Here is a 144,179-nt window from a genome sequence, read left to right on the forward strand (position 1 = left end):
GGTCCTGGTGGACCAGTTTAGTGAGATATGGGGCTAGTCTGAGTGCCAGTGCCTTGACCAGAATCTTAGCCTCTGCATTGATCAGCGGTATCGGCGGATACGACACACACTCCTCCGTGGGTTTCCCGGGCTTGTGGATTTCTACAATGGTAGCTATACGTTGGTCCCTGGGAAGCTCACCAACTGTTAGGCTTGCTTCATACATTCGCAACAGGTAGGGGCCAACCTTATCGGCTGTATGCTTGTAGAGTTCGACAGGTATACCATTGGGGCCGCAGGCCTTGCCCGACTGTAGTGTGTAAATGGCTCTCTTTAGTTCCTCTATTGTAAAGTCAGCCTCCAGATCTTTAGCTTCCTCTGGAGTGAGCTTTGGCATGTGAATGTCCTTGAAGATGTCCCGTGCTTCCTGCACTGTGGTCGTGTTGGTGGAGGTGGAGGTGTAGACCTGCTCGAAGTGTCCAGCCAGTGCAGTCACAATGTCTCGCGGGTCTCTGAGTGTATCCCCGTTCTGTGACTTGAGTCCTGCCACCCACCTATTCGCACGTTCCCTCTTGTCTAACCAAGCAAGGAGTTTACCAGCCTTATCCCCAGCCTCGTACACCCTGTGCTGAACCGCTGTTAAGCGGGTCTTAGCATCAGCCCAGAGGTATTCCTTATATTCCTGTTGCTTGGCTCTCAGTCAATGTGCATTTTCATCCGTGGGATTGTCTACGTATTGGATTTCTAGCTGATGCACCTCCAGTTCCAACCTCTCCACCTCTATTTTCTTATCTTTCGTATGTCCCAATGAGATGGCCTGGCCTCGCAGGACTGGTTTGTACGCCTCCCATAGAATGAGTGGGGAGGAGACCGAGTCCTCGTTTTCAGTGAAGTATTGTGCGGTCGCCGTAAGCAGACCTTTCCTAATTTTGGGTTTGTGAAGGAATCCCGGATATATGGGGAACATACGATCTATATTCCGCCATCACTGGAGACTGATCAGAGATTCCCCTTGATAAGTGTGAGAGCGACCCAAACCTTCCCATGTTATCCGTTGCTGTAAGAATGTAGTCTAATCGGGAGAGGCTGTTGTGCCCCCCTGAATGAAAAGTGTATTGTCTCATGTGCCGGTTTTAGAAACGCCAAGTGTCGAGCAAACCGTGTGCCTATAGAAAATCCACCTGGTGTGATCGGGGGCGGTGCTGTGGCCGAGCGGGTGTGCGGTCCAGTGTATCACCTAACGTTATGTTGAAGACCCCCCTAATATTAAATCTCCGTCCGGCAGCGTAAGCAGGAATGCGCTCAGTGCCTGGAAAGCCATTGAGTGCAAGGCGGGTGGGACGTACACAGTTACAAAATTAAGTACGCGGCCCTTGTACCGCCCAAGCTGCAAATCGACCCTGATCGTCTTGAAAAGTGCGGTGGACCACTAGGGGGAATTGTCTTCTAATCAAGATGCCCACTCCTCGGGACCCGGACGTGAAATCTGAATGCACTATGAGTTTAAACCCCCATCTGTCCAGTGCTTTACTCGTGAACCCCGTTAAATGTGTTTCTTGTAATAGTTTACTGCTGGAGTCTTAAGTTTTAAGTACTGCAGAACAAGTCCCCCCTTCACCTTGTCTCTTAGACCATTGACATTCCTGGAGACAAACTGTAGTGGCTGTGTCACTGTGCGTTGTGCCATCTAAATAGGTAAGGTTGGCTGTGGTATGTGTCCCTATCACTGGACGGATACTGGAATGTACATGTATAGATGCCCTTAGAGAGATCATATCTGGGAATGTGCAGATACAGAAACAACACAACAATCACAACAAAAAACCCCACAAACACCACAAGTGGAAATCCCCTTGAATGATGTCCCTCCCCTCTCCCTGCCTCTCTGCATGATGGACTTAAAACTACCCGCCTCCCCAAAGTTGCAGAGCGCTTACATCCCTTCCCCATTTACCTTAGTGGGGTCCGGTCGCTCCTTCCCACCCCTCCCGCGTCCCTCAATGTAACGATAATTTATATAATCTTGTACTTAAAATTACTATGAAAGGGAAAAATACGTGGTGGTAGTAATGTCTGGTGAGGTGTCGAACTGTGACCGCTACCGTGACCCTCAAGTGCAAGCATGCTGCTTGCGCTGTTAGAAGGAGATGCTGTGGCATCCCTGCGGGAGTACTTCGAGTGGACTTTTGCCTTGTCACCGTCTTTCCGGCGGGTCCTCCTGTGGAGTAGAAATGACGCTAGGGTCAGTTCTTGTGAGTGATGCCGGCATTTGGTGCAATTTACCATAGCGTCTCCTTGGTGCTGTCGCTGGGCGCCGTCCCTCCAACCAGTCCCGGGCTTCCCTGGCCTCGTGGAAGAGCCATACTTTGCCCTCCGCCTCCACCCTTAAGCGTGCCGGGAATAGCATGGAGTATTTTAATTCTCTTTTCCGGAGTTCTCTCTTTACCTCCAGGAATGTGCGACGCTGTTTTGTAGTCAGGAAAGAAGGTAATGGTTTTATCCTCAAATTGGACTGGTGGAGCAATCCACGCCGTTTGCAGGATGATGTCACGGTCTCTAAAATTAAAGATACGAGCCAGGAGCGGTCTAGGGGGGGTTCCCTGGTTTTGGCCTTCCTCCTGGGACTCGATGTGCTCTTTCAACTGAAAAGTATTTCGAGAGCCCCTTAGGCTGGAGGCACTGCTGAATGAGTTCTTCCACGAAGAGATCAGCCGCTCGCCCCTCCACCCCCTCATGATGATGCACACATTGTTGTGCCGTGATCTTCCTTCGTACCCCTCAAGCTTGTCGGTAAGTAGCTTTGTTCCAGTTTCCAACACCCTCACCCTTCTTTGAAGGTCTTTGGTTTTAGTGCACAAGTTCACAGTGGTCGCCTCAACCTCTTTGACTCTGGCGCTCATGTTTTTAAAATCAGCTCGAAGCCAGGAGAGTTCCGTCGAGACCATCCCAATCTTGCCATCTAGGTCTGTGTGGACCCTGTAAAAGATGTCTTTTAGCGTGATATCTGGATCGCTCTCAGCAGGTTCCTTGGAATGGGCAGCTGAGTCAGATTGATCTTTGGTGTACGCAAACTTCTCCATTTTGGATTGCGGGAAGTTGCACTGTCCACGGCCCCCCATCTTAGCTCCCAGCATCGTGTCACACTGCTGAGATAGTGTTGGGGGCAGTACTCACCGCTGCCAGCCAAGAGGGTTCTGAGTCTCCTTCGGCCTATCGGGTTTCCTGCCTCCAAACCAGTAGTGCCGATCTCACCTCACCACTCCAGGCTCTGTGTCGCTCGATGGGTATGTAGTCGACGTAAGGTAAATGTCTCTGATTGCGCTTACTGGAAAAGCCAGTAATCGGGCATCACACTGTTATCTAGGCTCGATGCCCGGTCAAGAGACCGGATGGTGCCTTGTTGGCTGGGTGTCTTCCTCACTGGTGCCGCCCTGCCGCTACAAATCTGTGCAATTGACTGTGTCACCCACTGGCGCCGATCACGCCCCGATGCACGCCTCAATGGGCCCCAGTGTTGTGAGTTCCTCAGTACCCCGTGCCGCAGTCATGCCACCCACTGGGAGCAGTTGGGGGGAAATCTACAAGGACCCTCCGGGGGGTCCGGCTGTGTTGGTGTTTAGACCCCACTGCTCCAATCCCAGTTCTGGGCTGCTACTCAGTAAGCAGAACCCAGCAGGCCAGCCACTCCTCCCCCGTGCGGGCACCCCTCACAATCTAGGCCCCGGCTTCTAGGCCTCACGTAGGCCTCGGCAATAGCACCCGCTGGTTTATCAGTGTCGTCGGTCCCATGTGAGGCCGTTGTTGTTCAGCCGGGTACTCGGCTCTTAAATGCCCTTATTGCTGCCGCAGAACTGTGTGGTTGCTGTGGTGTTCCGCTGGTGACCGATCGCGCCGCGATGGCTGCCGCCCCAGCGCGCAATGCTGTGTATCTGGCTACACCGCGAGTCGCAGCCTCGCCAGTCACTGCCAGCGGGTAGTGGGGGTGCAATCGTGCCTCACCTGGGGGCCAATCGTGTCGGCGCAGTCATGCAGGGCACCCTTGCTGCAGGCGATCTTTCTTACTGCCTTGGGACTATTGGATCCAGACCGGGCGGCCCGTCCCTGCCCGCGATGCGGGCGGCTCAGGCAATCAAGGCTCCATTTCCATGGCTTCACACAGGCCACATCAGTGCCACACGGCGGTGTTGTGAAGCGGATCGCTTTCGGTCCAGGATGGGATCGTCTCTGCTCACCCACTACGATCCCATACTCTTGCCACCACGCAGATCTCTGCAGGGAATGCAGATTAATGATAATGATCAGAGTGCTCAGGACGCGGAAGGGGTCGCGGAGCCCCGTTAAGCAGCGTCCATCACGATCGGCTGCTAGCCACACCCCATCTACCATTTGGCCTTCTTGAGGGTGTACCCCTTTTCATCCCTCTGAACTGCAATGCTCCCATGGACCTTGCTGGCTCGTTGTCCTTCTTGAGCTGAGTCAACTGGCGTTCCAGAAAGTTGCTCTGTGTTGAAGGGAGTGTTCAGGATGTTGTTCTGAACCTCCGGCTTGAAGCCTGAAATCCTGAGCCATGCGTGCCTTCTCTCTGTCACCCCAATCATCATTTGCCTGCTGGACATCTCCGCCGCATCCAAGGCCGACTTTAAACATGTGTTTGCCATGTTTTTCCATTCCTCTACGAGGTGGGCTGCCTTTTGCTGGTGCTGTTCTGTTAGAAGTTTTAGGAGTTGCCCCACTTCCTCCCAGTGTTGGTATGCATGCCTGTTGATTTGAGCGCTTGAGTTGGCAATGCACCATTGAATTGCTGCACTCCGTTCTACTTTCCTCCCCATGAGGTCCATCCTTCTACTCTCCTTGTCTGGAGGTGGTCCAGCATTGGTGGGTACATTGGCCCTCTTCCTAGCCATTGCTGTTATTAATGAATCGTCTGGCACTGATCCCTGAATGTATGCAGGGTCCTTCGAGGAGTGTTTGTACTTCTTTTCTGCCCTCGGGGTCACTGATTTACATACAGCTGGCTCCCTGAAAGCCTCCCTGCGCTGGTCCAGCACACTAGGGAGCAGGGGCAGGAACTGACTCCTTGTTTGTTGAGGTAATAGAGTTTCCAGGAGAAAACACACCTTGGGCTTCTCCTCCACCACTTTTACTCCATATGTCTTTGCAGCCTTTTTAACCACCATATTATGGACCCCTATATCTTCTGGTGGTGAAGGCCTCGAAGGGTAGGTGTCTACTCCTTCTTCCGCCAATTCGGCGTCGAAGTCATGCCACTCCAAGTCTTGCGCCTCCGAGGACGTTGAGTCCTGGTAGGTTTGCTGATCTTCTTCACTCTCGAAGTAATACAGGGCCTCTTCCTCCTGTTTCTCGACTTGTTCAGGCGTTTTTGGCGGTTCAGGGTCTTTGACGGCCCTTTCGAACTCGACCGCAGGCTTCGGCGAAATGGTGTACTGGCTCATCTTTTCGTCAAAGTCCTTCTTTCGCTGCAGGATGCTCGCCATTTCAGCCTCGAGCCTCCTTTTCTTGCTCTCCATCTCGTCAGCTTGTTCTGCGTCGAGAGTTTGAGTGCTTCGCTTCGAGGTTGTCAGTCGTTGTGGACCCTTCTTTTCTCGGCGTCGAGGTGTCCTTTTCGAGAGCATCCTTCGACGACCTTGATTTTTTGTGGGTTTTCGCCGACTGGGAGTCCTTTTCAAAGGATCTGCTGGGCTGCCTGTCCTTGGGTGCTGTTGTTTTCGCTGAGTGCTTCAATGGCAATGCTCCCTTTTACTTTTTGACTTCGATGCAATGTTGTCCTCCTCTCCACTGGAGAGGCCCAATTCTCGGATGGATGGAGGTGGCCCCTGCAGCTGCATGGTGTAGTTCGTCCTTCTCTGCCTCTCTCTTACTCTGAGGATCTTGGGTGTGAACGCTGAGAACACGTTGCAGTCCTCACTGTTGCACTCGAGCAGCAGGCAGAGGTTGCAGACCGGATGCTGGTCCTACTGGGCGTATTTGTGGTGGCAATTGGTGCAAATCTTGAAAGGTGTTTTGTCCATTCCCGCGCTCAGGGAGCTCCCTGTGTGCGCATTTTCCGTTGAACGTCGAGATCTTGGCTGAAAACCTTCTCCTTCGTCGTCCCGGTTGCCTGGCCTGTAGTTGGGGTTGAAATCTGTGATTTGCGTTCATTTTCTGCTATTTTCATCTGTTCTCTGTCCAACTCTGTGGAGCTCTTCGGTAATGATCCAGACCTAACGGCGGAAAAAAGAATCTGAAGATGGCGACCAAAGGTGGGAGCTTGCAGAGGTAGCGCGTCGACGTCACGAAGGACACCAAATGGTGGTATGTCAACGCCCATCTGGGCCCTGAAAAAAATAAAAAAGAGAGAAGAAAGACTACGATTCCGGACCCAACCACTAGATGGCGGAATAATGCACAGCATAGTGAATCCAGAAAGATTCATGCTGCAAAACTGTGGATTTGTTCGTAGGATGATCTTGTCCTTATGTATTTGAAGGTATGGCTCCTGGATTGTGAGTGCTTGTAGTTCACTGACTTCGCGAAGCTTTGTGATCATTATAAGGAACACTGTCTTTAAGCTTAAAACCTTCAACTCTGATTTGTACATTCGCTCAAATGGTTCCATTAACAATTCTGTGAGTACAATGTTCAGTTACCTCATTGGCATCGGTACTGCACTCTTTGATCCCTCCAGGAATCTTTTCACTACCGGTAATGTCAAGAGACTGATCCCTGTTGACACTCTGGTGTACACTACTGTGGCGGCCAGGTGGAACTTTAATGATGTTTCGGTCAGGCCGCCGTCCAGTAGGTATGTGAGGTACGTTAGCACTGGGCCATGCTCTGCCCTTGTCTCTAGTTTCTGTTGCTTCCTGCACCAGTGTGTGTACCTAGTCCACTAGGCCAAGTAGCACTTCTGAGTGCTTGGTTTTCTAGCTTCCTTCATGATCTCCATTATCCTGGGGAGCAGATTTAGGTGACTGAATTATAGGTATTCAGGAGCCACGCGGAAAGATTTAGGGCCAGATGTAGGTAATTTCTATTTAGCGATTCCTAAATACCGAATTTTACAGATTCGGTATTTAAGAATCGGTAAATAGAATGTAGGTAAAAAATCGGTAATAAGGAATACCTTCCTATTCATTCCTATGGGCCTGGAGGCCCATAGGAATGAATGGGAAGCCATTGACTATTACCGATTCGGTAATAGGGAGAGCATATTCAAGGGTGGCAGTGTGTCACATTGACACCCTGTTGCACCCCTGAATCGTGCATGTGTGCACATGTGGCGCACATACATGCCCTAAGGGCATGTATGTCTGCCACATGGCATTTCTAGAAAAGCACAAAAGTGCTTTTTAAAAGGTATTCAGTATATACCACCAACCTGTAGTTGGTGGTAAATAACGAATCCTTAAAACAAAAAAGCACTCACTTGAGTGCTCCCTACATAGGATTTAAGGATTCGGTAATTTACCGATTCGGTATTTTACCGATTTCTTAAAATACCGAGTTGGTAAATTACCGAATCCTTAAAACCTGCCTCCTACATTAGAAAGGGCTAAATACCGGTCGGTAACGGGAAAATTACCGATTTTCGGCCGTTACCGACCGGTATTTAGCTATCTACATATGGCCCTTAGTGTGGCTGGTTCTGGGTGACATTCTCCATGGTTAGCAGGTCCTGTGTTGTTTTGATTTGTACGATTTGTCCCCTGCACATCTCTAGTATGCTTGCCTGGCCTACTGTGGGGCAAAGAATATGAGTGGTGTCCTTGACTGCCTGGCCATGGTCAGTACTCTTGGTATCAGGAGAATCAGTGATGAAGCATATTCAAATCTATCGATCTATCAACAGGGCATTCCCATCAGACTGGTAGTGTGGAAACCTGGACGTGAAAGTGCTGGCATTTTGCATTTTCTGGGATTGTGAATAGGTCTATGCTTAGTGTTCCCTACTGTCTGAACATCCTGTTCAGTACTTCCTGCTTTCTTGTTTGATCAATCTGTCTGCTTCTGTGTTCTGCTTTCCGGGTAGGTGTATTGTTACAATGGTTTTTTTCTTTGGATTGCCCGATTCCATATCTCTTGTGCTAGTTTCAACTGTGGGAACGACTTTGTTTCCCTTTGCTTGTTGAGACATGACATGGTTGTTGTGTTGTCTGTCTGGATAAGCACTTTGTGTGCCTTCAAGTGAGTTTGGAATGCTTTCAGCGCTAGGAAGACCATCTTTAGTTCCAGATACTTTGTAATTCATGGTTTCCATAGGTTTCCAGAGACCTCTGACCTTCAGGTTGTTGGTTGTTCATATGCACACCCCAGCCATTGTGGGATGCATCTGCCATAATGGTCTTTGTAGGAACAGGTAGCTTGACTGGTCTTCCTGCCCTCACTTTTGTTGGGTACCATCATTCTATCTCCTTCTGAACCTTTGATGTGACAATCACAAGATCCTCCCAGATCCCTGTGGCTTGTGACCATACGTTGCAGAGCCATTTCTATATGGGTCGCTTGTGATATGAGGGGAATGCCATCATGCCCATGGTTTTCATGACAGTCCTCACTGCAGGAGACTGCCGCTTACGGTAGAGGAAAATTTGCTCTGCTATTGCTAGGCTTCCCCTTCCGGTAGAGGAGAATTTTCTCTGCTATTGCTGACACCCTCTAGGAAACTGGGTGTGCTTGTGCGGTCCTTGAGTCCAGCATTGATTGCAGGAACACCATCACCTGCTCTGGAAATGGTGATGATTTTTTGTGGTTTATGGTAAACCCGAGGCTTTGAAGTGTGTTGATTACTCATGTATGCATGTCTCAGTGGAATTTTGTTTCAAGTTAGCCTTTACCAGCCAGTGGTCCACATATGGGTAGACGTGTATACCCCATCTTTTCAGGGGCACTGCCACTGTCACCAGCCATTTTGTGAACACTCTTGGTGCAGATTTTATCCCAAAGGGTTTCTCTCTGATCTGATGTTTTGTCCATGACGAATCTGAGGTCCTACTTGTGTCTCTGGTTCATTGATATGTGTAGGTAGGCATCCTTTAGGGCTAGGGTGGCCAGGTAATTTCCCTTCCTGAAGAACAGGATCACTTCTTGTAGCATTGTCATTTTGAAGTTTTGCACCATATACATGTGTTTAGGTACCTGAGGTCTAGAATTGGGTTCAATGTTGTCTTATTTTTTACTTAACCAAGATTGAATTTTCATAAGATCCGAATCGCCATCCTCCCTGTAAATTTCCTGAAAAAAGGAGTGAAACACCCCTCTGATGTCCTCATCAGAAATATAGGATATACCATCCTTGAAGACGCAGTTGATATGATTTCTTGCTGGATCAGATTTTACTTTCCAAGCAAGTAGTTTCCCTGCACCTTCGCCATATTCAAAATGGGCTATTCTGCTAGCCTCCCACCTTTGCATTAAACGTGAACTCAATACTGCTTCAAGCTGCCCCTTAAGATCGCGCAATTTGGCTTGTATTCCCACAAGTGAACACGGGTTTTGCAAATCGAGCAGTGTTTGTGTAGTTTTAATTTTGCTCTCTAACTCAGAAATTTCTTCCTTATATTTTCTCGTTTTATAGACCGCAATGCTAGTTATACTACCCCTCAAAAAAGCCTTAAATGACTCCCATACATTGACCACTGAAGCGGTGTCCAGATTCCTCACCATAAAACTTTCGGTCTCTCTCCGGAGGGTGAGTGAGATGTCTTCTGATGCCATTAGTGAACGGTCCATAGACCACATACTCGGTAAAGGTACCACAACTCCTTCTATAACCAAACTCACTGCCGAGTGGTCCGAAAGATGAGAGGGGTGGTAGGATATATTTGTAACCATTTTGTTCAAAGAGTGGCTAACAAGTATGAAGTCGATTCTAGATTGATGTTTATACTTATAATTACAAAACGAGTATTCACGTCTAAGACCCGACCTGGCCCTCCATATATCTAAGTACCCAAATTGTTTCATGACACCCATGAGACAAGCTCTTGTTTTAGGAGAGGTTAACGCACGATTATTTGTGGATTTATCTACTAATGGATCTAAAACTATATTAAAATCGCCGGCTAATATGACTGGTTCTGGAAAATCCAACAAGGCTGATATCAAGTTTTTAAACGAAGAAGGGTCATCCTGGTTCGGACCATAATAGCCAGCAATCGTCACTCTCGAAGCAATCAACTGGAGTTCTGCAACAGCCCATCTGCCACTTGGGTCAACCGTTGATTATCTGAGAGTCGCTTGTGCAGCTCTTTTAACCAGGATTGCCACCCCTCTTGTATTAACTGATTGTGTGGTACAAATTACAAAATCGATTCATCTTGACTTCTTAGCTAAGGCTAATAGCTCCTGCTCAATCAAATGTGTCTCCTGTAAGACAATGATCTGCGCACTACTATCACGTAAATATTGAAAGATCCTTTGTTTTCTAGGATTAGTGCGCAATCCATTGACGTTCCAGGAGAGAACATGGATTAAATTCATAAGAAAACTACCAGCATTGTATACAGTTTCACCCGCCCATTTAGCCTAAAAAAAACAAAAGAAAAACAATGATACACATGTGCACTTTTTTCTTTTTCCCCTTTTTAAAGCTCCAAACAAAGAAGAAGGCATTTTACGACTGAGAATGAGGACGTTATTATTTTAGTTTTTTCCCCCAGCAACCCCCTCGTGCCCCTATCCCTACCCCAAACCCCAGTTACCCCAGTGACCCAACGACCTCCCTTACCAGCCCTGAAAACCCCTCCCCCTAGTATCTGGAGCTAGTCCAGTATTTGGCACCTAGCCATGTATGGCCCTTAACTGCTTAGTTGTTTTGTTATGTTTATTGTTGCTATATTCATTGCCGTCTGAATGTATCGAATAGTTATGACATCTAGACCATCGTTACTTGCTTAAGTCTTTCAAAAGTGCATCTGCTGCCATTACTAACTTCACATTATGCATCTTATTGTTAAGCATTATTTTTAGGGTTGCAGGGAATTTCAGCTGGGCAACTGCGCCCAGTTTCCTAAAATCATCCAATCTTCTGCCCAGCTCCCATTGCCTTTCAAGAGTGGTTCTTGACAAATCTGATCTTATTTGAAAAGTGCAACCACTTGCAGTTAAAGATTATTGCTTAAGTGCTAAAGTGAGGATTTGTTCTTTAAGGGCATATGTCTGAAAATTAACTAAAATCTTTCTAGGTTTCTGCCTTTGCAGGTTTCTACGGAACGGATCCCTGTGTATTCACTGGATTTCATTAAATAACACGTCTTCTGAGAGCTCAGAATCCAGAGCTTCTTTTAACAAGGCAACAACAAACCGTTTAAGGTCTCCTCCTTCTTTATCCTCCGGAACCTTAAGAATTCGGAGATTGTTTCTCCTTGCGTTATTCTCTAAGGACTCTAGACGCTCAGATAGTGCTGCCTCACTCAATTTAAGAGATTTTATTTCAGTCTCAGCAGATTCTAAGTCGGCCGTGAGGTTAGTAACATTTTCTTCTAGTTGAAGTGTTCTAGTGTCTAAAAGATCCACTTTTGATCCAAGCGTCTCACAGAGAGTTCTAATTTCAGCTTGATTAGCTGTAGAAGCTTGAAAGCCTTGTTTGATATCCTGGGATAAAGCTCTAAGCATTTCGCCAACAGTGCACTCTGGATGATCGTCAGATATATACTGATATTCCCGCACTTTTGAATCACCACGTCCGTTTGTGCTCTGAAGAGATTCAACAATGTTAACCGAAGACGGAGAGGAAAGTTCAAGCTCCCCCTGTCCTGCTTGTGTCAGCCTTTCAAGATCGGAGGCCCCTAGGGGAGAAAGAGCCCGTGAACCTGTAGATTTAGGAGAAATGGGATCTTGTATATACTCCATTAGTTTAGTTGGAGCAGAATCCCCTTTAGTCAGCTCCAAAATCTGAGGAAGTACCCTAAAATAGGACCTTAAAGAAGGCGTTATTTGTTTGGGCCCCCCTTGTTGGGCTTTCTGTTTTTTGGTGCCCCTTATTTTCCGTGAAACAGCCCCCACTGAGAAGGATGATAGCTCCCCCTCTTCTTTTCTTGTCGGAACACCTGTGTGCTCAGAAATCCCCTCCAAGCCTTCTGGCGTCAGGTGGCTCTGATCTTTGAAATCCGAATTTTGTTTAAGTAGTAAAGTTGTTGATACTCTAGAGCCAGCTTTCTCCCCCTTTCTCTTGGAAGTTTTAGCTTCCAGACGATCATGTAACCCAACTAGCGCCCCCTGGCGTCTGGGTATAAGTTTAGGAGGGGCTGTAGCAGGTTCAGGGTCTAAGATGACCTCATTGGAGAGGCCGGTATCCACTTCCCTGACCCCGAAAACCTCCGACCCCCCCTTCAGTGACCCCTCCAGGGTGACCCGCCTTGCTCCTGCAGACTCCACAGTGCCCCCGAGCAGACCCCTACCTCGTGAAAAGCCGAGACTGGTGCTTCGTATACGACGGAGCTCCCAAGACGCCAAGATCCAACGAAGAGCGCCAGAGGGAACGATGGAATGATGAGAAAACCTGGAACCGTGCCCGCACATCGGCAGGGAAGGGAGCCGCACACAGTCGAAAGGAAAAAAAATGTCCCTGCACTAAACCCGGAACAACAAGCAGTCTTAGATCAACCGGTAACTCAGGAGGAGGTCTATAAAGAAATAATGAGATTGAAAAAGGGCAAGGCAGCAGGTCCGGACGGTCTTCCCTCTGAGATATATAGATGTATTATTAAGGAAGTCGTTCCGGTCCTGACAACCCTATTTAATCAAATCCTTCAAGATGGTATGGCGCCCCCGCCGTCTTGGAATAATGCAACCATGACCCTAATATTAAAGCCTGGAAAATAGCCCTCAAGCTGTGAATCATATAGGTCAATCTCTATATTAAATGCGGATTATAAAATCTACGCCTCTATATTGGCTACTAGGCTTGGAAGAGTTGCAGGGGATCTTTTACATCAGGACCAAAGGGGCTTTGTTGGGGGGCTTCATCTGTCAGAGTTGACCTATGATTTGATTGGGGCTATAGATCTGGCCTCAACGTGGTCTCTCTCACTGGCAGTGGTGACCCTTGACGCTGCTAAGGCCTTCGACAGGGTCAACTGGTTGTTCCTGTTGGAGGCCCTGGCAAAGTTTAAGATCACCAATAAGTTTAGGCGGTCTCTCGCACTCTTATACAGTAAACCATTGGCTAATTTATTTATAAATGGCTCTCTAGCAGAACCCTTTGAGATCTCGAGGGGTACGCGTCAGGGGTGTCCCCTTTCCCCATTGTTGTTCGATCTATATATTGAACCTTTTGCCCAACTGTTGAGAGATGAGTATAGAGTATCTTCTTTTAAGTATGGGGAATGGGAAAAAAAGTGGCCTTGTATGCCGATGATGTTTTGATATTTACATCAGATCTGAATAGTGCTTACCCCGTAGTTATGGAGTTGGCACAAGAATTTGGTATAGTTTCAGGGTACAAGGTAAACACTTCTAAAAGCGAAATAATGGCGTGGAACATGCAGGCTCAGCATCAGCTCCCCCTTTTTAAAACTAATATGAGATACCTGGGAATACACATTCTCCAAGATATTGATAAGATACCTACCTACAATTTAACGCTGGTAGCAAGAGAAACTCGGAAGTTAATGAAATCTTGGGCTCTACTACCTTTATCAATACTGGGGCGAGTTAATTTAATCAAGATGTCCATTTTGCCTAGATACACTTTTCTTTTTGATGCCATTCCTTTATTTTTTGACAAGGGTGCTTTGGCTAAACTCCAAAGCGAACTTAATACATTTGTTTGGGCTTCTCGACATTCCAGGATAGCCTGGAAGAAAATTAGAAGGGGTAGAGAGAAGGGAGGCCTAGCAGCCCCCGATATACAGCTTTATGCTTGGGCGTTTCAATTCTCCCACTCGCGTATGTTATTAAAGACACCCACTAGTGGGGGAGTTGGTATTATGTTCTTGGCCATGTTGAGAGGGTCTGGTATCCCAGAGGAAGGTTTTTTATATAAGTATGGTAACCCTAAATTCTTCAAAAAAGTTAGGCTAAAGGTATTACAGGGGTTGGTAAGAATGTGGGTTAAGCTGAGGGTTTCGCTGAAGTTAGGATATTTTTCAAGTTGTGCTCCAATCTGGAATTCTCCAGGGACTCCAGAATGTCTGTTAGACAGTCTATCAATCCCCCTTAGGACGGCTGGAATTGAGAGGTGGGGAGATCTTTTTGTGGATAACACATTAGTTCCCTGGGAGGTTCTCAGAGATAAAGTAGGTCCCTCTCTCTCTAGATTTAAATATCTGCAACTAACTAGCTGGGCCACTGCAGTTGAAGCCTCCCGAAATAAACATCTATTGGGAGGTAGCAACCAATTTGAGCACTTGATTTTACAAAACTCTCCAGCAAAGAAAGAAGTTGTGTTTTGGTATCGATGCATTATGGAAGAGGAGGATGGTGAATTTCAACTGCCTATTTTACTCTGGGAGAGCTGTATCCCACAACAAGATCTCCAGTCATTATGGTTAAATTCTTGTAAAATGTTGTGGGACACTGTAAAACCAGCCTGGCTCCGCAGGAATCATCTCTTCACAATCCACAGAGCCTATTATTCACCTCAGAGGCTAACAAAATTCTCAAATGGTCCACCAGTATGTTGGGTGAAATGTGGGGAATTCGCAGCTTCAGATATCCACATGTTTTTGAACTGCCCTGCCCTTTTTGATTTTTGGGATGGGGTGAGCAACACACTTACAAGGTCACTGGGAAAACATATTGCTATCAATCTACCTATGCTTATCTTTGGCCTCGCAAATAATTTGGAAGGTCCATCCAAGAAACTTCTATTTTACGCCATTCTACTTGCCAGAAGAGAGATCTGCATTAAATGGAAAGACTCTTTACTACCCACATATCAAGATTGACAGTCTTCTCTATTGAGGATATCCAGACTCGATCTCTCAAGGGCAGGAAATAAGAAGAAGCGAGACTTCTGGAATTTGTTGAAATGGAGCTAGGGTTTTTTTTTCTTTTTTTCTTTTTTTTTCCCCCCTAGTCCAAGGATTACACAGCCCTCCTTCTCTAGTATACCCTTTAGCATTCTTATGGGTACGATTGAGACACTCCAGCATTTTAAGCTGAGTAATGGGCCTCCCAAGAGGGCACTGTCTTCAAACTGTTGGATTGAGATAACACCGGCAGGCTGGGCCCTTTTGGGTATAAGCCTGCAGATCCAGTGTACTGAGACGGTGGAACTTTTCTCATATCATCATTGTGGGCAAGCCTAAGTGGGTTGAAAATGAGGACAAAGAGAAAATAAATAAATAAATGCTGTCTTATTTTTGTTCTACAAAGTATGCTGAATAGATGTTTCTGCTTGTTTCCCTTGGAGCGACTCTCTCTGGCTCGACTTTGGATGAGTTTCTTGACCTCTTCTCACAACTATGTAAGTTCCCTTAAGGTTTTTGTCTTTGGGAGAACATGAGGCAGTGGCCTGGTGAGTTCTTTGAAATAATTGTGCCTTAATATGTTTAAGATCCAATGTCCTGAGGTGATTGACCTCCATTTCTCGAAGAATCCTTCAATTCTTCTTTCCACTGGTATTATGAGGCGGGGGTTTTAACAAAGTCATTTGCTTGACCCTCCCCCCCCCCCCCTTGTTGGTTGCCTTCTCCCTCTGGGCTTTGCACGAAACCGCTGCCTCGCTGGGTATTGCCACTGCTTTTGAGCAGGCTGAAGTGCAGCTTGCTAGTTGAAGCCCTACTGCTGGTGTTGTTCTTGGGCTGGTGAAATCCCAGCCCTACTTGCTGGTCTCCTGCTGTTGAAGGCCCCCTCACCTCTCCTGAAGGACCCTCTGAAATGCAAGGCCTTCATGACCTGGGCTGTTTCATTGTCCTTTTTTATTTGTTGAAGCATTTCACCCATGGCAGTCCCGAAGAGTGTTTCTCTTGTGAGGAGCTTGCTGATGACAGATGTCTGCACCTCTGGTTTGAACCTGAAGACCCTGAACCATGCTTACATCCTGAGGTCGTGCCTGTGCTAATCTGCCTGCTGGAGTTATCTACTGTGTCCAGAGCTGATTTGAGGTAGGAGTTTACATGTTATCGCCCTCTTGGTGACTACTTTCACTCTCTTCTTGAACTCCTCCTGAAGGTTCTGCATGAGCCCTTCCATTTCCTCCCATTGTTGGTGACCGTATCTGTTGAGGACGGTACTGGAGTTCATAATCCTCCACTGTGTCACCGCTTCCCTTTCCATCTTTCTACCCACCAGGTCCAGCCTTTTGCTCTTTCTCTGGTGGCAGCCCCATTGATGTGTAACCACTATGAGAGCATCTTATTGGTATGTTGCTCCTGATGTGTTGGGGGTCCTGATCGGAGTGTTTCCATTTCCTTTCCACCCAAGGGGTGACCGCCCTGTCTGTGACAGGTTCCTCGAAGGCTTCCTTACCATGATCTATAAGCTAGAAAGCATGGGAAGTACAGATTTACCTTTTGTGATCATCAGGGTTTCCAAGAGGAAGCATGTTTCCTCTCTCTCTCTCTCTCTCTCTCTCTCTCTCTGTCTTCCTCGAGCTAGACTCCATGCGTATCTGCCACCCTCTTGATTATTCAATTGTACATGGACAGGTAATCTGGGGCGAGGGCCTCTGGGTAGCTATCGACACTCTCTTTCGGGGTTTCAGCTTTGAGATCATGCCATTGGTCGTCAATCTGATCCTGTCTCTCCACCACAATGGACTCATCCTCCTCATATTCGAAGTCTTCCTGCTCCTCTTTGTGTGGGTCTGGTGTTGAGGGCGCCTCGATGTCACTCAGCCCCAAGGGCTTTGTGGGAATGTGTAATAGCTCCAGGGAGTCATTGAAATTCTTGCACTGTAGGAGCACCCCCATTTTGGCCTTGAGTGGACCTTAAGCAAATGCTCGTCATCGGTCGTTGAGGGAGTCTTCCTCTGCGGGCCCTCGGGTTCTTTGCCCTTTGCCTTCTTTCTCTTTACCTTCATCCCCTCCTTTGTGCCTGCCAGCGTAAAGGGTAGGTTCGAAGGTGTGCCCCATCTGCGTCCTTTGCTGGGCACCCATGTGGCTCCTTCTGTTTGTGTCAAGCTTCGGTCATCAAGTGTTTCGATGCTGAGGTGGCTTTCAGGTCTTTAGTTACCTACTGCCGTTTGGTCTTTTCCACTTCCCTCGCTACTTTCTTAACGGCTTCTGTTCTTTCGTCATCTGACTCTCCCCCTTGTAGTGGCTCCGCTTTCATGATGTGTTCCTTTCCCGTCACTGGAAAGGCCCAAGTCCATTAGGGATTCCTGTAATCTGTGGGTGCCAGTCGTTGTTTAAACCTTGTCTTGAGGGTCTTGGGTGCAATCTTGGTTGCAGACCTCGTGTGGATCCCTCTACGCAAACTTGTGGTGGAAATTAGGGAAGAACTTGGAGGGGGTGTTCTCCATATCCCTTGGCTGCCTTTCTCCTCTGCATTCTCTGGCCATGTTGTGTTCACCAACGGTGTCCCCCATCAGGGTCGAGAAGGCTCCTGCCTCCTCGATCTTCTGTGTTTTTTCCTCACCTTTGGCGATTCTTGGTGTCTTTGGTCAAGTTTTTCTTCCTTTCTGTGCATATGTTCGTAGATTATTGTCCGGTATGCTTGCATACCCAATGGCAGAAAAAAGAATCTGAAGCTGGCAACCATGCAGAGGAACATCCAGGGTGCTGTCTGACACAGGGGACAGAGTTACCACGTGGCATTATTCCAGACCCAACCACTAGATGGCAGAATAGGTGCAAAGCATGTGAATTCAGAAAAGGATTGATGCTACAAAAATAATGTTATACAAGCAGCTATATAATAAAAATATTTTTTATGTGTGTCGGTTTAAAAAAATGTGTTAAATGATATTATACCGTGGTGGGTGATTTAATTATGTGTTATTTTTTCTTTTTAGCTAGTATTGAAAGAATGGGAATTTTGTAATAATAGTAAATAATAATTCAATGAATATCTATTTATAGAAGTTCTTTATTGACTACTACTAAAATCATTGTTCCATGCATCTTCTGACGATGAGACAAGCTGCTTTCATGGTTAGCCCTTATCTTCCCTTTCATCTGTGTCTGTCTGCCATGGTGGCACAGATGAAGACTTTAGAAGTGCCCCGTGGTGTTTGCTGGGCTATAGACTGCTTCTGTGGTTCAAGGGTCTTTGTTTATTTAGAAATGTGATAATTGCGTATATTGGGTAAATTAAATAGCCTCCTCAAATGTAATATTATGGTTAATACCCTTCTTCCCTTTAAATGGTAGATTCTGTGTTGAAGGAACTGGTTGATTTGGCTGAGTTTTTGCACTTAAATACATTCTTCTGAGATTTTGTTTCTGGTCTTCACTGTATCCTTTTGTGTTAGTGTGTAAGCATAGTCTGTTTTCTCAGATTTATTTTAGATGTAGAGGATGCTTTTACTGCCAATGCTGCATCAGTTTTGAAGCAGCATCTGAACAGGGCATTTCTTTAGGTGGACCCTTTTGTGGTCAATCTCTCTTCAAAATCTCTTAAGTATTTTATGGGTCTCATCCTCCTCATGGGTCGAGGCAGGCTTTCAGATGCTTTGTGAATTTTCACTAACTAATTACAGCTCATTCTCAAAAATGCAACTTAAATCTTGAAGTAAACAATGTATTCCAAACCCAACACTAGGTTGCAGGATTTGGTACAGCAGGTGATCTAGAAGAACACATGCTGTAAACATATAGTTGTTGCATGGGTTGCAGATTGAAAACCTCAATCCAGGAGATGAGTTTGAATGATCCCATTTACCTGTACCATTCTCAATGGTAAGCCATGTATATTCTTGTAAACTTCCAAAGATAGTTGAAAACTCTTCAGAAGGTCTTAAGAAGATAGTTACTGTTCAAATCTTCTACACCAATGGTTTATCCACAGATGTAACCAACATCAAAACTTTTACTTACTAAATTAATATGTGAGATTCCAGGTTTCAAAATACTAGTGTACAGCCTTTAACACAGCAAAATAATAATTTGGATTAAATAAATGCATTTCGCAGTATGTATGGCAAGCCTGCTACCTTTGTCATAACGTTTCATAATAAGCAGATCAGACATTTAGCAATGGACATAGCTTTTCCCAGTGAGTAAATCAAGTCTACAGCATTCATCATTCATGTATCACCCTAACCAACTAAAGTCTGCATTGACTGCAAGCTGGCGACCACTAGGCAGACAGTCATAAAATTATAAATATGTACCAAATTACAGTTGGCAAAGCAATATACAGCCCTTCTGAAATGGCCTCGGAATAATCACATTGTATGTCTTCAACTCCAAGTGTTTGTCAGGGGGTAACCAACACCAAAACCCTTGCCATCGACGGTAATCTATCCATTTAACGAAATACCTATTTACAGCCGTTAGCACAATGTAATGACACTCAGCCCTTAAAGGTATATTAGCATTAACTAACACTTTTTAAAATAAATTGGTCAGGCCCGTACTTCCTTTGTCGTAACTCTTCAAAATAAATAGATTAGACTTTTGGCATTTGACATAAATGTTCCCAGTGAACTAAGGCGCACTGAATTCTGCAAAGTTGCTGCCAGAAACCAACCCTGAGGCATACAAACAGATAATTATATCTATACACAAACTTCCACCCTTAAAGGCCTATTGGCTTAGACATATGATTTACGCAATAAATAGAAAGTCAGGCCTACTGCGTCTGTCGTAAATTTTCACAGTAAAAAGATTACATCTATAGTCTCTGACATAACTTTTTATAGTGAACCAATCAGTTGTATAGCCTTTATCATTGGTTTGTTAGCAAATACCAAATAAGGTCTAATGTATCCCGCATAAGCTTTCCATCAAAACAAATATCAGTATACAGTTATAAAATTACAAATATGTAAACAATTGTAATTGGTAAAACAATATAGAGCCTTCCTAAATTGGCATAACAAGGATTCCCAAACTGCTAATTTTCTACCCCCATGGTTTGTTACTGTAGATAATCAAACCAAAACTACATTGATTGGTGATCTGTCAATCAATGTAGCATAATACAGTCTACATGCTTTTAACACAGTGTAATGATAATCTGCCTTTGAAGGTCTACTGGCTTTAACCTATGCTTTTCACAACAAACAAGCCAGGCCTTCTACATATTGTTGTTACTTTTCATAAAAAACAGATCAAGCCTATAACTTTGATCATTGGTTTGTCACCATAACCAAATTAGTCTTGCTGTATTGAGCATAAGCTTTCACAGAGGGCAAAAAACTCAGTGGAAGCACTCAACCTCTGTCCAATCAAAATCTATAGTCAAGAAAATCTACATTTAGATGGAGCGAAGCCGCTTTCTCAGTACTGCTTCTTTTCTGTTGATCAAATCAGGTATGATGACAGCTGCACTGTCAAGCTCAACCTGAATATAAATCTTGAAGTACTATTACTTGGTTCTGATGGTTAGGTTTACCAGTGTCATATTTCCTAGCATTCCTATTTTAATGCCTGGTGATCACCTTGTGTAGCTGACAGAAAGGTGTCATGACCGGTAACATTTAAATTAGAAATTTTAATATGGCCGACATCTTCCCCAACCATGCTATGCAAATCTTGTGAGCCATAGCCGCGATGCCATTTAATTGCTAATAACTTAATCCTTGCTCTTTCAAACAAATATCAACAACTTGTTTTGATTAATTTTTTTATTTTGGCAATTCCCTATGTCGGTATCATAACTTTAAGTTCCTGGATGTTATCCTTCGCAACTGACAATGAGGTGTCGGTACTGGTTACATTCTAGTTAGATATTTCAACTTGGCCGACATTTTCCAGACCAATGCCATGCAAAAACCTTTTTTGAGCCATGGCAGCGATACCATTAGTTCTCCAATGACTTGGTTTTTGCTCTTCCTATCCGATATTGACTACTCACCTGTGACTTTGCAGGGGGGCTCCGGCTTTGTTGGCATAACTAGCAATATGAATTTTATTGCGGTACGCCTTAATTAATTTGGATGAGCAGACTCTGAGATGCCACTCAAAATGGTTAATGCCTTCCCAGATTTACGTAATGCAGTAAACGAAATATAGGTGTCTGTTGGTCAGGGCGTAATATATATGTTATTTGGAAGCACAATGAGGGACTTAGGTCAAGCCTGGGCTCTCAATTTTGATTTCTCTCTCTTTTACTCTTAATTCTTTATGGATAGGGAGAATGGGTTCCCGAACACTGTCTTCTTCATTATTACAGAATGGTTAACGCTGTGCACATGCGCAAATGTTTTTCAGACAGGTTTCTTTGTTAAGGCAACCAATCTTTTCTATGCATCTTCCTGTATCACTGAGAACCAACTATTAAGCTTGCGAGGTATCATCAGCATCATGTGTTTTCAAGCTGGACTATTTCACTAGCAACAGGAGCCACATAGATTAGAGTTTTCTTATGGAATGGGATAGACTTTTTGGGAACTACAATAGGAAATTAAGAAAATTTGGGTGGCATGGAGTCCAACTTAATGGTGATACCGTTATGAGACGTTAATATACACTTCACATACGAATAGTAGCTGCAGTCCATTTGATGCTTGTTAGACTCGCAAATAACTAGGCGTTATATGCTAATTTTTTGGTGCCTGGGGAACTTTCTTACCATGTACACATGTAATATTGATACAGCTTTCCTTATAACCCCGGTGATGACTGAATGTTTTTTATATTAGGTATTTAACAGGGCACCCTGATGCCCTTTGTAAATTTTCTATCTTCTACAAACCTGAGCTGGAGCCTTTGTGTCGCATGAATTTGAGAATATCTTTGATCGTATCAAGACATTTAAGGTGAGACTTAAAAGCAAATTGGTCTTGGAGTTAAGGCGTCTAAACTTGGTGCCACTGGTGTTTATTTGAAATTAATTGCACTCTCCCTTCAACACCTCTGGTGGCTGTGGCCTTGAGTTTAACAGGTTTTTTGCTTTCTCTTTATAAGCAAATTCATACTTGTTTTTAGTTTTCTGTTCCTTTCTGTGGATTGTTTCTTTTGCTTGGGGAATTCCCTTTGCTCCTGTTATGGGCATTGAATTTAAGTTCACACTGGTAAGACCTTGGGTGTGACCACTCACAACATGAGGTGTATGAGGAGATTGAGAATCTTGTCTACATTTGAGCCAGTTATGTGTTTTAAGTCACTTGGGGTTGTATAAAAATAAGTAAATAAAAATTAAAACATTTTAATAATTCTAGCTAATTATTATTGAATGTATCCAAAACATGTTTCCCTCTGGTTGTTGCTAATTTTTGTGTCTTTTATTTTATGTTATTGCATTTATATATGTGTTTACTTACAAAAGGGATTTTTTGGAGTGGTTAGTGATGTTTCCCTTTCTGTTTTGTTCTTAGAATTTTACATTTTCCTAATTGAGATTGTCTTCTTCAGTTATTCTTGCTTTAATTGGTGGTCTCTTTTGCCATGTCTCGATGCATTTATATAAATTGATTTTGATTCTTGTGCTGTGTTGTTGATGTGTTTTTGTATATTAGTTTTCAGCCCTGATGAAGTTCCAAGTGTTTTGTGGAATGAAACGCGTTGGCTGGACTTTCTGTGTAAACACAAAGAAATGAATTTTGAAAAATAAAAACTTATGACAAAGACATCTGGTTGGACTTCTTTTACCTGGTGCACCCTCCATTAGCTTCATATTCTCATATTTCCTAGCAGTCTAGGTCTGCTGGAATGCTTGAAACAGTTATTGAACATATAGGAGGACATCCGTTGGGCAACAGCTGGAATGTTGTAACAAGGCCTTGTCAGAGGAAATATAACATTTCTGAATTAAAACATCCTCCTTTTTTTTCTATGTATCTCCAGCTTGACCATGTTGGCACTTAAATGTGTAAGATAGCATTGTCGTGATTCTGGTTCATTTTTGTAGGTTTTTTAATAACAGGTGAACAGTTGATTGTATTGTTATTGGTTATTTACTTGCTCCACATTCATGTGGTTTCATACTGCCTTAGGGTGCAGGTGTTAATGTTACCCACCTCAGTGGTCTTCCAGAATTCAAATCTTTGTCTCAGAACATGCAAATTAGTTGATTAAACCACCACACTTATCCCTGTATGCAGGTAAATATGTTAGAAGGCTGTCATCGAAAAAGACAATGCAGATGATGATAGAAATGAGTTTTATTTTGTAAAAAGTTATAAAATGAATATTGTACAAAAATAAAGTCTGTAGAGAACTTTGGTTGAATGACACAAAATGACGGAGACGTGAAGTAAAAACCTGTAGAGAAGTATGACTATTTTCTTTGATACAGTTGGGAAAATCACAAACTTTACCCTCTTGCTTTAGGGAACATATAGTTAATTACAAGCCTGTTGATGGCGTGGTGCACATTTATTTGGGCAGGCAGTCCACAACCAGTGAAGCAGCAATAAAGGGTTTATTACCAATGCACCAATTTGAATTAAAACCATTTAAACTGGTGTTGACTCCCCGTAGGACCCTATTATTTTGCTCTCGAAAGCCTGATGGAAATTGTTGACCATCCGCTTTGTGAAAAAGTTACTAATAAATGGGATACTTCAAGAAATGCATGTTAACAATCTTCTAATATTGCAAACGTTATTGCACAAACTAGCTCTTGCTAATGTGCCCAGGGCTAACATTTTACAGTGCCAGTTTACTATAAGTACAATGGAAATCATGAGTGGGGCGTTGTTTAAGAATACTGGAAATTCTTTCCTTGAAACCTAATAATATCCAGGAACTAGCATTAACAATGCACAAACAGAATGGAGAAATATTTTTGCAGGACGTAAGCCGAAATGTTAAATTGATGTTGTGGCTGACAGTCTAGGTGCGCTTTGTGACTCGCATTAACCATTTCCCAGCAGCAGAAAGAAGGCTATCTATGTTGAGCCAATTGCCAAAGCATTTAATATCCTTTGTTGCCTTCCTTCTCTTACAAAGAAACACTACCCACCTTGTGTAGAAAGAATGGTTCTTAGTGGATGAGTAATACATTTGTGCCAAGTGGATCATGAAGTATTGTGTTGAATTTGCTACTCTCAAATCGTGTTTTACAAAGTTTTGTTTCATTTCTGTAATCATTTAGAAATGTCCTGAATATTTTAGACAGAACGTTTGATAGATTAGTCATAATGGTGAAACGCCATCAATAATATGCCAGTGTATGTTGAATAACACATTGCTACAACACACTGCAATGTGCTAGCCAGAACAGAGATTGGAAACAAATTATCAGGTTTAGGAAATATTGTTACTAAATATGCATCTTGGAACGTCCTAAATCAACTTTACATACATTTTATTTGATTTGCAATAGCAAAGTCGTTTTTTGTTTAAAAAGGTAAAGTGAGTGATTCTTTTGTTTTTTTTGTAAATGTTAACACTTGGATTCTTGTTCCCAGCTTAACTTTTGCGAACATGTTCCACTTTGGCACCTTTGAAGAAAATCTTTAATAAATAAGAAAAGAGAAAAGGTTCATAATTGGACTATAATAAATAACAATAACTTAAATCTCAATAAATATCTATTATATATTTATGAATCTGAATGGATGCATGGCATCAAATAGTCAAGTTTTGGTCGCAATGACCAATCATAGATGTACTGTTATGCAAGAGAAATTAGTCTTTTTTTTTGTAAACCAGAAGAAATGCCTTGCGTGTTGTGCAGCAGGATACACTAACACCCCACTGCACACAATGCTTAGAACCACAATGTCTTGTGAAGGGCAATAGTCCAGTGAGATCTCAGTACTTTAAAACATTACCTGCAAGACTTCGAACAATTACCCCAAACACTTTACGGTTGTCCTTCTCTTTATCCCACCATAAATTAAACAGTTAAGGCAAGTGTGTCTTATTTAACTTTTGATGTGGCTGTTAAAGTAAAAGACACTCTTCTTTATGTTTTGAAATGCCATCTTCAAACAGAAAGAACCCTATGATTTTAAATGTTGTTAAGTTAAATCACCCCAGTAGTAATTCTCATTGTAATGGCAAAAAGTGGTTGAAACAAAATGCTCAAAATACAATACATAGTTGGTTGTGTTCAGGCCTATAAACTGATCTCACCATCCTCTTTGGTTAACCATGCCCAACGAAATGGTTAAAGCACATCCACCCATCCATTAATGCTGCCAGTCCAGCCATAAACAACTCTTAGTGACTCCTGTCCTATCCGTGCCTCTGTCGCTGGCTATTTGTCCCCTGGAGGCTCCCTTGTCGACTGCACTCCATCGCCCTTGGTCCGCTTCTTCTGTCTCAGAAGCCTTCTTCCTGGGAACCTGATCCCTCTCTTTGCACTACTCGCAGGAATGGAACTACTCACTGTATTGTTGTGATATTAACCAGTCAGACACATCCACATCTTCTTGCGGAATGTTGCCTTAGTGTATGATAAACCAAGTTATCATCTAAAAATGCAAGATCATCATCAAAGGCGATGGGTCTGCAACAAGCCTGTTTCACTTTGTCATTTGCAAACTTTTTCTTTCTAGTTAAATTCTTTAAGATTTGGTCATACGTGGTCTCTGGAGCATTGCAGGTCCCACTGCAGTACCGAAAGATAAGCTCCTCTTTGGTTTCATATCCCAGATCCAGGTCAGTCACGTTTAAATGGATTTCCTTTAAAACACAACCCCTGTTCTTTCGCCTCCTGTCTTTTCCTGTCTTTTTAGAGTAATTATCCATATTTGCTGCTGCTTTTTGTCGACTCCGCTCCCTTTTTGAAAGTGTTTGAGTTTGTCTGTCCGATGATCTCTTCAGTCTCTTAATGGTATCTTGGATATATTCCATCACATCATCAAGTCGATCTGGATAGTGGTCAGGCATATTCGCTGCAAAATAAAATTATGAAATGTAGTATTACTGCTTCACAATAATGATCATCATCAAGCTTGGCTAATGATCAATATATGATTGAGATCACCTTTACGCTTTATCCAGCTAATCCCATTAAAAGCCTGTACACAACATCCAAATGCTTCTGGACAATTGTTTGAAACCTTTTGTTTGAAAAAACACTTTTGTTACCAAGGGGTTCGGGAAACTATTTATTAAAGAAACAGGCATAATTATGGGAGGGAGAAGATACAGGTATAATTATGAGAGGGAGAGAAAACAGATATAGGACCAACAGAGAATATCCTCCATACCAAACTAGCGGGGGGAAAATAAATTTAATACAAAATAAGGAGAAAGGAGAATGCCATATGGGAAATAAGTAGACAGGAAGAGAGGGCTATTAATTTGAAAGGTGTTTAATGGGGAGGTTTTATATCATTGAAAAAAGCACCCAAAATCAAAAGAAACTCAAGCCCATTAGTTACATAATTTCATTAATTTAATTCACATTGTGAAGTAAACTTTCAAGCAAAATGTTTTTAAACCATTTGAGTAAAAAAGAGTTGTAATCTAAATCATAACATTTTAACTATTATTATAGATTATACACATAAATTATGGTGTGTAATAGTTATTTTTCCCACTAGTTAGATATTTTTAAACCTTCTTTTTGTATATATAAGTAACCCACTTCATAACTGCAGTAGGTGTATTGGAATATTTGTTTGTGAACTGCTCCCGCGTCTCCGCAGGTAGCAGCACGCCCCAGTCCGTAGAAGGTCAGAGATGAACCCTATGATGAAGCATGCCACCATGGGGCAACCCTGGTGGGTGAGGGTTATTTAAAAGAAATTTGTATTTTCCCTTCGTACAAGGAGGTTGCATCTCCATTCTTCTCTAGCAGGAGGGACTCTTCTTTGGTTACTGGATTTCAGTTTGGAGGACAAGTCTACCTCCTTTTGCCTCTACTCTCTCTTAGTGGTTTTGATATGATAATATAAATATAGTCATGCGACTGAGAATACTACTCAGACTGAAAACACGGCATGGGCATGAAGGTAACCAACAGCGCTGCAAGGCCATTCTGATGGCGATGCAGTGCTGTACAAATCTCTACTAACATAACATAGTGTCAAATGAAAAGAATAGGGACTAGGACACCGTGCTATTTGTTAACCCCTACTACATATTTGAATATGGCAAATGATACAACAGAATTAATTGTTACCAAAAACAGCTGTTTTGCTTCTGAGCCCAGTGGAGTCTATCTCAAGAGCTTTAGACTGTCCCCCAGTGAGGGATACTTCTCCCACACTCACCCATAAGTTACAGAACATGGGGAACATATTTGAATCCTGTGTGACTTTGTGCCCTTCTCCAATGTATTAACAAAATGTGAATTATGTCAGACGTAACTATTTCAATAGGTATTCCTGCTATTTTTCTCCACACTTGGGCTAGCTTGGTACTAGCAGTACTAATTTGCTAAACTGAGATAACTGAACGGATAACAGTGAAATCCTGATACTTGGCGAGACTCAGATGCTTATACTAATTATCCAGATGCAGATTCTCAACTACCAAAACAAACAGTATTCTGCTCCTTTACGTACAATTGTTTTGGTGGGTGAGCCATTCATATGCAAGATTCCAGAACCTGAAACCATCACAAAAGTGCTGTCTAGAAAACCTTTATTAGAACATTGGACTGTTGGGAGCTCCTTGAAAACAGTGCAGTTACCCGGGCTTCTAATGGCCGGTAGAAGCCTGGACCATCAACATTCCAATGTTTAACAAAGCCCTCACGGAGCCCGGGGGGATTTCAACCTCACGCAGCCCGAGGTGATTTTAACCCCCTCAGGCTCCGTGACGCCTTTGTTTTACAAATTAGACCATTCTGCTCCTTTACGTACAATTGCTTTGGTGGGTGAGCCATTCATCTGCAAGATTCCAGAACCTGAAACCATCACAAAATTGCTGTCCAGAAAACCTTTATTAGAACATTGGACTGTTGGGAGCTCCTTGAAAACAGTGCAGTTATCCGGGCTTCTAATGGCCGGTAGAAGCCTGGACCATCAACATTCCAATGTTTAACAAAGCCCTCACGGAGCCCGGGGGGATTTCAACCTCACACAGCCCGAGGGGATTTTAAACCCCTTAGGCTCCGTGAAACCTTTGTTTTACAAATTGGAACATTCTGCCCTCTAGGGACAGAATGTTCTAACAACCTCAGAGCCCTCTGTAGCGGGCTCTACTGGCCAATAATGGCCAGTAGAGTCTGCTACAATGGGCTCTAAGGCTATATTAAATACTGCATGCAGTACAGTGTTCGAACACTGAAATATTGGGAGCTTTACTGATGACAATGGAATGGCAGAGGGCTCATAAAAGCTGGTGTAGACCTTCTGCTCCAAACATTGTAATGTTTGTCTTTCTGTTTGTTCCTGTGTAATTGATAACATTCTATTCTCAGCAGGTGGAAAGATCTACAATCACTAGAGTCCTTCTGCCTTGTGCTAAATTGATCCTTAAGGCCTTCTCCATCATTATAGGCCTGAGCCTGCAACAGAGGTCTCTAATTTGGGTAGAGGGCCTTTAACAAGTATTAGAACATTGGAATGTTGGGAGGTCCACTGAAGGTAATGGAGCAGCTTAGGGCCGGAAACGGCTGGCACAGACTTCTGCTCCAACATCTTTTGTTTATCCTTGTTCATTTTAGAACATTCTACCTGCAGTGGGTGGAATGTTCTAGGTTTTTTGCTTTGGGCCATACCAGTTGTTAAATCTCCTCTCTTTTTTAGACCCTTGCCCTTCAGCTCAGCCTTATAATTCTGATTCCAGGCCTTTTATCAGCCGACATGTAAAAAGCTGACCAACTGTCAAGCTCAAGGCTCTGAGAGTGAATTGGAATATATAATCAATGACGAGGTAATTGGTCTGCCCTAATGGTAATTAGGTCAAAAGGTTGTATATATTGTGATCATAGGTTGATGGGATATGTCAGTACTGGCCAGTAGGACAAGGACGTACACTTTAGCGCCCGCCACACTTTTCTGCCGTTCATCACATCAGAACAGGGTACATGCACCTGTTGCTTATTCTCAGCTTATCATAGAGCACTTTGATGTAACCTGGCTGACTATCACATTCTAATTCACACGCCAAACACAATGTGAATTCTTGTCTTTATCCTACTGGCTGGTACAGACTTATCTCATCAACATATAACTGCCATACCTGCAACCTTTTGGCCTAATTACCAGTAGGCACACTAGTTACCCAGTCTTTGATCAAATATTCCAGTTTACTCTCAGGACATTGAGAAAGTCTTTTGAGATGAGTTGACTGTTTACAGTGTAATTGGTACTACATTCTTGATGCTGGCTTTTTGGAACCCACAATGAATAAATCCAACAAAAACCTTACTATTTGCACCCGGAATATTAATGAAGGAAATAATCCAGGAGTCCCCAACATTTTCTATATTGACAGCTACTTCTGATTGCAGAAATAGTCTTGAGGTACTAATGTTTTTGAAAATGATTGCTGTAGTGACCACCACATCAGGGACAATCACAACAGTGACCACTCCTAGCAACATTACTAGAAGTGACCACACAGACGTATGTCACTGTATTGAGTGATTCCAAAATATCATGTCCAGAAGATTTACTGATATAATATCACAAAGGTGCATATGTGGAGTTCGGAATGTAAATAAAAATATAAATGTAAATACAACTATGCTTACTTATATATGCTCACATCCATGATATTGTGATAGTCTGTCTTCTGGATGCAAAATTTTGGCTGAACGATATTTAAATTTGCACATTGCAGTTACTAGTTCAATGTGACTATTACTGATGAGCTCCCATCCATTTGATATGAACAATTTTTTTTTAAAGTATATAAACTTTAGTGAATTACCAAATGGACCCCCATGGACCTTGGTTTTGTACTTTTAGGTGTTTATTTACTCCTTGGTTGCTGATCATGCGAAAGCATGGTTAGGAATATTTTATACTAGCTGAGCCACCTCCAAAAAGTACTTTAATGCATAAAAGGTATACAGGCAAATTGTCCACATGATTGACAATTCAGTATGAATAAATGTAACACAAAATTGCTTTAGCAACAGTATTGAATGTTTGTTAAGTGCATTGTTGCCAAAAGGGGCCATCATAGCGCTAGAAACACAATAATGTAAGAGCTAATACTTAACAACAATGTGTGAAAGCAAATGCTTGCAGAGGTTTGTGAATGCCCCAAACCTCCGAGTTTCTGGATAATCTTCAAACTTTTAAATATGCTACTGACAGAAATGCTAACAATCGAGCCTTCAACCCTAAAATTGCTATTGTAGCCATTCTGCCACCCGTTTAATTTTCTGCATTCTTAAGTACACTTTTAAAATTATAAATTCCACCAATATTGATTAGATGAATGGGAGTGAAATCATTTTATTTTAGAAAGTGTTAGTTCTGCTCAGTACAAAGCCTTTGTGAACCCTTTGTGGATCGGACCCAATGTAGTTACCTCTGCTTAGGTTGGAATAAGTTTGAGGGTGCTTCATCTACTCTCTGTTCCTCACTGATCAAGCACTTGGCTATTATTTTAATTTATATTGTAAATCGGTCTATTGTAATATATCAGTTTGCAAAAACATAATCCATTGGCCAACACAGAATTTCATTCATGTATGAAGGTTTTGAAATCATATTATTTTAAAACTCTAAAAATTATGTACTTAATATCTATTACCAACCCCAAAACAATACATTTATATTTCCACAAATCCCGGCTTACATTTTATATTTTGGCAAACATTTATGCAGAGTGTGTCCAACATTCTGAATTATGCAATATGACCACTGAGCTTTGTTTCGTATCCACTGAAGAAACTTTCATCAAAATGAGCTCATGGTTCTAAAGTGAAACCTGAAAAAACGGATGTGTGTTGTGGGACTTTCTTGATAATACATATGTTACAACCAAGCCAGGTCTAACTGTGCCAAGCATGAAAGGCACTGAGTCTTTATAGAGTGTGTATTTGAATGGTGTTGCCAGCTAAGCGAGTCTGTGAGATTGCCATTTTATTTTAGCAGCAGGTTGACATTTGTTGCGCTTTTGTTTACAGTTTTTCCTGCTCAGGCATAGCAAACCTGAATTGCCTCTAAAATCCAATGTGCAATTGTCCCCTTTGTCACAAGTGTTCCTTTGTTGGATCTGGAGTGAAAGACAAACAAATTATTGCCTTTACGGAGTTGTTTTGTCTCCTGTAGATAGTAAAGTTAAGCCCGTCTTACGACCATCGTAGAAAGGCTTCTTTCTAGTCGTGTTTGTGGGTTTTTGAAGTAAACTGCCTGCTGTATGCTTTGGTTCATGTGGAACTTGCTTACTACTTTACGTAGGAATTGAGGGTGGTTTGTCCTTAGGATAAGCTTGTCCTTGTTGATTTGCATGTATGGTTCCTCAATAGTTAACGCTTGTAGTTCACTTACTTGTCATACAGATATTATGGCTTTTAAGAAGGCAGTCTTTATGGTGATGTATTTGAGTTCTGCCTTGTGCATAGGCTCGAATGGTCCTGTCATTAGTTGTGTTAGGACAGTGTTTAGGCTCCACATAGGGGATGGAGCCTTTCTTGGGGGTGCAATTTTTGTGGACCCTTCAGGGAGCCTTTTGATGACTGGTGCTGTGATGAAACTTTTACATTAATTTCCCCTGGTATAGGCTACAATTGCTGCCAGGTGCACCTTGAAGCTTGAGTAGTTGATGTTACTGGCAAGCAAGTGTCAGATATATGAGCACTGTTTCTTGTGTGGAAATTGAGATTAGGGTATTGTTTTTGAGCACCAGATGGTGTACTGTTTCCACTTTGCTGCGTAGCATTGTCTTGTGGTCTTTTTGCTTGCCTCCTTTAGTATTTCCATTGTTCTTTGCGGCATGTTTAAATGGCCTAACTCTATGTATCCAGGTGCCAGGCGACTAGGCTGAGCGTTGCTGGTTCTGGGTGAAAGATTTACCCTCTTTGCAATGTGTGAGGAGGTCGTGATCTTCCTTGACCTTGATCATTTGTCCCCTGAACAGTTCTAGTAAGGTTGAGTACCAGGTTTGTCTTTCCCATTGAGGACCTATGAGTATTAGGTTTGTTCCTGGTTGTCTGGCTTTCATCAGAACCTTTTGTTATAGGGGAATTGGAGGAAAAGCTTATGCAAATGTCCCTGACCAGTTTAGTGACAGGGCATTCCCTTTTGATAGGTGGTGTTGAAACCTGGAGGCAAAGGATTGGTATTTCTTGTTCTCCATTATTGCGAATAGGTCTATGTCTGTTGTTCCCCAGAGAGTGAAGACCTGTTGCAGGGTCATTTGTTTTATTTTCCACTTGTGCGAACTGCTGTTTTGTCTGCTGAGTTGGTCTGCTTCTGTGTTGTCTTTCCCTGGCAAATGAATTGTCTGTAGGCTGATTTTCCTTGAATTTGGCCCATTTCCATATTTCTTGAGCTAGTTTGCTCAGGGTGAATGATTTCGTTCCTCCCTGTTTGTTGAAGTAAAAAATAGCAATGGTGTTGTAGATTTGTATTAATACTGTCTTCCTTACAATGTGTGCTTGGAATGCCTTTAGTGCCAGGAACACCATCTTCACCTCTAGGAAGTTGATGTGCTTTATATTGTTCCATTGACCCCATACTTTCAGGTTTCCTGAATGTGCTTCCCACTCCTTGTGGGATGCATCTGTTGTGATGGTCACTGAGGGAGTTGCTGTCCTGAAAGGTCTGCCCAGTGTTATGTTCTTGGATGCCCACCATTGTATCTCTGTTTGAATCTTTTCTGTTACAACCACTAGATCCTCCCAACTCCCTGTGTTTTGTGACCAACTGCTGCATAGCCACTCTGGCAAGGGCACATGTGGAGGCGTGAATGAATGATGAGGGGAATGCATGATGCTATCATGCCCATGAGCTTCATGACTGTCCTCACTGTCAGAGACCGACCCTTCTGGTAAAGGCGAGTTACTTGTTTGATGGCTTGTATTCTTCTTCAACTAGGGTATGCCCGTGCAACTTTGGAGTTTAATCTTGCTCCTAAAAAGGTTTTTTCTTGTCCTGGCCTTGTGGATGATTTCTTGTGGTTTATAGAAAACCCCAATTTTTTGCAGTGTTGTTATCACTTGATGAACGTGAGTGTAACATCTTTGTTTTAAATTTGCTTTCACCAGCCAGCCGTCTAGATAGGGATAGAAGTGTATCCCTCTCCTTCTCAGGGATGCAGCCACTGCTGCTAAGCACTTTGTGAAGACTCTTGGTGCTGATTTTATCCCGAAAGGCAGAACTTTGAATTGGTAGTGAGTGTTCTCGTGGAAGAACCTGAGGTATTTCTTGTGAGCTTGGTTCATGGGACTGTTGGGATAGGTATCTTTTAGATCTATTGTTGCTATGAAATCCCCTTTTTATAGCTTCGGGATTACCTCCTGCAGTGTTGCCATCTTAAAATGCTGTGTGCAAATTAATTTGTCTATGAATCTGAGGTCTAAGATGGGTCTTAGCGTGAGGTCTTGCTTTTGAATGAAGAAGTAAGGTGAATAGTTTCCTTTGAAGTGTTCCCTCCTTGGTACTTTCTCAATTGCTTGTTTTTTCAGGAGATCCTTTATTTCTTGTCCTAATTGTAAGAGTTCTGTTCCTTGGAACTTCTTCTTTTTGGTGGGTTTGGTGGGGGGGTGGTTTGTTAGTTCTATACAATAGCCATGGCGTACCACGTTTAAAATCCTACTGTCTGTGGTGATGTCTTTCTATTGCAGTAGGTGGTGTGCTATTCTGCATCCCACTGGTGTTGTGTGGGGGTCTTTTGTTGTGGGCAAGTCACTTGGAGTTTTCTCCTCCTCTTGAGGGTAATTCCCTGCCTCTTCCTCTGCCCTGAAAGGGCTGCCTTGACTGCTGTTGCTCGCCTTGGTATCAGGACTGCTGGTTTGATTGCTGCCACTGCCTTGAGATTGTTGTTGGCCCGTTGAGAAATCTCCTCTACCTGTGGGTCTTCTGGTGTTAAAACCTCCTCTTTTTAGGGTGCCCCCCTATTGTAGGGCTCCCATAGCTCTGGCAGTCTCGTTGTCCTTTTTATTTACTGAAGTGATTTATCAACTTCACTTCGAATCAGTGCGTCTCCTGTGAAGTACCTGTTGATTATTAAAGTTTGTACCTCTTGTTTGAAGCCTGATATTCTGAGCCAGGCATGCCTTCTGAACGTAGTGTCTGTGCACATTTGTCAACTGGCTGTATCTGCAGTGTCTAGGGCTGATTTCAGGCAGGTGTCAGCTATGTTCTTTCCCTCTTGTATGATGAAATTTGCCCTTTTTTATCTTTTTCTGGGAGCTTGTTCATTATTTTCTCGATGTCATCCCATTGTTGGTGGCCATACTTGTTGAGAAGAGCATTGGAGTTTGCAATGCGCCATTGCATTGCTGCTTCTTTTCCATCTTTCTCCCTACCATGTCCATTCTTTTGCTTTCTCTCTCTGGAGTTGGACCAGTAGAGGAGTGGGCGTTGCCTCTTCTTCTTGTCGTGGTGACGATAGAGTGTGGCACTGTGTTTCCTGAATGTATTTAGGGTCTTTAGTGTACGGCTTGTATTTTTTCTCCACCCTTGGGGTTACTCCCTTTGCTGAGGCAGGCTCTTTGAAAGCCTCCTTGGCCTGATCCAGGATGCTTGGTAGCATTGGGAGAAATTGTGTCTCTTTGGTGGAGGGTGGCAAAGTCTGTAGGAGGAAACAATAGTCTCCTTTCTCCTCCTCTAAACAGACCCCGAAGTATCAGCTGCTCTCTTGATGCGGCTATTGTAGAAGGCTATGTGGTCTTGTGGCAAAGCCTTAGAGGGATAGCTGCAGACCTTCTGGGCTTTCTGTGTGGAGGTCGTTCAATTCATCCTCTAAAGTACCCCAAGGCCTCCTCTTCTTCTGGAGCGTTGAGTTTGTCTTCGAGGTTTTCGAAGGCTTTGAGGATCTCTTCCTCTTCTTCTGTGTTTTTGGCAGCGCCAGTGGTTTCGCGGGAATTTGGAATTTCTTCAGTGCTTCATCAAACTCCTTTTTTCACCGCCATGTCTGCTTCGAGGCATCTTTTCTTTTTCTCCACCTCGAGGACCCTTTCGACATCTGAGGCCGGGGAGATCCTCTTCTTGGATGTGGTGGCTTCTGGCTCCAAGGGTGTGGTCTTTCCCTTTGTGGCCTCTTGTTCGACACCCGCCTTTGTTGATTTAGGCAATCTTCCCTCGTTGGTATCCCTGGAATGAGATCCGTGGGGTTCTTTTGGTCACGGCTGACCCTCAGTCGTCATTTTCTTCTACGCCTGGGCTGCGTTTTGCACCTTCTTTTCGAGGCCCTTGGTTGCCGACGGTTGAGGATTTCTTACCTCCCCCTGTTGATCCATCTGCGTAGTTGCTACATCAGGGTCTCCCGGCGGAAAGAAGGTGTCCGGAGGTCCTTCTCCGATGTCTTCGGTGTCGATGATCAATGGTTTTTTCACTCGAATTCTGTGATTTCTTCAGGGATTTCGTCCAAATCTTCGGAGTGTCTCCCTTTGCTTCCAGACCCAACAGCAGAAAAAAGAATCTGAAGATGGCTACCATGCACAAGAACTTCCAGGGTGCCGTCTGACATCACACAAGGGATGGACCTAGCACCAAATGGTGCTTGACGACACCCAGCAAAAAAAAGAAAAAAGACTATTACGGACCCAGCCACTAGATGGCAGAATAATATACAGTATGTGAATCCAGAAAAGGATTCATGCTGCAAAACCATGAGTCTGATAACGTAGATATAGATTCCTTAAGGCCTTGTTGGCAATTATTTTTCCACCCAAAAATACTTCCGCTTTGCCAACAGAATCACTGTTGGTGAAAATGTTTCACCGTAAGGGGAGCACAAAGTCCTCTGCCGTGTGCGCGAAGGCTTCCATTGCGCTCACGGGATGCCTGCCCTACTCTAAATCATTTAAGTACTAAACTTACTGTCTTTTATTAAAATAATTCTGCAGCGGTTCAGTACTTGGATTATGGATGTAACAAATAAAAATCGCAAAGATGAGCAGGCGATTAGGAAAGATGCTCCCTTGAAGTGACCGCTCTTGCTGACTTATATACTACTAAATAACATACAGTCTGCACACAAAGGGAATTGTCACCAGTCATAATAAGCAGGGTAATACCTTGCTAATTTGATGTCCGCTCTGTGTTGTGAGGGTGACAGTGTCCCCTCAATAATGTCAGCAGCGTGCAGACAGAGGTAGGCACAGGCACTCTCAGTTTGCCCGCTCTGTCTCCGCGGCCTGGCTCTGACGGACAGTCCCACATGAAAAGTAATACTCCTCAGCAGGAGCATACTAGGCAACGACCTATACCACTTTGTTTAGAGATTGGCCTACCTATAGCACAACTTTAAAGAATCACAAATTAACTGATACCGAGCTGTATGTTTCTGCACCCTTGCAGATCATTGCTTCCTTCAGATTCTCAGTACAGTACTTCTGCTTATCCAGGTTATCAGTTCACATTTTACCAGTATATTATTACTTATTTTCCTGCATGCCACCTTTGAGTCCTCTTAAGACTGCTAGCTAACCTTAACAGCCATTGTTAAATATGCAGCTCTCTGCATGTCAGTGTGATGCAGTAATATTCTTGCGCCCTGCAGTTCAACAGCCCTTCCCCTTGCACATGTGGTTTTAGGGTTTAATACTGTGTGCGTGAGATGTAAAGCCGCCTTGAAAGAGCAGTAAATAAATAACTTCTTGGTTCCAGTTAGACACAACAAACCAGGATGGTAGGAACACCTAAACCATTAACTTGCATGCTGTCACTTCAGCTTCTCCTTCTAACTGCTACCAACCAGTGCTGCACAAAACACCCCCAAGCACACCACATTCCACAGCATCATCTCTCGCTGCAGTTCTCACAGGAAAGAGCCAACAATACTATGCAAAAGTAGATGTAGTAAAAGATCCAACTGCAAGAACCACAAATCAGAAACAAAATTAGTACCAAGGGAGCGAAGAACACAACACAAAATAAGGTAATAAGTGTTGCGATTATCACTTGTGTACTCCTCCTTACTTATGATTCAAACAGGAACTGACCACAAGAAAAAACTCTACTTCATCTTTGAGTGGAAACCTTAGATAGAATTCTCCGGACAGACCAACATCTTGAAAAGTTAGTTCATAAGGCATGTCTGGGCCTCTATGCTATAAAACTCATGCTGTCGGCTTGACACATGAAAAAACAAAAATCCAACTTTGTCGCGCTGAGTTGCTCTAGTCCCATTACCACCCTTCTCACACATTAATATGCACGGCTAGCGAATTACCTCTCCAGGTGACCGTGAGCGCAAAACAGCAATGGAGTCTTAGCATCGAGGACCACGCGCTGAGCACAGCATCAAGCAACCTGCTATCAGACTGTGTGTGGGAGCTCGCCACCTTCTCCTGAATGCTTGCATTCTCTGGTGAGCTCGCAGCACAGATGTAACAAGGTTTACATTCATGAATAATCATGCGGCCAGGTTTCAGTAGAAGGGCAATTGTTAAGTCTCATTAATGGTGCATCCCTTAGAAAGGAGTGTTTTGAGTGCTTACACCAAAATGCCTGACACCTCCAGCTAAATCCAGCCCAGCAAAAACCGAATCTCACAGCTACCTTACTGCCACATTTGGCCAAACTGGAGTTTTGCATGGTAACCTTATTTTTCTCTAAAATAAATCTTTTTTTTCCCAACACCTAACACGGACATGTAGTCATTTACAACAAATGTACTAAAAATAATAGAAAATGTTGACGCTAATAAGAAAACCTAAACACACCAACACAATTAAAAAATGTAACTCTTTCATCACATTGCTAATGATATCAGAGCTTAAAATATCACAAACAGCATTGAAATGTTACCGCTGTAGTTAATTATACAATAAATTATAATGTTTAAAAAAAACAATCTCTTCTGTACTTTCCTACTCTCCTTTCCTCTCCTCTTTTCCACCCACCCTCATTTATTTAATCAGTTCCTAAATCTATTATGAAGTCCAAGATAGAGCAACTGACACAGTATCCAAATCTTAAATGGCCTTTGAAGTTGGTTAATCCCAACTAGCCCCCCAACACGAGCAGTTAACGAACACTCAATTGAGCAATAAATTGAATTTAAAAAAATTGCTTAAATCTAATAGAAATCTCGATTTCAATGTACAAAGTAGGTGCAAACAGAGCTCTGATAGAGACGTGGCAAACTCTGAACCATGTGATGTCATTACAGTGGTGAGTAGGGCACTTGACTTCTTTTAAGCAATTCTGTAACCTTTGAGGTCTGTGCCACTCAGCGTTGGAACAAGCTCCCGCTAGCCTTACGCACCTGCCAAACAGAATCAGCATTCCGTAAATCCCTGAAGACCCATCTCTTCTCTTCTTAAACAGGCTTTCTGATCCTATGCTTTCTGTTTCCAGAGTTCTCAGCGCCGGGACGCCCCCCGTTGGGGCATCTGTGCGCTTTACAAAATACACAAATAAATAAATAAATTTCTTTAATTGAAATGATAATGGTTTGAAAAGTATTCTTTCGGTCACTGTGTTTTATTGACTAAGAGCTTTGTTCTGCACCTCAGATAATCGCCAATACCATCCACTCTGCTGCTTCACTTTTGATCATCATTTTTAGATCACCATCTAAAGCACAAACGGATCGCATAAAAGTAATAGCAGTTAAATTAAGCAAGCCTTTCGATATCAGACCTTTAGGACGAGTATTTCCTATTGTTACAGACATTATTGCCTATTATCTTCATACGAGTATAATGATTGTTTTACTGTTATGGTATCAAATGCAATGCTTCAATTAGTTCCTTGACTTCTTAGTCATGCTGAGTTCCTTGGGATGGCCGGGATAGGTGGATTTTAGTAAAGATTATACAGTTTTGTTCTCCCGTTCAGTGAGTAGATAATGCTCTTCCATATATTTTAGCAGAGGGTTTAGAATGATTGATTAAAGCATTTCTCTGTACCCGGTGAGGTTTATGTGTGTTATAAAGTAACATCAATGCTTCTTAGGGTTGAATACATTTTTTCCAGTGGGGAAGGGAGACATCTTTACAATGTTTTATGCAAAGGTGTTGTGAAAGTGTCCTTGTCAGGTGTGGGAAGTCGAATGAAATATTTTTGGATAGGGATAATCCATCTTTTTTGATGCATGTTCCTACCAATGGAACCATGTCCGAAATGGAATGTAAGGGTGAGAAAAGTGAATCCGGCAGTTGTTCAGGTGCTTGCCCCACCAATGGAGTTCTAAAATTCCCAAATTCACTTCCTCCCTTATTGCTAAGTGAATAAAGAGTTTTATAAGTCTAAGGATGGGGGTGTTATAGCCGGATGCACAAAAGAGACTCGTCATAAAATGAGTGGAGCGGAATACACACTGCTTGATGACTTGGGTAGGAAAAGAAGAAGTTCATGACATTTAAGGTTTTCCATATTTCTGCTTCGGACAGTCTTATGTCCTTTCTTCTCCCTATCCTTTCTGTCTTTTTCCTCCTTGCCTTTCTTGCCTTTTTCCATAAGGTCTGTACTTTTCCCACCCCCTCATGCATCTATTCATTCAACCATCTTTGTCTTTTCCATAGACTCATCTGACTTTCTGTTCATCTTAGTTTGTATCCATTATTCCTTGTCTTTTTCCGTCTTACATTTTTCATTCATCATCCATCTTTCCATTCATCCATCAATCCATTCATATTACCGCCCTTATTTTGATCGTCAATTTCTTTTCTTTCCATCCATTCATACTTTTCTGCCTTCATCCTCTCCATCCATCTGCCATCTACCCTTCTCTCCATCTTTCCATCCCTCCCTCCATCCATCCATCTCCCTCCATCCATTCTTCCATCCTCCCCGTTCATCTATCTCTGCATATCAACCTATTTATCTATTCATGGGGCATGGCTAACTGCCGAACATGGCGGACGCGCGGAGAACGAGCTCCGCGCCCCGATCTGTATAATCCTGTTGAAATCCTGCCGGATCTGTGCCAACGGGCCCCTAAATCCCCCACAGAGATCCCCGAACCACACTTGGCGCCTACCTGCTGCTGATTCCTGTCCTGACTCTCGACTGCTCCGCCTGCCTGGAGTTACGGGCTACGGACAGGGGTAGGTCTGTAGAGGCCGTGGCCGGCTCCAGAAGAGACGAGGGTTGAGAGCTGCACCGGAGCCTTTGGGACCATAGCAGCCGGAGCTCTGCCCTAGTTCCCCCCTGTGATCTATCAAGGGCGCCGTAGAGCTGTTCTCACGGCCGCTGGGGAACCCGAGACCGGCCGCTGTTGTGTGCGCCTGCGGGGCGTGATGCCGGCGCTCAACCCCGCTGCCATCATGCAGATCTGAAGCCGAGGGAGCACCTGAGAGAGGCCCGCGCTGCGCACTGTGAGCAGACTGCGGCGTGGCCGGTGGAGTGTGTCCGCTGCGGGTGGCGGGGCTGCCCGGGGCCCACAAACCGACAAGCGACCACTATCCCGGGAGGGGGCCGCTCCCGACGACGACTCGGCCGAATCTTGCATCCTTCTGTTAGTAAACGGGGACAGTTACTGTGGTCCTTCCTTACTTGCTGTTATGGTGGCGACGGGGCGCTGGTGAAGCCCCCGATGGGGATGACCCCTGATGAACCGGCCCAACCCCGGTGAGGGGCCATCGGGCCTGAGGACTGCGCCTCGACAGGGTGGCGGCCGTTCCTGCAGTGGCGTGCCCTGGTAGAACACCTGCGAGCCTGAGGTGAGCTGACGCCGGACGTCCCACCTGTCGTTTGTGCCGCAGCAGTTATCCCGATCATTCTGAGAGCGCCCCCACCGGTACGTGAGCACAGTGTCGATACCCCCCTGCAGTGTGCGGGCGCTGTGCTGTGGCAGAACTGCGGCGGAGGCTCCTGGGTGTCACTGTAATTGAGCGCCCCAGGGGCAAAGTGCAGGAGGCTGGAGCGGCGGACACTCAGGGGACGGAAGACAGAGAGCCTGCTTCGCAGGTTGTGGACAAAGTTCCCCCCCCTAACCTCGAAGCCCCCGTGGATAAGCTTGACCTCATATTGAAAGAAGTGCTAGACTTGAGGGCGGCCATAGAGCAGCAACTTGGCTCTCTGATGACGGGATTCACCCTCCTTAAGGCCGATCATGCCAAGCTGGCCACAACTGTCAAAGACAATAAACTCGCGCTTCTGGAACTGTTGCCACAGCACAAGGAACATGGATCGCAACTCGTACAACTCCAGAAACAAGTCGCTGGTCTGCAGGAGAAGGCGGAAGACGCAGAGGGTAAAGCCCAACGCAACAACATCCGCGTCATAGGCCTACCAGAGCGCAGTGAAGGGACGGAGGCCACCATCTTTATGGAACATTGGTTAAGAGAACATGTGGCCTCAGAAGGCTGGTCTGACTTTTTCTGTGTAGAGAGGGCACATAGGATTCCATCTGGTAGGCTGACGGCTGGGGCCCACCCTCGCCCACTAATAGTAAAAATCCTAAATTTCAGGGATAGAGATGTACTACTGCAGAGGGCGAGAGAACTGTCCCAAATACACTACGAGAATCAACGGGTGTCCTTATATCCGGATTACACTGCTCTGGTACAGCGCAGGCGCTCCCTATATCAAAACGCAAAGAAAAAACTCAGAGCGCTGAACATCAAATATGCGTTGCTGTTCCTAGCCAAGTTAAAAATAATCCATAACCCAAAGACACAGTTTTTTGAAACACCAGATGAGGTAGAGGAGTGGCTCGAAATCATGTTCCCCCCCGGGGGAGTCCGGCCCCTCCTCACAGTCCATGGAGGTACCCCCGGAGCCGAGATGGATCCACAAGTCAAAATGCCTCAGGGCAGGGCGTATGGCCAAGCCTGGGAACCCCACCCCGAAGCAGGCTCAGCGGGACCAAGCAGAGATGTTGGAGACAGCCAACAGGTTGCGAGAAGGCATGCACCCAATGCCCTCGGACTAGTTGGAGGACGCCTCGGTCCATTCTGACTCAGAATCCAGTATAACTTTGTTTAGCAATATTTCGCCTCAGACCGCTGATAGTTTTCTGGGGTAGCTGGGTGGCGGCCGTTGGAACATATCGTAAGCTAAGTTATCTAGATGTGCATATGTAAGTTTCCCCCATTCACAATACATGGTTCTTTTTGACGTGCCGACTCCGGGATAAATACTGTCACTTAAGGTCTGGGCAGCGTAGAGCACACACCGTTCCCGCCTCACTAGACAGCTTCTAGGAATACACCCCCCCACAGCGAAAGCAACACGTACACTGTTACTTGTTTGCACCGTTGTGCACCTGGTTTGGGCCAGCGTAGTTCTCGCCGCCGGCCCGAGTATTGTAATTTTTAGTTTCGTAGTTTCTACATTCTGGACCCCCAATTCCACAACACTGTGTATTGCTGCTCCCCCTACGCCACACATGTTCATATTGTTAGTGCAATTTGATCACACATGCAGGACAGCTACAACGTAATAACTTGGAAGGCGCGGGGATGGGGGTCTGTCCACAAGAGACATAGAATCCACGCGCAACTCAATAGGCGACGAGCGCATATTGTATGTTTACAGGAGTCCCACCTGACCACAGCTGAGATAGCTAAACTGCGCAAAAAATTGAGGGGACAGGTTTTTTCCGCATCATACTCCGCCTTTGCCAGAGATGCCTCGATATGGGTTAGAAGTGGAGTTCCTTTCAAGGCACTGGAGCAGCGGGTGGACCCTCTAGGCAGGTATAAATTGGTGATAGGCATGCTAGATGGAACACAAATAATGCTGGGTAGTATATACGCACCCAACTTCGAGCAGGACAAATTCCTACTGAGCATTAACCCTGTACTAGTGGCCTGGGCTACATGTCCATGGATAATAGGCGGAGACTATAGCGCTGTGTCGGATATTGCCATCGACAGATCTGACCCCCCTCTAGCTGGTGCTATCTCCATAAGACAGGCTGACGCACTGAGTGACTGGGCTGACAGATGGGGGATGGGAAACGTTTGGCGATTGAAACATCCGACCAGTAGAGAATACTCATTTTTCTCCCATCCACATCAACTACACACTCGTATAGATAGGATTTTCTGCTCCAATCGCATCACGACCCAGATCACGCATGCCACGTATTTGGGTAAGACACTTTCAGACCATAACCCATTGGAAATTACGCTAGCATGGGGCAGAATCCCCACTCCAGTCCCCACCTGGAAGTTATGGCCTCAGAGGCTTGAGGACGAGGTCTTCCGGGAGACCCTCTCCACTGGCATTCACCACTATTTTGCTGAAAACACAGGAACTTCCTCTACCTCGCAGGTGGAGTGGGACGCCTTTAAGACAGTGATCAGAGGCCTAGCTATTAGCACTATAGCAGGGGCACGACAGGAAATACACAATAATCTTAGAGAAGTCGAAAATACTTTGAATGAATTAGAACAGGCAACGGCAAATGATCCCTCTAAGGACGCTTCATTGCAGGAAGCTCGAATAAAACACGCAGAGCTACTAGAAACATTGCGATGCATCGATTACACTGCCTATACACACACGCCAAGCACGCTGAAGCAGACAGGGTCGGCCCACTACTGGCGCACATACTCCGGGATGATCCCTGCACACCCCTATACACGAGGTCATCACAGTGACCAGAAATCATAGCTGCCAGGGTCTTCCCCTTAACAAGGCCCCTGGTCTTGATGGCCTCCCAGCCGAATTCTTTGCTACCTTCTCAGTTTCCCTAGTGCCTCCACTGAAGCGCCTGTACAACACTGCAAGAGACACTGGAACACTGCCCCCCCCCCCCCCCCCCTTGCTCACTTTGCCACTGGATTCAAGCAAGCCTGGCTGAAGACGACTGAAATGCCAGAAACCGGTCCCAGGAAGCTTGTTTCCGGTCCAGGGAAGACATGGCTTGGCAGTTCGGGCTGGACTGTTCCCATGAGGCACAGGGTCAGACTGATTTGCATATGGCCATGTCTGAACTGGGGTGGCAGAGTGGGCTAAAGAACGGTGATGGATCAAACCCAGATCTGTTGACTAGGTGTGAGTGTTTGATTGGTTCTGATGCTCCGTCCATCACCACCCCCTTTTGTCCCACTACTAGGCAGGCACTAGTGGTCTCCCTCCCCAAACCGGGACGATCGACAACAGACCTCACGGGTTATAGACCGTTGTCCTTATTAACGACTGAGTATAAAATACTGAGCAGAATCCTGGCAAGTCGCTTGCTCCCCTACCTACATCATTTGATTCACCCTGACCAGCGTCGGTTTGTACCGGCATGTAGCACCTCACTTAACATTAGGAGGCTATATCCCGTCATGACTGCTACCCCCTCAGAAAGGTGTACAGGTTGTATCACTCTAGATTTGAAGCAGGAATTTCACACACTCAGATGGGATTACATGTTCCGGACACTTGAGAGATTCGGACTTCCTCCGGAATATCTGAAGTGAGGCAAACTGTTATACTCGGTTCCCACGGCGAGAGCCCGCACTGGGAGTCACATTTCCCGAGAATATCTGATCGGCAGGGGCACACGTCAGGGATGCCCCCTTTCCCCATTATTGTTCGTGCTAGCATTGGAACCCTTGGCCCTCAGGGTATGGATGGCTGCGACGCTGACAGGTATACAAACTGGGGCAGGCTACGCATATAATATCAGCATATGCAGACAATATCATTCTATATGCCAAAGATGTAACTGCAGAACTCGCACCCTTCAACACCTTTGCAAATATTTCAGGCCTTACTATCAATGAAGGTAAGTCCTATGCTTTCTTTTTCTGTCCAGGGGAACACACTGAGGCCATCCAATTTTGCGCTCATTCTCTACGAGTTGCAACCCACACATTCAAATATCTCGGTATACAAGTGTACAGAACTGCACCAGACCTAATAGAAGGCAATTTGGGAAAAGCCGTCAGATCACTCAGAGTACTGGTTTTGTTCTGGTCCTCCCTACCGCTCTCTGTGATGGGACGAGTGGCGATCTCAAAAATTGTGGTATTGCCGCGTCTGTTGTATTTCTTTACTAACGTGCCAGTGACGATCCCGACTACACTCCTTAACTTGCTGAACAAGATGCTCTCTGACCTAATCTGGGACGCAGGCCGCCGGAGGGTGGGATTGGTTAAATTACAACTGGATACCAATAAGGGAGGGCTGGGTGCTCCTGATTTCCGTGCCTACTGTTATGCCAGTCAACTACAGTGGCTTTCGTACTGGCTACTGCGGCGTAACCTGCATGAGATAGCTTATACCCCCGCTGACATAGAACGAGGAGGACTCCAAACGCTACTTCTGCCGGCAGCTTGTATACCGATCTGTGCCCCACCATTCCTACGCACAGCGCTGGAGTGCTGGAAAAAGGCAGTCCATTACACGTGGAGTTGCCCCCCGTACTCGGATAATTTGCCACTCCTAGGCATCCCTACTCCTACAGGCCTACTTACTAAGCGGCGTCTCCTAGCCTGGACGGAGGGGGGTTCGCCACAGTGGGCACACTGTTCTATGATGGCACCCTCATGGATCATGGCAATTTCGTACGATGTCATGGGGTCTCTGACACACTATATCTCACGCACGCTGCACTCATACAATATGTGAAGAAACATTGGGCCCCACGTAGGATGGCACCTGCACGACATGAACTGGTCTACATGATCTACCTGATGGGAGAAGACCACCACCTTACTAAATGGCTATACAAAGGTATTACAGCACACACTAGGGTAAAAGATCTTAAAATACCCCAAGAAAATCCTGCGCAACGCCAAGTTTAAGTTCATTCAATACATGGTCATTCACAGGGCGTATCTCACCCCACATAGGCTGCAATGTATATACCCGGCCACACAACACCAATGCCCTAGGTTCAGGTTGGAAGACGCAGACTTGCTCCACATGCTCCTGGTGTGCCCAAAGCTGGCATCTTATTGGTCGGAGGTGGCCACCATAATTAGAACCGTGGCTGGGATCCCCTTCCCAGATACCCCTGCCGTTTCTATTAGGGCTGACCCGCTGTCCCAAAGTACAGAAACTACAGTTTCGCTTTATTGACCTAGCATTGCTATTAGCCAAACGCACCCTCACAATGAGATGGAAGTCCATTACACCCCCAACACTCTGTAGCTGGCATGGGGAGGTGGTAAGATGGAGCAGCGCTGAAAGCGCGGCGATACGACGAGAGTAAGCCAGGGGTCTGCGCAAGAAGTTAATCTCCCTTGAGTGGAATACCATTTAAGAAGAGTCCCTACAGCGCAGGCGCAATAGACACCAGACTGCCCTACCCCACATTGACCAGTATAGTAAATGAGTGATAAACCCTGCTGGTCTACCACTACAAAACTTGAAATGGTAACTATGAATCTTGGAGCTTTGTCGGTCATGGAGAGAGCAGTTAATGGAATATTCCGCTGTAAAGTGCAATGTGGTACGGGGCCAAGAGAAGTTGGGTTAATGGGGGGAGGGAGGGATAGCTTTTTTATTACATTACATAAACCTATTTGTCAAATGTTGTTGGTATAGCAGTGCAGATCGTAAGGTACCAATTGAGGCTTCAGCTGGACACCCCAGATTGCCGTGCACGTCTGTGCAAAGAACTACAATGCCTTCATGTACATTTGTGATTACCACTATTAGCGTAACTGCCTCTTGCATTTTTGATTGTACTGCGTATATACATGTATTCTTTGTAATGGTTTATATGGTAATGGCTGCTGATTGTAGTCCGACAAACGAAAGAGTGAAAAATCTAATAAAATATGTTACAAAAACAAATCTATCTTTTCATACTCTATTCATCCTTCTCTATCATCCCTTCATTAACCTCTTTATCGATCAGCCTCTACATCCATCCATTCACTCTTCCATTGTTTTTTACATTTCTCTTTTTCTATCAACCTCTCCCTCCCTTGGACTTTAAGAGATCGATTTTTATGAGCTTCTTTGATATCGCAGTCTCCAATCAAAGTTAAAGGAGCAAAAAACACCTAAATATTGTTGTCATCTCCTGCTCCTACCCACCGGCTCAAACTGCGAAAGTAGCGGTTTAATAACACCTCTAGTTCGCACCGATGAATTCTATGCTTTTTTTTTTTTTTAAGCATCCCAATATATTTTTAAGGGTGCCAGTGTAAAGATTGTTGCATGGAAGAAATCCTCAAGGACTTAGCGTCTCTTTGGGGATAAAGAAAGGGTTGCTGAATAGCAGATGGCAAGCAATGAGTCCAGTTGAAGTCTGTGTATGACTAGAGGGTCTGGCAATGTGTCTGCCTTTTGTTAGGTTTTTTAAGTGACCTGTGAAAAAGGATAGTATCATGTTGTTTCCAGCGAAGAAGCCTATGCCATGTCTTAGATCTGATCCAGCCTGGGGAGCGCATGCGCTGCTCTGCGAGGCATGCTGTAGTAGAGTATGGACTTGAAGCTCTGCCTTCTTTCCGCCCATATTTTTCATTGGCTTGTGGCGTTGTCCTTCATAAATGCTGGCTTCTGGTTCGGTAATAGGCTTGTTAATCCCTCCTTAGTACTGCCTTGTTTTCATTTGTAACCTCCCATGAGGACTGGCCCTTTTACTTCTGTTGTTACACAGTATGTCTTATTTAGTCTGTAAGCACTAGTTTCTCCTACTGCAGGTACAACGTGCTTTCCTGCAACATTCAGCGCACCAAGCGTGCTTTCATTTTCCAAGCAGCTCGGGACAAGAGCAGCAGCTTCATATTTACAAGAGTGTGAGCTTTTGGCATTGTAAATGACAATGCCTTTTATTTATGTGTTAATTATAAAATCAGATAAATAAAAGGCATTGTCATTTATAATGCCAATACCTTAAACTCCCGCAAATGCGAGACCTATTGCATTGCAAATGCTTGTTAGAAATGTTGTGAGTTAATGTCCTAAGCAATACTACAGTGTGACCATATAAACTGGATTGTCCTACACTGATATTTTGAAAGGACTATTGTTACATCTAAGAGCATGATGTTCCCTAGTGTGGTCTCTAACAGTGTAGTCTATTGTTATTATCCTGGTCTGAACCCTGATTGCCATTCACCCATTAGGTAGGTAAAGTCGCGGCCGGCATGACTTGCGGGTGGTGGGGCCATTCACCCATTAGGTAGGTAAAGTCGCGTCCGGCATGACTCGCGGGTGGTGGGGCGGGGGGGGGGGGGGGCGCAGGGAGGGGGTCCCACGTGTGGAGGTTTAATTTAAAATTAAAATATAAAGTTAACTTACCCGCGCCGGTCCTGCGTCGTCTCTGCTCCTCTCCTGAACATGAAGCAGGCAGCCTTCCGCCCCTCCCCTAAGCCAATCACAACTCTGCAATGGCAGCGTTGTGATTGGTGGTGACACCGACCAGCCAGGTCTTTCTCCATGTAGGCTGCATGCAGGCCACATGGAGAAAAGGCAGAGTGTGCATGTCTGGTTTGGTCGGCCCTAGAGGGCCGACCAAACAGTCAGCGCCCTCAGCAGTGGGCAAGCCACTCCTCCCCTGCCCTAGAGCAGGAACGCCCATCCCGCCCGCCCCCAACCAAACACTTCTGCTTTCTCGCAGTTCGAGAAGCAGAAACATAAAATTTAATTTGTAATATTATTTTATGTGTCTGCGTCTCGCACTGCGAGAAAGCAGTGGGGTGACGCTCCTCTACCCACATGGAGCAGCCGCCCCTGTGTAGGTATGACCTGGGCCTGTATTCATACGGTTAGACATTTTTCTAGAGGCTTGACTAAGAAAATAATTTTGGATGTGGATGGTAGAATAAGGGTTGCACTGGGATGAACGTGTGTTTCTTTATGAGTGACTAAGAGCTTTTCTTTAGTAGCCTGAGGATGGTGGAGTCATGGATGGATGCACAGAATATGAGTGGTGCGGAGTTTACAGTGCTTGATGACTTGGGATGGGCAAACGTGGAGTTCATGATATTTATGATTTTTAATGTTTTTGCGCAGAGAGAGAGTGAAAGATTAAGTTTTCTAATGTGTACTCCTAGAACTAAAATTGCATCTCGCTTGTACCACTTATCATCCAAATGTTCACATAAAACATGATTAAAAACAAGTGGAGTTCATGCGAAACTCAATGTTAGAATATTATTAGGATTGATGCTTCATCATATAAAAGGCCACTGGGATTACGAGATTTTACACCAGAGACAAAGCCTACATTCTTAGGAATTTACTGCATTTGCCACAAAATCCATCATCAAATCTGCTCTTCTGGGAATAAAATATTTCTTACTCAAATTGGATAATATCCAACAAAAGTACTGTATGTGGAATATAAAACCACTCTTAAAATCCTGGGATAAAGATTTCGTACAATTCGGCTGTCCAACTCTTTACTTATCCTTTGAAACGGTGCAGACCTCGATCCCAATTAGATTATTATATCTAATAGAGGCCCTGAAGATTGGAACAATGTTTTGTATTTAGTCTTTAGTAGAAAACAGAGATATTGAACATGAAAAAAATGCCTTTTTCACAGGTATTAGAATCTAGGATCACTTAGATACCTGATATTGAGAGGATGAGAGCCGGATGTGTTCAGACATTCCATTCCAGTTAAATGCAAAGATTGAACTAATGCCGTGATTGCACTTTCTGCAATCAATATTTTTTATTGATGTTTCCGAAAATCTTGTTTTATTGTTCTATCTAATTATAACCTCAAAACGCTTTCGGTGTATTTGTAGTATTTGAGTTCTTTACATTAGTGGGACATTCAGATACAAGTTTTACTGACATGCTCTACTGCAGGACCGGTACTTATAAAGTGGAGTGTACAGTGCCTCTTTTATGCGCACGAAATACCTCCCAGAATGATACCCAAGAGACCCATTTTAAAGCGTACATAGAATTTTCAAACTTTAGTTTCTTTTACTGCAGGAAGTTGGAACAAGATTGGAAACAAAAATGTATACCCTATGCTAAATCTGTTCTTAAAGGAGACTTGTAACATTCTATAAAACTCTTTATAAATAAATAAATAAATAAATAAATAAAAGTTCAGTGAGGCTTGAGACTCTGTTATGTCCGATGAATACAGCCCTGTGTCTAAATGTCAGCTTATCTAGGCAATCGTACCAAAGAAAGCACACCACAAACTAACTTTACTGACACATGTTCTATAATTTGCCTTGTCTATGCTACAGAATGGATCCAAACATGATCCGACGTTTGGCAGTGCTGCTGTTTGGCTCCACTGGCCCTGTTTATGTGCTATTTCTGCATACTTTGTATAAAAAGAGAATTCCTCAGGAGTTTAGATGGACGAGCAACACCAACTCTGATTGAGGAAGATGATATCAATCCTGTGGCCTTGTTATGAGTAAGAGAGACTGAGACCTGGCTCAACCCCACTTCAGCGCCTAACATCGCCACCGCAATACCAGAAGGATACAAAATGGAATACCTTCCCGAAGGACCTGCGCTGTAACCCCTCCTACCTCAGCTTTAAAAAAGACCTAAAACATCACCTTCACAACTTATATTGTGGTCCATAATCTCTCCTTTGACCTTGCTTTCTGTTTCCCCTGCATTGGTTATCTTTCAGTTTTTCCTGACTCTCAATTCACGCTCACTCTTTACATATAATCCTCTCTTCTCTGCCCTAAATTGTTACACCCATTTATATTATTTATATGTTTCTTACCCGCTAACCACCCAGAATGTTTGCCCCCTTTTCTTAATGTGAGATGTACCTGCGTGTTTTGATACCCTGAAAAATTGTTAAAGTTATTTTTGCCCCCTTTTTATCTTAATGTGAGATGTACTCGCTTGTTGTTGTTTACCATGAACAACTGCTCTTCTTGATTGCTTCTGTTCATGTAAAGCGCTCTGATACCCCTGGGTCTAGCCAGCACTATATAAAACCTTTCAAATAAATAAATAAACAAGATCATCCACAGTGACCGCATCAACAAGCCTGGTGGAGGGATCACCATCATACACAAGGAATTTATCCAGTGCACCACTACAAATGACATCACTCCAGCAATAGAACACCTCAACTTCTGACTCCAAACAAAGAGCAAAACCTCCATCAGGCACCCTCACCTACCATCCACCGGGGACCACATCCAACCTTCTGCAACTTTATCGCCAACTTCTAAGCCCCCCTCACCATAGACCTCAACAACATTTTCCTCAGCGACCTCAACTCCCCTCTCAACATCCACAATGGCATCAACGCTACCAACCTCCTCGACAGCATGAACAACATGAGACTCACCCAACTCGTCCACGACCCCATGCACACTGGACCCAATCTTTCGCTCCAGCGACAGCTTTAGGTACAGTCACACCAACAAACTCTTCTGGATTGACCACTCCGTCGTCCACTTCAACATAACCAGTTCACGGACCTCCACCACCAGTCTGCCCAATGCCCCGCACTGCAGCTGGAGCAAAGTCTCGAAGGACATATAGATCAACATCCTCAACACCACCCACCCCATCTCCTCCAACAACCAAACCAGAACGTCAGAAACTACAACAATTGCATCACCAACTGAGTTGACAGTGTGTCTCTCATTGGCAACAATATCAACAAAGGGTCCACCAAGCAGGTTAATTGATACAATGAAACCCTCAGAACCGCTAAATGATACAGTAAACAATTAGAAAGGAGATGGTGCACCAGTAAGGACATGACCGACACCACCGCTTTCAAGACAGTCCTCAACCTCTTCCACAGACAGTTGAGAGAATTGAAGGTAAAGACCTTATCCTCACACATCGAACTAAGCTCCAGTAACAGCAAACAACTCTTCAACATCGGCAAAAAATTATCCAACTCCTCAGTTGCAACAAACAACATTACCCCCTCACAAGAACTCTGTGCAACAACCTTGCAAACTTCTTCCACAACAAGATCGCCAACATCAACAGAAACGTCAAACCCCAGCCCAAGGCCACCGACTTCTTTAAGCAACACAACAACCCGGCTACCACCACAGACATACGACCAACCTAATGGAGCCAGCTTGCCCCACAGGACATCGCCTTCATCATGAACTTGGTGCACTCAGGCGCCTCAACCGACCCAGGCCCTCACCACATCTTCAACCTAGGTTAAGCCAGAATAAGCCATGAACTCACCACCTTGCTCAACACTTCAATTGCCACTGCCACATTCCCAGAGGACTAGAAACACACACAAGTTAATGCCCTGTTAAAAAAAACATCTGCAGACCTCAGCAAACTCAACATCTACAGACCAATCTCTCTGCTCCCGGCCAGAGTATTACAAAAAGTCATCAACTGATAACTCTCCTCACATCTGGAATGGAACCTCCTTCTCAACTCCTCCCAATCTGGATTCCACAGCAACCATAGCACCGAGACAACCCTCATTACGGCTACAGAAGACATCTGAGCCCTACTCAACAAAGGGGAGGCTGTGGCTCTGATTCTCCTAGACCTTCTGGCAGCCTTCGATATTGTCTCCTACCACATGCTCATCACAAGGCTGCACAACATAGGCATCCAAGAAGCTGCTCTCAGATGGATTGCCACTTACCTCATCGGAAGAACACAAAAATTCCACCTTCCCTTCTTCACCTCCAAACCCAAGGAAATCATTTGTGGAGTACCCCAAGGATCCTCGCTCAGCCCTAACCTCTTCAACACTTATATGACACCTCGAGCCAGCATCGCCAAAACCCACGGACACAACATCATATCCTATGCCGACGACACACAACTCATCCTCTCCCTCTCCAAAGACACCACCAACACCAAGACAAACTTTCACAACTGCATGACAGACATCGCCAAGTGGAAGAAGGGCACCTGCCTGAAGCGCAACATGTACAAGACAGAGGTACTGATTTTCATAAATAAAAGCCCCACATGAGACTCATCCTGGTGGCCCTCAGAACTTGAACCTACTTCTAACCCCACTTTCCACGCTAGGAACCTAGGCATCATTCTGGACAACAAGCTAACTGTGATGGCTCAGGTCACCTCTATCTGCTCCTCCTGCTTCTTGTTCAGATATTCAAATGGCTATCCCAAAGCTCAAGACACACCACCACCCAGGCCCTTGTCTCCAGCCAACTGGACTACAGCACTGCTCTCTAGGCAGAGATCACAGCTAACCTTCTCTGACAACTACAGACCATACAGAAGACTGCAGCCAGACTCGTCCTGGTTCTCCCAGACTCATCCTGGTTCTCCCAAGACAAACCCATATCACCCCCTACCCCGGGGAACTCCAGTGGCTCCCTGTACAGAAAAGATGCCAGTTCCAGCTCCTGCCCCTTGCATGTAAGACCCTACAAAAATGCCAATCCGCCTACTGGAACCACCACCTGAACTTCCATCAGCCCACCAGACCCCTCCACTTCGCACCACTTTCTCTAACCCTCATCCCCTGCATCTGACGTACCAGATGTGGAGGCCGCTCCTTCTACTACCCAGCAGCGAAGACATGGAATGAACTACCCTTTCATCTACAGACCTCCTCATCTCTTTCAGAGTTACGGAAGTCCCTGAAGATCTGCCTATTGGGCTAATCAACTGGAGCATGCCAGCGCCTGGAAACCCTTACGTGTGACAAGAGGTGCTCTGCAAATCTACTGATTAACTGATTAGAGGGGGCAATGGGTCATGTGTGGATAGGCTGTTGATGATTTGGGAGTCTGAGGAGTTTACTCACAGGTGGGCGGCAGAAAAGGTGTGGTAGCTTCACGGACGGACGGTATATAAATGGTGTTTTGAAGCTGGAGCATTACCTATCTGGAATCCAATATATAGCATCATGAATTAAGGAAAAAGCTTTAAGGAAAAGGATATTGACTATTGTTACCACTTTCGGATGTTTGCATGTTTAGTACTGGAGTGGGTATATAGGCATGGTGATGGGGTGGCTGTATGCTGTGAATCGAGTATTAAGCATGGGTGGATGACTGTGATCAGGTGGTGAAAGTAGAAGCACATACCATGTACTGAGGGGAGTGCATTTGGTGGAAATGTTGATGGCTGTCGGGTGATACAAAGCACACATATATATAGGTAATGTTACAAGTACAGAGCGGGTAACGTGCAACAGCTTTTGATGGGTAATGTTAATATTACCTATAATTATACCTCCTATCTGACAAGGGATTTTGCACACCCTGCAAAAAAGTTAACATGTGCCTTACTTTTGGTTTGTAATCAATTAACATTCATTGTATTGAGCAATTGAGAATCGGAATGTGTACGTTGATTGTCTCGATAAACTCTGGGCTTTCGAAAATAAATATTGAATATGCATCTAAGGTTCAGTTTTTGAGTGACAGAAAAACAGGCAATATCCATGGATGTGTGTGTGTGTGTGTGTGTGTGTGTGTGTGTGTGTGTCTGTCTCCCCCTACAAATCTAAATCTCCAAAGGAAATATCGGTTGCTGTACATGTTTACAGCCTTACAGACCAATCCTGTGAGCATTACCAATCTGCTGTATTCGAGGATTTTGCACTTTTTCAGTGATAAATGTGGTACTTGTTATAGAGCCGGATTTTTACAAAAAAATCCATAATTGTACTCCTGTGGGAACACCAGTGCTTAATTTAAGCTGATGGTTTGCGGTGCTCAGCAGCAGCACTTGTCAGCACTGACTCTACTCACAGTCCACCACAAGGTGGCGCTGTCTAATTTTGAGATGAGTAAAATAACAGTGTTTATTAAGACAATATTCATTGAAAAAGAATAATACCTGCTGCTCACGCCTTTATTATAGCTTTGAGTGGCTTGGAATAGTCTGAATTGTCACACTTTAGGAGTACGATAGTTAGGAGTTTGTGTTGGTACTGTCATTGGCAGAGCTGGCAGGGGCAATGGGTGGTGCAGGCTGCAGTGACCAACCGTGAAAGGCCCGGGCACATACTTGTTTACACTTTAAGCATTGGGGAACACTTATTTTGTGAAGTTGAAAGGATGTGGGCGTTTACCTGCGAAGATGCATCAGTCACAGTTTTTCAGTAACAGTTCCTCGGAGGTTAAAGCATTTTCACTTTTGTAAATGTAGGCGGGCATGACTACTTCACAATGGTGCTTGGAATTTCTTCTTTCTCTACTGGGAAATATATTTTCTAAACAGAGACTCTTTCTCCAGTACCACCAACAGTTTGGGGATGGGTATCCACTCTCAGCTTTGATACAAATTAACTCCTGCCCATGACAGGAGCCTGCAACCATATCCAGGGTGAGAACTTGCAAGTTTGCAGGTGTTCCCCTACTTTCCAAAGCATTCCTACTCTGGAATGCCCACTCCTTTCCCTGTGAGCAGAATTGCTTGGACGTATTATTTTGTGATACCGCTGTAAAATTAAATTTAGCATAAAATGTTGGTAAATGGATTTAAATTTAAACGTGTAAATTCACACTCTGAGGTGTCCACTTCCCACCCATTTGGGCTGATTTGCTCACATATAATATTTTACCGAACTGCTATAATATAACGTCTAAGTGATGTTGAGCGTTTCAGTTCTAATTTTGTGAATAACAAATGTGAACTTACACTTGTAAAGTATGCCATTTGTGCACGTGTTCAACTTAGGTGTACAAATGTCTTTGTGGAGTGAGCAGATACTACTCCAGTCTTATAGCAGGTTGGATTTCACTGAGAGACGGAGTGCTCCTGAAACTGCAGCAAATCTAGCCTCCAAATGAATAATATAGTTGAAAGGACCATCTCAACCTTGGTGATAGGGTTTTAATATAGCAGCCACGAGACTTACTTTTAATGCTTTTGCTTTTTTGTATTTTATATTTCTTTGGCCTTGTTTGACCATTGTTCCAAAAATAAATTTCAAGTCGTGGTAATGAACCTTTAGGAGCATGTTGGTCAACGCTTTTTTCAGCAAAAACAATTCAAACTATGAAATGTTATAAGCGTATACCCACTTGAGGATTATCCTTGCTTTGAAGATTTCCTTGATAATGCCTGATGCCAGGGGCAAAACGGGGGTCAAAGAGATACCTGTCAGTGGAAATCAATGAGGGACAGGACATCAAAGATGCCGAGGTCAGCCGGCCTTTTAATGATTAATATTGTCCTGGCTCGTTGCCTTATTCAGCGACCTGCCAAGGAGAGAGAAAAGACATTGTGTGTCTATTCTTTGGCGGAGGAGACCTGTAGAATCTGACACTGCCCGGGTATCACCTGTCCTGCCAGCAAGGTGAAGTGTTATGTAACCTGGTGGCCGCACCCTACTGGGCCATCTTTGGACATATCAGATGGAGCCCGCTGTCCTGGTAACACGACACCCTCCTCATCACTAGACTGTGGGTAACAACAGGTCCCACCTTCCCCGCAGTCTGAGGGGGCCCGAGCTCCAGGGGCCCATTTCAGGCACTGTGCACGGGTGGTGGTTGAGAGCTCCTGACTGGGTCCGGAGTATGGGGGCTCCCCTCCATGCACTTTGCAGGAGGGTGGAGGGCTCGAGTTTCGTTACGCCAATATCACCAAGAACCTCACATGTAGAGCAAGAGATGCAGGGTTCCAGCCATGCAGCAAATACAGGGACAAGAAAACTGGAAAGGGCACCTTACTTAGAAAATAGTCCTTAGTGCACTGTGGTCGAGGACGCTGCTCTGAAGACGGCCAAAACAGAAATGGAGCAAATATTGAATCCGTGAACTAAGTAATATGGCACACGTTCTCACTCTGAGCTATTCTGCAGTCCCTTACTGTTTTGCACAATTGATGCAACATAGCTCTGACTGTCGCAAGAAAAAAAGTGGGGCAAAATAGCTTTGAGGTGCTATTTAGGCAATTCTATCTTGTTTCGCTATCACCGTTTTTGCATCGAGAAGACCAGATAACTAGAACTAATCGTCTGTGTGATGCTACATCGCACAAAGGGGCTTCATAAGACAATATCACATATAGTGACGGTGCTAATTATGATATTACATATTCTTAGGGTGCTACTTAAGATATTACATATTGTGAGGGGGCGACTTAAGATAATATTACATATTCTGAGGGTGCTACTTAAAGATAATATTACATACACATTGTGAGGGCATGTGAATTTTCTTCTTTTTTTGCAAGGTTTAGCGTAGCTTTGAAGCAATAAAAATATTGTTCCTATCTTGTGTCTGTAAAACAGTAAAGAACTGGAAAAATAAATGAAGCAAAAATAGCACATTCTTACAATATGTAATATGATGCTTAAAAGCACTACCCAGTCAGTTTAAAGAGACCATCCAGTGAAAGAAGTGACAATACCCAGCTGACATCACCAAACAAAGTGACATTTAAGAATACCTTTTGTTAGGGATAGTTGGAGAAGCAGGACTAGGTAAAGACAACTGTTTTTTCTCTTTACACTGGATGGCCCCTAAAACTATTCTGATTTAGTGCATGCACAAACGGAGACAAACTGATGTTTGCCATTAGTAAACGCAGGCCCTGAAAGATTTGAACAGGAAATGCTAAATACATTTTACAGTAGGTTCAGAATGAAATGAACCAGCATGATAGGTCAGTGGGTCAAGAGCTTAGTACTGAGATCTGCGTGCAACCAGCATGCGGGTCACAGGATCAGACCCCAGCAAGGCCTTTCATTCCTTCCAAACGTGATAACTTGTGTATCATTGAGGTGGGCTTCACCTGTTATTTACAGAGCTACAAGATGGCAAACCACTGGTACCAAGCTGTATATTTAAAGAAAAGGATTATGAAACAATGGTCTTAGAACACAGCCGCACGACTCTTCCTGCAACTTCTGCAGATCCACCTGACTCTGCTGTTGCAGCCAACCCACTGGGAGAAGGTCGCCCAGCGAGCCATGTTCAAGGCTCTCTGCTTAGAACACCATGAACTCCAAGGAATCAGACCTAAGTCATTCAACACAGGTTGCAAAGTTACCAGCCCAAGCGAAGCCTTTCGTCCACTTTGGATTGAGATTCTTTAATGGTACATATTTCATCGAGGAAAGACACCTCTTTCTCTGTCTAAACTATGAAACTCTTTACCAGTTTAAAGGTTAAAACTACAGGACCACCTCCCTATCCGGAAAGATCTAAAAACTTGGCAGGGTCCCCTCCTCCACGACCTGAAGCACTTAGTACTCGTCCAGTAGGCTTCTGGAAAATACTAGTCCACATCGTCCTCTGGAGATTTATATAAACATCGCCTCACTATCCAGGGCCAAGCCCGCTCCCTCCTCAGGCCTAAATCCACCCCTGCCTTCAGTCTCAGACATAGTCTCGGGGAGACCTCGCCAGGTTATGCATAAAATGTTCTCTTTCTGTGACACCTTAAACACATCTCGTAACAGATGCGTGCTTAGCTTTAGTGACAAAAACACCACAGAGAGATTGGAGCACATCTCAAGCCCTCCTGCATCACACAAACATAGGACACCTGTCACGTGTGCACATTTTAACCACATGGACAAGCTCTGTGTTGAACACAATCCCAGAGAGGGCACCCAAGCTACCATGTCACACCAGAGGCATTTGTGCGTAATGCCAATATCAAATAATGACATAAAAGACACGAACGATGTATACGACAGTCAGTCCTGCTTTAAGGTAAGCAATATAGCAACAGCCTAGGCCTGAATGAGCACAAAACAAACACAAGAGCATGGTGTAGGGGCCCTTATTCTTGTGTTATTTGAGTGTGGCAATGCTGCACCTAAGAAATACTGAAACAGTGCTGTATTTACGAAGATTCGTATAACGCGGCGTTTTAAATTTTACACTTCAAAACAGGGTATAACGTGGTAGCGCTAAATTTTTTCCTCTTTTCCGAGATGTGGATGTCGGTATGTGGCATTTATTTCCCCGCCAGAATACCGCCATATTTTACTAGGTGAAACTTGTTTAGAGAGTGCAGTAATCCCTGCACATTTTGGAATCCCGGTTTGGGTTCAAACTCCCATTTTCATCCAGACTGGGGTTTCTGCAAGAGAGAATGGGGATCTCGGAGCTGGGTGGCGATAGAAAATATCCTGATAGGGCCTCAATCTGGAGGACCATCCATCGGTGGAGTTCTCTTCACAGTGCTATACTGTGGTTGAGTTCAGTATACCAGTGGATAAACATTTCTGCCGGAAGAATGAGGATTTGACATTACCATCCCACTGTTTCTTTGATTTGGTTGCCTGTTTCTGTGGCTCCCAGATGGAAGAGTCTGCGACCTGCAGTCCCTCGCCCTCCTAAGGGCCTAGTGCAGGTGCAGTGCCCCTTGCAGACACAAGAAATTATTGAGAGAACCCTCTGAATACTTCTGAAAGGGATGAATTACTACCCCATTACCATCTATATACGAATCAGCTCTTGGGTGTCATTTTCGCTGCTTGTCCCTGAGCGAGGAACACACCGGTGCAAATCGTTTCATGTCTGGACAAAGGTCAACAAACCTCAAACATTAGTGCTTCTGCGGAACCCGTTCAGTCTTTCCAGCCTCAGAGGCATTCACGGTAACTTCTGAGGGAGGGCCACGGCCCAGAAACATTGTCCCTGCTTTGTTGTATTTCCCTGGTTACTTTTTAATGGCTTTTGTGAACTTCAAAGCACAGTTCGAGTGAAACAAAGCAACCTTTCCATGGCTTCTTTGGTCCTTTCTCTGCGGTTTCTTGGGTTAGATCTGTCCTTTCTGTGGCTGGGATGGTTTGCGACTGCAGGGAGGAGAGGGCATGCTATTCAGCTCCAGGGGTTGAACTGTTCCTGAATTGTGTTGGTCTTAGTGACCAGTGTGCGTTTATCTGTTTCGCTGCATTTCACATAGCGCTCAGACCTCGTGGGTGCTGTTGTGGTGAAACCTTACTGCTGAGGATACTCTGCGTCGATGTAGCGTTACATAGCTGCCACTCCATTGAAGTTTCCACTGGGAATACCACTACATTGAGTGAGATAAGTGCTAGGGTAACTGTTCTGATTTCACCAAGGGGTTGTGTCCGCTACAGCCAGGGGTAGTAGTTGGGCTTGGTTGTAGTGGTAGCAAGAGCAAAGTTAAGAGGTAGTGTTACCTATAGGTAGGAATTGTGGCAATTAGGCTTAGTTATAGGGTTATTACTTAGTTTTAGGGCTATGGCCAGAGTCTGGCGTCGATTGTGGCTAGAACCCAGGGGTAGTAGGAATTATATTAACTTTAGGGATAGGATTGAGGAACGCTTCTATTTAGGACATTGGATTAGGACAGTTTTGTGGTTAGGTTTAGGGAAGCCTTTTGATTATGTTTAGGGTTAGAGCAGAGGGTGCTTTTAGTCTTCGAGTAAAGTTTATGGTTAGGATTAGATTTAGGGGTAGTATAAGGTTTATGTCTAGAATGACATTGAGTTTAGGTGTATGGTTTAGATTAGGGTTAGGGATAGAGTGAGGGGGTAAATTTAGTTTATGTGTTAGGGGAACGTTTGGGTTAGTTTTAGTATTATGGGTTGTCTTGATTTTAGGGTTAGCCTTCTGATTAGGTTTAGGGTTAGGGTAGAGGATAGGCTTTGTGTTAAGTTAATTTAAGGCTGGGTTTAGGCTTAGATGTAAGATTAGGGTAGCAATGACAGTCAATGCAGTGGTATTCTCATAGTGGCAAATTTGATTTAGTGGCTTTGATGCAGTGGTATCCTGCCGTAGTCTTATTCTATATCGTGACATACACCTGCTGAACTTCTGTAGGGAAGCTCCCAAGAAACCAAGAGGTCATATTTTGGGGTAGTGTTTATTAGTTGGCTTATCAGGTGCCTACCTGTAGTACCACCTAGTCGTGGGGTTGCATTCAACAACCTAATGCATTCTGGCAAGTGCAATATCGGTTCTTAACAACTGGTTTATTTCAATTTATATCAATCTCAAGGATCTGTGACCTTCTGTTACCCTTGACACTAGTGAAGTAGAGGGTGGAAGTGCCAGGGAGAATATAAACCTTCAGCGGTGTTAAAATTATGGTTTGGATTTGTGTACACCCTTTGTGAGTCCGCGGTAAATTTACCTAAGATGTACTTTTAAAAGGAAGTTTAAATATGGATTGTCTCCTTGCCGGTTTATGCTATGTTGGCCTTGCACACTACACTTTTGTTACCTAAACAATTGAAATTGGTCATGCATTTTAATAGGTTAAACCGATTATTTCCTAAATACTTTGATATGTATGGTATGCAATTAAAGTGGTGTGTATAATGAAAGGCTAGTACTGAGAACACAGTAAAGACACTTTCCTCATTGAGTCATCTGGTAGCTCCTACATACTGACTTTCTAAAAAAGGCTATTATTATATACAGCGAATGTCAAATCTGTTTGCATATTTAACAAAGAAAAACAGAAACTAACATTTCAAAGCATCATGACTTCAGTGCAAATCATCCTACAGGCCTCTAGAAACATGGCTTCTAAATATAGTAGCATTCCTTCCGGTTTTGAAATAATGGCACACTATACATTGAAATACCATTTTCGTAAATTTCAATGATTTTAATAACAATCTCTTATAGCCGGATTGGACCATTGGTAAATAGAAATGCACAAAGATTCTTGGCTTTGAAATGGTAATTTCATTCCACCTTAACACAGAATCTCTTTTTACAGTCCTGGGCTTTTGTGTAACAACATACTGCATTGTTTGTATTGTAATCTTCATTTGCACTAATTGCTGTAAATTCTCGATAGCAATGACGTGTAAGTGACAAGCCCAGAACTGTATATACAACGCCTATGACCACTTGGAGCGAGGATGCCACCCTGTATGGCACTGAGTTTATATCCATCTTGCATGTGAAGAACTGAATTCCAGCCTTACCAGCCTTTTAGACAATGTCATCTGAAGGTATTTTAGAGCCTCCAGGCAAGAAATATTTTGGGAGCCCCTGCATGGAACAAATTTGAATTTTATTGCCCAATTCCTGATTATTCATGCCTCCCCCCCAAAAAAACAACCCCCTCCATGCCAAGCAGTACTCAACTAATTGTTGAACTTTAACAGGGTCACAAAAGAAGAGATGAAAGAATCAGAAATATTTTAGATGACACTGGGTAGAGAGACTAAGTCAGGGGTAGATGTAGGCAAAGGAAGAGGGGTTCAAGACAACGAAATTTAATAGAAGGAGGTCAAACAGTGAGAAAGTTACTTTTTCCAGGGGTCCCCTTGTTACTGGGAAGTGGAGTCACTGGGAAACTGCCCACTTTGCCCGTGCCTTAAAACGTCTCTGCTTTCAAATGCCACTCCTCTGTCCCAATATCACTGCCTACCTCTGAGCTATGCACCCGCTTTGCCTCCCACCCATTTGTAGAGAAAGTGTCTCTTACTGTGGGTGGGGAGAGCCCGGAGCCCCAGGCCGGACGGCGGGTCTCTAGGAAGCTTCGGGAACAGCGGGGAGATCAGGTCTTCCTCTTCCTTCTCAGGCTCTCGCAGGACCGACGACTTCTTAGCGGCTTCCCAACTTGCTGGCAGCGGAGAGTTCGACACGGAGCTTAGCAGCAACACGCAGACAGCCACGACAGCCCATAACTTCATCTTAGATCAGCTTCCAAGAGAGGGACCTTCCCAGCGCCAGAAAGAAAGGGAAAAGAAAACACATTACAAACCCAGACGAGAAGGACTGCTGGCCACAGTCAACTCACATATCCGCTTCCTTGTTTCTGCTGCCGGTAAGTTATGCTTGCATGTAATAGACATGTTTGCCAGAGAGATCCTGGGAACGAAGGGTTCGAAACCAGAGTCCTATCACATGGGGTGGGGCAGCGCCTCACGCTCACAACTAAGTAAAGATAAAACTAACAAAGGCTTCTGCAGTTTTTAACCAGCCTATCTCCTCCCCCCCTGCTCCTCTAAGATGGCCAGCTTTGCACTCCTGCTTCACCTTTTTTTCTGTGCATCACCTTTAATTATATCCTGGGTCCTGTCCCCTTATCTTTTCAACCCTAAAACTCTCTGTAGTTGTATGCACTCAGGCTTGTTTTTCAATTTCTTCTCTCACACCACCATGCGTGTCAAATTGTTTTCAATCTTGTTCCTACACTTGTTTCTGAACACTGGATTTTCTGCCCTAATTTAGTAAATTCTCAGGGTTCACTTCTCTCTTCTGTATGTTCCCTTTGATTACTGCATTCCTACCGTAGCCATTTGTCCTTAATAACTGTACCATATACTTTAAAAATAATTTTACAGTGCTTTGTCAAAAGCAAAATAAATTCAGTATGTAAATAAATATACACATAATTGTAGCTTTGGTCTGTGTGGCCAGAAATAGGCCCAGCAATGCAGTGACCATTGCTTTCTCTAGACCACAAATTAAGAAACTAAGAAGATATTAGGACGTCCACTAAAGACAGTTCTTTGTCACATGGCTTATTGTAACTCCTAGAGGCTTGCGGACATATATTTTCATGTTTTCAATAATAACTTGTTCTTATCTAGTGCATCACTTCTACGACTTCATCTCAGAGTTAATATCCGATCTTAGTCCTAAACAATGTAATGATTTTCAATTTACAGGTCTGGGAAGAATGAAAGGCTATGCTGGCCTTAGATAGATTGGAACTTGTGATGGACACACTACATCAGATATCAAAAGCAACCCTTTACTCACTGGGCCATCTTGCCTTTTACCCCCAAATTTTTAACTAGAATCTTTTACCTTAAATGGGTGCAGCATTTCCAAATAATGAAATCCTTTATGCCGATATCTGTGCGGCCTACCCTTCCTACCTTCCCTGGCCTGCAGCTCAGTTCATGATGCTTGGATCTATGGGCCATTCGAGCCCTCATCTGCAGACGTTAATGCGGTGGCATAGGTTGTAATAATAGTGCGCCTTAGACACTGTGGGGCATATTTACAAGCCCCTATCGCCAAAAAAGTACCGTTGTGGTGGCGATAGGGGCTTCGCTCAGGGCCGGACTGGGAACCAATACCGGCCCTGGCAAAGTGCTCAGCTGGCCCCCTGGGGCTTGGGTGTGCCGCCGAGCTCTTTTCCAGGGCCGGTTTTCGGCCGATTTTGTTACAGGGCCGATTTTGAAGCTATGCTGCAAAAACGGCCCTGTAACAAAATCGGCCCCCAGGGGCTCAAAACCGGCCCCCACCCGTGCAGCGCACCGGGGGATTGCCCGGTGCCCGCTACGGCCAGTCCGGCCCTGGCTTCGCCTTATTTACAAGGATGCGTTAAGCCACTTAATGTGGCTTAACGCTGCCTTGTAAATAAGGCACCCTTTCACTCTGTTCTTAGCGTGAAAGGGGAGGGCAATGGGTGTTGTGGTGGGTGTTCTACCGCAACACCCATTGATTTTGACGCTGCCCCCTATTTACAAGGGTGGCATAAATAGGAGGCAGCGCCAAAATTAAGAGCAGGAAAAACCTAGTCTTAAACAGGTGAAACGGGGAGAAATGCTTTATTTCTCCTCGTTTTTGCTGTTTCCATGTTTGCGGCACACATAGAGACAGCAGATTTCCATTGATTTTTATGTGCAGGAAGGTGACCCTTCCTGCACATAAACAATCCAAACAAAATGACATTTTGCAACTTGTATGTGTGCTACATTTAGCAGCGCAAATATTTGTTACAAAATGCCATTTAAAGATTGTTTATGTGCATGAAGGTCTCCCTTCCTGCACATAAACAAACATAGTGCAAGGGTGTCTGCATTGGCTCTAGGCTGCTAAGTTTAGCGCAAGCGCAGGGGGAAACGCAGGACTGCACCATATTGTTGTAAATATGGTGCAGCCTTAAGTTTCTGAAGTGGCGGAGCACGGCGTTTAGCCAAGGAGGCTAACGCTGCGCTCTGCCACTTTATTGTAATTATGCCCCAGAATGTCTTAACAGCCATAGAGGTAGATCAATGCACGTGGAAACTGATAACACAGTCCCAGTACTGTAGAACATTTGTGGAGTGTGGGAGTTGCATTGCAAGGTGTATTCATTTAAACATCAACAGTTCGTACGGGCATAACAGTTTATATACAGAGGCAGGTACATGCTGCAGTTGGTGGTAATACTGCGTGATTGTCGGGCATCACAGAAACATACAACACTTAGGGTATGGTTGATGTATTAAACATGCTCTGATTATAGCTGAAAGAAGCCTACACCACTTAAAATGTGACACACAGATGCAGATTGATATTGTTTGGTTCTCAAAGAAGCGTTGATGGATAACCTCATGTGCTGACGGGGAGATGCACTTTCCCACTTCAACGTCTCAGACAAGTTTAAGGATCGGCCCATTAAAGAACCAGCTCCACTGCCAATACAGACCGTGGCGTTCAGACAACCACACGCTACTCAATGTCCTACTCTTCCCCAGCCAGGACAAATTACACTGGCTGCACAGCTCCCCCTCCCACAAATCACACAAAATGGGGGGTTGGAGCAAATAAGCGGACACCTCCACGCAAGGTAGAAGGTGTGGATTGCTCCCATTGCTTTTTTAATGCTGTTAGGGATCTTTACAACTCACCGGTTGACACTTGAAGGCCTTGTATGAACAATTTTCACCACCAGCTTGGGCCACTGAGGGTGTTGACAGTTTTTGGAACGTAGGATTGAGGGCCCATGCTTCTGATTTTTATGGTCCTCACCCGGGAGGTCTACGTGGTGAAAAGGAGGATCAGATCCTGAAAGGGACTTTTAGTGATGGTTGCCTAAGATCAACCGCAGTGTGAGACTATTTAATGATGGTGTTGGCAATCGAGCATGATAGCAATGTCATCCTAGTTTGTCATTTTTAGGGGCCATGCAAATAGTTTAGAACCGTCAACTATCTAAGGTTGGTCATAAAATAACTGTGAGATGGGTTCTGGGCTGCAGCAGTGCTGACAATAAATTTTGCTGGCAGATATAAATTAATTTCTAATGAAAGTAATGTGAGTCGCTTTTTTAAAGTTTTGTCAGTCTTAGATTCCCCTGTCAGGATAATGGTTTTATAGGTAAAATGGGATTGTGAAAGGTAACCATTGATTTTAGATAAAATACGACCCATACTTTGTAAAAAAATTAATTTAAAAAAACATTATTTGGGTTGTTTGAACTATTCTGCGGAGAGCTGGGTCCATGTCTTGCCTGTCCAAAGACTAATACCTTATGACAGCGCTGCCGCCTGTCCTCTCAGGTCCCGCACTTACCACAAAGTAGACAATATAGCTATCCAACCTAGAATCCCCAACTCGAGAATTGGAGTAACAAGGTGATGGTCAGATACAACTGAACGCACCTGGCCTGCCTCCTCTCTAAGCAAACACAAGGAGATGATGGACGGAGCGCTGAAACTTTTCAGACACTCACCTCTACCTCTTCTCTAGCGAATAAGAAATAAACATTCCTTGTGACAGCGTTGCTGCCTCTCCTTTCCCCTCAGCCCACATACTTGTCTAGATATACCCGATGTAGTGATTTAATCAGTGGAGCATTACCAACTCAAGTAGTTGTGATCACTGAGCTAATTGTGGATGTGAATTCATCTTTGGAGATGATGCAATGTTATAGATCCCTTAGAACTGCTTCCGCACTGTAATGTTAACCAGGTTAGGGAGTTTTTGCAACATATAATTGTATCCAGTGTTCGACATTACTGCTGTTTTAGTTTAGAGAAGCATGTATCGTGGCCGAGCAGCAGGGCCGGACTGGGAACCACAACCGGCCCTGGCAAAGTGTCTGGCCGGCCCCCGCCCCCCCCACGTGTGGGGGGGGGCCTGCCGAGCTCTTTGCCAGGGTCGGCCTTCGGCCGATTTTGTTACAGGGCCGATTTTGCAGCTATTCTGCGTGTAAAAACGGCCCCCAGGGGCCCAAGACCGGCCCCCACCCGTGCGGCGCACCGGGGGATTGCCCGATGCCCGGTGCCCGCTACGGCCAGTCCGGCCCTGCCGAGCAGGCAAACTAGCATGGCGAAACTAGGCAGCTATTGAACATTTTTGATCATTATTAATGTCCAACGATAGCCATGAAGGCATAACAAGTGGGTTAAGCGCCCCACTTGCAGATTTATGTATGTAAACTCTAAAATAATTTCTTAGGGTCCCTTCATAACTATGACTCTTTCTTCCAACTTCCTGTCTCTTCATCTCACTCTTGAAGGTTCTTTTTATCTAATTTTTCGTAGCATTACTCTTTTCCTATCTTTCTCGTCCTTTCTTTCTCCCTTTTCTGCCTTTTCCTCTGTTGATCTGGGCCAAAGTCTGGCGATGAAAAATAAAACCCCATCCCCAAATATGAGTGCAGGGCTCCACCACTTGCAACCATTGGGAAAATTAAGCACTTCCTTAACTCCATTTTGTCTGATGTGCTGGATCTATCTCAGGGGCTCATTCAGGGCCATATTACAAGATATGCACCTCTTTTGACGCAGTGTGTACCGTATGATTAGAAGGGTCACGGTGCCCTTCTGTAATACTTAATGTGCGGGTGCTGTTGCAGTCCCCACAAATTTTAAAGAGGACATCCCACATTTGCCTAGGTGGATGCTGTTTGTAAATATAGGGAATACTTTGTGTTCAAGACCGTGAACCCATTATGGAAGCATGTATGAGGGCAAACAGGCCTCAAATAAGGGGTTTGGGGGTCTGCTACAGGGTTTAGAAAAGGCTGTGAAGGATTACAAAAAACCCTCTGCGGTCGAGCTTCTTCCTAATTGAAGCGAGGTGGCAGATAAACTGGTTCTGTTTCTGAGCTCCAAGTTGCATGAACAAACTTTTGACGTATGCAACCCACACTTCTCAAATGAAGATGGGCAGAAGGGCACGCTTAGGGGGAGGAAGATAACACAGCTAAAACCCTGCAGTGCTCTGCAGGCACACAAAGATATGGTGTGCACCAGGGTGGCAGACTATTTCTGGTTTTAGGTCCAGCTTGACAGTGTTGCTCTCTGCTTACCTATTTTTATCAATTCTTTTAAAATGCATGTTGTGGGATTGGACCCCTCCCTGAGAATTATTGCTCTCTCGCCTCGTTCTGTTGGGTTGTTGACGTATCATTTCGCTTCCTATGGAGTGCTTGCATTGCAATCATGATAGACTATCAAACATAAAAATTATTTTTTCCGTGCATGCCTTGTATACAGAAAGCAGTCCTTTTTCACTGCAGCATCCTTTTTATTATGTTTTATTAAGGATTTTGGGGAATATTGTTTCTCGTCTGTCTCACCTATTGTTCTCTCACCTTGAAGTCTTTCCTATTGACTTTGCAGGTGTCTTTATTTCCCGTTTATCCTATATGAATTGTGCCCCTGATTCTTCCATGTGTCTCTTATTTATTATTCTTCCTCATCTATGGTTTAATGTAAGAAAAACTACTTTGCTAAAGTCAGTAGGTCTGGCTTTAAAGAGCTCATACAAGCAGATACAGACTTGCACAAGTTCTGTTTCCGTGAGCCAACACATTATGGCTAGACCTGTTGGCTTCTCCAGTGCTTGTAATTTTTAAAAGTATGATGCCAATTTGCACGCAGAGCTTTCTCGTTGCACGGGCTCCCTTCCTTCATGTAAGGCCTTTAGAAATGCAACCAGATCTTTGTCTGATTCTCTGTGCAAACGTAGGAAAAGATAATGCTCTGAAGAACTCTTTCTCACTCAAAAGAATTCAGAAATTGTTCTAATTTTGTGACTGGTACAAAGTCGAGAAAAATACTGCAAACACTGCAGGGGTTTCAAAGCAAAGAGGGGGCATCCTCTTTTCGTTTTTTTGGGGACATTGGAGGATTGGTAAATGGAGCGTGAGTGGACACCTCACTAATAATACGCTATATGAGTGTCCAGTGAGGGACTTTATCTGCACAGCCAGAGAAAGGCCATTCTTTCCTCCTATTGGTTGGAGACACCCATCTTACGGAAGAGGTCCTTGGCTTTTGAAGGATAGGAAATGGACGATATCTGTCTCGCAGATGATTTATGCCTTATGTAGCATAAAGTTGTTTAAATTCCCTTTAGATGGAACATTAGATACAACTTTATTGAAAGTGGTATTTTCTTGGAGGTTAGAGATGTACTTGGAGGGTACTGATATATGGTAGCCCAGATTCTGAAATGAGAGATGCTCGCTAGAGAGAAGGTAAATGCTGGTGAAGAGGAGTGGTGGATGAGAGAGCAACACTGGTCCAGCGAACTCGCCAGCTTACAGGAGGATAATTAGAAACAGCTGAGAAAAAGAATTGGTGGATCAGTAGGCGGCACGGTTATAGTGTTCAGACAGGTTTGGTGGATTATCAGTAGGACCAGATGAAGAAATAGGACTGAGAGACCAGTAAGCAGCCTTGAGTGCAATGATATGTTGTATTCAGGCTCTGGAGGTCGAGTGTATGGGTAGACTTAGAGGTTCAAGGGAAAAAAAACAGTGATCCGGAAGGGATCTGAAGGCTCAAAGAGGGAAAACAATCTGGATGATGTTGGGTGCTGGAGCTAAGTGGGGAGGGTTTAATACATTCAGATGTTTTGGGACTTACTTTGGAGTGTAAAGCGATGGGGTGGAGGGTTTGATTTTTGCCCCCTCAACAATAATGTGACCATTTATCTAAAGTATAGTCTGCTCCTTCACTATGTCCTCCAGTACATGTAATGCTATTGATATTTATAAAGTGCTATTATTGCTCAAAAGCGTCTAGACTCTAGGACCCCCCTGAAAGAAGAAAGCAAGAGATACCTAAAACACGGCAGGGGTAACAAATAGATCGAGGAGGGATAGCCAAGACTTTGGCTTGCTTAGAAAGCCAAGTTTTAATGTCCTTCGAAAAACGGGTGCAATCTGATGTTGCCTAAAGTTAGAGGAGCGATTTCTTCCAAATTTGTATTTCCTAGAACTTACGAAATTTAGGAGGGAGGATGGAAAAATAATTGGCTGACTTTAGATATGTTGGATGTAAGGCTTGAACAAGTTCTGAGGCTGGAAGGGCCAGAGGGATAGGACGCCCTGTGAGCATACAGAAGGCCAAATCAAGTTGCTATAGTTCTGTGGAGAAGATATATTGACGATATCCTCTGCATTTGGCAGGGTGACATGGCATTACTTCAACAATTTCTTGAAAGATTGGATAAAATCCCTGGGTTATCAAAACCACATATACCTACTCACAGAAGGAGATCAACTTCCTGGACCTGACGCTGTATGTTAAGGATAAAACCTTGCAGAGCAAACTCCATAGGAAAGAAACAGCTGCCAATTCTATACTGAGGGCAGATAGCTGCCATCCTCGATACAATGTAAGGAACATCCCGAAGGGGGAATTATTAAGAACCCGCAGAAACTGCAGTGAAAACTAGGTATTTATGGGAAAAAGACAGGAAACAATATCGCGACTGAAACAATGAGGATATGATCACAACACACTTATCAACACACTCACCTCAGTATCTCAAATCAAACGGAAAAATACGCTCCAACCAAAGAGACAGCAGGAGGGCAATACTATGATCCGCTTCATTACAGACTACCATAATGGACATCACCACATAAGACAAACCCTGAAACGTCATTGGGCTGTCAGTCACTTCTTTACTCACCCTCTCAGAAAGAGTGACAACACCTTATATAAGCAACTATCACCATGAATCCTGGCTTATTGGAATTTTTTCCTTGAAGTAACACAATAAATCTGACTTGCCCTGACAAACACCTTGCAAATCAAGTTGATATGCCTGCTTAAATCTGATTTTGAAGGTAATTTGAGAATCAAACTTTGCACCCAAATGTCTAACCACTTTTGCTGGTGTAGGTGTAGAGCAACGTAATGTGGCCACCATTGGTCGGTATTTGCTCCGTGACTGTTACCTAGGATGAAGTCCTCGGTCTTATCTGAGTGTAGTTTTAGGTGATTTTTATTGGTCCAGGTTGTCACAGAGACTAAACATTCTCTGAACCTCTTTTTGGTTATTGGGATCCTCCCCGGATAGAGACACAATCAGTTGTGTGTCGCCCGCATGAAATAACATCATGATTGCAAGCCAGCTCTGACAATGGGAATATGTAAATACTAAGAGCACAGGGCTAAGGGTGGACCTCTGAGGGAATTAGAAGAAAATGGAGTGAGTGTGACCACTTAATGCCCATCCGCAAGAACGTTGTAATCCAGGCATGTGCTGGGCCATCATCAACATCAGCTAAACGATGGATAAGAATAGTTTGGAATATGGTGGGCGGGGTTACCACTTGGGTAAGGTTTAACCGAAGACTTCCAGGAATAGCTCTGCCGGCACCTCGGTAGCCATATATCTTAGTAAAATAAATATGTACATACCATGGGAGAAGTAGGAGCAACATAGGACATTTCAAGGGAGAAGGCGGTGGCCTGTTGTCTGTAGATTATTCTAGTAGGAGCTCTGGGCTCTAATCCTAGCTGCCACGGCCGGCCTTTGCTAAGATATTGCCCTTGGCGTGTATGCAGAGAAATTTGGATCCTTGGTAATGGTTGGGAATTAAATAATGGAGCAGGGGGTCCCTTTTGTGTTCACTGGTCAGTACCTGGATGAACAGGGATTGTTGCCCCTCCTCCCCCAACACAAACATCCCTGGACCTCCCCCATCTCACCTAAATCACTGATAGCGTGGCTGCCTTGCACAGCGTACCCTTGTCAATCCTGCAGATTTAAGTTGTGCTTGGGGCTTGTTACCTTGGATAAAACTTGTACTCCCCCTGGTCAGCCGATTATGGCTCCCCCTATTCTGGCAGCCATGATTACTGCTCGCTCCCTTTGGAAACATAATTCTGATGTTTTCGACCTTCTAGAGGACAGCTCTCTTGATCTGCTGTTCTTGACTGAAACCTGGCTCGACTCTACATCAGATCCGATTGTCACTCTTGCCACGCCTGTGGGTTATCTGATCTCTGGAGCCGACCACCAGGAGAGGAGAGGGGGCGGTGTGGCTATCATTTATAAGAACAAGTAGGACCTTCGCAGGGGGGATGGCACTTCGTGGGGAGGGTGTGAGGCTCTTGACTTTAGTATCCGCTTTTCAGCTCATTTTACCCTGGGAGGCTCTTTGATCTATAGGCGACCTGACCCATGGGATCTTTTCTTCAGGCTTGTGGAGATGCTGTAATTCCCAGTGCGGTGAGATTTTCTCACTATATCATCCTGGGTGATCTTAATATCCATCTTGATCAAGTGGATACTAAGGACGCGCGCGACCTGTTAAGATATCTTTCACTTGGCTCAACTTGATCAGCAGGTCAGCCTTCCCACACATCAGGGCGGCCATATACTTGACCCTTTTGTACCAACTTCCCTATTCTACTAAGGGATCCTTGCCAGGTCTCATGGTCGGATCATTTTATAACCTACTTTTGGTGGGAAGTGTCTAATGCTGAGCCTTTAGCGCGCTTATGGTGCAAACCAGCCTTTGGTAAGATTGACCCTCTTGAATTCAATTAGGCCTTGGAAACCTCCAGGCCTATTTTGACTGGGGAGCTTGAGGAGTGTTTGGCTGGATTCACTAGTTGGGACTCTAAGGCAGTGGCCATGGTGGTCCCACAACGCCCCACCAGGTTGGCAAGGGAATCCCCTTCCAAACCCTGGTTGAATTCGGCCCTTAAAGCATTGAAGCATGAATGTAAGACCTTTGAGTGGGCTTGGCGCAGGAGTGGATATTGCCCGGCAGCTAAGTGGAAGCTTAGAGATAAGCAAAAAATATACTGTAAAGCCATAACGTTGGCTAAAGGGCAATTTTATTCAGCCCGCATTGATTCGGCCAGAACCAACTCTAAATAAATTGTTGCTATCGTTTAGAGCTTTACATCCCCTCTGGCCCAAGCTAGTGTGTCTCCATCTTCAGCTACATGGTGTAACACTCTTGCCTGCTTCTTTAGCGATAAGTTCCGGACTATTCAGGCGGCTTTTCCATCCTGTCACAACAGTACTGGGGCATTTTCGGTGCTTCAATCTGTTGATCCTGCCCATTCTTTGTTTGTATTCAGGCCAGTCGATCTACCAGAATCCCTTAGAATCCTCAAGGGTCTAAAGTCTGGTTCGCCCTCGGACCCCTGCCCTGCCAGGTTACTGGCAGCAGTGGCAGAGATCACAAACACAGAAGTGAATAGTAATATTAACATGTCTCTTCAGAAAGCTGTTGCACCACAGGTCTGGAAGCAGGCTAAGATCTTGCCACTTCTAAAAAAGCCGTCTTTGGACCCCCTTAGCCCAGGGATTTACCGGCCTATCTCACGCCTACCTGCTCTGGCGAAGGTGTGTGAGAAGGTGGTAAACAAACAGCTTACGGAATTTGTGGAAAGGGAGGCGCTTCTGCATCCAGCCCAATCAGGGTTTCGGGCTTCTCACAGCACAGAATCAGTCCTGGTTGAGGTGTCAGAGGCCATCCGTGAGTGTTTGGATGCCGGCGGGAGAGCAGCATTCATTTTGCTGGACCTCTCGGCGGCTTTTGACACTGTCCCGCATTCACTTCTCCTAGCGCGTCTGGCTGGGATTGGTGTGTCAGGTGCTGTTTGGGGCTGGCTCACGTCCTTCCTGGAGGGGCGGGTCGAGCAGATTTGGCTTCCACCGTCGTCCTTGTCCCCTCAGTCAGTGACAACTGGAATCCCCCAGGGATCTTCCCTTAGGCCCCTTCTTTTTAATATTTATGTCGGTCCTCTGATATATCTGGTGGAGGAGTTGGGGGCCAAGTTGATGGCCTATGCTGATGACACCCAGCTGCTTTTTACCAGGGATAAAAATGCGGATTCTGTTCTATCAGCCCAACATTGTTTATCTTCTATCTTTAAATGGTTGGCGGACGCACAGCTCAAGTGCAATGAAGAGAAGTCAGAGATTCTTCTATTTGGGAAATTTCCTTCTAACTTCTGAGAGCAGCTCTGGCCTCCTGAGTTCCCCTTGCCCACCTCCACAGGGAAGCCTATTAAAAATCTGGGGGTGTGGTTTGATGAGAGTCTCTCCTTTTCTACACACATTAAGAAGTTGGCTGGTTGTTGTTTCGGCATTCTCGAAACTCTTAGAAAATCTTTTCCTCTCCTACCCCAGGCGACGAGGGAAACGGTTACTTGTGCCCTGATTTTGTCGTGGCTGGACTATGCCAATGCCCTCTATGTTGGTACTCCGGGCTACCTGCTGAAGAAGCTCCAGGTGGTTCAAAATATGGCAGCCAGAATTTTTTTGGGCATCTCGGCTAGGAACAGCATTCACCATCAGTTGCGATCACTTCATCGGCTCCCCGTGATGGATAGAGTTCAATTTAAATCATTGGTCCTGGCCCATCGTGCTTTTCATGGTTGTGGTCCTCTCTATTTGCAGAAATGTTTTTCCTTTTACACTCCATCGCGACCCCTGAGGTCTATGTCGCTACGCTTTGCTCAGGTTCCTCGCTTTAAGTATCAGGGGCTAGCTCCTTTGTTTCCTAGGCTGCTGTTCCTTGGAATGCCCTTCCTCTTGCCCTGCGTAACATTCAGGATCCAGTGGCTTTCAAGAGGAAACTGAAAACACATTTCTTTGCTTAAAGTTAATTTTCCATACTCCGTTAGGCATCACGCCGGGACACTCATGAGTATCTGTGCGCGTTACAAATGTATGTAACATAACATAACAGATGATGGTTTTGTTGATGTGTGCCAGCAGGGGTCAGAGGGTGAGGGGAGGGCAAGTAAGGGGGATAAAGGGGTGTCAAAAACATCGCCACCGTGCCACTTTAAACTGGCAAATCAGACAGAAATGAACAGGGAGAGACAAGGACAAGGTGGCAAGATGAGAAGGGCACTGCTGTTGGCATCAATCAATCAAACAGCATTTGTAAACACACTATCACCACTAGGGGTATCTGGGCGCTGTGTCTCGGCCGAAGAGCCAAGTCTTGAGCCTCTTTCTGAAGTCTGGCAGCTAGGGGGATGGACAGCTGACCTTAATGCACACTGCTCCCTGCGCCCCTCAGAAAATTGGCGCCCTGGGACCAGGGCCGGACTGGCTGTAGCGGGCACCGGTCAATCCCCCGGTGCGCCGCACGGGTGAGGGCCGGTTTTGGGCACCTGGGGGCCGTTTTTGTTACAGGGCCGTTTTTTACAGCATAGCTGCAAAATCGGCCCTGTAACAAAATCGGCCGAAAACCGGCCCTGGCAAAGAGCTCGGCGGCACCCCCAACCCCCTGCGAGAGGGGGGGGGGCTGCAGAGAACTTTGCCAGGGCCGGTTTTCGGTCCCAGTCCGGCTCTGCCTGGGACCCGCTCGCCCAAGCTATAAGCCGGCCCTGCTGGCTGCCCCACTGTATGGCATAATGTGATTCTGTTTCTTTTGACAACGAAAGCTGAGCACCCTGGCATGTGACCTGCTGTTGCTCCCACTCAGGCGCGCACATACCCCAGACTGAGAGGGCAATGCCTCCCGAGGGGGTGTGGATATGATTTACACCCCACTAATTATTCTCACAGTGAAGCACGCTCTGTGGGAGAGGCCGCTTTTGTGTTCGGGGCCCCTTGATCCACGATTACTGCATTTCAGGGAGAGACAAGCGAGCCCCGGCCTCGAGTTACAGTCCCGGCAGCGCGTGCCCTGGCGGTGGGTGGGGGCCACGCTCTCTGCGGACACTTGTTGATACTTCTGACGGAGGAGCGCGTGCACGTGAGCTCCGCGGTTACTGATCTACACTGGAGGAGGGAAATCCGTTTACATGAGGGACTGCTCCACAGACACGCACGCGCTTAGTTGTGGAAAAGACTCCGCTCCAGGCATTCTCCAGGAAGCAGCGTGGACCCTGCAACGTGTTTACACAGCAAGGCTTTCATTATTCAGTCATGCATTCCACTCAGTGGAATGCAGGCCCTGTGGGTATGCATACACTTACGTATGTATATGTGCAACCGGTTTTGTACATAAACCTATATACTTAGTCTTATGTAAGTAAAGTATTTTATCTCATTGACCTAAAACCCACACGCTAGAGAAAATCGGCAAGAAAGCGCTCCTGGAGTTGCCTCAGTCCGCAATCCAAAGGCTATATAAACACCCCACACAAATACATTTAGACGTGCCCTACCTGTTCTAAGTTCAAGTTGCCCGTTACAAATGTTTCTGCAGGATCCAGTTATGGAATTTAGGATTTTTGACATAGGACTTTAAGTGTTCAGAAAAAACACAGGCCTTGGCTCCTCTCCTGGCTTAAAAACGAAGGAACTGACCGCATCATAAAGGTTTCCGGTTTTCACTGATTTTGACAAATAAATACACACGGAAGGCCATTTACTTCCCTGCCTGCAACATGGACAAATAAGAAAACCACAATTTGTAACGATTCTGTGTTGTAAGCCAATAGCTGTGCAGACTGACTGATAGGGGTAAAGTGAAGAACTTTTTCTAATGAAACTTAGCTGCAGACATGAATGTGTGAGAGCAGAAATGCCCATGTTTTCACAGGAGCGTACTCGTGTTTCATATAGGTGTATGTGTGGCATCAAAACCCGCCAGGCATCCAAGTATGAATACCCATGAATCGATTAAATGGGTATGCAGAATATACTACTTGCAGCTTCATTTTTTTCACTGAACCCTAAATAAATACGGATACATTCAGATAAATAAACAAAAAATAAGGATTGATACATACAGATAGAAATGTCACAAAAACAATACCATAATCCGAGAGCCTTAATCATTGTACTCTTCGAACCAGTTTTGAATATAGATCTGGAATTAAATTTACACACACACTGAGCTCTGATGTAGTAAAGGATCATACTAAAATGGCTGTCTATACACCACAGAGCCTTTCTGCCCACATTGAGACCCGAAACTGGCCCCAGAATGCTTGTTTCCAGTCCAGGGAGGTCCTGGCTTGGCTGTTTGGGCTGAACTGTTCCCATGAGGCACAGGCTCAAGACTGATTTGCAAATCCTGCGTCTAAACTGGGGTGGCATGGTGAGCAAAAGAACGATGGATTTAACCCAGATCTCTTGACTTGGGATGAATGCTTGATTTGCTCTGCTTTTCGTCCATCATCTGTGCGTCTTTTGCACATTGAGAGATATAGCCTCAGGGGTGGGGGTTTGTGGTGAGGTTCACAGCAAAAGTAACTTCCAAATCCTCACATCTGTCTATGCCACAAGAAGCCACGGGGCCTGATTCACAAAGCATTTATGCAAAAGTTAAATTTACATGCGCAAATAGATTTTTTTTTGTAATCGATGTTCCATGAAATGTAGTTTTGCACTCTTAATGAGATTTAATAAGTCACACTTTTTGTGTCATTTGTCTCCCAGGAGAAGAGAGTGGACGTTCTTAGGTGCCAATGCCATGGAACTTGTGAGAGCAATCATCAATGCCCTTGTTTCAAAACACGTTAAATCAAAAGGGGGACAGAAGAGCTGTTTATTTATAGAGGTCCTAGAGGTCCTACTCCTATGCTCCTCCGATTACTCATGTAAATCACGGAAAGGAGCTCGTTCTTCTAGGTACCAGATGCATTCAAGGTTGCTATCCGGTTCGGAATTGTGTCGCTGGGGGATCTGAATTTTCAGATCATAATGCCCTCACACACCTGTTAGGGTGTCATGCTTCATCATAGGGCGCTCCTCGTCAGACCGGCGCTGCCATGTCTGACGGGCCTGGGGGCTTCTTTGGCGTAGTTCTTCAGATCTGAGGGCGCCGTATGTGGTGCGTGCATTTGGGCTTAAAAATGGTGAATTGTTGTGCGTGCAAAGTGACATAAAATAGGCACAGGCCCCGGAACAATTTTATTCAAGATGGGGCCAGGACTAGGTAAAAACAGTGAAGCTACCAGAAGGTCCTAAGGTACCAAGCTAGCTTTATGACCAAGCACATAAAAAGCTACCCTGGTACCATGGGACCTTCTGCTAGGTCACTGTTTTTACCTTGTTTCAAAACATTCACACACTTTTCCATCACCCATTTCCCCCCACAAACAGGTTGGAAATTCACTCCTGCCAATTGGAGGAGTAAATGTCATCCATGGTTGGAATTGAAGAACATTCCTGTGGTGTGGAAGGTTTTTGTTTTGCAGGTAAAATATTTTTTAAGTTGAGAACATCTATTCATAAAAGTTTCTAGGTGCCACTGCACTCAAGCGAGATATTTTACTATGCAAAAAAAAAGATAATGTACACTTTGTACAGTTATGCATACAGAAATGTGTCTGCAATATCATAAGTGGTGAGTCTAAACATTTTTCCAGAGTATGCCAGGGAATCTGTAACTGTTAAAGATACCTCAGCAAATTATTGGAAAGCTGTGCGGGCTTTTGAAAAATCTGAAATTCACTCTGAAGGTAGGACGAAACCTAGAGAAGTAAATTTCTAATTCCTTTTTTGACTTAGTCCCACTATGCATGAAAACGTTCCAAGGCCTGGTCACTTGAGCAAATGTCTCCATGATTCTCTAGTGGGTTTTTAGAAGACGAAGGAAGCTTGAACAGTGGTAGTGGTCTGTGCTGTGCGAACTTGTAATCTCCACAGTGCTGCCTAAAATGTCTCAAGAACTACGGGAACGTCTCCTGGCTTACAATGCTCTTGGACCGTGAGTGAGGGTGCCATGATAGTTGCTGTTGTATTTTCTGTAAGGTGCTCCAGGGCTCAGCAGTGTGGCTTTGCCACTATTTTGCCACTGCCGTGAGTGTTAGGCTTGGTCTGCACTGGAAGTATGCTCAGTGCTAAAAATATATATACATATATATATATATAAAAACTAGATAACGTTGGGGACCAAAACGTATTATTAATCATCAGTCTTTGATCTACAGCAAGTTATTGGAAGGCTGAAAAGGAAGAAAGAAGGAAAAAAGTGAAAGATAAAAAAACTACTACAAATGCAGAAAGTGGTGATGAACAAGGACCTGTAAGCGTGAGATAAAGAGAACAAAGTGCAGAGTGGTGCAGTGTCACTTTAAAGATTTTGGGGGCCCAGGGCAAGGCCTTTTTTGGTGGCCCCTTTAAGGAACAGTTTTTTATTTTATTACCCGCTTCTCGTTAACTTATGCCCCCATGAAGCCAATCAATACTCAATGATGTTTTAAACTTTAACAGATCACACAAAACAGCTGAAATATGCTTCGGAACCCAAAACTCCTTAAGATGGCAGCAGGTATAGAGACAACGTCAGAGGCAGAGCTAGACAGAGAGTTACAGAGCTTTAGATAGATAATAGAATCTACAGATATTCAAATAGAGAGAAAGTTCATTTTCCCAGAGGGTCCCTTGGAAAGTGGGGGCCCTGGGCAATTGCTGACTTTGCCCATGCCTTAAACCGCCTCTAGGGTGCTGGATAAAAGAAGTAATCAGGAATAGGCAGCCTTGATATTCAGCAGCCCCAGTATTGGGCACTGGAGGCGGCCCCCTAAAAAAATCTTTTGGCACTTGCTAGTTTTATTTTTTAATATAAATGATGGGTACACTGGGCCTGGAGCACCTGCGGGCCTAATGAGAGGAATTGTTGTGAGGCAATGTTCATCAGTCCATACTACTTTCTATGAGCCATCCTGAAGGCTCAGAAAACATGATGGGGCTCCACCAGTCCTCGTACCCTTGCCCAGGAAGTTTTCCAGGCTCATTCTGGAACAGCGCCTGCAGGACATTTGAAAACCTGCCATTATGGATGGACCTGGGATTTGGACAAACGAATGTTTTCTAACACCGAGTCTCCTAATGGACACATATACCTTTCAGAACAGCATACCAAATTGTTGAGGGGCGGCGCCCAGGTGTGTTCTTGTGACATTTTAAACTCCAGTGCATTTTAAACTCCAGTGCAAATTGTTTCAGAGCAGATCCAGTGCTCTCTCTTCTCTGTATAGTGGAACCTAGAGTAAATGTTGTTCTTCGAGCACTGAACCAATACTAAAGCAGAGCTAGCCAGGCAGGCTTAGCATAAGCGGGCCTGCTGCTGATATGAACACAGAAGGGCAGAGCTGGCAGGGCTGGTTCAGCATTTCATCCAGGCGAGATTGCCTAGCGCCTAGAGATCCTTCTGCTTGTAGAGCGTCCTATAGAAGCAGTCTTGACGTTACTATTACCAGCAGTAACCACTGCAGTTATCATAGTAATAATAAGAATGGTGGTAAAGATGATAATGTTCTTGCTGTCAGTAATGTGAGTGACAGTTGGATCATGGTGTGCACACGTGTCAGTTTCCTCTGGCTTTTGCCATTCAGTGGACAGAAAGCGCAGATGTAGGTTATTCGCGTTTGTTTTTGCCCATTTTATCCCGGGTCAGGCCTCCCTCTGCTGACAGTGGAGAGTGCAGGGGCGGTGCGAGAGCTCACTCTTCTAAAATAAACTTCCCACCCTTTGTTTAAGCGCGCAGAGACAGTTCCTGCAGCTATGGAAGCTGATGTATGTTAATCCATCAACGCATACACCGCAAAAGAAGTGTATATAAACAACGGGCTGGGGCACTCAATGACTCTGAATAAATCGCGACTTTTTAACTATGGGGCATGTCTAACTGTTATGTGCGTTCTCTCATTTAGGTTTGGAAAGTAAGTGTGCATCTATAAGGAAAGTGTCGTCCTCACGTGAGGTGGGTTCTGGGTCTATTCAAAATACTGTCTCTAAAGTACAGTTGGGGTTTGGGAAAAAGCAACTTTTGCAAAATAGTTGATGAAAAATAGCAGCACAAAACAGCTGCAGTCACAATAGTGCGTTGAGTAATTGTAAGCACAGCCCACTGCTTGGCAGGAAGTCGTACATTCTCCAAGCACGAATTCAAAAAGCTGTTACGTGTTGTGTGCACTTTGCTCACCACTGTTTCGTGTACGATCGTATTCCTATAAAATACTTTTTTGTGTACACCAATATTGAACGTGCCGTTGTTTCACTGTGTTTACCTGCCTTGCAGTGTGTACACAGTTGTTGACACAAACGCAGTGGCGTTACGCAAAATGCTGACCCGCCCCCTTAGAATGGGACGAGGGGCCCCTAAGTGAATTTATCATATTTCACAAATAATGATTGGCTGTTAGTTGAATAGGGGGGGCCCTCAGCCTCAGTACTCTACCTCTACACAGCCTCCTGCGACCTTTGACATGTAACTGGGTTCCTGGAATTTACTTTTTTTTCCACCCCGGTTCCTGGCGGTTTGGGTAGGTCGTTTGCTTGTACGTGACTCCACGTCGGACCCAATCGGTGTCCTCTTTTAGCCGCCAGCACCGTTGCTAACAACAGTAGCAACCCTTTTAGGTACAGACCATAGGAAGTGGTATGTAGATGTCACTTTACCACTTATTGTAGACAGCCTTATCTTGATCCTGATGAATTGCCTTGATCCTCCTGACTCTTGTGGCAAGAAACATGTTGATCATATAGAGAAGAGCTCATGTCTAGATACCTAACTCCTAGCATTTAGCCACTCTACACATTTTTAACAGGGCAGTTTACCTTTGGAATAAAATTTAAGTAGGACTAACTGACCCCTTTTTAAACCCACTTTTCTGCTACATCACCTCACACTAGGCCCCTCACCCCCAAGCACCTTCGGCAGGAACAAAATATCCCCGACAAAGAGCCCCGATTTCGGGAGCCTGTCAAGGATTGCAGCGCCGACTTGACGAGGGGCAGTGCTCATATGATGAAGCATGACACCTAGCTTGCTGGGTGTGTGAGAGCACTAGTTCAACCAAGGGAAATTTCCCTCGTTTTCTTCTGATTGGTCTTTTTTATCATTGATCGGTTGAGATACTCTCTCACCTGCTCTTCCCCGCTACTGTACACGAGGAACTTTGTACCCTTCTTTGTTGCTAGTTTCCTGGAATTTACAGCAGAATGTGCACTTCTTAGTTTTCAGTGCCGTTCTGCACTTTGAACAGATAAAGGGATCAACAGGAATCTAACATATGCTCATTTTACTTTCGCCTGTCGAATTCGGGTTCCGATTTGAGTGACAGTCTTGGAAGGCAGCAAACAACATCGAGCGCTCAAGAGGGCAGAGCCATCCTGTCTAGATGCCCGCAGTGGTGTGTTCTCGCCGCTAGAGGGCAGTGTAATTCAGCCACTTGAACACGGCCTCTGCACTCCTGCAGGGCACGCAAAGACCATGGAAATCACTCATTGTCAGTTTGTGGCGTGAAATGCAACAGCGTTTAAGGAGGCATCGACATGCAAAATGAGACTGTCTCGTGCTGAATGACGCCGAGGGACATTGCGGGGCAAATTTGTGTAAGTTTCAAAGCAAAAATGTGCAGTCTAAAGCGTGCATATGTCTTTATGACAATCCCGTGTTAACGCATAGTAGTACTAAGACTAAGAATCTCTCGTTGTTTTAAATGGAACAGTCAATTCAATTCAATTCAGCTTTATTTGGTACAAATTAATGTCCATAAAAGCATACACAATCACAGTTACAAATACAAAATATGAACATCTTATAGCAGACATAATTACACATCATTAAACAATATTAATAGTTAAAAAAGACAATAATTTACACCTTTAAAATTACATAACTACATCTAAAAACACATGCTTTTCCTCACATTGATGCATTTGTTTAAAAAAGTAGCAGTATAAAAACAAATGTCAGCAGATTGTAAATTAAAAATCATTTTCATAGCTTGCTCAACCGTACGTGTACCATATTTAACAAACATGGGTTTTAGCAGGATAGTACGAAAGTTAGAGTAGAGTAGAGTAGAGCTTGCAGAATAATATAAAGTGCATTGTGCTCTGCTTTGAAATCCCGTCACAACTACAATGGAACAGTCTGGTTTGTAGAATTCAATATCAGAAGCTGATTTTTTAAACACCGAAACGACATAGCTTGCTGACAACTCCATATGCCTAGTTCCAAATGGTTCCCACAGCAAGCAGATTGTATGTGAGAGTGTGGGCCTCTACCGAAGGGCTGACAGAAAATCCCAGGTGATACCAATTATTTATACCAACTCGATGTTGCTATCAAAGGCGTCTGTTGGTCTCAATTGTTTTGTTTTTAGATACACATGTGTTTTTGGGCAGCAAGTCTATTACCCAATGTCGAAAACCCGTACGCACAGCCGCAACCGAAATAAACTATTTGATACCAGTCAACTGGGATTTTTAGCTGGGCGTACACGTATAACAATATCTCGAGATGTGATCAACACATGTTGTTATTTCAGAGCAAACCTAACCGGGGCTTGAACGAAAACCATGAGAAGCGCCTCCTCACGTCTGAGAGTTTTCACTTAAAAAAAGAGGCGGGAGTTCAATTGGGCGTCTTGAAGCTGCGTGAATGCAGAACTTCTCGTTTGTGCAAGAGTGGCAGTGCGCAAGTCTCACCAGCGTGGGCGCACTTACCTAAGTGGCAGTGGTCTCTGGGCGCGTGCATCAGCAGGCTTCTCCCCATGGTCCGCACATGAACGGCGGGAGTCGCGCGAGACCTTAATGGACGCGGGCTCCTGACAGACAAGCATGGCGGGCGATGACAGATATGAATATGCCAGCTGCTAGCAACGCATTTTTCTTTCTCTCCGATACCCGTACTGGGACTGGATGAGTAAGAACGAGTCACCTGCTGCGAGGTCCGATTCATCTGACACAAACCTCACGGGGAGGAAACCCCCTTTTCACGTCCGCAGGTCTGGCCAGCAGCCTGCACAGAGGGCCGCGAGAATGGAGTAATAAGGTGCTTGAGTTACCAGCAGACCTGGATGTCCGCACCCCGGCCTTTCCTTCCGACTCTTGTCCAGTTCATAGTGTGGACAATGCGTTGGGCCTTTGTGTCTCCACAGACACCCCAACTTTAGACCGGACTGTGATATATGTTTGTTTATGGCTGAAACAAACCATGTAATCACCCACAGATGAGCTTCCTCAGTGCGTTTCGAAAGCAAAGCTTAAAAATACATCTGTTTCATCCACCAATACTAATTTAAATATCTCAAAAATATCTTGGCACTTTTAGGACTTAACCCATAAATCCAAACGAATTATTCTTAAGTAATTGCTCTCAGATGGGCCTCATATTCTTCTACCAATAGTGCTTCAGTGTTTAGGGAATGGTGCCTCGATGCCCCAAGGTGGAAGGCGGTATGAAAAGACTGCACGCGCCCTTCGATGCCATGAAGTCTTCAGACCTTCAGGGGCCAGCCAAAAAAACATTGGGCTTTAAGACTCACTCTGTCTGAGGTACAAGGCCACATGCCTTACATTCCATAACTAAGAGGAATCAAACATACCAATGCACATAAACAAATACTGGTAGTGTTATTGAGCCAGTTCAGTCAAGGCATAACTAACAGCATCACACCACAAACGCCTACCTATCTATACAATACCGTGCCTCTGTCTCCACATTATGGTTTCAAAATGTCGTTTGACAGAAATATTATGTCCTAAATGTTCGCAAAAATATCGACAACTAATAGAGAATCAACACCTAATTTGACAATAATTTTGCAAATAAAATTTCAGAAACAACATTTCTATTATGCTATATTATTTGCTAATGACATGGTGACATACAACTCTAAACACACACAGTTATGCAATAGATGTCATAAGAGCAAACACAGATCCCAGAATGGACTAGCTTTCTAATGACTTGCACTTAAAGAGACACTAATTGCTGACTGAGAGACTTTCCCGGGGACAGCAATCTAATTTGAGCCGAACATCATAACAAACCTATGCACTGACATGCTTCTGTACTTGAAAGAGCTCATAGGCTTATTTCAGCCTCAGCGAACCACGTGTCACCCGCGTTTGTAAACATACAACAGTACGAATTCAAAACTGTCTTGTGATTCAAACATAGCTGTTCACTACAAATACAAATTATAGCCTGTGGATCTTTTAAGTGAATTTGTGGAACTGCTGTACCCGACTAAAACTAACTTCTCCACTGTAGATGCATACATTTACCCCTATTAAGTTCTATCCTTAGAACTTTCAGTCTGAATATGTTTATTGGGTTTTCAATGACAACACGAACAGTATGTGTATATTCTTAGAAAGATCAATTCATTCTTTTTAATATACTTGTTGACTGAAGTGGTGAAACTGGTATTTGAAAGCACCAAAGCACCACGACGCCTGCTTGCAAACCAAGCACCTAACCATTGAGCAACACTACCATTAAGGGTTGTGGTTTTAAGTACTAGCTTGCAACACTTTTCAATTTTAGATTTGTGTATAGCAACTTAATGTATTCACCCAAAATTCAAAGTTACATAAGACAAGCAAATTCCATCTGAGTGGTGCCATATGGCTATGTATGCGTTATGTGACAGTCAGTTTTTAGTGTGTCTAGCAACCCATAAGTGTAAAATGTTAACAGTCAGTGAAATGGCCCAACCTTGAAGGCATAGATAATGCAACTGAAAGGGCTACCAGTTGTAATGCTCTTTCCACCCGCGAACAATGGCATCACTGTATCTAAAGCCAATGAGCTAATTTCGTAAATGTCCTTGTAGGTCATGGCCATCAGCATTTCACTACCTTTGGCTAGGTTTGCGCTATAGAAATACCATATACATACATATATACATGAGCACCTGAATAGGCCTTGAAGGCCAATGTAACAGCTGGTGCCGAGGGCTGCATAAGTCGTTAAAATCAATAATTCTGTGTTTGAACAACAGACAAGAATTCTGAAGGCTATGAGATGCTATCAAAAGAAAGACTTTATACAGATTGTTTTTCTTTTGCAAAGTAAGGTGTATGCACCAGTTTCATTAACTGTTGACTTTACTTTACCAATGCATGCGAAGCACAGAGATGAATTCATTAAAGGTCCATAGTGAAACATTGTTCGTCAGCCATGTTGGAACCCAATCACATATTTTCCATTAACGGCCCGGCCGTCCCACGTCTATTGATGTATGCATTATTGTACAGCGTCCGAGCCTTGCACAATCACACTGCAGCCAAATGTAGTGCAGCTTGCGTTGTCATTTGAATGCTACAAGTGATAAAATCTTTAGTTTACATCAGGCAGAATCCTTTTTTTTTAACCACTTTTCAACAAGAAACGAACATGGCTCTACTATTTACCAAAGCTGCCATATACAAAGGCTGTGGAGCAGAGTTCAGAGTGCACCAAGCAGTACTACTTATGCACACTTTACAAACTCATAAATGCTTTTGTGAATGAGCCCCAACATGTGCAACTCCCTATTAGTAAAAATGCACAGAGGGCTCTAGTCAGTTCTTTCTATTTGTACTAATTGCACATGAATATTCCCATTTCAGAAGTTTTGGCGACAATTCGGAAAGGCATTAAAGTCTGCATTGAGCAATACTGAAAGAGTATTACTTTACACACTTTTAAATGCATTTGTTTCTCGGCTCCTCTGGCCCTTAGAATTTGATTCCAATGCCAAGAATATTGGTGCATTTTATAATATGGAAATTAACGCCATATATATGATAAAGAACTCCGGTCTACGCATCTCTGTGCACTAACAGAATGAACACATTGTGCAAACAAAATGAATAGCTATGCCACATAGACAATGTGAATGTATGGGGGAATCATAGTTTGCAATAGGAAGAGCATTATTTGGATTTTTTTAAAGAACTTAGGCACCCTTTGGACAATCTGCACAACAGTCACGAAATTTTATAAGCAATGTGGCACAGCATTCCTTGATATAACAAACTAAATACACATAAGAAATAATATATGAGTACCTTAATCCACCCACACAAACTGCGAGGATTAAAAACAATAAAATGAAAGATGGGTGTGCAAGAAAGTGTTTCAATGCTGGGATCACTGCCTCCCTTCACTCTTTGGAAGTCTGTCAGAAAGCCTGCATGCAGCAGTAGGCAGTGCAATATCACATGACAGCACCCGCACACTGTGGCATAAACAACACGCGCCCTGTAGGCTGTGGCATAGCGGCCCATCCTTCCAGATGTCAGAGGAGCGCTGCATGGGTACGCAGGGGCGCCGCCGTTCACGAGGAGAATGCGCTATCACACCGCGCGCGGGTGCGCCGTCCACGCACCCCCACAGGAAGGGCGCCCGAGCCAGCGGGGTAAACACACGGAAACATTTTGCTGCTGTGGTGAATTTGCATCGGGCGCTCCCCGGACACTTTGCCTAAGAGGAGACTTGCCCTTTTGCGTTTATCTCAGTTCTTTATTGGGGTTTCAAAGAAAAAAAGAACAAGCATTGGCACATACATACGTAGCATCACATAAACATAAAGTGCAAATGATGCATATCGGGTGACACGTACAGAAATCCTGCCGTCTTTCGCGTGCACTTGGATTGCTCATGCCGTTGACGTGTCACACACTCCCTCCTTCCAACCTCCCTGCATTTCTTTTGAAATACTCTTGAAACGACGCCCCAGAGCACCATGTACCCCCCCCCCCCCCCTCTTTCATGGGGCCCCAGCTCACCTTTTACTCGCCTCTTCAGACCCCAGACGGACATGAACTCCTCGGACCCTGTCCGCCAGTCCTGAAAGACATGGGGCGCCTCTTCTCACGCAGCGGCTGTAAAAAGTTCAGCGCATCCCCTGCTTGTGCAGGCAGCGCAGCAGCGCAGCAGAGGGATGTGCCTTGGAGCCAGTCCGGGCAGCTCCCGAGGGAGCAACCCTGCCTCTAGGGAAGGGGAGGGGACGGGGTGTCCCTCCCTGGTGCCGGCAGGGGGTGCTCCAGGACCTGCAGGGACCCGAGAGTTCCGCTCTCTGCTTCTCTCCTCTCCACAGGCCCGCAGGACGATCTAATAGCGCCTCTTTTGTCACAAAAACGACACCATCTCTCTGGTGTTCCTAGGCGTGACCTCCTCGGATTCCTGTAGGGATATGTGCGCTCCCCCTGCTCCGGTTCCTGCGGAAAGATTAGATTCCCCTGTGTGGATCGTGCAGAATGAGTGCGCTATTTCTCTGGTTCCTGCAATAAATGTGATGGTCTCTCCTTGGTTCTTGAAGAATGGAGCGAGCTCCTTCTCTGGTTCCTGCAGGAGATGTGATGGTCTCTTCTGTGGGTCCTCCAGAAAGGAGGGGGTGGGGGGTCTCTGGTTCCTACAAGAGGTGCGATATGTCACTCTGGGGTTTTTGCAGGAATATGTTATATTCTCCTCTCCGGTTCCTGCACGGGCAAGCTGCCGTCTCACTTTCCTGTCAGCAGCAGACCTGCTGTACTGTTGCTGTCCTTCCCTGCAGTTAGGTTCACTGCCCCAACACGCTGCTTTCTGCAGGAGGAACGCTTCGTGTGTGATGACACCTCAAAGAAGACGCGTTGATATCCGCAGGAAGTCGTCCATGCCACTCTCCCTGTAGGGAGTATGCTGAATGTAAGGAAGATGCGTTGAAGCCTGCAGGAAGAGGTCCCCTCCACTATACCTTCAGGAATTATGTGTTGATGTCCACAGGAAGGTGTCCTGCCTCCTTTTCTGGAGGGAGGTGTTCCTTCGACTCTCCCTGCACGAAGGTGTCCTTTCAACCTTCTCTGCTGAAGCTGTACGGTGTCTTGCCTGCCCTTTCTGACGAAATATAGGCTGATGCTCGCAGTACGAGATTCCGTTGCGTCTCTGCAGTAAGGTTTCCTGTCCTTGCAGAATTAAACTATTGCTTTTAGCGCCAAGATGTCCTGTTCGCCCTCCCTGAAGGATGAAGCGGTGCTTTTCTCCCACTCGCAAGAGGATGGCCCGCTCTCTTCCCTGAAGAAAGATGAAGTGTCCTCCCTCTGGAAGAAGTCCTGGTGCCCCTTTGGCCTCGGAGCCGCCCCCTCAGCAGCAGCCAGGCAGCAGGAACCTCGGAAGGATGCTCGCAACCTGCCTGGAAACCCGAGAAAGACGCACGGTCAACAAGTGCGGGGGGTCAGATGAAGACATGAGGGCTCCTGTGACAGCAGCTGGCCCAGACAGCGGTGACAGCCGCGGGGCAGGAGCACCAACGCGAAGACCTGTAGGAAACACCACCCGGCAGGACCAGCTCCAAGAGAAATGTGTTCAGCCAGGCGGGCCACCCCGGCCATCCAAACTTCGCCAACACAGGGGCCTCTCCCTGTACCTGGACCCGCACTGCGGTCACGGAGCCTCTAGACCGGAGAGGGCCTGCTCTCGAGAAACCGAGCCCACCCTATCCTGGGGCCAGCGCGTTGAGTCCCAAGTTTCTAGTCTGGAGGTGGCTGGCGCTGCGCGTCCAAGACAGATGTGTGGACGTCCATGTGCGAAGCGCTCTGTTTGCCACAGGCAGGCGCTCCGGGGGTACATTTATAGCCTCCCTCCCGTGACGTCCTGCTTGCACACACCCCTGATTCGCCCGCACAAGCACACACGCTCTCTCCCAGTGACAGGACCCGTCAGACTACTACGGATCTGAGAGTTTGCACATGTCTCTTTGGTGAAGTCAGAGCTTAATATCACGCGTAGCCGGCAGCCGGAGAAGGGCTCTGGTGCTGGCTGCCTCTCCTCATTTTAATTGCTGAGGAAATAGACTACGGGCCGCCGACTTTGATGTGGGGAATGCAGGCTGGCACCCATGCCAACGCGCACACCGGAGGAGCAGTCCTGGAGGGCACGGGGCACTCGAAGCACAATCAGAGCCCCCAGCCTGCTGCAGGTTCCACCGGGGCGCACTAGCCGCTCTCTCCACAGACCTTCCCACAACGCCTCATTTACAATATTCAAATCCTAGACGTCTTTCCCCCTGTTTAGAATCCTAGTCACGTGTCTGCCTCCAGTTCTGACATATTTACTCAGATGGAAAACAAACATCAGATGTTTTTTCTTTCTTTCAGTGCGTAGATGCACAATGCAGGCCCGCGCGCCTTGTTGTGGACGGTTTGTGTGCAGGGCGCTCGTTCGCCTGCCACCTGCCCTTACCGGTAAGCGCGGCATCGGGGGCAGCCATGCTGAAGGGCGGCCCTTTCTCCAAAATTCTCCGTTTCGTTCAAAGTATGTGAAGCACGTGCCAGGCAGCAGCTCGAGGCGAGTCTCTGACCCAAGTGAATCCTCCTGCTGCTTTCGCCGGGGGGGAGCGTGTACATACGCTCGGTTTACAGCCCAAACCTCTCGGGCTCATGACTCATACCAGGGAAGGGGGTCAGAGAAGAGCAACAGGCCGAAACGCAAGCGAAAAGCCAGAAGCGGGGCGAGCGTGTGAAATAAATACATCTGGGAGAATGCATTCTGTAGTTGGCAGGGTGGAGTCTGCTAGGCAGTGCGGCGCAAAGTGTGCAGTGCTTTGATTCTAAAACTGGGCCCACCACCGATATGTTCTCTGAAGAAACCAGAAACATTTTCTTTCCTAGTCTAGCTAGAGTAATTAGACTAAATTCTACCAGCATGGGGTTTGGAGTGGAACCATATGATCCTGAAAGGCTACCTAGAACACTGGTGGTTTGACCAAACACCAGCAGTGCCTGTGGCCCTGACAATTCAGCTACCCAAAGGCATTCATGAACCCTCCGCCTACCTCCTCAGTTTTATTACCCTGAAGTTCTGGCCGTCTACCAGTGTCTAGGCTGGAGCTGCCGATCTAGGACCCTTTGAAATCGGCTCCCCTCTTGCACTATAGAGGTGTGCATATATCACTTTGTAGTACTGCTTTCAGATCGTCCATACTGCACCATACTCTCTAGCCATTGGAAGTCAGTTGGGAAGAAATATAACCAGGTACACCCAAACCTACCCTGGGCCAGTGCGCCTTGGTTACATAAAAGAAAAGCACAAATGTCGGCCCAGCCTCTCTCACTGTCTCAACCCCCATCTCTTTTTCTCTGTCTCTCTAACTCTTCCCTCATTCTCCAATGTCCTCTTTTCCCCTTTTTAAATCTTCTCATAAGTCTTACTCCCTGTCTTTCTCTCCTCTCAAGCATCCTCTCCTCCCTGGTCTGTATCAGCCCCTCTCTTCTCCCATCTTCTTTCCTTCTACTCACCAGTCACTAGTCACTTATCACTGTAGTGCTCACCAGCCTCCCTCTTTTAAAACCAGTGCTCGGGAGCAAGTGTCCATACCACTGGCAAGCTCAGAATGTTCTGATGAAGACAAACGTTTACCAACTTGCAAATAGGATTTACATATACATTTTACAATAAGTCTTTTGCTGACCTTCTTGTGCTTTGTGGAGACTATCTGTGTTTGCTGGATGAACCCTTTAGTTATCAGAGGTTTACCTTTTCTTTCTGTATTTTTATTAAGATGTTCTTGATGTACTTTGCAATCACGTTTGTGATCTAATCACATACTGGCTGAGCAGAACTGTCCTCGAGTGCACATTCTATGTTGCTCTTCTCCACATGTGAATGAGTGATATGCTATGAGGATTTTCTACCTATGTTAAAGCCTGGAAGCACTTTTCGGACAAGTACCAGCCTTCTACATGAGAGTTTGGGTGTTTGGTTTATAGAAAGAGGGCAGATGGAGAATGTGATACGCCCTGTTCTTATATTTCACCCCATGAATTCTAATGTTCTTCTAGTGCGAGTTCTATGCTGGAAATTCGTTTTTATGTGTCTGTGTTAGTCAAGAGTGGGATTAGTGATGAGGTAAGGTTTCTATTAGTCAGGATTCTTCACGGTGTTTGTGCTATAACAGAGTATTAAACAAATACATATATAGGACAGAGCTGCAAAATGTAAAGCTTCAAGGCTCATCCTCGGAGGACCGCGTACATGGATGAGTCAGAATGCATGAGTATGAATGTCTTTAGCAGAGGTGTTTGCGTCATTGCAGGTGGACGCAGGGGGCACACTTAACAGCATGGTCATTGGATTGCAGAGCATCTGTCTCCTTTGACCTGCTGATTTTTTGCATAAAGTTTCCTGGAGCATCCTGCATTTTTCCATGTTTTTTGTCTCAAAGAAATATAATGAGTTGAGACCCAGTATAGACTTTAGAGGGCTAAACAAGGTCACAATAAAAGACACACATTCTCTTCCTTTGATTAAATAAATTTTAGAGTCCTTTCGAGGTGCTAAGATGTTTACCAAGTTAGATCCTCATGGAACATATCATCTTCTCTGAATAAAGGAAGAGGAAAAATGCAAGACAGCCTTTTGAACACCACTAGGTCACTCGGAATAGCGAGTTATGCTTTTCAGTTTAAATAATGCTCCAACCAGTTTTCAGCGTTTTATGGACTACATTTTTTCTGTAATGCTTAACTAATTAATTGTCATATATCTCAATGATATCTTGCTGTGTTCTAGCGATCCTACACCACTAGCATTTCCATCAAGTGTTACTTAGACTCCGTCAGAATCAGCATTCTTTGCAAACCTGAAAAATGTGATTTTGATCAATTTGAAGTTTAATACTTGGGTTTACGATTGAACAACACTGGAATCTCAATGGGCCCTCATAAAGTATCTACCATTCTGGATTGGCCAGACCCCTCTAGTATTAAGGAAACACAGGATTTTCTTGGGTTTGTCAGTTTCTATCAGCAGTTTGTGGGTAATTTTGCTCAATTACCCAGTAATATTGTCTGTTTACTTAAGGAGGAAATGTTAGCACGGTTTCCAGTGGGATTCTGTAGCTGAGAAAGCATTTCAGAGAACCTTTACTCAAGCCCCAGTCTTACGCTATACAGATCCAACTAAGAAATTTATTGTTGAGACTGACGTTTCTGACCAGGCCATTGGTCCTGCAGCTTCAAGAAGATTATGGGCTAGAACACCCAATTTGTTTACCTCATTCATATTTTGTCTGACTCTGAAAGGAATTACTCTGTCTTAGAGAGAAAACTTCTGGCAATGAAAATGGCTTGCTGTGAATGGAGACATATTTGCTGGTAGCCTGTGAATCTTCGAAATTTGCACAACACAACTTACAGTGCCTCAGGAATATGCAGTGCAGGAACAGTTGACAAGCTTGTTGGGCCTATTTTTTCAATGAATATTACTTCTTTATTACTCATATTCTTGGTTCCAAGAATACATTAGCTGATGCCCTCTCACATTGATATCCCAAATCTTCTCCAACTTTTGATCAAAATATCCTTTTGCTACAAAGGAACACTGGGGTGACACAATCTTTTATTGAAAGAGTTCAAGCCAGTTATTATAAAGTCACAAGAAAGGATTGGGAAACCTTACGAGGGAAAACCTACAAACAAGGAGATCTTGTATTCAAAGGAAAGTCCTTATTCATTCTCTCCAAGGAATTAAGGTTGGAAGTCGTCAAAATGTGTGATGATTCTCCTGTTGGTGGCCACAGAGGAATTACATTTACTCTGGCGCTCTTTTTTCATTCTTTTTGGTGGCCCTTTTTTTGTTGTAACGCTAAACTTTATAATAAATTATGCCTGCCTGTGCCCAGGGAAAGGTTTCCAACTCACAGCCTTCTTCAGTTTTAAAACCCATACCATTACATCCAGAGCCATGACATACTATTTTCACTGATTTCATTGTAGCTCTGCCTCCAACAGAAGATAATCAGGTTGCCATGTTACCATGGTCATTGTTGATTTTTTCTTTTTTACGAGAATTTGTTCGTCACTATGGGCTACGTCAAGTTAATATTTCAGAGTAGGGACCTCATTATGTCTCCTGTTTTTGGAAGCTCTTTTACACATCTTACCACATTAATGTGGCCTTGTCTTTCAGATTTCATCCTCAGATCAACGTCCAAACTGAAGGACTTGATCGAGGACTGTAACAGTATCTTTGATGCTTTTGCAATTCTGTTTTAAGTGACTGGTCTTCTTTTTTTTAGTTCTCTGTGAGTTTTCCTATAACAGCTCCGTTCATAGTGTTTACAGCGCTTGGGACAGGTCACGCTGTACCTTCGGAGGGTCTCCGCCGTCGCCAACTGTTTCTTCCTTCACCAATCTGCAACCCAGCTGTGCCCTTGTCTCAAGTCAGGTGGCCTTCAAAGGGTCCGCGGCCTATGGAGGAGCCGGGGATACCCAGATGAGTACCGGAGGACGGCGTCAGGACTGTTTTGACGCAGTTTCACATGCAAAGCAGGGGGCAGGTCAGCGGGTGTTTATTGAGATTGGGGGGTCTGAGCATCGGCGAGCATTCACTTCTTGGCGTGTCACAATGAGCGTAAGCACCGACGCAGTTCGCCACCAATGCGCCGCACGACCAGGCATCACCAATTCCACAGTGCAGTAGGGAACAGCATGGGGCAACAATTCCTGCCGATGCTCCTGCAAGTCTCTAATAAGCTGCTTGTCTTAGCATCGGAAGTCTAGCCCTTGCGTGAGCCCACTTACAGTTCATTGTGCTTCCCGCACTCCCCCTGCGCTGTGTCGCCCTGTTCTAGCAGTGTCTATCAGATCTCAGTTGTCCAACCGCAGGGCCTAACCATCTCCCAGTGCAATCAAAGGGGGGGCACTGCAGCTCCCAGCAGTCGCCTGCCTTCTACAACCACACACGGGATGGCGTTGGTGTTGCTCAGTACTTTCCGCTCTGGCGGGACCTTCACTCCAGGCTGCCCAGTCAGTCCGGTTGAGCAGAAGGCCTCGTCACTGCGGGCCCAGGTGCCCTCTCACCAGGGGCGGCTGGTGACATTTGAAAGTGGTGGGGCGTAAAATGATTGGTATACTTCACCGTTGCGAGCGAGCGTAGCGAGCGAGCCCGAACTCCTATAAGGAGGGTTCGGGGGGGTTCTCCCCCCGAGAAAATTTTGAAAAAAGAGAAGAGAAATGGTGCATTTTCAAGCAAATTTGAGAAAGCAAGAATGTTAATAAAGCAATTGTGAAAGTGCAGTTATTACATTAATAAAGAGATGTCATATAACATAGGTAGATGCTTATTCAGTATAACCACAGAGCTTCATAAGAGACTTCGAGATACAATGCATTGCTGAGTAATATCAAAGGAAGCATTTTTTTATGAGCCACAGTGCTATACCAAGACTCCAAGATGCAATATAGAAAGAAGAAAAACATGAAAAAGGATCAAGGTGCTGAAAAATAGCCTTGAACATAAGCTTCCCAGCTCAGGACATGAGCTCAGCAGCACCCACATGTTTAACGGGCATACCTGCCTGGCCCAGGGAACTGGAAACCAAACACTGTGGAGTATTAAATGTTTAACACGCCAGAAACCAGCTCCCCACCTTCAGTCTTCATGCTGAACAAATCAAACATTCACCCCCAGTCACAGATCTCGGTTAAATTAATTTTTTTTGCATGCCTGAACGTTTATGATCTGGAACAGGCCACTTGAATAAAACAGGTCAATTTCACAAAACATAATACATCCCTTGCACCTGCCTTACAGGTTAAACATATGGCTCACTATACATCATTGCATATCTAAAAATCTAAAAACCAGCCTCAAAAACACAATTACAAGGCAAAATTACAAATTATACGGAGAAAAAAGCTCAATCTTGCTTATAATAGGTGCACACGACAACAGTAATCGCCATATCGGTTGCTGATGCCTGCTCTAGAAAGTAGACTAGGTTCACTAAGTGTGACTGAGTGCCAAAGAGATCAAAGAAATTAGCAAAATCCACAAAAAGGATTTCCATACAGGTAAAACAGATGAATAAAAGAACAAAGAAAACATGGAAGCAATAAGAAGGTCACCAGACACCCCAAATCATCTGCAAAAAAGACCAATACAACAGGTGCCCAATAAAGCCCTTCAAATGTATTGAAGTGAAGGAAGCGTCCGATTTGTAGTGGAGTATTATTTTAATACCAGGGGCAACATCAGAAAAAGCATGGCTGAGACATGAGGATGTTGTATTTTGGAAGGGCCAGTCTTGCTTCTGGTCACTATGGCCACCTGCCAGATTTAAAACCTATTCAACAGGCTAATGTATAACAAGTACTTGTAAGTTAGGCAGCAATGTTCAAACAAAATGCAGGAGTGCAGTGGGAAATATTGCAAATTAAAATCAACATGAGTGGTGAGAGAGAATTTCAGCATGCTTGAGATAAGGCAGGCAAAGCATGAATCCATCCATAGAGTCTAACAAACTTTTTTTTGCCAAAGCCATTCATAGAGTTAAACTAGCATTTTTAAATCTTTCACTTTTGCCAAGTCAGCCACTAAATCATATGGGACAATTATCAGCAAATTTCCTCCGACAGGCCCATAGCTGTCAAATATTTCTCATAGGGGTTGGGGGAAATGCCTTTGCACGAGGCGTTTGTGCCTACTTCCGAAGTATCATGAAGTTCCCCCAACTTGAGTATACACACACGCTGTAATACAATACTAAGAAAAAAAAATACACAACCTCTTGTTTAGGACCGATTTTTGTGTATCGTTTCAGTTGCGGCTCGCGGGGGGGGGGAGGGGGGGGTGTATGTGTCGCGCGGGGGGGGTATTGCAGGGGGGGGTATCGCGCGGGGGTGTTAAAATAAATTTTAAAAAACTAGTTATCCTACCTGAGCTGAGGACTCCTGAGCACGTCCGCACCGCCTCGGGTCATCCGTTGGAATGGCGCCTACTGTACAGCCCCTCTCAGGCTCTCATTGGCTGTCTGGCTGAGTCAGCCAATCCTGGCGCTGCTAGCAGCGCCAGGATTGGCGAGGGCACGGGTTACTGCTCGCCCGCTTGCCCATTAGGGGATCGAGGTTTGAGCCTTTGCTCAACCCTCGGTCTCCTAATGGGCATGCGCCAGCCAGAGCAGACACAAGTGCGCATGGCTGGGCACGGAGCGAAAATTCGCTCACCTTCCCCAATCATGCGCACTTGTGCTGCTGCCTGTTGCCCCTGCCTGGACTGTCTGACAATCATGTCAGTCAACATGACGACGGACCGCCCACCCCCGGCCCCAACGCCCTAATGGACGCACCGCGCCTGCCTCTCACACAACTCGTGGCGCCTCTGGCCACCACAGCAGTTCTCCGACTTAGGGGGGCAGGGGAGGATTCGGCGGGTTTGACTCCTGCACTATTTCGCCTCTTACGGGTTTCGCTGTGTCGGTCCCACCAGCCTCCGTTGGTCCTCTCCTTTATCCCAGCTCCCAGCGGTCGCCCTGCTTCCACAATCGTGCGCGGGCTGGCGGTGGTGCTGTCCAGTACCTTTCACTCATGCGGGATCCTCATTTCGGACTGCCCAGCCAGTCCGGCCGGACAGGAGGCATCGTCACTACAGGCCCGGACACCTCCCCGCAAAACCCGTGGCGCCTCCGGCCACTGCTGCAGTTCTCCAGGTTGGAGGGAAGGGGAGGACCTGGCGGGGCCGCCCCCTGCACCGTTTCGCCTCTCCTGGACTTCGCCTTATGTCGGTCCCACCAGTCTCTGCTCGTCCTCCCCTTTGTCGCCAAAACGGGCTGCGGGATGTTTTGGCCTTGCCAGCTGTGCCAGCCGCTCGCTGGGACACCTGTCGTGGCCGCTGTCAGGATCAAAAATCCATTTCCCAGTGCCGCCACAGGGAGTTAGACCGCCCATCCTCCCATGAACAGGGTGTGAAGGGAGCTACCTCTTCTCTCACAACGCGGTCTGCTCCCGGGGTCCTCGGCTCCTCCCACGCAGTAGCGTCTCTCCCAGTGGAAGTCAACAGGCCGACCGCAGGCCTTCAGTCAGCCGCTGTTTTTGCCCCCAGTAGGGCTCTGGGTCATCAACGGCGCATTGGGCAGTGCATCAGGTTCCGATGATCGCGGTTCATCTCCTGCGGGCGATTTCCAGTATGCGCCACAGGCCGCCTCTCATCTTGCTGCTTTGTAGGTTCGTCAGGCCGCAAATCTTGCGGCAACCTCGCCAGCCCCACGTCGTTCTGCTACCACTCCCGGCTTGGAGCTGGGTCCGCAAAAAAGGTGGAGTCTGGGTCTCCAGCAACTCCGGTGGGTTTGGCCCTCAGGAGCTCGCCCCCAGGCACAGGTGGAATCAACGAGAAATCAGGATAATCAGCTGGGCTGGCGCGGAGCTCTCAGCTCACGTGTCCGCCATCAACGGCTCCTTAGCCACGCCCCCCTGGTTATAAGTTCACTTGTCCCTCAGGCAGCCTCCTGCTTCTGTCCCTGACTAACCAGAGTATGATGGCACGTCACCTTATGCTTGCACAACTCTGTACTGTGTCCAGTGGTTGTAAGCGGCAAACCAACCTGGTGGGGAGAATATTTAACCCACTAACAGGCACTGGCAAAAAAAAGTAGCAGTGCTGTTAGGCTCAGCATCAAAGCTCTCAATCGTGGTCCGTTTTGAACAGTGTTTATAATGGACTACGATTGAGAGCTCTGGAGTTGAGGCTGAAGGAACTGCGAGTTTCTCACAGTGCCTGTCAGTGAGTTCACTTTAAATTTAAATACAGAAATAAGAATTTACTTACCTGACTCAACACTCAGAGGCTCCTCCAGCACAGGCAGGAAGTTCCATAAGCCTCGTCCAAGTCCCCTCTACCAATCCTGACGCTGCTCTCATGCTGCCTACGCAGCAAGAGAGCGGCACCAGTATTGGCTGGAGCACCCTGGTCCGACGCTTCTTCGGGACCTGGAGGCCTGTGCATTTTGTCCACCCAGCTGTCTAAGACAGCTCAAGTTGGAGTGTTGTACACATGCCAGGCTGGCCGTCGTAAGACAGCCGGCCAAAGTGACATATGCACTTTAAACTGAAGTGCATGGTGCCCTCTGTTCCTCCCTACTGCTGCCCCCACCCTCTCAGACTCGGCTGCTTGCCAGAATGAAAAATAAAATGGTAATAAATAAATGTTATTACCATTTTATTCTTCATGCTTCACTTCACTTTCAGTGGTGGGGTGACCTTCCTTTGCCCTCATGCAGCCACCGCCGCCGTTTTGTTTCCCTGAAGGGTCAGGCAGGGAAGTCACATAATAGTCTAGAATATGTGTTTACATTTCTAACAAGACTTCACTAATATGTAATTTATGTCTATTGTTTTGCTGCCCATATATGAAAACACGTGGTTCACATGGAGAAACCTTTGTTAAGACAGTTGATTTGTTTCACTGCTATCACATTTATTGCAGTATCTTCAGGTTTGAATGAAACATATGTACTGCTTCTTATGTAATTTAGGATGATCTCTGAATATAAGTAGCAGAGACCGTCCCCACCCACTAATTTATTTAATATCCCTAACAGTTATTTGCTCTTTAACATGTATTTAAATGTGCATTTCGGTCAATTCTGCTTGTCCTCACGTGACATGGGTTATATGAACTCAGTTTGTTCAGTGGAAAGTGTAAAGATCATCCTATATAGAGAAGTAGCTTATTCATTATGTCTTTAGCCTTAGATGAGAATGAGTGCTAACATTCCTTTGCGCACTTCCTAGTTATTTGCAGTGCTTAATTCGAGCCGGTGGTTTCCAGTGCTTGGCACCGGCACTTAATTCTTAGCTCTGGCTCTAGTTTCAGTCTACCACATGGTGGTGCTGTCTGTCTAATTTTGAGATAAGCATAACAACAGTGTTTAATAAGTCAATATACATTAAAAATGATTAATACCTGCCACTGAAACCATTCTTATAGCTTTGGCGGCCTGGAAAAGTCTGAATTGTCACACTTGTAGGAGTGTGATGGGTTGTACTTATGTTGGTACTATCATTGTTAGCACTTGCAGGGGCACTGAGTGGTGCAGGCTGCAGTGGCTTCTTGAAAATAACCCTGGTACTTACCTTTTCACAAAATAAGCACTGGTAATGTGACTTATCCACATTCACCCATTTACTATGGAATAAACCACATATGCACCGTAGATTGGCCTTGTCTCTTCTATGCTCCAGACCAGAAATAAAAACCTACGTCTTCCCCTAGTTCGAACACCTCTGTAACCAGGCATGCAGGCTGTTTCTTCCTGGTGCTGTGTAAAGCTCTTTCCCGCCCCCCTCAGGTCCGGTCTGAACTGCCTAGGAGATTTATGATTTAGACACACAGTTGTTAATCACTACTTTCTATAAAAGTAAACATGTAAAAACTTAAGCATGTTAAGGATTGAACCCGTGTGCCTTAATGTTCTCCTCATTTGCATAGATGTCAAGTTACAGTCGCTGCTCCAACAAAGGGCAGCGGTGCCATAGTGAGAGAAAAAGGGGGAGGGCATGTAATCGTTTAACAGTCAAGGCATAGTGTACTAGTTTATCACTGCTTCAACATATATTAAATGCCCTAAGTGGCCAAGGGTATGCCCAGACTTGTGTCCCCTGATCACTGTGCCACTAGAACCAAGCTACACCTTACTGAAGACCCCTATCAGGTCGAAAACATTCTTGGAATGCTTGTGTTCCGGTTCAGGGAGGGCCTGGCGGTTCAGGCTAGACTGTTACAGTAGGAGCAGGGTCAAGACTGATTTGCACATGGCTGGGCCCAGATTGGGGTGGCATGATGGGCAAAAGAATGATGAGTTGAAATGTTAGCCTGAGTGATTGTCAGTACAGTAGTTAGAGTTATTGCAAGTGTTCCACCCATCACCCTTTGTGTGCTATGATCGCTGTAGGAGATAGTTGCAATCTTGCGCTTTAGGGAGTTTTGAAGAGGACAATTATCTTTCCAGCTGTCGAACTATGTGCTTGCTCTGCAGTGACCCACTGAAGGAGTGTATACTATTGATGGAAACTATTAAGAGCGAGACAAATTTGACATTTTCAATTTTTTCTCAAAAGCATTATTTTGATTTTCTCCAAGTTTACATGGGAATAATTTTAATATCAATGTATTTCAAAATAATTAAAAACATTTGGGGGGCAATTTGTGTGGTCAGGGTTATTAGATCATCCACTTACACTAACAATTAATTAATTAACTGTAATTATATAGTGTAAACCCAGCCTCATGTGCAGAAAAATATTTCCATTTGATTATTCAGTTTTGGGTGGAAAACAGTCTTTACTACGTTGTAAAAGAAGACCTCCCAAATGCAGTCGTATATGCAAATGATTGAGGCTGAATAGTGAGAAGATTGAGTGAAGACTCAAACGATAGATTCCTGGCTCCATCTTCACTCTAATTCGGGTTTCTTAGTGATTTGCTGGAAAGATATGTGAACTTTTTTTGGGATCCCCAATTATTTTAGATTTTGCCATAAAGTAGTATCATTGACTAAGTTGATTGAATCAAAACTGTTCGTAATAGATTCTCTTTATGTAATGCCATTTTCCGCCAACTTATATTCTCTACCATTTACACTGTTAACAATTTGAATCTAATCACACAATGAATAAGTAACCTTTTGGATCTGCTAGTAGGCCCTTTTACTAGCTTAGAATGATCACACTTCGCTTTCAAGAGAGAGGAACCTGATCCAGGAAGTAAGCCCGTACTTATGATTAGATTGCATTAATGTTATAAAGTTCCAAACCAGTCCTTTAGTGTCTGATGAGTTTGATGGTTTTGCTGCCTAAATTAACTCCCTAACTTAGTCAGAGGTTATTTAATTTCCAATAGCAGACAGTAGTCTTTCATCCTTCAGATATATTAAGCAGTAAAACGTGTACTGTATTATTATTTTTATATAGTGGCATCATCTTTAGTCTTCAAACATACTCTGATATTGGTTCACAAAAGTATTGCTTGCAGTTTTGCAGGCTCCACCAAGATATTTCAAACATTTCTTTTATTTTGCTTTTTATTACCTTTTTGCGATTCATGCCAGTCTTTCATTTGGTTTCCTTTTTATCATTGTCGGATTCCTCTTCATAAGATGAGGTATATTAATTGATAAAGCAAATTTCCATGTGTAATGTGGTACATTTCCTTCACCATTGGAATATAGAGTACACTATCTCCTGCGTTCCATTCTGTTTTAGAACATGAGAATGTTTTGTCTTAGGGAATTCTTAATGAGACAGTTATACTTGGACAGTTGGTGGATGAGGTGAATAAACCTACCTCTGTCACCCATGCTCGTGTTCCTGGTCATCTTTTAGTGGAGAACACCATATTTATTTGGCGACGATCCGGCGAAACGTAGGGTCACCACCTCAACATCAATCTGGTTTCTTCTGTGGTAAAGCGCTTCAAAATCAAGGCGGTTTCCCCTTCGAGGACGGATCAGTTTAGGGCGTAGATGTCTGCTCTCCTGTGTCGACTGGGAAGTGGCGAGAGTTGTACTGCCAACAGCGGAAAGTCCTAGGCGATTTCTTTGAGGAAGTAGCGAGTATTGGCAGCAGCAAGAACGCGTCATCTAATGCATGCGCGAAGACATCCAGGAAGGAGGCGATTTTGGCCAATCGGAAAGCCCTGCGTGATTTCCCTTTGGAAGCAGCGAGTATTGGCAGCGGTGCGAGCGCGTCATCTGACGCGTATGTGCAGTCATCCAGGAAGGAGCTGATTTTGGCCAATCAGATCGCAGGAGTTCATTTCAAGCCGAGGCTTGGATCTAGTCTTTCAGTGTACGACGGGTCATTAAGGAAACTGACTCCAGTGTAATGTAAAGAGCGTGGTGTGTTGCAAACGCGCATTGATGTGGATGCCATTTATTTTTTATTATTCACTATAAGGAAAACAAATAATTGGGAGCCACGCTAGCACAATTGAAGGTATTGAGGGCGAGTCTTTTGAAATGTCATGCTGGATGTGTTGCTGATGGTACGCCTGGAGGATTAAAAAGGTGACAGTTACTTTAAAGCGGATCAGATTTTTTTATATGTAACACTTCAAGCACTTTGAGACTTTGGCTTTGGTCAATTGTTGGAGTTTTGCGTCTGGCACAATTTTTTTTTTTTTTTTGCAGTTTAAAAAAAAAAAAAGGGAAACTCATTTTAATATTTGACTAAGATTAATGCTATACATTTTCTGTTTATACTTACTGTTTTTTTTCCTTGAGATTTTTCTGTCAAACTGTTAAAAATTTCAGTGAGTTAAAGAAATATTTATCTGATGTAGTGCAGGAGTTCAGGTTATAGTCTGCTAGATTTATTATAGGTCTATGTTTTAAAGTGTATTGAAATGTAAAAAAAAAAACAAAAGAAAGAAAGAAAGAAGGGAAAAATGCAGAATGTGACGCAACCCCTATTCTTTTTAACGAGCCCAGGGGAACCCAATGTGAAATGGCAGAAATGGAAAAAAATATTTGGGAATTATGCAAGAGTGTTTGGGACGAATTTAAGTGCAGAGCGTAAACATTCGTTACTATTACATTGTCTTGGGGTGAGGGACAAGATGTGTTGGAACATCTACCAGATCTAAGTGCTTCTGAACAAAGAAATCTGAATGAGTACGAAATATGCATAGAACAATTAGATCGCCATTACTTATCTAGGTTGAGCACGATTATGGAAAGGTACCACTTTGGGTTAAGAGAACAAAAAAAGGACGAGTCTGTTGAAGACTTTGTTTCAGCGCTAAGGAAACTGGCGTCTTCGTGCAAATTTAGTCCGGCACTTGAGGAGAGAATTAGAGATCAATTTGTTCTTAAATGTGCTCAAGATAACATCAGAAAGGAGCTATGGTTGAAGGATGAACCTCCTCTGGAAAAGTCATTGCGATTGCTAAACAAGTTGAGCACATGATGAGGTGCGTTGATGAACTTAGTGGTGAGAAGAGCAAACTCACCACGACTGAACCTAAAGTAGAAGAGGTTGTGTGTCAGGTACAGAAGAAAGAGATAAAAGGTAAAGACAACAGTATCTTTGTTCCTGGTAATGTTATCAGCTCGACTGTCACTGGGAAGCCCAGTTGTTTTAGATGTGGTCATGTTGGGCATCTTGCAAATTCGTCCTTTTGTCCTGGTCTAAGGGTAATTTGTAATACATGTGGACGTAAGGGACATTTTGCAAGATGTTGTAAAAACAAAAGTAGTAGAGGAGGCCGGACTGTCATTAAAAATCAACCTGAGGTAAAGGTGGTCACTTTCCAAGTGGATGTAAGAAAAGGTGACCATCCCTCACACATTGTGAATATTGATGGTGTAGCGCTCGACTTCAAGTTTGATTCCTGCTCACATTTAACCATGATTGGTGAGGATGTTTTTTCAAAGCACTTTGCAAACAATGTTAAACTCCTTAGGAATGACCTTTCTCCTGTAGGTTATGGTGGGTTACCCATAAAGATGTCAGGGTACTTCACAGCTACAATAGAATTGTGTGGAAGAATCATTGCAGGGAAAATATATGTAGCCAAGCATGGTGATTCCCTCTTGGGTTGGCCGCATCAGCGTCTACTTGGGGTGCCTTTGAACCCCAATGCATCTCCACAGGTTCAGGTGCAAGCGATTGAAGATTCTACCTCTACATTTGTAGAACAGTTTCCTGACATATTTAAAGATTCTCTAGGGTGTCTCAAAGGGTATAAGACCCGCATCAGGGTAAGAGATGGGGCACTCACTGTAGTTGCTAAAGTAAGGAGGATTCCCCTAAATGAACAGGCGGGTGTGCAAAAGGAAATTGATAAGTTGGTAGGTGCAGGTATAATTGTCCCGGTGGCAGCAACGGAATGGCTTGTTCCCATAGTCGTAGCTAAGAAAGCCAGTGGGGAGCTTCGTTTATGCATTGACTTACGCGCTTTGAACAAAGAGGTCATTGTTGATAAATTTCCTTTACCTAACATAGACGAGATTGTTAGTACCTTGAGTGGAGCGAAGTACTTCTCTACCCTGGACATGGCGTCAGCATACCACCAGATTGAGTTGGATAACTCTTCTCAGGATTTAACTGCCTTTGTAACTCCCATGGGCACGTTTAAATTTTGTAGAATGCCTTTCGGCCTCATCTCGGCAGCCTCAGTATTCCAACGGGTCAAGTCACATATTCTTAAAGGCTTGGCTGGTGTAAAATGCTATCAAGATGATCTGCTGATATTTGGTAACACCATTCAAGAACATGATGTTCGTGTGTTTGCAGTACTAGAACGTCTAAGGAAAGCTGGTCTTACTCTTAGAAAGGATAAGTGAAAATTTGGTTTAGATGAGGTAAATTATCTTGGACATCGAATAACTGGTTTTGGTGTTTTTCCTAAGAAGGAGTTAGTAGATTGCATCATGAACATTTCTGATCCTGTTAACAAAGAGGAGCTCCTGTCCTTTCTGGGCATGGTAGAATTTTACAGCAAATTCGTTCCTGGTTTTGCTGGAGAGACTCACAATTTGAGGTTACTCACTGCAAAGAATGTTGTGTTGCAGTGGTCAACAGAGTGTGTGAGGGAATTTGTTGCAATCAAGGAGGAACTTTGTAAAGCTCCTGCGCTTCACGCGTTTCTGCCTGGTGATCCTACCTTCATTATGATGGACGCCAGTGAAAAAGGGCTAGGTGTGGTTTTGCTCAAAAGAAGAATGGGATGGATTCACTTATTGCTTGTGCTTCGAGATGTCTCAGGGGGTCAGAAAGGAACTACTCTGTTATAGAGAAGGAGTCACTGGCTATATTTTGGGCTTTAAGGAAATTACAAAATTTAATTTGGGGACCGAAGGTCAATGTTTTATCTGATCATAAGCCTTTGAAGGAAGTCTTTTCAAAGAAAGGCCTTGACTCAATTTCCTCTAGGATAAGAAAGTGGATCATCTCTCTTCAAGAATTTGATTTTGTGGTAGACTACATTCCAGGTGTTAATTAATAAATCTGCTGACTGTCTTTCGAATTTAGTTGATCTTAATTGAAATTTGGATGAGGAGACCACTTCTGATTCTGAGGGGGTAAATGTATGTGAGATCACGGATGGTGTGGTTACTCAGGATGATTGGAAAGTGGAGATTAACAAAGATGTTGAGGTAAAAAAGTAATTGAGATGTTAGGTGAGAATAAACGGTTGGAGAAGCCATGGAGTCTAGTTTCCAATGAACTTTCAGTAGTAGATGGTTTGCTTGCTAGAGGGACAACGTTGGTTCCACAACTAGGTCTTAGAAAGAAGTTACTCACGGTTGCTCATGTGGGCCATCCTGGCATTGTCAAAACCAAAGAATTGCTAAGATTGCAGTTTTGGTGGCCAGGCATGGATGTTGAGATTGACAGGTTAGTTTGTGAATGTGCTGAATATTGCGCTAGTGATAACATTTTGAAAACGAAACAGACTCCTATGGTTTGCAGAAAATTACCTGGTCATCCTTGGGATGAGATTTCAATTGATATTGTTGGACCTTTGCATGGTGTGTGTGATACGCCCTATCTGATTGTAGTATTAGATCTGTACTCCAGGTGGGTAGAGGTGTGTGCTGTAAGAGAGGTGTCCACGGCCACAGTTATTAAGTTCTTACAGGATATATTTAAGAAAGAAAGCTTTCCTAATAGCTTATTTTCAGATAATGGTCCACAGTTTTCTTCTAATGAGTTTAAAAAATGTCTTGACAGTTGTGGTATTATTCACAAAAAATGCGCTATTTATCATCCGGAAACAAATGGTGCAATTGAAAGGCTAAACAAAACTCTTAAAGAAAGTATCCAATTGGCAAGGGCCAATGGTTTAAATTGGAAGGAGTCACTTCAGGACATAATCTCGTCTTATCCGGTTTCTCCTCACTCGACCACTGGAAGGTCGCCTTTTGAACTCTTTAAAGGGAGGTTTCCTAACACGAGGTTATGTCCTGGGTGGATGAAATTGAACAAGGGTTTTGTCAATAATCAGATAGGAGATTGGGGGGTTAAGGAGCTAGAAAAACAAGCTTTGAGGAAATCTAATGTTGACGTGAAAAAATTTGCACAATTTCAGGCGATAAAGGTGGGGGATCTGGTTAAGATAAAAGCTCCTGTTGGATGTCAGCCATGGTCAAAATAGACTAATGTCAGAAAAGTGGTCAAAATGTTTAATAATGCAGTTAAGACTAGTGATGGGAGGATTTGGAACAAGAGTTGGGTGGTTGTGGTGAGTCCTTTCTCTTCGTCAGACCAGTCAGATGGTAATGATGTGGACTCTGGTTTGAAATTTTCAAATTTCTCTTCTTCTTCTCTCTCTGATATTCCTAGTGTCCCGAGTTGTGTTAGAAGGAGAAGTCAGAGAGTGCGCAGATGCCCTGCGTACATGAAAGACTATGTTTGAGTTGGTTTCAGATTTGTGCAGCCTATCTGAGTATGTATGATCAAGGATCTATTGATGTTTAATATATCTCTTCTTTGTATAGGGATGTATATATATTGCTCTGTTGCATTTGTGATGTATGTTTATTTATTCCTGTAAAACCTGTAGTAAACTTGTAGTGAACTCATTATTTGTTGTTGTTGAGGGGGAAGATGTGTAATGTGGTACATTTCCTTCACCATTGGAATATAGAGTACACTATCTGCTGCGTTCCATTCTGTTTTAGAACATGAGAATGTTTTGTCTTAGGGAATTCTTAATGAGACAGTTATACTTGGACAGTTGGTGGATGAGGTGAATAAACCTACCTGTGTCACCCATGCTCGTGTTCCTGGTAATCTTTTAGTGGAGAACACCACACCATGCAACAATAAGGCTCCTCCTTCCGTTTTGTTAATGTAAAGCCATATAGTTCATTATCAAGCCAAATGCTTGCATTATATGCCTTTATTATATAAAAAGATTTTACGTGATTTGGAGATTTCACAGTGCTTGCCAATAATGTTAGAATACATTTAAATCACTTTTATTATTGCTTTACCTAGGGGTACTAGACATCATTTTTTTGTATCCTAAATTTCTTGTGGCCTATATTACCTGCTCTTTACACTTGTCTTTTTTTTTTTTTTTTTTTTTTGGAAAACCTTTATTTAACAGTACGCGCAGACAGATACGGGCCTACAACCCTCAGGCCGGCCTCGACAATAAAGGGCACATCAGCAAGCAATTATACGATTCAGCAGCATATCAGTACAAGCACGAATAGACCAGATTACGTTTATACACAATTGTGCCGCCGAGCGCCAGGATGATGAGGTTTAAGTTTTATAAAGTTTTGAAATAAGTCCATAGCAACAGGTCTGGAAGGATCCGAATCAGAGCAATGCAGTTAGGACTATAGTGGGCAACGATCATCAGAAGAGTCAGCAAGCATTATCCGTAAGGTAATCAATCGCACTCCATGAAATCAGGATAGAAAAGAAGCATATCACATGACGATCCCCAAGCACTACCCACAAGTTCCCAATCCTCCCCTCGACCCCAGAAATAAGAAAGGAAAGAGCAAACGAGAAAGGTAAAGAGTAGAAAGGGAGAAGAGAAAGAGAGAAAAGAAAGAAAGGAAAAGGAGGCCCATAGAAAAAAAAAAACCAACAAGGAAATATACCCCCCACCCTACACGCATGCAGAGGCTACGGCCTACCCCCCCTAGCAGTGTGTCTGTCGCCCCAAAAGAGTACCCGAAATGTAGGAGAAGAGAAAGAGAAGAAAAAGAAAAAGAATGTCACGGTTGATCGGAGGAGGGCCAAGGATCTATTCAATACAAGCAAAATCGTTACCCGCGGTCACCCAACCCCAGGCCCCGACCTAACACCCTGCTACATGTACCTCCAACAGTCACAAGTCCCAGTCCCAGCCATATACGTATCAATGTGCAACAAGAAAAACCCCCTTCCTCAGCCTTGGCCCCTTCGAATCTGCAGTCCAACAGAATCCAATTGCAGTACAGCCAACCTGGACGGGATGGGCCACCATGGAGTCCGTTGCAGCAATCGAGGGGTAAGAGACAAGTCAAACTGGAGCGAAGCTCGATAGTAAAGGACCACAGAATGCGCCACTGCTATGCGGTGGCTAGTACAACAGGGAGCAGGACGATGCATAAATCCCAGAGTAGCGGCCGGCCGATGTACAGGAAGCAAGTCCAGGAGGACGCTCAGAAACGTGGCACCAAAGGACAAAGGAGATGGGCAAAACGGCGGCTGAGGCACAAGCTCCGGCCATACCAAGGGAGCAGGATTGTCAGACTCCTCCAGGGCAGAGCCGAGGAGTACCGCAGCGGGCACTGGGACACGTCCCCCCGTCACTGCCACATACCTCAACTCGGGTGATCCACCGACAGTCGGCTGAAGATGTGGCTTAACATGCCGCACTGGAGAATCATCATGGCCAGCTGAAAAAGTCCGATCAAACCGGTCCTCCAAACCAGTGGCAGAGTCGCGGAAGGCCAACCACAGGTCCTCCAGAGCTGCCAGGATGTCGCGAAGCCCCAGCGGTGGATCAAGGATGGAGGGTGCTGTTGCGTCCGCCATCTTAGGCAAGCAACCATCGAGCGCCCCGGGAAGCAAGCCCCCTTCACCGGCCATCGGTATCTGGAAGGTGATAAGCTCTCTGCGGGGCCCCGGCGGTGCAGGAAACGTGGAGGCAGCCGGTCGTGGAAAGGCTTCAAGGACAGGGGAATCTGTGGTGCAGGGAAACCCACCGGCGAGACCAGGGCTTCCGATGCGGAAGATGGCGTCCGCTGCTATAGGCTGCAACAAAGAAGCGATCCCGGCCCTCTCCCAGCTGGGCCTGCACCTCGTTGCCGAGAAATTAAAACCCCTCCCCACCGGTTGCACTGAAACAGATTACAGCAATTTCTGCACATGGATCACAAATCTCGGAAAACCCCCCAATCCGCAAACAGTGAGAAAAAAGCATAATAAAAAATGTGCCCCATGGTTCTCCCCCCACCTCAAAGACAAGCGCTCAGAGGTTAGAACCCTCGAAAAGAAATGGCGTCGCACCTATAGCGACTCTGAACTCCTACATTACAAAACTGCTAGGAAACATTATCACGAAATGATAAAAATCGCCAAAAAAGAACATTTCCTTGAAGCCATCACCAAGTCTAACAACAATCAAAAGCAAATCTTCAAAATAGTCGATGACTTCATGAATCCCAGAATTCTTAGGCAAGAGATCCCACCCTCTCTCGCCCTGTGCAACTCAATTGCAGACTATCTCGAACAAAAAATTCAAAACCTAATTAAAGACTTTCCAGACCCCCCCGAATCCCTTTTACAGGAAAACCTACCTACAACCAACAAAAACCCGCAGCTAAGCAATTTTGCCCCGGTCAACATGGAGGAAACTCGCCAAGCTATCCTCTCTACCAAGTCAGGCTCCCCGTTTGACCCGTGTCCCCCTTTGCTACTCCAAACCATAGTGGACACTGTGAATCCCACTATAAACAATATTATTAATTCCTCCCTTGCTACCGCTGCCATTCCCTCTGAATGGAAACTCGCTGCCGTGAAACCCCTTCAAAAGAAAACCCTTGCCGACCCCACCACACTCTCCAACCTCCGCCCTATATCGCTGCTCCCTCTACTGTTTAAACTCACAGAGTCAGCTGTAAACAAACAGTTGACTGCATTTCTGGAGGAAAACAATCTACTACATCCTAACCAAGCAGGCTTCAGAGCAAAACACTCCACGGAGTCAGCCCTCCTACATACAGTAGAGACCCTCAAGACAGCAATGGACCAAGGCAAAAAAGCCGTCATGATCTTGCTCGACCTGTCGGCGGCCTTTGATACGGTTTCCCATCCCGTATTAATTGGCCGCCTGGCAAACCTGGGAATTGCAGGAACCGCCCTAAACTGGCTAAAAAACTTCCTTAGCCATAGAAAGCAAGTCACCTTATTGGGAAACTATCGGTCAGGCGAGAAGGCACTAAACATAGGGGTGCCACAGGGCTCTAGCCTAAGCCCAATTCTTTTTAACTTATATATGACCCCCCTGATAGAACTCATCAGCTCCTTCAACATCAGCACAATTTCTTATGCTGATGATACGCAGCTCATCCTGGTCCAAGACAACACTACCTCAGCTGAAGAAAATCTGAAAGCCTGTCTTACCGCCACTTTTGAATGGATGAGAACCCACCACCTCAAGTGTAACTCAGGAAAAACGGAAATCCTCCCTTTCGGTCAAGATAATTTCTTCTGCCCGAAACAGTGGTGGCCCCAAGATGCTGAGGTCCCGCCAAACACAATCAAATCAGCCCGCAACCTCGGGATTAGGTTTGATGAAGCCCTCTCTTTCAAGCAACAAGCAGGTACCGTGGCAGGGTCCTGCTTTAACATCATCAAGGGCCTAAGAAGGTTCTTCGACCTCCTTCCCCTGACGGCCAGGAAGACAATCGCTGTGGCCCTCATCACATCCCGCCTGGATTACTGCAATAGCATCTATGCAGGTTCCAATAAAAGCGTCCTGCACAAACTGCAGATGGTGCAGAATACCGCAGCCCGCCTAGTACTAAGGCTGCCCAGGAGGTCATCTGCCTCAGCAGCACTTAGAACCCTACACTGGCTGCCCATTCATAAGAGAGTACTATTTAAAATCCTGCTCATCACCTTCAGAGCCTACCACCAGTCGGGTCCCTCCTACCTGTCCCAAAGGTTTGGAAAATACACCCCCTCTCGATCACTCAGGTCTTCCAACCTGAACCTACTGGTGATCCCTAGATTCAGGCTCGCAACCAAAGGTGGCAAATCGCTAGGTTTTCTGGGAGCTAGAGCCTGGAACAAACTCCCCTCCCAGATGCGTCAGATCCCCTCTGAAATCCTATTTCGCAAGGCCCTCAAAACCTGGATTTTTAATGCGCCTGACACGTTAGTCCTAAAACTAATCTAACCTAACTCTCCTTAGTTCTTTCTGTCAGCACTTTCCTTTTTCTTTTTCCAATGACACTCTCACCACTAGCGCCAAGATGCTCCTTGGAGTGTAAGCCGCGCTTTACAAAAACTACATCATATCATATCATATCATACAGTATACGGGAGCTGGATACAATGTTGCGAGCGGGGCGCGCTGGGCAGCCGAGCATGGAAAAGGCTGCTGTGAGAATCCCAGCGCCGCGCTCCAGGTCCGGTGCACCGGCTCCTCCCTCTCCACAGCGGCCGCTGCTATCGTTGTCGCCGCCGGCCGTCCCCACTAAGCAATGGCCCGGCTGCGACCGCCTGGAAGGCCGGAATGGAAACCGGGGCCCAACTCCGCCGGGGCAGCTCCGTTTTCGACCGGAGTCAAAGTATCGTGGTCAGGAACGTGGCGCAGGTACGCGTAGGGCTCGGAGGCGCAGGATTCTTGCCAGGATATCGACGAAGGGCGAAAGGGTCGGCGGAGCCGAAGAGCTAGGCGGCCATCTCGGCTGCAGGCTAGGCTCCTCCTCCCCTTTACACTTGTCTTAAATTATATTTTGTATTTCTTATTCACTTTTAACTGAGTAGGATACTTATTTTTACTATATTCCAACTACCTGCCCATGATGTACTAGAAAGATGAACTTTCACATTTTCGGGCTGAGAGAGCTGTGTTGTATTTGTTAACCAACTGTTTTTCCTTCCATTGACGTTTCCTTTCTAAATTCCTTATTGTGTCTACCTATAATATATCTGCTTTGTCTTTCTGAAATCACCTTTGCTTTTGCCATAGCTTTCACTATTACTTGGGAAACCATATATTCCCTGGTTGGGTGAATTCACTGCCTTGCTAATGTTTTATGTTTAAGTAAACTCTCCATTTTCCTAAAACATAAAAGTTTAAAAAGGGTTGACATATAACAATGTCCATTGGTCTAACATTATCTAAATTTTGCACTTATAAATTGAGTTATTCAGAAATATAAATACTATCTTATTTTACATTGTATGTGTTTATATGTAATTGAGGTATACAAAATTTGCCTACAATATTGCAACTCACAGTTTTCAAAACAATGGTTTTGTCTCTGTTGGTGATCGAAAGGTATAGAGAAAAGCATTGTACTGAGTAGCAATACTTAAAATCTTGTTTTGGAAATTAAGCTTTTTAACCTTTTACACTACGTCATATTTCCGGCCATTTATATTATTGGTTAAGTCATACATATGCCCTGGAGGTGATTTTGAGGAATTATCCTTTGCTCCCCATGCCAACTGTCCTTTTTATAATTAAGTACATCTACACAGGCTGGAGAGAAGATAGGTGCAAAACTGTTGCAATCATGTACTGCCATTAATAGCATCAATGAAAAAGTAAAGCAGCTTCCAACTCTAAATCTAGTAGCCAATTTTCAACAATTATTATTTATCTATTATAACACGATTTAAATTTACTTCATTGTCCCTTAGCTGTACTATTACCCGTGTTAGCCTTACCAGATAGCATACCACAATGCTTTTAGAATACGCAAACAGGTGCTCATAAACCTTTTTTTTTCATTTCTATTTATTTATATGTTTCCTCAGTAGCTTATAGCCCTTCTCAATGTAATTGAGCAGTAGGTTGATAGTACCAATGGTCACTCCATGTATTTCCCTAGTTTCGTTTTTCTTTGACTTTTCTGCTTGTAAACTATGTAGCAGCTCATGTGAGGTTCGCCGATGTCTGCTTTTTGCATGTTTTTATGAGACTGTATCTAACATTTTCACTAATTTGATCTACATTTGTGATATTATAGCAGCATGTAGATTATTCTCCCAAAACAATTTCCTTGATTAGTTCAATATTGATTATATAATTTTTTGTGGTGAGGATAGTAACTTAGATTTCACAAGTTGATAAGCATCTAAGGCCCTAAATCATCTACACATTTTGATCTTGCTTCTCAAGAATTGTCGTTGAATCTTAATGTTGAGTTGATATTTGAGCTCCTGCATCTTGGAGTGATTTATCATTTAAATTAAAATCACATATGACGTATCCATCGGCATCAGCATAATAAACATGGAATTATCCTTTCATATTTTTTTTATAATCTTGATCGCTCTTCTTTTAGTATTTATCAGTTGAATCATTTTCTCTTGATCAATATCTGGGACTGTTATAAATAAATGTATGTGCTTCCCGTACAATGTTTAACTGGAGATACAAAATCATTAATCACTTTTAATGTGGTCCACTATTTCAGGTTTCCACTTTCCTTTGTAATCCCAATTATTTTTAGGGTGACAGGCAAATATTTTCAGCAAATGTTCCTCTAATACCTTAGGAATTGGTTCATAACAACGTATTATTGTGGGTTATTCCTACAGACCCTGATTTTGTTTATGTAGATACTCATAATTTATTATCTTCCTTTTAATTATCCAGGCCCTTGTTAAGTAAAAAATAAATGTTTACCTTAATATGAACAGAATGTCTAACTCACAGATAACCTATTCTACCCATTGGCCATAGCAGTTTAGCTAGAATAAATCTAGAAGTGTTACTGGACCCCATCCTGTTAGCCTATTGGTGTCTGGGGTAGTACATTTTGGGGGCTAACTCATTTCTGAAGTACAGTTTCTGATTATGGAACTTTTGTGCACTGCCGGATGTAGATATGTAAACAGTAGGCCGATGTGGGCACAACATGACATAGAGTGTGCAAATATTCCTCCCCAGTTGGCATCATTGTCCCAGGACTCCTCTCCTCATCTCAGCATGTGAGGTTAAATTGCAGTAGTAGTAATAGATACTCAATGCTTTGAACAAAGCATAATCACTATGACCATCATAACTGGTGTTCCCCTTGTTGCACACTGTAGAAGTAGTTCACATAAAAATCTGTAAATGTCAGATCCAAAAAACCTAACCAAGGGAATGGGGATTCCCCTGAATGCGCGAAAAAAACAAGACCCCTGTCCAAAGAAAAGAAAATTATTTTCTTGAGTCACCTCACTCACCCAGGGTTGCCCCTAGGTGACATGCTTCATCATTGGGGCCATCCCAAACAGCTGCTACTTGGGGCGTGCTGCGACTTGCGGAACTACGTAGGAGCACTTGTTTGTGAAGAAATGTATAGTGCAGTGTTCGTGGAGTGGTGAAAGTGATGTTAAAAATACCTAGCTAGTGAGCTAATCTTTTATTCTCGCTCCTAGTTGGTATCTATAAAAAGGGGCTTAAAAAGTGGGGAAAAGATATAACTATTATGTTTATACAGTCCCTAATATTCGGTCAACATGTTTCGAGGTATCCCCTAAACCTCTTCTTCAAGACCACATTGGGACTAGCCCATGCGTGCCACTCCTTGTGAAAACCTATAATAAAGTGAGGATGCACACCTAATGTGTGAGCACCCGATTCAAAATACATACGGTTTAGTCTTTGACTCATAGTATTTATGCTTTGGCAATACTATGCCTCATGGTCTGCCGGGGTAGAGGGGCTTATAGTCATACCTTCGTCAAAGCACACCTCCGTCTAATAACACCTACTGGCACCCGGGCGGACCGCACACTGTAGAAGACCACAGACAATCACAAACTGCTACCTTTTTAAGGGTAGACTTAACACTTTACATCGTGACCACAATTGAGCTTTTAGGTGGCGGCGGAGATTAGATTGTTTTTAGAAAGTAATTTAACTCAGTGCCACAATCATATAATTCGAAAAGACTGCATGGAATGTAGTGCATTTCTTGGAATATTATTTAAAAATAAATGTTCGTATTTCAATTAGAACATTTATGAAACCTGTATTTTAGTACATGCTCCATTTGTTCTAAATTCTTGCTACTCTTCTCTCAAACTAATTTCACTTAATTCAGTCATTTTCTTTTGTACAACTTGTCAGGTGTAGTTCAACCACATTTATTTTTGTGAACAATTTGCCCTATGTGATTAACTTTTCTATGTGTGTCTCTCTTTTTTAAAAATATGTGCTTTGTTCATAGCAACCAGATGCTTGATGAACATGTGAATAATAATGATGTTGAAGATTAAAATGATGATAAAAATATATGAACTAGTTCATAGGGACCTCTATCTGGCAAACAAACTTTGCTTCCATCTGCTTGTTTGTGTGCTACTAAATGCCTTGAAAACTGTTAAAACACATGGAATAATTAAGAAAGCAGGCCCCTCTGCCAAACTAAATTCTAGCGAGAAGTACCACACATGGTTGTTGGGGCTCTGTTCCTTCTTTGACACAATTTCTCCATGCAATTGCACAGAAAAATATGTATTTACTGAACTGAACCAAACATTTCCAAGAAATGGTGTGTTATGACCAAGATAGAAAATTCCCATCTTTTTTTTCAGGGGGTTGACTTCAATCCAAATGACCTCGGTTTGGGCACTGTCTATTGCCCCCAATGATCAGTCTCCCCAGTCTCCTAACATAAGGGCAGTGTTAATGTGATGTGTAACATGATGTATTGTTAGGATTAAGGCCTCTGGGTGCAAGAGTGTACCTCTATAGCCGTAGTGCAGAAGAAAATGCCATTGGTCTACAGTGGCACTGTACATGTAGGCTTAGACTACAGTAAGCAAGTCACCTCTTGCACTGGGATAAAAATATCTGCTTTCAAACTGACTTCACTGACCTCTGCATTGACTTAATCGTCCCCATTTGTCATGGAGACAATTTTGTATGGACAGAAGTGTTGGAGTGTGTTATATCAAGACATTTTCTATCTCTCATGAATGGGATAGATTCCAGTTGCCTCTTGTTGACTTTTTTCGCATGCAAATACAATGGAAAAAAGTGTTTATATGAAGTATCCTACAGCACGTTTTTTATTATTGTTAATGTTTCCTTCTGGTTTATAATGCATACTATTAATCATACATGTATCATAAAATGTATACAAGGCCATTTTATCCTTGTAGGAGGTAAGGTCGAATGAAATCCCGTCCACCAAAATCTAAATCCCATAGGAAATTACGGGGTTTATATTTCAGCGGACGGGATTTCCGTCACCGTTGTAACGGAGTAACCTGTCTGCTGATATCTAAATCAGACCCTTAGGTGCCGATTACGATCCTGTAAAAACCGGGTACGAGCCGTCGGACGGAGCATATTCTCCGTCCGACGCGTACCCGGTTGTAACAATATACAAACATGGAAGTACGATTCGCACGGAAATACTATTTCCGTACGAATCGTACAAAACCCCGACCGACGAAAATAAACATACAAATGTGATCCGGGAAAGCGCCGACGTGACGTCGGGACGCACGCAGCCTGCCATTCACGAACCAGGAAGTACGATTCGCACCGACGTCATCCCGCACGGAGAATATTTTCCGGCAGCCAAAAACTGCCGGGAAATCAGGACGACGCGAACAAGGAGTACCTGCACGCGACGGACAGACATGAACCCGAACCTACGTGTCATCCCGGCCCTCATAGCAGTCGACCTCCTCTACAGGTTACGACGCAGACGCCGCAGAAGGTCAGAACAACAAAGGGAGGGGGGAAAGGGGTGGGGGGGCAGGAGCAGGGGCAGGCCACAAAACCCCCACCAAAGTCACACATCACACATGCCCTGGACATACCTGACCCCCAGGGCCTGGTCACTACAAGGGGGTGGGGGCGTGTCCAGCAAAGTCAGCGTCCGCCACAACGGAAGTGGTTGATGACGCGAACCGGCAACACAACAATACAGGTACGTCCCGTACCCACGCCTTAAGAGCGTGGGTACGAGTCGTACCACGCCCACACCTACGTCACCCCAACAATGGCGGGACGGCTGTACCCACGTGGCAAAGGCCTGGGTACGGCCCGCACAAGCATTCCACAGCGTGGGTACGGATATGTACGGACCGTACCCCCACCCCCGTATGCATGGAGCGTACCCCCCACCCCAACAGTGTAAGTACAACCCATACCCTCACCCGCGTACGTATGGAGTGTACCCCCCATGCCAACAGTGTACGTACGGACTGTACCCCCACCCCGTATGCATGGAGCGTACCCCCCACCCCAACAGTGTAAGTCCGACCCGTACCCTCACCCACGTACGTATGGAGCGTACCCCCCACCCCAACAGTGTAAGTACGACCCGTACCCTCACCCGCGTATGCATGGAGCGTACCTCCACCCCAACTGTGTATGTACGACCCGTACCCTCACCCGCGTACGTATGGAGCGTACCCCCACCCCAAAAGTGTAAGTACGACCCGTACCCTCACCCGCGTATGCATGGAGTGTACCTCCACCCCAACCGTGTATGTACGACCCGTACCCTCACCCGCGTACGTATGGAGCGTACCCCCCATGCCAACAGTGTACGTACGGACCGTACCCCCACCCCGTATGCATGGAGCGTACCCCCACCCCAACCGTGTATGTACGACCTGAACCCTCACCCGCGCATGCATGGAGCGTACCCCCACCTCAACCGTGTATGTACAACCCGTACCCTCACCCGCGTATGCATGGAGCGTACCTCCACCCCAACCGTGTATGTACGACCTGTACCCTCACCCGCGTACGTATGGAGCGTACCCCCCACCCCAACAGTGTATGTACGACCCGTACCCTCACCCGCGTATGCATGGAGCGTACCTCCACCCCAACCGTGTATGTACGACCCGTACCCTCACCCGCGTATGTATGGCGCGTACCCCCCATGCCAACAGTGTATGTACGACCCGTACCCTCACCCGCGTATGCATGGAGCGTACCTCCACCCCAACCGTGTATGTACGACCCGTACCCTCACCCGCGTACATATGGAGCGTACCCCCATGCCAACAGTGTACGTACGGACCGTACCCCCACCCGCGTATGCATGGAGCGAACCCACACCCGTGTATGTTCTAAGCGTACATATCCTGAAATAGGAGGGTTGGGTGCAGAGTCCTCCCAGCAGTGCCCAGTCATAAGAGGGGTGTGTGCAGAGTCCTCCCAGCAGTGCCCAGACACAGGAGGGGTGGGTGCCTAACACTCCCAGCAGTGCCCAGACACAGGAGGGGTGTGTGCAGAGTCCTCCCAGCAGTGCCCAGTCACAAGAGGGGTGTGTGCAGAGTCCTCCCAGCAGTGCCCAGACACAGGAGGGGTGTGTGCAGAGTCCTCCCAGCAGTGCCCAGTCACAAGAGGGGTGTGTGCAGAGTCCTCCCAGCAGTGCCCCGACACAGGAGGGGTGGGTGCCTAACACTCCAAGCAGTGCCCAGTCACAGGAGGGGTGTGTGCAGAGGCCTCCCAGCAGTGCCCAGTCACAAGAGGGGTGTGTGCAGAGTCCTCCCAGCAGTGCCCAGACACAGGAGGGGTGTGTGCAGAGGCCTCCCAGCAGTGCTCAGTCACAGGAGGGGTGTGTGCAGAGGCCTCCCAGCAGTGCCCAGACACAGGAGGGGTGGGTGCCTAACACTCCCAGCAGTGCCCAGTCACAGGAGGGGTGTGTGCAGAGTCCTCCCAGCAGTGCCCAGACACAGGAGGGGTGTGTGCAGAGGCCTCCCAGCAGTGCCCAGACACAGGAGGGGTGGGTGCAGAGTCTTCCCAGCAGTGCCCAGACACAGGAGGGGTGGGTGCAGAGTCCTCCCAGCAGTGCCCAGACACAGGAGGGATGTGTGCAGAGTCCTCCCAGCAGTGCCCAGACACAGGAGGGGTGTGTGCAGAGTCCTCCCAGCAGTGCCCAGACACATGAGGGGTGGGTGCCTAACACTCCCAGCAGTGCCCAGACACAGGAGGGGTGTGTGCAGGGGCCTCCTAGCAGTGCCCAGACACAGGAGGGGTGGGTGCCTAACACTCCCAGCAGTGCCCAGACACAGGAGGGGTGTGTGCAGAGGCCTCCCAGCAGTGCCCAGTCACAAGAGTGGTGTGTGCAGAGTCCTCCCAGCAGTGCCCAGACACAGGAGGGGTGTGTGCAGAGTCCTCCCAGCAGTGCCCAGACACAGGAGGGGTGGGTGCAGAGTCCTCCCAGCAGTGCCCAGACACAGGAGGGGTGTGTGCAGAGTCCTCCCAGCAGTGCCCAGACACAGGAGGGGTGTGTGCAGAGTCCTCCCAGCAGTGCCCAGACACAGGAGGGGTGTGTGCAGAGTCCTCCCAGCAGTGCCCAGACACAGGAGGGGTGGGTGCCTAACACTCACAGCAGTGCCCCTGCAAAGAAAAGGGTGGAGTACCCACAGATCCAATGCCCACAAATGTCAGTCAGGTGCACAAAGATCCTGCAGTACATGTACCACATGTGTGCGAGGCTGGGAGTATACACATGCATAGCGCCGAAAAGAAAACATGTCCACATGAAGTCATGACAACAGTCTACATACACAAGTACAGTGACCACCAAGGACGCCACGAATGATGCAGGTGGAGACATCGCTCAGCATGCATGGCCCAAGTCTAACGAGTCCGTCACACACCCAGCCAATGTAGACACAGCTCAGCACCACATATTGGAAAGACCCTGCAGGGAAGATGTCAGGTTACACAGAGGAAGGAACACACCTTGGGACGATGTCACCATGCAGTAACTGCTTACATGAACAAAGTTATGTAGCCAACAGCTTGTGATGGCACACAGATACGAGGATCCACTCTATGACCAGCACAAGACTACAATTCCCACACACCCAACACATAATCACCACCCAAAATAATGGGGCAGGTCCACCAACAGCAATACCAGACAGACAGTAGTGTACTAAGGAAAAATAAATTGCTTTATTCAGCATCCAAAAATCTGTTTGTCCCTTGAAAGTTCAAAATGTACAATGCCCATAGGGCAATCCAAAGTTCAAATCCAGGTGGGGGACACAGTGGGACGCGTGTCCCCTAGCTTGCCTGCACAGTCAGACTCCTTCGTCTTCCAGAGGGGGGAGGGCATCATGTGAGGGGGAAGGACCAGGCACCGCAGGGACATGAGGGCGAAGGGTAGGCGTCGTGGGTGCAGGGATGGAGGACTCCACCACAGCGGGTGGGGCAGGGCCAAAGGCGGAGGCCAGGATGGCGCTGCACACCTTAGCAAGGTCCTCCAGCGACTCCCCTGCACCCGAAGGAACCACAGGTCCCAAGGAGGGGGGGGGGTCAGAGGGATGGGTCGAAGCGCAACTGGGGGAGGGTGTGGACAGGGGGGGGACTCAACCACCCTGACCGGGGACTCCCTTGACCACTTGCAGGGTGGTGTCACTGTGGGGCTCAGGGACAGAGCGGCCATGAAGGAGTCTTTGCCGGATATGTGGCCAGGAGAGCTGAGGGGAGGGGATTTGGAGGGAGTAGATTTGGTGGAATGCGGACTCCAACTCTGGCTGCGTGTCTTACGTTTGCCCCCCGACCCAGTGGGTGTGCCTACTTCACCCTGTGTGTGCGTGCCAGGAGGTGTGCGTTTTACCTTCCCTGCTGGTGTGGTGCCTGTGTCTGTTGTGGTGGGTGCATGCTGACGTCTGGGTGTACGTGGGACAGGCATGGGAGTGGGAAGTGTGGATGGGTCAGGGGTAGGGGGTTGGACGAAGCGCTGCAGGAGACCCACTGCTGCAGTCAGTGTCGAGTCAATGGACCTCAGCAAGTTGCGTTGGTCAGCCTGCGATGAGAAAATGCCCTCCAAGTATGCCTCCATGTTGTTCAGCACTTGGCTGTGGCCATGGAGGACATTAAGCATCGCAGCCTGACCAACCTGCAACTGCCGCTGGATGTCCACAGACTCGGCATTGGCGACAGCAGTGGAGACAGGGGCAGGGGGTGCGGTGACTGGCAGGAAGGAGACATGTGGTGACTGGGCACGCTGGGAAGGGACACGAGCAAGTGGGAGGCGGCTGATGGCAATGGAGGGGGCGGGGAGAGATGTTGTGCCGCTGTCAGCTGCTGGTGCAGCCTCCGCCCACTCGGAGAGATCATCCTCGGACCCGTCAGCTTCATATTCTGTGGTGCAAGTGGACAGGTCCTCGGCCTCACTCTCCTCCGCCTCAGTTCCACTCGATGTGCCAGCCACGATGTCACCACTGGCACTGGTGCTCGGTCCCTCCGCTCCGTCTGTGCTGATGTCTCCCTCCGTGTCCCCCGACGATGCTGTGGGCAAGGTGAAGAGACAGAAATTAGTCATACACCTGTATACATATGTCACATGAGTCCAATCTACATAGGTTACAGTGCATAGCCTGAAAAGAAAGATGAGTAACATCTACAAAACAAGGTACAAATGTAGGGCATGCAACACACAGTTGGTTGACCCACCATGCCACTGAAAAACTATGGAGAGCATGACACAATAGCAAATGACATGAAATGGATTTTGACAGAGGAGCCAGGCCCTGGGGACAATCCAGCACTGCATCTGCACCACACAGCGTTGCCGAAAATAGGGATGAGCAGGGACCATATCCATGAACTTTAGGCACATGCTGCATAGGTAATACTGAAAACATGCCCACCATGACTGGCTCACTGCACCTTGAGTGTATGTCCAGACAAACATCACACACTGGCCAGACCTAGCAAGGAGATTTCAGGTCTTGACATGTAGGCCATGCCCGCACCACCCACCCCCTACATGAGACAATTCTTTGGAGACACAGGAAGCACGTACATCTCTTAGTCTGGGTGAAATACACATGGGATGCAAAAATTCAATATTGCACACAAAATACACAAGGTGCGCCTGTCCAAATAATCATGTACAAATGGGCATCATCAGATGATTGTAACAAGACACACAGGCAATGGCCACCGTGAGTATGTACTGGGAAAATCAGGTCAGGCTGGACAGTGGACACTTGTACTACATTTCACGTCAATATACATGGTGCCAGGGGGCAATGGCACAGAGCACAACCTATGCTGTAGACACAGAGATTTCCGACATTTTCGGATTACACACATGATACCTAGGTAAAGATGCCCCTGGGGACAGTAGTGGCCACACAACTCCATGCTCTTGAATGGGAATGACTGCAACACACGCTAACATCCCTGCACTATGCGTACCGCACACTCATGCACATCATGTCACAGGCCACCACATAGGACATGCGTGCTGGAAGGCCTCACACTTGAGAGATTAACTCCCATGTCTGGACTCAGCATTAGTGCCAACTGACATGGAACCCACAAGTCCAGAACTGGACAGGGCACAGACAAGGTCTCAAAACCTGTTACACACCACCCCCACACATGATGCTGCAGGCATAGTACACTTGGAGAAGGTGTCAGGCTACATAACCTTGTGACGGAGTGACTACACACAGACCAGGGAACACATTGCAAGGAGGGGAAGGGAGGTAGGAGAGCACCGCTATACTGTGGGTAACAGGTTCTGCACAGCACCTTTAAACCCTGGCAGTGTATCCATGCAACTGTGCACTTACAAATGCTGGTGACACACAACAAACACACATGTACCTACCCCCTTCCTACTGCTGCTTCTCCTGTAAGCGCCTGTCCAAGTCTGGAAATACCACCGCCAGCACACGCTTGTGGATGTGGGTCAGACAGCGGTGCCCGCGGTTCTTATGGGTCTCAGGTGAGTCCCCCAGCAGGACCCGTGCGATCCTCCGCGTCCAGCACCGGATATCCTGCCAGCGTTTTCTCACCTGGGCCAGGCGCCGCTTGCGACCGTCCGTCCTCCTCACGGCACTGACGGCGTTCATCCAGATCTGCTTCTTGGCAGAGGCGCCTACCTGTGAGGATGAACAAGTGACACTACATCAATACACCTGGCACATGTCACAGAGACACATATTAGAACAAATTTGCTGTTTACAACAAGGCATAGTATGCATCCAACGCATTGCACCTTTGTCATAGGGACATGATCCTCTGGGGAAGGGCAAAAGCAGTACGTGCCATTGAAAGTACACAGGTGGAATGAGGGCAACGACACAATCAATGATCCAGGCTCACACTGTGCATCACAAGCTACACCAGGATTATGTGCAGCACCTCAAAGCAGTCACATGCCACAGGCCACTGACGCTACCTCAGCAGAGTACACAGACACACACAGGCACAGGACATTCACCTGCCATTGCCAAATGCAGCTACAAACCTCACTCTGCACATGTGCCACTAGACGGGGGGGCTCACAGGTGTGGGTCTGGCTCTGCACGTCAGACACACAGCACTGCTCCCTGCTCACATCAGATGGGCAGGGTATATCCATCCCTCATGCAGCTTGGGTGCTACACTCCACATATGCACCCACCCACATGACAGGGGACTTACACACACACCGATGTCCAGGGTACGAACACATCATGTGGACACTCTCAGCACAGGTACACAGAAGTAACACACATCTGTGGGTACAGTCACCTGTCACACTGGGCTGACCACATAATCACATGAGGACTGTAGAGGCTACATTCCTAGGAGGATAAGACAGGCAGAATGTGGCATGGACCATGCAGTGATTGTCACAGTAAACACAATGCATGTGAGGACGGCAGACATGCACCACAGCATGCTCTGGCTGGGAGACATCAGGCATTCCCCCCCCGGGACCCCCCCTACAGTACATTGCATGTGTGTCACACCTGGACACAATGGCAGAAGTCACAGTCACAAAAAAGGGACACAGTCTGTGCTAGTGGACTCTGCACTCACCTGATACCCTGGTCGCCCATACAGCAGGGGGTACTGTGGGAGGATCACATCCAGCAATGCCAGGTTCTCCTCCAGGGTGAAAGGCTGTGCCCTGTCCACAGACCTTGACATGGTTCCAGGGAATCAGGAGCAGCAGCTGGGTCGTAGAATCCAAAGATGTGCAGGCAAGTGCTCTCTCATGGGACCTGGCTGCCTTATATCTGCCTTGCTGGCCTGTTTCATGCACAGGAGTACAGAGTGATTGGTCACTCACATTTGCATCCTATGTTTCCTCCAATCCCTTCAAACCTAGCACAGTCAGTGGGTTTTCATTGTTTTTTTTCTTGAGCATGATGTCAACTCCAGAACCACATTGCAACAAAGTAGATTAATTCAAACTGACTTCTGCTGTGCACCTGCAGAAAAAAATTCATACTTTAAACTTGGTCTCCATGACAACCAGCATGCATGTAGGCCTTTATACTTGTCCCTCATGTGTCCCCTATGTAATTTGGAGATTCACACACAGGTACGGTGATACAGACCGCACACGTGCCTGTACGCTCACTATCACTATGGGTGTGCTGGCGTATGCGTACCCATAGTGATATGGACCGTACACGCGCCTGTACACTCACTATCACTATGGATGTGCTCGCGTATGCGTACCCATAGTGATAGTGAGCGTACAGGCATGTGTACGGTCCGTATCACTATGGGTGTGCTGGCGTATGCGTACCCATAGTGATACGGACCGTACACGCGCCTGTACGCTCACTATCACTATGGGTGTGCTGGCGTATGCGTACCCATAGTGATACGGACCGTACACGTGCCTGTACGCTCACTATCACTATGGGTGTGCTGGCGTATGCGTACCCATAGTGATACGGACCGTACACGCGCCTGTACGCTCACTATCACTATGGGTGTGCTCGCGTATGCGTACCCATAGTGATAGTGAGCGTACAGGCATGTGTACGGTCCGTATCACTATGGGTGTGCTGGCGTATGCGTACCCATAGTGATACGGACCGTACACGCGCCTGTACGCTCACTATCACTATGGGTGTGCTGGCGTATGCGTACCCATAGTGATATGGACCGTACACGCGCCTGTACGCTCACTATCACTATGGGTGTGCTCGCGTATGCGTACCCATAGTGATAGTGAGCGTACAGGCGTGTGTACGGTCCGTATCACTATGGGTGTGCTCGCGTATGCGTACCCATAGTGATACGGACCGTACACGCGTGCGTACGCTCACTATCACTATGGGTACGCATACGACAGCACTCCCATAGTGATAGGGAACGTACACAGGCCCTCTGAGCGAATGTACAGTGCCTTTCACACATCACAGTGGTGACAGGCAGCCCACAGGAAGGAATAGAGCTGACATACTTGTCCATGGATGGACATCAAGGCATTGTCTGGGCAGTACTACATGTGTGGGGCACAGGTGTGAAAGGCTGTGATGTGGCACATAACTCCTGAGTCGAGAAGGCAACAGATGTATGATGAGATGTGCACAGATGTTATGTGTGATGGTGCAATGTGTGCCAGGCATGCCCTTAACTCCTTTGACATGTGTGCATGTCGTACTGCACACTTGGGATGAGCGTCACTGGCAGGGCACAGTCAACAACACACGCAAGTGTCCCCTGATGCCCGCTACAGGGGTTACCACACCAGACATGTGACTACCCACGGTGCACGATGTGTCTATGTCATGTATGTGTGGTGTGTTCCCATTAGCTTGATGTTGGTGCTCCCTCAAAAGCATCAGCTGTTGCAGCAACCAACATGTGTCTGTGTGTAGATGGACATGGCACACTGTTACGCACACCAGGCCACATGTGGTATCGGATGTGAGGTGCGTATGTATGCATGGGACACGGAGTAGCGTAACAAGGACATGTCTGCATCCTCTCAATGTATGTGCGGTGAGTCATTACATGTACACCTTATTGGCAAGGTGTGTGGGCTGTCCTAGTGTAATGTCATGTGACCTGTGGCTCTAGTGTTCCGCTACCTGTCTCTGAAATCAACATCCTACTTCTGCTGATGTGTTGATGTATGTCACTCCTGTGTTGCGTCTGGCTGTTCACTTACACTGGGACACAGCTAATCCCATGCCATGGCATGTGGAGGTTCACAATCTCCGTGTGTAGCTGGGTCTTGGTAGGAGTGTCACCTGGCAGCCATACGTGTCCAGGGCATGTGGCACATACCTGACTCCGTATGTAGCATATGTGTATTGACAGATTAACATGTGCTCAGTACAAATCAATTGTTGTTGTAGTGCACTCACTCTTCCTTGTCACTTCCAAATTACTGCAGAGCGCCGCCTCTTCCCCGACCAATTCCGGACTTGGCTGACATGCGGGAGAATGACTGTATACGGTGCTACCGCTTCCCCCAACCGTTGATTGAGGAGTTGACGGCAAGGCTGGCACCACACCTGCAACCGCTGCACAGGTATCCTACGGCACTGACACCCAAGCTGAAGGTAATGGCAGACCTACATTTTCTTGCCACGGGTACCTTTCAATATACCATAGCTCATGTTGGTGGCATGTCCTAGAGCATGTTCAGCCGTGTGCTGCATGATTTCTTATAGGCCAAGTTGCTTCACCTGGATGAGTTCATCCATTTCCCAACTCCTGAACTGTTGACTGGGGTCAAGCGTGGATTCTATGCCCTGGGAGGGATGCCCCATGTCATTGGGTCCATAGATGGGACACATGTGGCTTTGGTACCACCACAGGCACAGGAGGTAGCGTACAGGAATCGCAAACACTACCACTCCATCAATGCCCTTGTGGTGTGTCTGTCCAACATGGTGATTTCACATGTCTGTGCTCGTTTTCCAGGATCAGCACACGATGCCTACATCATGAGGCGTAGCAGGGTGCCTGAAATGATGACGCAGCTGCGCAACGAACGAGCATGTGTTGTTGGTGGGTACACTCTGTCTGTCCTGTATTTTGCGTAGACTTCCAGCACGACCGCTTCTCCTGTCCTACTTATGTCCATGTGGTTTCCATGTAGGGGACGCTGGCTATCCCAACATGCCATGGCTGATCACACCTCTCCGCAACCCCATCACGCCGGCCCAGCTCCGCTACAACACCGCCCATGGCCGGACAAGGCGAGTGATAGAGAGGACATTTGGCCTCCTGAAGAGCCGATTCAGATGCCTCCACAAGACCGGCGGCGCCCTCCCATATGCCCCGGCGAAGGTCTGCAAAATCTTCATGGTCTGCTGCATGCTGCACAACATGGCAGTTGAGAAAGCTGTGCCACTCATCCTGGATCAAGATGATCAGGACCATCCACCCGTGGAGGACGAAGGGCTTGGCAATGGGGCTAGTGATGTGGAGGATGTGGTTCCGCAAGAGGACATCCGGAGTCGGCTCATACGCGACTTCTTTGCTTAGTGGTGAGTACCAGTGTCTGTGTGTGCATGCATTGGTCCCCGTGTGGCATGTGTTGCCATGTGTGTGTCCTTCTGCATGTATGGCACGTGAGTCAGAGGTGTGTGTGGATGTGTCACTCGAGTGATGGTGCCAGTGATGAGTGTATTTCCACAGTCATAATTGTGACCTAGCATGTTGTCATCCTTACATGTGTTGCGTACATGCACATGCAAGTGGCTGTGCTTTTTGTGGCTGACTTCTTGTGTGTCTCTCATCCCCAGGTACTTGCGCATACCGTCTGCTGGTTGCATTGTTGTGGCACTGCTATTCCTCATGGACACGTCATCGTGTGCTGACTCAGCGTTACACGCACGGACAAGTTTGGAAGTCTCCTTAAGGTAAGGGATGCATCAGGGGTGTATTGGGTGTGGCTGTTGTTTCCGATGTGTGCACACTGCCCCTGTCGATGTTTGGTTCCTCTGCAGACATGTCGCATCACCATGGGACACATGACATGTAGCTGGGTACACCTGAATAGATGGTCAGACTTGTTGACAGGCATCTGTGATGGGATAGTGGATTGTGATGATGGCATCAATGTGTGTAACACTGCCCTCGGACACATACGGTTTGCATTGGCTTGACATGGTGTGGGACTTCCACATCAGAGGATCAATGGTGTATGGCAGCCTCTCCGTGAGCAGCAGGGGGTGTTTAGCTGTTAGCCGACACTTGTGTGCCAGTTCCATGGCTATCACGCATTTGTGCTGCAGAAGGGGGGTTCCAGTGTTGGACCCACATGTTACTCCACATGACCTGTTTATGTGTACTCCGATTTGCCTCTGCATTCCCGAATACATGAATAATAAAGGTGTCCCTATGCCTCCAAGGTGCCTATTCTCAGTCAATGCTGGTGTGTTGCCACGGTGCATACGGCATGTCTGGCATGGTTTTCCGTGATAGTGGCTATGTGTCTATGTGTCGAGTAGCAAGATGCAAGCTGTTTGTGTGGGATTAGACTGTGTATTGTGCATGATGTCCATGACTGTGTGGGTATTGTGACATGTGCCATCCCCATGCATCCAACGTTGGCCAGGCCACCATTCTCTGCATCCACCTGACTCAAGCTTGCAGGACATGGTTCTGCCACCTGTCCACACATACCTGGGTGCCCCCCAGGACACTCCACATGATCCCTGACCTCTGCGCATGGCTGTCGCTGTACTCAATATGTCTGTCGGCACGGTTGTGCGGCCACCCCCTCAGCTGGTTGGGCCCATCACGGGTGTGTATGGTGCTCCATGTCTGTCTTGCCTAATACATTGTGACCCATGTGTGTCCTGTGCCAGACTCAGGCCCCAGGTTGTGGATGGTTGAAGTCATATGAGAACTCAGGCATGGTTAGACTTAACAAGACACATGTAAGGTAATAATGCAAAATGTAGGCATCATCCCTTTATCGTGTAACTTTTTATTTTTGTTGGGGTACGTGGGGGGGGGGGGGGGTATGACATGAGGGGCTTTCCGGGTGTGTGGAATCCAAAGTTCACTAGGGGAGTTGGTGTCCTTGCCATTGGAAATCCTCAGAGTCCATGCCACAGTCTTTGTCAACATTGGTCAGACAGTGACCAGCAAGTCCATGTGGCAGAGAATGTCTTTTGCTGATGTGCTGCTGTTGGTCCAGTGGGCCAGGTGCCAGGCCAGGTGTCCTGGGAGATGGTGCTGTTGCGCCGACCCTCACGGTCTTTTCCGTGGACGACCCGCCCTCCTGCGGGAACCCTCAGAAGCAGGCCGTGACGATGTTTGGGATGCTCCGTTGGATGTCTCCTCCTCCTCCTGATCTCTCCCTGTGGGTGGTGATGTTCTACGCCTGGTGGCACAGGGAGGGTTGCCCATGTTGTCGGCTATCCGACGGAGTGTACTGTGAATTCCCGTGAACACCGTCACGAGCTCAGCCTGTCTGTTCTCCATCCGCCCTTGGTGTCGCAGTAGACAGGCATGTTGCTCCGCATGTTGCTGGGCCTGCTAGGTCTTGATCTCCTCGAGGATGGACACAACCTGGGCCATGCCCGTGGTGTCCTGCCGGTATGTGTCCAGGATGTTTCTGACATGGGAATATACCGGTTCCGCAGCCAACTGGTCAGGCTCGCGCCTCCGCCGTCCTCCACTCCCACCACCCCTGCCCACTTGCACCTGGCCTGCCCTTGTGGGCACATCGGGTCTCCGGGACCCCTGAGGGGTGGCATTAGCGTTGTCGCCTGCCTCCTCCTGGGTGCCCGGTACACCGTGTCCCTCCTGGTGAGCCTGGTTGCATTGTGGTGGTGGGGCAGGGATCCTGGGTGTCTCCTGGGATGTGGCAGGAGTGGGGGTGGTGGTTGGCCCAGTTGTACCTGACGCTGGTGCTGCAGGTGGTTGGACACCAGAGGGGCCAGGTTGGTCGGGGTCGTCCACAGAGTGGTGAGAGTCGTCGCTGCCGGTGGGATCGGCATCCCGCAGAGCCGGGTCCTGTGAGTCTTTCCCCCCAGTGTTGGGGGGTGATCCACGACGTTGACCTGTGTGTGAGAGAGACAATGTTATTTATGTTCCATGCAACATCCATGTTTCATTCGTTTCAAAGTTGGCACATTTCCTCTGGGAATTTGGATATGTCTTGCATTCCACTCACAGTGCACTTGTGCATGGGTATGTCCCTTGGCCACAGCTTTTGAGACTTTACCTATGTGTGGCACAGTCTTACTTGCTGCGTCAATTGTGACTGCAGTCAGCAGTGGAGTGAGCAGGTGTGGCGAGCCATGCATTGGCGCCTTCCATGTTGCACTGTACGTGGGCACATGGAGTTGTTCCACACACTTATATAATGCAGGTAGCTGGCGTTGTGCTTGTGCACAGGTTGAGACATGGCCCTGTGTTTTGCCATGGAGAAGAGAGGGGGATTCAGGCACTGGCCACCCTTGTCTACATGCACGCAGTCCACCTGTTGACGAGCAGACATTCCCACACCCCACAAGGCTGAATTGGTCTCCCTGTGTGTCCCTTTCTCACTCCCTCTCTGTCCCCCTCTCCCTCCCTCCCTGTGTCAGCCTCCTCCCTCTGTCCGTCTCCCTGTGTCTCCCTCCCTCTCTCCCCCTCTCCCTCCCTCTGTGTGTCACCCTCTGTCACCTCAGCCCAGCTTCATAGGCACACACGTTTAGCAGATCTTTGAATGGCCCTTGGCTTGTTGATGTGAGTTTGTTTCTGATCTCCAGGCACCCATTGGGTGTAGTGTCTGTGTCTGCGCTGCTGCTGTGGTGGTGTGTGCTGCCACTCTTTCACAGTGTTGGCTGTTCATTAGCTGCTGTCATGTGCAAAAACGTGCCTTCACCCCCATGTCTTAATGCAAGGCGTCCGCCATTTGCTGGCAAGTCTTTCCTGTGTGGGGACACACTGTTTGTCTGGCTGTGACCTAGGCCATATGGGCAGAGGGCATTGTTGTCTGCTTCTGAGTGGCACTATGTGATTTTTGGGGCCCACACTCCCGCCATCCGGCTTACCGTGTCTTGTGTTGGTGTTTTATGTGGCCTGTGACTTGGCATTGTCCAGCTGGGTGCATGGGGCATGGTGGCGCTAGTGGCATGTGCGTATTCATGGAGTGTGGTTGAGTCATGCGATAGCTTGGGGTGGTTGCGTGACTGATTGTGAGTTTGGTTGTGGATGACGTTCCCTCCATGTGAGGTGAGTTGTTTGTGTACTCACCCGGGTCTCGGAGTCCTTCTAATCCGTCCACTGCCACCACCGGCAGTATGGCCATCACCCTCTCCTCCCAGGGATGGTATTGTACGGGTCTGCGGGGCGGCCCTCCTCCAGTGATGTTGGCCTGGTTGTGGTCGTCGGTCATTTTGGCTCGGACCCTCCTCCGCAGATCGTACCACCTGGCTTGGCATTCATGCCTGGTCCTTCTGGTGGACGCAACAGCATTCACAGCATCGACAATCCTCTGCCACATGGCTGTTTTTTCGGAAATGCTGGTCTGTCTGACCAATGTTCCAAAGAGGTGTGGCTCGACTCTGAGGATTTCGTCGACAAGGACCTCCAACTCTTGGCTAGTGAACTTTGGATTCTTGTTAGTGGGCATGGTGAGGGGTGTGGGTGTGGATGGTTGTGGGGGGTGTGGGTGTGGATGGTTGTGGGTGTGTGAGTGTGGTTGTGCAGGTGTGTGTGTGAATGTGATGAGGGGGTGTTTGTGAAGGTGTGTGTGTGAAGGTGTGCAAGTGTAAGGTGTAGTAAAGGTTCAAGTATGGTGCTGTAGGTTGTCTGTGGGGTCTGGCAGCAGTGAGTCTGTTGCAAAGGCTCATGGTTTGTGTCTGTGGGCCCTTTTTATTGGTCCATTGGTGGGTGTGGCTGTGTTTGAACTTTGAATGGGTGTGTTATAAGGAGTGGTTGTGTTTTGGGCCTCTGTTTGGGATTTTGGCAGTTGCAGGTCAGTGAATGTGTTGTATTTGTGCTTGTTGGACATGTTTTGTGGCTTTGTGCCATTCGAATAGTGTATTCTTGTGTTGTTGTGCTTTGTCCTGGTTGTGTACGTGCGTTTTTAGGGTGTGTACGGTGTGTACTTCGGCATTTTTTTTTTACAGTGCTGTCCTTGTGTCTGGCTTGGTACGACTCGTACATGCACGATGTTGGGTGAAGGTGCTGGTGTTGGGTCCTGGGGTGTGCTCCGTACTTAGAATGTTGGGGTGGGGGTACGCTCCATACGTACGCGGGTGAGGGTACGGGTCGTACATACACGGTTGGGGTGGGGGTACGGTCCGTACATACACAGTTGGGGTGGGGGTACGCTCCATACATACGCGGGTGAGGGTACGGGTCGTACATACACGGTTGGGGTGGGGGTACGGTCCGTACATACACGGTTGGGGTGGGGGTACGCTCCATACATACGCGGGTGAGGGTACGGGTCGTACATACATGGTTGGGGTGGGGGTACGCTCCATACATACGCGGGTGAGGGTACGGGTCCTACATACACGGTTGGGGTGGGGGTACGGGTCGTACATACATGGTTGGGGTGGGGGTACGCTCCATACATACGCGGGTGAGGGTACGGGTCGTACATACATGGTTGGGGTGGGGGTACGCTCCATACATACGCAGGTGAGGGTACGGGTCGTACATACATGGTTGGAGTGGGGGTACGGGTCGTACATACACGGTTGGGGTGGGGGTACGCTCCATGCATACGTGGGTGAGGGTACGGGTCGTACATACACGGTTGGGGTGGGGGTACGGTCCGTACATACACGGTTGGGGTGGGGGTATGCTCCATACATACGCGGGTGAGGGTATGGGTCGTACATACATGGTTGGGGGTGGGCGTACGCTCCATACATACGCGGGTGAGGGTACGGTTCGTACATATACAGTTGGGTGGGGGTACGGGTCGTACATACACGGTTGGGGTGGGGGTACGCTCCATGCATACACGGGTGATGGTACGGGTCGTACATACACGGTTGGGGTGGGGGTACGGTCCGTACATACACGGTTGGGGTGGGGGTACGCTCCATACATACACGGGTGAGGGTACGGTCGTACATACACGGTTGGGGTGGGGGTACGCTCCATACGTACGCGGGTGTGGGTATGCTCCATGCATACACGGGTGTGGGTACGGGTCGTACATACGGGGGTGTACATACACAGGTGGGGGTACGCCTCGTACATACACGGGTGTACATACACAGGTGTATATACACGAGTGTACATTCACGGGTGGGGGTACGTCTCGTACAAGGTGTAGTAAAGGTTCAAGTATGGTGCTGTAGGTTGTGTGTGGGGTCTGGCAGCAGTGAGTCTGTTGCAAAGGCTCATGGTTTGTGTCTGTGGGCCCTTTTTATTGGTCCATTGGTGGGTGTGGCTGTGTTTGAACTTTGGGTGGGTGTGTTATAAGGAGTGGTTGTGTTTTGGGCCTCTGTTTGGGATTTTGGCAGTTGCAGGTCAGTGAATGTGTTGTATTTGTGCTTGTTGGACATGTTTTGTGGCTTTGTGCCATTCGAATAGTGTATTCTTGTGTTGTTGTGCTTTGTCCTGGTTGTGTACGTGCGTTTTTAGCGTGTGTACGGTGTGTACTTCGGCAATTTTGTTTTTACAGTGCTGTCCTTGTGTCTGGCTTGGTTCGACTCGTACATGCGCGATGTTGGGTGAAGGTGCTGGTGTTGGGGCCTGGTGTGCGCTCCGTACTTAGAATGTTGGGGTGGGGGTACGCTCCATACGTACGTGGGTGAGGGTACGGGTCGTACATACACGGTTGGGGTGGGGGTTGATGAACTTTATGAGCTGTTCAAGACACTGCCGGACACTGGGGCAGCTCATGAGTATGACATAGCCATCACTGCTTTCAACAGATACTTTGACTCACAAATAAAGCCGTATTATGAGCGGTTTAAGCTGCGCCAGGCCCAGCAAATAGAGGCGGAAACAGTAGATATGTTCTACGCCCGGCTCATGAAGTTGGCACTCATGTGCACGAATATTGACGAGACCGAAGAAAGTAAGGTGCAGATCATCCAGGGATGCAAGTCAGTCGCGCTGAGGTGCCAGATGCTTCGCCAACCTGGAATATCTCTGGACGAGATCCTCATCCTAGCCTGCTCCCACGAGTTGTCTGACAAATGGGCGGAAGAAATAGAGGCGGTTTGAGTTCGCAACCTCCTGGCTGCTCAGACGCAGAAAATGGTCCACATCAAAGAAGAGCCGGTGGAGGTGGTGCAGCGGCGACCCGGACCTGGGCAAGGGCGAGCCACAGGTAGCCGGCCTGGTGGGAAGTGTGGGCATTGTGGGTTTGACCACAAAGTGCAAGACCAATGGCCAGCGAGAGGACAGACCCGGTGGAAGTGCGGCAAGACCAATCACTGCGCTAGCGTCTGCCGAAGTGGAGGAGGACGCTCATGTGGAGGCGCATCTAGAGGATGCCCCATGACCCTATGAAACTTAATGCTTGAAGAGAGCGACACCATGGAAACACCAAGAGAACAAGGTGTCACCACTTACTACGAAGATGATGACGACACCTTTGTCATCTCATTCGCAGGAAGGCCTGGCCGCAGGAAGTGCCCCCCTCCGAAGTGCTATGTCAAAGTCAACGGGACATCCGTGCACGCACTGATAGACACGGGTGAGTCAGTAATTGTAATGAACTCTGACCAATATGAAAGACTGTCGCCCAAGCCACCCCTTGCACCCAGTTTGGCCGAAATTTACACCTACGGAGGTACAGAACCCATATCACTACGAGGAGTGATTGAGGTCTCTAGCTCTGAACACTCAGTGAAGACAAGATTCCACCTAACGGATGGAAAAAAAGGAACGCTGCTGGGGTGTCACACTGTAGAGGACCTAGAACTGGTATTTTATGCCAAGCAGGTTCATGACACACATGCAGAGGACATCCTGAGTGAGTTCCCGCAGCTCTTCCAAGGCCTGGGTAAACTGAAGGGAGCCCAAGTGAAGCCGAACATAGACAAAGCAATCCAGCTGAGAGTGCTGCGGCAACGGCGCATTCCTTTTCATCTCCGCCCCCCTGTGGAAAAGGAGCTGCAAAACCTGGAAGGCTTGGGGGTCATTGAAAATGTGTCAGGGCCCACCCCATGGGTGTCCTCGCTTGTAGTCGCACCAAAGCCAAACAACCTGGCGCCATTCGACTATGTGTCGACATGAGACTTCCCAATCAGGTCATCCGGAGAGAGAGTAATGTGACCCCAACGATGGATGACATCGTTGCTGACCTCAATGGAGCCTAATGGTTCTCAAAGCTGGATTTTAACCACACGAAAGCCGCTACATAACCACTTTCTCGACGCACGTCGGCCTCCGACGGTATACCCGTCACAGTTTTGGTGTGTCCTCTGCCACAGAGGTGTTTCAGAACGCCATCAAAGAGACCGTCTCAGGCCTGGTCGGAGTGATAAATCTGAGTGATGACATCCTAATATACTCACGGAGTCTTGACGAACATCACGTCCAGCTGAGAGCAACCCTGCAAATGTTGGCGGACTGTGGGCTTACCCTGCACAGAAGGAAATGTGCCTTCTATCAAGGGTAAATAGATTTTTTCGGATACATCTTTTCACGAGACGGACTCCGTGTCGATCCACGCAAAGCAGAATCCATCAGGAATGCCCAGGTCCCACAGAGTCTTACTGAAATCAGAAGCTTCCTTGGGATGGTGACATACTGCGGGAGGTTTATCCCAAACCTGGCCACTCTCGGAACAACTGCACCAGCTGACGAAGACTGGCACACCCTGGGAGTGAAGCCCCAAAGAGGAGTTGGCATTCTGTAACATCAAGAAGGCTCTTCTGGACCAGACAACCATGGCGTATTTTCACCCCAAGAAGAAGATGGAGCTCGTGGTAGATGCCGTCCCTGTAGGGCTTGGGGCAGTCCTTCTGCAAGAGAACAAAACGGGAGTCGGCGTCCCTGTTGCCAATGCCAGTCGGACGCTGTCCCCAACAGAAACTCGATACACCCAACTAGAGCATGAGGCTTTGGCCATAAAGTGGGCGTGCCAACACTTTCACCTGTACCGCGGCCATCCATTCTGAGAAGTAACTGATCCCAAACCCTTGCTACCACTGTTTAATGGAATCATCACTCTTAGCACCCCCACTGGAGAGATGGGCGATCCAGCTGCAAGCATATTCGTTCCAGCTGCTGCTCTACAGACCAGAGGCAGGCAACCCAGCTGATTTTCTGTCCAGGCACCTCACCAGGAGGACTGTGAGACTATGCTGGATGACGCCATACACACGGAAGCATTTGTGAATATGGTAGAGGGTAACAACTGCCCCGTAGCCGTGACAACGGAAGATCTTCAAGCTGCCACTGAAACGGACAACACCTTGGGAAGGGTGAAGGAGGCCCTAGAGAAGGGGCAGTGGCATCGGTTCCTCGAGGGAGCCAAGCTGCTCACTGCAGAAGAACAAAATTCCCGACGCTAGCTCTGGAGGATACGACATAAACTAAGTGTCAGATCGGGACTAGTGCTATGGGGAAATTAATCGTCAGCCTAAAAAACCTACGCCAGCGAATGGGCACACTCACCCATCAAGGCCATCAAGGGACCGCCAAGACAAAGGCAAGATTGCGCACGAAGGTATCGTTCCCCAACATGAACGAAATGATGGACGAAGAGGTCAAGCACTGTCACCCGTGCGCCTTCACAGCTGTCGACCCCATTCCGGCGCCCATAAAAACGTAAGAACCCTGCCTTACACCCTGGACCAAGATCAGCATCGACTTCGGGATCTTCCCGGATGAGAGGCAGGCCATGGTAATCCTAAGTTCGTTTTCAAAGTTCCCCATTGTCGAGCTGATACCCTCCACGGCGTTCAGCCATGTCCAGCCAGAATTGGAGAAGACGTTTGCAATGTTCGGCTTCCGGAAAAAGTTAAGTCAGACAACGGGCCACCCTTCCAGGGTCAGGACTTTCATGACTTCCTGGCGTGAAGGGCTGTCAGACATCTATGGATCACCCCCCCAATGGCCTCAAACCAACAGCGAGATGGAACAGTTCATGAGGACGTTCAACAGGGCCCTCAGAATCGGAGTGGACCAACAACAGGACCTGGAAGTATGTCTCCATCAGTTCTTACTTGCGTACAGGCCATACTCAACAACTAGTTGAGCCCTGGCCTCGCTACTGCTCAAGCGATCGCCGAGGGGCTTAATTCCGGAGGACCCGAGTTGGGCGTCGCCTGGCCTGGATGTCGAAAAGGCCCTAACGAAAAAGCGACCGAAGCCCGCAGAGCAAAAGGTTCAACACTGCAAGTAGGGTCCAGGGTAGTCCTCAAGGACCGTCACCCAGGCTGGAAGTTTCGAACGCCATATGGCCGGATATATGGATGGTAACCCAAGTGGATGGCACCATGATCACGGCCCACCGAGGAAGGCACACTGTAGTGAGAAACGTGTGCTGGTTCAAAGAAATCACCAGCAGCTCAGCCCTCGATGACCCATCCCAGGAGAAAGGCAGAGAGCCCGTGGGCTCTCAGGTGATGCCCACTCCAGCTGGGGATCAAAGTCCTGCATCCTTCGTGCCGCAGCCCACGACCAGTACACCTAGGAGCAACCAAGATGAACGAATGTCACAAGAGGTGCCTGTGATGTGTCCGGAGAACACAACAGGCAACTCGGAAGGTGAACAAAACCAGGGGTCAACGGTACCTGTTACGACCCAATCCTGTGCCCAACCAAAGACTGAGAGACTTTATGTGCTGAACAACCCTCGCACCTGCTGGCTCCAGTTTGGCGATCCTGAACAATGTTTTCGAGATGTCTCTCTCTATTTTGTTCTATTTGTTCTCTTCCTCCCCCGCTATTTTCTTTCTTTCCCAGTTGCTAGTGCTTAGCTAAAAGAAAGGAGGGATGTAGAGAGCCATCCGGCTCTTTTCTAACAATGCATTAACACATCACCCCTCGTGACCGGGCTTCATCCGAGGGTATAAAATAAACGGGCCCTGGTCGCACGTGACCTTTGGCCGACACGAATACCAATGCGTGTGTGTGTCATCTTAGCGTGCTCTGCAGGCTGCTGCACATATCTGGCCCCTGCGTGCTACAATGTCCTCCTTTCTGGTTGCTCTGCCTCCCTGTTTGAAAACATATCTGTTTATATTGCAGAGTTCCTGGAAGTGGCGGTGTTCTTGGAGGTGACTGCAGAGCTCTCTCTCTCTCTCTCTCTCTCTCTCTCTCTCTCTCTCTCTCTCTCGGTGATGGGGGGTTGACGGGGCCAGATATCTCACAATCCAACTCAAATCTAATAACAATTTGTCTTAGTAAACTTAACACTTGATACGTTTATGTCAAGTTAGCACCGTCACCTAAATATCTTTTGTTAGCGCCTCACATTTTTTATGATTTCCAATTCAACGAAATTCTGTTCTGTGGCTAATATGGGTGTTAAAAACAAGCCAAATGTTGTTTTCGGAGACAGACATGTGTGTGACGCTTTCACATCCCACTGCATTCTGCCGGAACATCTAATTTTTTGTACTTCATACATCATCTTCAACACAAGCTATTTATACTATAAAGACATGTAAGTGAAACACCAAACACAACTGTGTACTTTGAAACATATGCATACATTGTAATGAATACACAAATATAAGAATAAATGAATGCAACAAGGGTTCAAAAAGTAGGCATACCTTCTTTAGACTTAACCTCCTGGCCTATTAATACTTTTTCAGCAAAGCAGCTTCCGCCTGCTTGGTGGAACCTCTTGAGCATCCTCACTCTGTCACCCCCAATTTCTTTTCTCTCCCTTTGTTTCACTCTAAGTTTTGCTGTTTTGCACTTCCCCCTCTTTTTCACTACGTCTCTCTTCCATGTTTTGTCACATTTTCTTCCTTGTTTTATTTTCACTTCTGCCAATTTCCAGCTATTCAAGTTAACTACAAGTATATACCCTCAAGAGGTCCATGTCTGCAGGTTTGTTGTACGAGAAGAAAGCAGTAGATGCCCAGACATCTCTCTTTTGCTTCAGTGTGACCTTGACCTCGCCTTGCCCTTCAGACTCTAGTCTGTGGCTGTCTCCTGCTGTAACTACTCTTACTTTGTTTGTGCTATCTAACTGCCCCTTTTTGTATCTGTTGCTCCTATTACTGATCCATTTTTCATCTTGGTCTCTTCCCTCAGTTTTTGTCCCCCCCCCCAAATTTCTTCACCGATCGCGTTTTACCACCTTGAGCTCCAGCTGGACTTTCCCACTCTCTCTGCCAGACTTTCTCACTCTCCACAGCAGACTTTCCCAGTCTCCGTGCCGGACTTTCCCACTCTCTGTGCCGGACTTTCCCACTCTCCCTGCCAGGCTTTCCCAATCTTGCTGCGCCCCCTCATATCCCCTCACGCTCCTCGCACTCAAACCAAGACCGTACTTAATGGAGGCCCCAGCACGACTGCACTGCAGGTGCACCGCAGACGCACCAAAGGCAAGCCCACCTGTGCCTGTCTGCACTTGGACCGCGTCCAGTGGCAGGAACCCTGTTCTAAATGCCTCCTGCAGCTATACCACCGACGAACTCCACCTGTTCAACCCTGCCACAAATGCTGCTGCCGTGCCACACTTTAGTCCACGGTGGGCCCCTTTGCCTCCTCGCACTGCCACCTCACATGCCTCCACACACCCGCTCCCAGCACCCACACACACCCCACACCCCTCACCAAATCAGAACTCAAGACCCACACTCACACAGCACCACACACCCACTCCGCACAACAGCACTCACTCACAAGCATGATTCTCAACACACTCTCATTCAGCAAGCATTCCACCGAGATTTGGGACCTCATCAACTCCATTGCACCTGACCTCCTCTTCCTCTTCCTCACTGAAACCTGTGTAAACCCCACATCGTTCTGGACATCTCCACAACCATCCCTACCGGTTACAAAATCCTGCACCAGGACTCACCCTCATCCACAGAGACACCATGAAGTGTACCTCTTACACTGACCCAGAAGCCACTTTCAAGGAACACATATACTTCAAGGTTCAGACAGATAGTAAAACCACTATCAAAGTCAACTTCGCTTACCGACCCCAAGGACCTTGTACCCACTTCAGCAACCTCCCCACGGACCTCACTGCATCCTCGCCATGGACACCAAAGACTTCATACCCCTAGGTGATCTCAACTTTCATCTCGATGACCCCTCAGACTCCCAATCCACGGACTTGCTCAAAAGTCTACAGAACGTCAGTCTCACCTAGCTTTTACATGGCCCTACTCAAATAGCCGGACACAACCTGGATTTCATCTTCTCCTCCATCGATAATGTTAAAGTCAGCCACATCACTCCATTCACAAGGACGGACCACTCCATTGTCCACTTCCACATAATGGGGCCGCCAACCACCCCTAGAGCAACACCCCAAGCCGCTGCTGGAGGAAAGTTACCGAAACAGAATGGCTCAACTTCCTCCAACTAAACTACCCAGACCCCATCAATGACACAAACAACTTCAACAACTGGATCACCACCTGCGCTAATACCCTGGTAACCCTGAAAAACACTAAACTCAAAAGCCCCAACAAACAAGCTAGCTGGTATAACTCTGATTGCAGAGAATCCAAGAGAGTTTGCAAACAACTCAAAGGGAAATGGAGAACCACCTGATGAACTACCTCAAGAAACACCTACAAGTCTGCACTTAGGCACTATCACCATCAAGTGAAAGAGACCAAGAAAAAGGCCTTGACCCTGAGAATCTAACCTGGCTCCAATAACTGCAAGGAACATTTTGCCCTTGTAAAGGAATTCACTAACCCAACAGCTGCGACCTACACCACTCCCCTACACAAGAACTATCCATCGAAGACTCAGCAGCAATAATGAAGATGGCCCACTCAGGGGCACCCACCATATCTACAACCTGGGAAGACCCACAATCAGTGCTGCACTCACTTCAATCACCAACACCTTCCTCAAGACAACCACCTTTCCAGATAGATGGAAACACGTTGAAGTCCCTGCCTTCCTCAAAAAACCCTCAATCGACCCCGAAAGTACTTTGCAACTACTGACCCATCTCGCTGCTCCCCTTCCCAGCCAAAGTCAGTATGGACTAACCATCCATATAGCTCTTACTTTATAACCCTTTCAATCCCACCAGTCAGATTTCTGTAATGCCAATTTCCAGAAAAATATTAAATGGGTTTTACACCAAACCAAGCACAGGCACTTCCTTGGATAAAGTTCTACTTTCATACCAAGTTTGGTATAATCCTAGAGCTGTTTTTTCTGTAGCAAAGAGCAAAGTAGTTTATGGATCCCCCCTATATTCCCACTTTGACAGATCACCACAAAATAAATTAAAATGTGCCATGCTGAACCCAAATTGGGAATACATTTAAATTTTTTTTATTATAAAAAAATATATATATATAAATATATATATCCAACAACAAAGTTACCCCATTTAGAAGAGCCACTCGCAGGTAGGTGAAATCTCCGTTTATTATGCAGTTTGTCAGCTCAGTGGAAGGAAGCAAAGTCCAAAAGCATTGATGAGCCTGACGCGTTTCATGCTTCTCGAGCATTTCTTCAGAGGCTTTTGCGAACATCTCGTGGAGCACTGGTTAATTAAATCCTGAACACCTGCCCCAGTGGGCGTTGGCTCTCCCAGAGCCTGCTGGTGTTTGTAGTCATTCGTTTTGCTTCAGTGAGCTGCTCTCTTGAAATGTAAATGTTCGAAAATAATACCACAGTGGGTCTGGAAATCGTTCCTCTGGCTCTGGGCTGCATATTTAAAAACATGCACCACGGCCTCCCTGCCCTTAACACTGCTTGCCAGGTGACTGCAGCTCGGTCCACTTATATGTGGCAGGGCTCTTCCCCGACCGGGAGCCAGAGGAACGATTTCCAGACCCACTGTGGTTTTATTTTCGAACATTTACATTTCAAGAGAGCAGCTCACTGAAGCAAAACGAATGACTACAAACACCAGCAGGCTCTGGGAGAGCCAACGCCCACTGGGGCAGGTGTTCAGGATTTAATTAACCAGTGCTCCACGAGATATTCGCAAAAGCCTCTGAAGAAATGCTCGAGAAGCATGAAACGCGTCAGGCTCATCAATGCTTTTGGACTTTGCTTCCTTCCACTGAGCTGACAAACTGCATAATAAACGGAGATTTCACCTACCTGCGAGTGGCTCTTCTAAATGGGGTAACTTTGTTGTTGGATAAATATATATACATATATGTGTGTGTGTGTATATATATATTACCTACTGGCGGTCGCCAGTAGGTAGTTATAGTTAGGACCTATTATCCATAGGAAATCTGCAACATTCTATTTGGAATAACTTTGGCGCCGGTTGACGAATCTTTGCGAAATTTTCAAAACTGGTGGGGCTCTCCGGTCCGCTCCTATCCTGAAAGTTTTGGGGTGATTCGTCAAGCAGGGGCCGAGAAAGAAGTGGGGTCCCAAAACGTGTTTTCCCCATGCAATTTTCCATAGGAACCTTTAATCGCAGCTACAGCCCGAACTGCTGAACGGAATTACACCAAATTTGGCAAAAAGGTAGCCCATGGTTCACACTCGTGCCTTTTGGTTAAATGGTGTAAATCCGTTCAGTAGTTACTGAGAGAATCAAAGTTAAAATCATAGATTATATCTGGGCGGAGCCTAACCACACATCTCATCGTGAGATCTGATTGGCTGTCAGCACTTCATCCAAGTTGGCAGCCATCTTGGGACCAATATACATGATAGCACCTCATTAAAAAGCATTGCAGTTAATAGAAGGTTTTAAGACTTTAGTTACATTATAAATCATGTGTTGATGGTACCATACTCATTTTAGGAATTGTGGTGTGTTCTAAGGGGATTTTACCATGTGAAAAAGCCTTCTGCTGGGATATCATGAATCATGTTTGAGAGAAAACTATTTTCTCATGCTTTTCCCACGGAGGTTTGGAAGGTGATCTATAAGCTAAACTTAGAGCATATTTTCTGTAAATTCACATTATCTTTCTCAGTCATGTGAGAATGAAGTCTGACATTCTCAGTAAAACATGTACATCCAACAAGGGCAGAGACTGTCAGTTGATTCCTTTGTGTTCTACTGCAGCTTTCCAGAGTGTTCTAAAAAACAACTAGAGCGCCAACAGTCCTACTTATGACAAACGTATGGCACACCTGCAGCCATCTTAATTGGAATAAAGTGGTAACTCTTAAAACATTTAATTTAAAAAGGAACAACATGAGGAGGTTCATTTTGCCATAGAAAGTATGAATAGTGCTGCAGAAAGAAAAATTAGGGCACATTTTGAGTGACTTCTCAAATCCTCTTCTATTTCATTAAAAACTTCTGACATGCAGACTGAAACATGCACTTTCAATACCAGCAGCAGACTTCCCTGGTGAGCAGTAGCTTTACTACAGTGATCTAATGAGCATCTAGAGTGCTAATATCCTGAATTTATGGCAAATGTGTGACACATCTGAATGCCTTCTTGATGGAATCAAAGTAAAAAACTGAAAGTATTCCTACTGAGGAGACTGTAGTAAATGAGGAAATTAGGAAACTTCATAACAAATAAGTCTCCCAAGATGGCCACCAGAGACAAAAGAGCCCAAATGTAGCACAAATATCATCCAGATGTAGCCCTAGTATAGCCCAATGACAGAATGTCCCAGAGTGTTCTAAAGAACAAATAGAGCGCTAACAGTCTTACTTATGACAAGAGTATGGCACACCTGAAGCCATCTTGATTGGAATAAAGTGGTAACACTTAAAACATTTAATTTGCAAAGGAACAAAATGAGGGGGCTCATTTTACCATAGAAATTATGATTAGTGCCGCAGAAAGAAAAATTAGGGCACATTTTCAGTGACTTCTCAAATCCTCTTCTATTTAAAAAAAAAAATTCAGACATGCAGATTGAAAGATGCACTTTGAATACCAGCAGCAGACTTCCCTGGTGAGCAGTAGCTTTACTACAGTGATCTAATAAGCAACTAAAGTGCTAACATTCCGAATTTATGGCAAATGTGTGACACATCTGAATGCTTTCTTGATGGAATCAAAGTAAAAAACTGAAAGTATTCCTACTGAGGAGACTGTAGTAAATGAGGAAATTAGGAAACTTCCTAACAAATAAATCTCCCAAGATGGCCACCAGAGACAAAAGAGCCCAAATGTAGCACAAATATCACCCAGATGTAGCCCAAGTATACCCAATGTCCCAGAGTGTTCTAAAGAACAACTAGAGCGCTAACAGTCTTACTTATGACAAGAGTATGGCACACCTGAAGCCATCTTGATTGGAATAAAGTGGTAACACTTAAAACATTTAATTTGCAAAGGAACAAAATGAGGGGGTTCATTTTGCCATAGAAATTATGATTAGTGCTGCAGAAAGAAAAATTAGGGCACATTTTGACTTCTCAAATCCTCTTCTATTTCATTAAAAAACTCTGACATGCAGACTGAACCATGCACTTTGAATACCAGCAGCAGACTTCCCTGGTGAGCAGTAGCTTTACTACAGTGATCTATTGAGCAACTAGAGTGCTAACATTCAGAATTTATGGCAAATGTGTGACACATCTGAATGCCTTCTTGATGGAACCAAAGTAAACAAGCAATGAAAATGCAATAGGTCTCGCCCTCGTTTAAGTTAAAGCAATTCTGTTTGTAATTAGGTGGCTTTTTAGCTTTGCTTTTATTAGTGTTTTTCACACTTTCATGTACATAACATGCATATGTATGCATATATGTATATGTAT

At 46.0% G+C, this 144,179-nt stretch overlaps 1 protein-coding gene across 1 annotated transcript; it reads right to left on the bottom strand.

Moving 5' to 3' along the window:
• Positions 1 to 23,116: 23,116 nt before the first annotated feature.
• On the bottom strand, positions 23,117 to 88,833 carry GDNF (glial cell derived neurotrophic factor). The gene is made up of 3 exons (XM_085631111.1): positions 87,040 to 88,833; positions 62,105 to 62,338; positions 23,117 to 25,819 (listed from the first exon to the last, which is right to left on the bottom strand). Exons 2-3 carry the CDS (start codon positions 62,310 to 62,312, stop codon positions 25,335 to 25,337), a joined length of 693 nt encoding a protein of 230 aa, XP_085487237.1. The 5' UTR covers positions 62,313 to 62,338; positions 87,040 to 88,833; the 3' UTR covers positions 23,117 to 25,334.
• Positions 88,834 to 144,179: the final 55,346 nt, after the last annotated feature.

Source organism: Triturus cristatus, chromosome 2_1, assembly GCF_964204655.1.
Source record: "Triturus cristatus chromosome 2_1, aTriCri1.1, whole genome shotgun sequence".
NCBI lineage: Eukaryota > Metazoa > Chordata > Amphibia > Caudata > Salamandridae > Triturus > Triturus cristatus.

Coding starts and splice junctions, on each gene's coding strand:
- GDNF (XM_085631111.1), bottom strand. CDS start 62,312: ATGAAGTTATGGGCTGTCGTGGCTGTCTGCGTGTTGCTGCTAAGCTCC. Junction 25,820..62,104: donor CCGGGCTCTCCCCACCCACA/GTAAGAGACACT, acceptor TTTATTTTGCAG/CGAATATGCCTGACCACTAT.